This window comes from Numenius arquata, chromosome 1, assembly GCF_964106895.1.
Source record: "Numenius arquata chromosome 1, bNumArq3.hap1.1, whole genome shotgun sequence".
NCBI lineage: Eukaryota > Metazoa > Chordata > Aves > Charadriiformes > Scolopacidae > Numenius > Numenius arquata.
The window spans coordinates 43,868,469-44,012,647 of NC_133576.1; the positions used below are offsets into that span (position 1 = coordinate 43,868,469).

Below are 144,179 nucleotides of genomic sequence, written 5' to 3' on the forward strand. Positions count from 1 at the left end.
AGGAGTCCTTCCTTCCCCTAGCCCTGCACACTGGCCTGGCATGGCATCGTGGTCCTCACCTGCAACAGCTGTCAGCAGTTAGGTGATGAGGGGCCAGTTCAGAGGAGACAGTTTTCTACAGAGGATGCACAGTGTCAATCCTCCCAAAGAGAAGTGCCCCAGAATCCTTGGGGTTACTTGGCAAGCTCACTTCAACTTCAGACAGACGATTTTTGTTCAAACTACTTATTCCCAGTCTGATACTCCATTCTGGTTGGCTAGGGACTCACCCGTGTGCAGGTTGATTGCTTGTCCTGGGCTCCCAGTGTCAGTTTGTCTACATAAAGGAATGAACAGTCAGTAAGTGGGGGTGATGCATCACTGCTCTGCGTAAGCACCGAAAGTTGCCTTCAAAGTGGGACAACAAGCCCTTCTCAGAGAATGCCTCTGGGTCCTCAAGGGATGCTGGCCAGTAGTAGCTAGCCCAAGGTAAGTCAGTCTTCTAGCTAAATCCATACTGCCTTCTCCTGTGTATAAATCTTGCCTATTTTAGTTGAAGGGTTCATTCAGTTCTTGTTTTAAAAAAAATGTTTCAAACGTTATAATTAATCTTTACTGTGATGAAAGATACCTGTCTTTTTGTCTATGCCCTTTATAGAAGAACCAAATAAATACCTTTGCCAAGCATCTTTCCTAACAGGTCAGAATAGCTCTGGCTGTGCGGAATTATTTATGAAAATACAGTTAGGCAAGGTTAGCTATGCTGCCAATATCATTCATTTGCTTTCTTATCATTGTACCTGCAGCACCCAACAAATAACTATAAAATTTCCATTATACCAAATGTTATATAAATCTGAAAGTCAGCCCGATGAACACCTTAAACTGTTTTATTTAAATATAAGGTTCTTTTTTATTTAAATGTATTCATTTAACAATACACTGTAGCTTAGAAGTCCATTATAGTAACAAAGTCTCTCTCTCAAAGTAACTCTTGAAGTCACAAAGTAAAGCTGAAAAGCCTGCAAAAATTTTAAGTTTTTTTTATATACATCTCACAAGCTGTTACCTGATTTCTAATAAATGACAGTGGACTAATAAAAAATGGGATGTTTTACCAACCAGTTGAAACTGTTTGTGTCGTGCACTGGCTCAACACTTTCCCCACGGGCTATATTTCTTTTAATAAATAAATAATTACACATGCACACATATATAAGCTATACGAATACAAGTTTCTTCTCCAAAAGGCTATCAATGAAAGTATTATATGTGTATCTTGCATGTATTCTCTAAGAACATTAGAAAAATTTACCATGAAAGCTGAGAAAATACAGTATTATATACAAGATTTGACAAGGATAAAAGTCAAGACTTTAAAATGCATTTTGTTTAAAAAAATAAACCTCTTCTGAAGAGTATAGCTTTCTAGAAAACCTGTGAAAAGTATCTGAATTCCCCAAGCCCAGTTCCATTTCTAATCGCTTTTCCTTCACATTCATTGGTGCTGCTTCATCAACTTTGGGGGAAGTACAACAGTTTTCAAACGGCTGTACAGCAGTTTGAAGCTCAGAATACACAGGCTCTGGCACGGAAGTCTGTTACTACCGGAATATTTTCTCCAATAGCTTGTGACCATGGCTGAAGCTGTGTGAAAAGTACTTCTGCTGTTGAAGTGCCTCTTTCATAAGAGTTCCCTCCTTCTCTTCCAAAACTATTTTGACGTGGGGAAGACTTATTTGTTACCATCTTGTTATTGTGAGCCTGACCTAAACCCGTGACAGCATTGTATACTGCTAAATTCAAACTCACATGACCCTCATCATCTTCTTTATATCTAAGGGAGTAAAATTGAAAACACTGAAAATATAAGTCACAAATACAGCATTTATAGCAGGAAATAAGAATAACATCTAATTAGATTGCTGAAACTGAGAATGTCAGCAATTAAAAGATACATTAGATTGCTATTTATTAGGTGGCACTCAAAACAAAAGACATTCTATGTGAAGAAATACCTGCAAGAGGGTTCCAATAAGCAGTTTTTATCCAATACACATCACATAACAGAAAATAAGAGATGCCCATTCATATTTATATTTTATTTGCTGAATTTTGTTGTCCCAAAATGCTTGTTTATGCTACAGAAGCTGTTGATATATTTATGTACTCTCTTTGGTGGATACAACTTGCAGGCTCAAAAAATGTCTTTCAACAGTCTAGGTTACAAGAATTTCACATCAGAAAAAGCTATAAAAGCAAAAAGACCCTTGTTTTTCCTTTGGTTTAACCATTTTTGCACTAGGTTTTCCAACACAACAGCGAAACCTAAGTAGTAAATTGTTTCACACTCGTCTGTTTAAAACTGAACCAAACTTAAGATAGCATTTAATTAAATCTCTTAAACAAAATGTTTAGAAAAAAAATACTTTATGATCTGAACAGGAATCAACTGGTAACATACCTGAAATGAGAATGACTCCTGACTTTATGAGCTTTTCAAAGATGTAGGGTCAATGTATAGCTCCAGGAGAAACACTTCTGACAGATGTGGCATTTGTATTTCAGAATGGCGTTCCTCTTGGAAAGAAAGACTGTTAGAGTCATTGGAGGCTTGCGCATATATATGACAAAAAATAATCATTTGTTGAAAAGGGGAAAACCACACTAACTAGCTGAAAACGTTTTTGAAGTTAACTTCCTAAAGTGTTTAAAATTTGTGATTTTCAGAACTTGTCTGATTAAGGAACGCCAGTGAACATGGAAATTCTCTGCATTGGCCATCAGTACTGCAGCATATCTCCAGTAGCAGCATGACACATAACTTCTACTAAAATATATTCATTTTACAACATAGTAGTGATCCTAACTCAGAAAGCTGAAGAAACAGGCAACAAGCGTGCATAAACTAGAGCAGCCAAAACTGTATTTTAATGTGGCCAGAGTGTCTTGGTTAAAAGTGATGTAAACTTTACACACTTTATAATTTCTCTATTTTCAGGTTACAAATTACTTCTGAGGATGGAATACCAACATGAGGAGAAAGGTGACATTGGATTTTAATCCCTGAAATATTTTGCAGTTGAGATTAGGAAGGGCATGTTCTTTTTTTTTTTTTTTTTTTTTTAAAAGGGGGGAGGGGGCCGGCCAGGGTTCAAGACTGTCAGTATGCAACTGCACGCACCTAAGGTAAGCACAAAAAATCTATAGGTAAGGATGAGTCAGGTATTTGCATAATACTTGCAAGAGTCCTAGAAATGTGTACAAATAAACACTTGATTTGATGCAAACATGAAACATTTCATTAATTCATGAGAAACAAAATAGGCATAAATTTGAAACTTTAGTCTCATTTATAGCAATATATTTTATTCTGCTATTTAATATACTCACCACATGTGCTCTCTTGTAATGCTGTCTCAAAGTTCATAAAGTCCGTGAAGTGAAACCACATCCTTCAACATCACAGCTGTAGGCATCTGAATCATTGTGTGTTTCAACTTGTTTATGCAGATCATATGTGTTCTTAAAACTAAAAACAAGGTAAAACAAATAACAGATATAATAGTACAGAGGAGTAGTCTTGTGGTTAATGTTTAGGACTGGGAGGTAGTAATTTTTGGCTCTGAGAATGACAAGTGAAAGCGGAATATGTGTAAATCGCTTCTATACCTCATTTTTTCCACTTCTGAAAAGGGGATAGTACAGACATCTCTTTGATGTGCTCTGGATTTCATTTTCCATTCCCTCTTTCTTCCCACACATCCACACCATGTCCAAATCTAGGTAATTTTTCCACAAGGATGTTGCAAGGCATCACTCCCTCTTTCTCTTCACATAAAGAAAATTCTTGTCCATTATCGATCAGTCATTTCATCCTCTCTGGTCTAGAAATTCAGATTATTTCCTCTGTCCACCTACAGTGTGAACACAAAAGTACTTAAATATTTGTTCACTTTATCCCACTTCCAGCATACAAAGGCTAGACCTCTCATCTTCTCTGGCAAAGCTAAACATAATTTGCCAGTGCTTATATATGCAACTTGGTCTATCACATCACATCACAACGCCACTTTTTTAATTATTATTTCACTGCTGTGTGGCACCATATGGTGAAAGCAGAAAAGAAACCACCCCAGAAAAATGAGAGTGCAAGACAGCAAAAGGTATAGTAAGCCTGTGGCAGAAAAATCACTCAAAGGAGAAGACTGTGACTTTCCCAGCAAACAGCCAGCAAGCATTTAGAATGGCAAAACCCACAGTTTAAGGCAGTTGCTACACATCTCAACTTGTTGTGATGACCATTTTGTAGCACACGCAGTCTTGCCAAGAAAATTCGCCTTTTAATACATCAGTCCTACTTGCACCAGACATTCATGAGCTACAACATCTCAGCAGCTGAAGGCAGATAAACAGCAGACGAATCTATTATATTTCTTCATTAAACAGTTGATTATTTTTGTGGTTGAAAACTTTTATTTCCTTACAAACTCCTATGTAAAACACTAACTTGGTTCTACAGTTCTGCTCACATAGCTATGAGCCTCAAATTTTCTTACCTTCTGTCACAGAGGCGACAATGGAAGGACATTCATGACAGTGTCAGAACCTAATGTGTGCTTTCAGTGAGGAGGCACTTGTGCACGCCATATCACAAAGGGTACATGTAACATGATTATCTAGAAAGGACAGTAGAACGAAAGATACTTTCAGTTCTGTATCACAGCTTCACCAGGACATTGTCTGCTATGACATATGACCAAAAAAATATTAAAATGTCATATTAAAATTAACAGCTTATAACACATTTGGGAATAAAATATACAGAGGAAAAAAGATATAAAAATGAAATGCAGATACAATAAAGAGAGTAGTGAAATAATGGTCAATCTTACAATGTTTCAAGTTACTTTCAAAAAATAGAAAGCAAGGGAAAAAGGTGTAGAGGATCATGTTTCACTCTCTAGGCTCTAGCAAAAAGGATTATTATTGTCTTGCCCTTGGCATTTTGGGAGGATTTCTAAAAGGTGGATGTTGTCTGGAGGCCTTCTGACAGACAAGCACTGGCAAATCTACTTTTAGTGTTTAAGGTATTACCACTCTTAAAAGGGTGGCAGAGAGAATATGTGTCTGTCCTCCGCCTCCCCATTTCACATTCGGATATATTTGCTTAAGGCATAATAATGCTAGGTTCTTGCTAAGATGCCAGACTGTGAACTGCAGTGGCTGAGACACAGGCTTCCTCTGTCAATGCTGGAACCAGGGAGAACCTCTGGCAGATTGGCAGACAGGACCGTACATATTAAGCTGAACAAATGCTTGCTTTGCTGCATATGAATCAGCAACCTGATGAGTACACTAGGAAGATTCTCAATAAAGAAGTTTGGGATTTAGACAGAATCTATTATATTTAGGACCTTGAAACAATGCATTACCTTATAATCATCCCAGTGCTTTACAGGTGGCCAAAGAAAACCACGCACTTGAAGGCCTCATGTTTTCTCAAAAAAGGAAGTAAATATAATGTACTGTAACTATCCTGGAATCACTCCCTGCATAGGCACTTTTCCTCATAGTTTGTCTTAAACCAGGAAAAATGATTTTTTTTTTCTTCATCAAAATAGATAGCTTCATGTGGAAAACTAGTCTGGAAGAATTTAATCTGCAAAACTGCATCAGTGAAGATCAGCAGTCACTTGAAACGAGAAAAATCAAACAGTTTACGTAGTTGTTTAGAATGTAAATATGTCCATGTAGGGAGTGATTTCAGAGTACATACAGCACTTGCATTCACATCACAGCTTATTTCAAAATAATTTCTTATACGTAGTCAAGCTCTTTAAAATAAAATCTCAATATTTATCTATACCAGCAAGCTATTATGAAATATGCTGGGGTAAGAATCTGAAAATGTCATGTCTACACTGGCAGTCTGCACTAACATGCACACATGTATGCTGCCAGAATTTTTAAAGAAAGCTGAATCATGAACCAGGGAAGTAACTGTCTCTGAAGGGACTTAGGTTGTGCCTACACATCTGGACCCATGAATGCTTCCCAGCTCCCTCAACCAAGTTCACATTGCAGCTGGTTCGCCGTGGCTTACTGGGACATCACACAGGGTCACACCATCCGTGTTTGTAGGTCCACCCACCTTGTGATTTTCCCTTGTGATCTGTGCAAGCAGAATGCAGCCTGAATTATCAAGGGACAAGGGCAGCCAGGCACATTGTACAATTCACAAAGATGCAGCCAGAGTGACCAGAAACAAATAGCTTTGTGCTTTATTTAATATATCAAATCCATCTTATTGTATGTTATGCTTTAATTAAAAAAAGAACAAACCAAAAAAGCCCGAACCCAAAACCAACAGCATATTTAAACTGCCTCATTAGCTAATAAAAACAAAACCAAAAAAATCCTAATTTGTATTTATTTCCAATTTCTATCCAAAATCATCTTGAGACAAAGGAATAAAACTAATCTAGTAAACAAAACAAAAATAATTCTCTATTTTCTATTATAAAATATAAAAATTAAGATATTTTAGTCAGATGCATGTCAACTATAAAACCATTTAAATATGAACATGGTCAGTCCAGGTAGCTCACAGTAAGCACCAAATCAAATGCATAGTTGTTGAGCATCAACGTGTTGACTTGCAAACAGTGAAAAATCATGTTTCCTTAAGAATGCAACTAGAAAGTAGAATCTATCCTGTCTGAGCAAGTCTGCACAAAGCTACTTGTATGTTTATACAACCTAAATGACTGGTGCCCAGGTCTGGCTACATGGTTCAAATACTCCTATTCCCAAAGCAGAGACCCACCCGCCTCTCAGCTTCTGCATTTCCTGTATGTCCAACAGCAATATCACATGTTTCCTTGTGCTTAAATGCTGTAGGATTCTTTCCCAGCAAGTCATAGCTGTTGTAGTATAACTTGTGGGAGCAATCTGGGGACCTCAGGGAGATTGTGGTTAGGTCAACGAAGAGCTACACCATTTGAGTGAGGCTGATTATGCGCTGCAAGCTGAGCAGAGTTGCAGCCCAAGCTTTGGCTTTAACCATGCCCCTAGTCAAGAAAGCAAGTAAACAGACAAGCAAGTGAAGAATAAGCATCCGCGCTGGAGCTACAGCAAAACAGAAAAGCCCCTTCAACTTTTTGGTCAGAAGGCATGAAGATGGGAATTGTCACGCTTCAGAGGCCCTGGCAGTGAAATTCCCACTCTCCGGCATTTGTAACACAGTTGCCCTAGTTCTGTATATTAATTTTCTTAGCTGATAGAACGATCATAGAATCATAGAATGGTTTGGGTTGGAAGGGGCCTTAGAGATCATTGAGTTCCAACCCCCCTGCCATGGGCAGGGACACCTCCCACTAAGCCCCAACCAGCCTGGCCCTGAACACCTCCAGGGATGGGACATCCACAGCTTCTCTGGGCAACCTGTTCCAGTGCCTCACCACCCTCACAGGAAATAATTTTGTCCTGATATCTAATCTAAATCTTCCCTCTTTCAGTTATAAGTTTACTTATAACAACTCTGTAGTTTATCAAACCTGTTCTGTACAAGGTAACCTTGAGAAAAGTATGTTTCATTTTCAAAAGCTCTGACTTACCATGTCCCTTTATGTGATCTCGTAGCAGCCTTTCATTGGCAAAATGTTTCTGACAGGTCTGGCAAACAAATATTTGCTCTGAATTTAAATAGAAATTATTTAGTGGCAATACAAATAACTTATGAAAGATTTATTAATTAATAACCTATAGCTGCTAGTTTCATGAATAAACTAATGCAGCATTGAGAGAGTTTCAGTACTGTTTTTCATTACCAATACTCTTCAGAAGAAAATTTAGTTTAGGTTAATGAAAAGGACTATTTATCAGTAACTTAATTTTATCCTAAACAGAATACCAATATGTTCAAAACACTGTTTGATATTAGAGCTCTTCTGTCAATTACCTAGAATGCACCTACTTTCCATCACCAAAACATCCACAATTCCTAAATATATTGCAAGCACTTAAAACCAGGAAAAAACCCCAACCACTTCTCCGTTCCTCTTTAGCATGCAGGAAAGCATGCCAACTAATACACAGTTGGCTGAGGCAGGGAGTGTTCTGGGGAAGAAAATATGTACTGGAAAAGCAAAGCTGAAGAGAAAAAAAAATTGCCTTTTGCCCTGAAAGTAGTTAAATACTTATTGGGATTACTTGCAGAGATTTTGTAATCCAAGGCTGGATTTTGTGGAGGTTCTCTCTTCAATAACCAGAAGTCTTTCCCATTCATGGGCAGTTTCCCATGATCAGTGGAATGGCACGCTGTGCCATGCCACAGCTGCTAGGCGAATAGCTTTTCTGCTGAAACGCAGATCTAAAGGTGTTCTGTTGCTCACTTGCATTACCCTAATTGATCAAACATGCAAAGTCAAGAGAACTTCCATGCTTTATGAAAACAACTGCCTTCCTGGAGTAAATCCTGCTTTCCTGCAAGTGACTTATATGAAAAACAGAAATATTTATGAAATTACACATGCAAGTTATTGTAAAGCACCTTAAATTAAAATCTCTTAGAAATATAAACAGAAATAAGAGCATATCCGCTTACTATCTTCTGAAACTTGTCTCTTGCATGATCAAAAAACTTAGTTATTGGAGAACATTCCTCCACAAGTAGGACACACTACAACTCTTTCGTGTGTGCAGATTCTTAAATGGTCCCATAGCTTATGCTTTCCTTTAAAGATGCCTAAACAATCTAAAACAAACAGAAAAAAAAAGCTGCACGAGTACTGTACTCTTTCTTAAATAGAAACAGAAAAGGCTATTACACGCTTATCTCTTACTGTTATATTTTTAGAAACACACACAAAAAAGCTTCTAGGAAAAAAAAAATAACCAGACTGGCACTATTACAAACATCATGTGACATTTAACCCCACAAATATCCATGCCAAAGCCAGATTATTCATCAGCAATCAGAATTCTTTAAGACATGCTGGTCATGCATTCCTCTTACAAAAATTTTGGTTCTTCATCAGCAGAGAGCGTGCTGCTGTACTTTCCACCCTCGTGTGTCAAAGTTTTTGACGTCACATGTAAGTTCATACAGTAGAATAGAGACAACATTCATTACTATTGCTGTTGCCCGTCGTGTGTCCTCCCCCCCACCAGCCAATCACAGAACTCCAGCAACCTTCATGGTCTTTGGAGAACGAGGAGAACAAGATGGGGTAGTGAATACATGTCAACCATATATTTCCAAGAACTTAGCTTACTGACTTCTTTTTTTCTTTTTGGTCTTTTTTTCAATCTTCACATTTTCTATCTTTACGTACACATTGACATAGTGGTTAAGTGCATGTAATCAGCTATCCATCAAACAATCTTTGCATATAAATAGCTATGTCCTCGGATCTCTTGAGCTCAGGAACAGTCTGGTACTGTGGACACAGAACAAGTTTTAACTGGACAAGTAGAAAGCTCTGGCTATTGACATGTGACAAATAAGGGGAGAATCCCTAGTGGGTTAACGTATTGCTGTAAATGGAGTTAAAGGACTACTTTCAGGAGAAAACTTGAGACAGATGTGAAGGAATAGCCTACCCTCTCACATAAGGAGAAGCAGCCACAAGACTTTCTCATCTACCTAACAAAGATAACAGCTATGCAGAAAGCTACCTTTTTAGAAAGGTGAAATAGCCTGGACCCAATCAGAGACTTTAAAGAATCAAGAGGACTGGATTCAAATTCAAGAGCTAGAGGTAGGGAGAGAGAAAAAATTCTCTTGTGGGTGATGCACAGTAAGAGTAATCAAGTGAATCAAACTCAGTGACAGGTCAGGTACCTTTATGTATTAAATTAATACATAAAATTCATTTAACAAAAAGGATTTTCCTAATTCTTTTAACCAAGTAGGTGCATCATGGGTTCCATTTCTACTATCCATCGGGACACTCTCTCAAGTAGAACAAGAATGTAATAGCCTTGATATAGCAACCCACATCTGCTCCAACGGATAGAATATAGGCAACTTATTGGAAATGAGTTCTGAGCTTCAGATTAACATACTTTGTAATGGGACAGAACTCCAGACTCCTTATTAAAAGACAAAGGAAATCCTAAAGCCTCACCTTACCTACAATGAGGAAACAATATCAGTGTCTCTTTCACCTGTAGTGTGTACAGGATACTTCTGATCAGGAGGGGCCACAGAAAAAGGACAATATCTCCCATGTCTAGATCAGAAGCTGGAGGACTGATTATTCTTCTAGTGCAACGTGAAGATTTCTGTCTCTGTTTAACTCCAGACTGAAGATGTAATATACAGGACATCAGACTTAATCTCCCTCTTACATCCTTCCTTTGTGAACTCTGCCAGGGCCCTGAGTATACCAACAGACTCTGGTTGCCCTGACCAGCCTGTAGCCATATTTCTCTGTAATCCTCTGCTGCAGACAATTCTACCCCACACATATAAGAGATTATTTGCCTGTGTTTGAGGTTTGCTCTAATACGGTGATACCGTTCAAGGTTCCATCACACTTTTGTGAAAACAGCCAAGTTGTGGGAAAAAGTAGTGAGATGCCTCATCTGGGGCACCCATTCACACCCTGTGGGAGCTGCAGTTTCCCACCCTGTGGTTAGGTATGCTGTGCAGTGCCTTCCACCTCACTGGCCCTGCCTCTGACTTGCAATCTGGACTTCATGGTTCGACCTCAGACCTGTCTTGTCACAGTGGACTTGGATAGTTATCATTAGGCTGTGGCTGACCCTGGCTAGCACCACCAGACCTGCTCTGTTGTTCTTGTTCAGGTTCAGTGAGGTCCCTGTCTGCCTGTCACCCTTAACTCCTAGTTTGCCTTCCCTTGCAGAGTGGCCCACTCTTGCTGTACCCTCACAAATTCAAACCGACTCAGACCACCAGCTAGTATACTGAAGGTCCCCGGAAAAGACTGATCACATTGTACCTGTTGTCCCAGTTCCGCAACAACTGCTTCCCACAGAGGTGAGATCTTACTGGCCTGTGCTTGCTTGTTAAATTTGGGGATGCGAATTAAAAGTTGTCTTTCAATGCCTGGACATTATGATTCCGCACATCACTTTCAAGTGCACAGCACCATCCTGAATGCCAAGATTGCAGACTGCAACAGACCCTGTAAAACCCAGGACCTATTCTTTTGTTCCAAGGCAGGATCAATTATACCTTGATCTCAAAAGAGGCCTTCTCAGTTCCCCAGTGATAGACAACCTCCACAATTTCAACAGGCAACTGCTATAGTATTTTAAAATGCCCTATTAAAATGGCTTTCCTAACTTAGAACTTCCACCTCTCTTGTTAAAACTGACACTCATTACTTCTCATCCTTTCTAGCACAGATATGGAGAACAGATGATTTCACTGTTCCTAACAGCAGGGCATTTCTTAAACATATTTGAAGATATACCATATTCCTTTTCTTCCACATCTCCCTTTTCCCCATTCTGTTATTTATGCTATACAGTCAAGAGTCCCTTCACCTGTCCTATTGGGCTATATTTTCTAAAGCTATGAAAACACTGACGTGTGATTTTTGTTCCTCTAACGACTACAGATTCTACACTATTAGGTCACTGGAGTGAGTTGCCAGCCAAAAAATAGCACATCTGTCAGCTAATCTCAAGAGGGAAAGGGAACAAAATGAATTTGCCTTGCATCCACTGATGAGATTTTGTCATCATTGCAGTGAATAGCTAATCCAAAAAGTAACTTTAACCCATCAATTGAAAAAACACATATCTGAGGGGGTTGGGGGGTGTTTGCCAAGAGGATTCCAATCAAACCTGGAATTTGTTGACATATTTTACAAGACATAGCCAAGTTGATTGGTTTAAAGCAAGCACAGAATGATCTGTTCCAGGACCAGAGTCCTGCAAGTTGTCTCATTCTTCAGCAGAAAGTCATGTCTTCTGGAGAGGTTCTGCTCATACACTTTGTAGATCTGAAGCTGAATGGCATGCACATCAAATGGCAGTCCATAGTTTAGCCCTTACTCAAACAACCAAGGCATCTCCTATGAAAGACTCTCAATGGAATGTAACTTCTACAATAGAGCCAAGGGCAGATCATAAGCTTTGAAGCCATGACAATAATTTTAACATAAGAGGTAGCTAGCAATATAGAGAATGCATTAAAAATGCTCTTTCTCACCACAGTGTTGAGAAAAACTAGGGCGGCAATAGGTGTGCTTCACTTGATTTGAAGGAAACAGATGAGGGAAGCAAAGAGTAACTCACCATGCAAGATTATTCTGAGGGAGACAACCCTGATCCTGAGTGAAAAGTCTGTTTGAATGGTATATGTGCTATTAACCACAGGGAGTATTATGAGGAAATCCAACCCTGTTGAGTACTGGCAATTCTCAAGTTAGTTAGACTAATTGAGAGTTGAGGGTGTTCAACCCTGTGGATGATAGGAACTATTATACATAGATCGTGATGCCTAGAAAGTGGAAATGCTTCTGCAACTATTTAAGATAGATGAAAAAATGACTGAAGATCTCTCACAAGTTCCTATGTGAGAATATGTAGCACTGAGTTTTATAAGAAACAGTGCAGTGAAATACTTTTTGAAATAGATTTTTTTTTTAATATTAACTACCTTGCCAGTGACAATAAACAGCTTTCTTCTGAGCTGTAACAGTTTCTTCCTCAGCAGCATAGGCATGAATAACATGTTGATAAAACCACACTGGCTTATTGAAGGTAACCTAAAAACAAAATAGAAGCATGGAGAAGACAAGATAGTTTTGGCAGGAAATCAACTGACAGGAACATAGAATTAAGTGTTTTTAGAAATCAAACAGTCACCAGTAAATATTGCAGTAACATTTAATTAACTCACCCCAACATAGAGACAATTACATCAACTACAAAAATGTAGAACATTCTGCAGTATCCACCACACAAACCAGGTCCTCAATTTTCACCTACCATCTAGTAGTTGAAAAGTCTGTCTAGACTAGTTGAGTGAATGCTACCCATTCTTTTGGGCAGGGAAGTGTTTGCTAATGTATTTCTGTTGATTTATTTCTTTAGTGTATTTTTACTTTCTCCCCTCCCTTCACCTGTTCCTACTCACAAGAAGGCTATGAGGGCAGTGTAGGTAATTCCAACAGAAATGGGAAGGCTGCACAATGATTAAACTGAATTAGGTGTTATGGATACAGCACTCCATGAGTCAGTACCTATGTGACAAGGGGGACTAAACTTTAATTAGCTTGTGCCTCACTCCACAAAAATCCACAACTGCAGAGTGAAAGTAGACTGCACATTGCATTTTCTTCAAGTAACACAGGATGTCATTCACCTGCATACCGTCAACAGTCCCAATTCAAAGCATTCCTCCCAGTTCCCAATAATTTAACACTCTAACCTCTCTGCTGTGTTGGCACAATTTTGTAAGGCTACACATTGAATTGGGACAAGGAATTGATCTGGCTTTCAAGCAAATCAAAGCACTGGGGAAAGGAAACAGGAAACAGGTGAAACTCCTTAGGTTGATATTGCCACTGCCAATAATGTACAGTTGATTCAAATTTAAACAATGTTTGTTGGTCGTTTTTTGCTTTGTTTTGTTGTTGTTGTTTTTTTTTTTAAAGACAAATACATAAATGAAAAAAGTATTTATTTAGTATTATCTGGTTTTAATCATACTAATCTTAGTAGAGTGGATTAAACTAAGCTGCTAGGCATTCTGTGTGCAGAACAGAGCATTCACACGAGGAGTTAATGCAGACAAACTGCTGCATTTTAAATTCATACTCCAATGTATTTCTCAATAGCTCCCTCAGGGAGACAAGCCCTTATTTCCTCTAAAGGGCTTGAAACATGATCTGAGAAATCCAAGGTCTTGTGTATATGAAAACGTATAGGCATATTAAGGTGAAACAACTAAAAGCATTGAGCTAGACAGTGATCAAAACCCTCTTCACTTCTTAATCGAAGTAACCATATGGGGGGTTAAACCCATTTTAATTTGTTGGCACCATCCATTTAAGTGTTTTGCCGGAACTTTCTTGAATATTTCTTTATATATAAATAGAAGAGAAGTTTTTGGGGCTGTTGCCCGAGTCAGAAGCTTTACCTTTGGGGAAACTGAATTTGACACAGTTGGAGGCACCATAAGTGTCAGGGGAAGCTGAATGGGTGATTTTCAAAGAGAATTATATTCATAACTGTGGGAACATATTTGCAGGAGGGTGGGAAAGGTAAGCAGTTTTCCCTGCCGTCAAAGTTCTCCTCTTTCGCAGTGTGCCCTACCCCACCTTCTGGGTCTAGTCTAGCCTGCCTACTAAGTTGGGAAACATTCTTTTAATTAATAAAATTCACAACATAGTTTGAACTTGAAAAAACATGTATAAAAAGATTTAGCAAAATGCTATGGACTAAGGGATTCTATCAGCCAAAACTGCCCACTTACATAAATGAAAAATGGAACATGAAATCAATTAACAGGAAGATATTACTTCTGTTTTTTAAGCATGTTTTTCAGAAGACTGTGCCTTCTAACAGATGCAAGAAAGATCAAATTCTGAGGGCTTTGAAGTGTTTCTGAACCTCTTCATTTTTAAAATGAATAGATTAATCATGGCACTATGTGAGTAAAAACTGATTGGTACGTATAAAAAAGCACTAATAACAGAAAGAGCCGCTGTAAGAAATAGGATTCCTATAAGCTATGAGACATAAAGGCAATAAGATTTGTTTGTAATCAAACTATGCAAAAAATCCAAAAGTTAACATAAATAATGCTCTGTATTATGTTTAGCTTTATAGCTTTAAAAAGAAGAGAATGGAGTACTTCCATGCATAATCCACTAGTAAATAAAAGTCTTTATTTACAGAGACAGAGTTTCTTACAGATTGACTTAACAATAGAATTACCACTCTCTATGAACTTCACTCTCAGATTTTTATGTCATTCCTTATTTCAGGTAAAGAAAAATTAAAGAAAAGAGAGGTATCAAAGCATTATGTGAGTACAGATATTCTAAATTTAGAGCCAAATGGATATTTCTAGACATTATGTCCAGTAATAGCACACAGATGAGGAGGCACTTACCTTTTATATAGGCTATGGCACAAGCAACCTGTAAGCTGAAATGTTAACAGGAAACTGGAAATAACTTTTGACCTAGTAAGGAGAAGGTTAACAAAGCAAAGCACAGACTATAACCCCCATCAGTAGGCAAAATAATTTCACTCCATTACTGCAGTATATTTACTCCAACATCACACTGATTATAATTCAACAATGTGATGCATGTGAGGGATACAATACCTATGTAAAGCACCACCAGTCTGACATTCCCTTGCATGGAAATATTTTTATCCTCATTAGTGTTTGTTTATAACCTAAAAAAACATAGTTTGTGTCATAAATTAATTTTCTCACAACTTTGATATGAAAAAGTTACAAATAATAGAGAAATAGGATTTAAGGATGACAACCCATGAATCATTGTAATGAGAGACATAAAGGGGAAAAGGACCAAAGGCCTTTGAAAAACATTAAAGTTTTTGTTTGTATTTGTAGTTCAACACTACTAAACCTACAACAGATTTGCACATATGAGGTTTGCAAAACTATTTAGTTTTGCATTTTTCTAATTTCCACAGTACAACTCATTTCAGTTGTTACTTTTTCGCAAATATTTTATTTTTCACTTATATCACTTAAATCAAATGAAAAAAAAGCCTCATACAACATGAAAAAAATTAATGTAGACCAGATAGATAGACAGTTTTACTGCGTTACGTCTTCCTCTAAAAACACTCTTGCTCAACAGTCACACAAAAGGAGATGGTAAGTAAATATCATCTGCAAGGCATCACACTTGTGGATGCAAAGGTAATGCTCACTAGCCATAAATAACAGCTGAGATTCTGAGGCCAACAGTGACAGAGAAAGCGCCTCCCTATAATGTCATATCAATATGAAGCCACTTTCCATCAGGAATGAACAAGCCACTTTTGATCAGGGATGAAGCAGAAAAAATGTATATAGGCAGGACTATTTAGGTTAACATTGTCAAAAAAAAGATAGCAACTGCAAATCCCTTTGGTTTACTTGATACAGAAATAACCCAGTCAAAACAGAACGGATAATTACTTTTTTTTTTTTTTTAAATATAGGTTACCAAATAGTGGTCAAGGTACAAACCATTTCTGTTGAAATCAAACCAAACCATTTTGTTGAAAATCTTGGCCACATCTGAACATCACACTTATATGAACAGCCTGTTGAAAACGTCTGATTTCTGTCCCATTAAAACCCAATTATTTCCAAGGAAACATCAGATATTCTGTTGCCTTTATTCAGACAAAAAAATAAATACTCTGGACCTTTCTACAAACTACCAAGTTCATTAAGCTATCATTAAACTGGTATATTGAAGTTTTGCATATATGTTCTTAAAATGCAAGAGAAGTTGCATCTTTGTCAAAAGATCATTTTAGTCACCACAAAGAGAAAGAAAATTTTAATTCAAGGTCACAGATGTTATGCAAATATGTTGATTACATTTTCATGAGTGCTACCATAATAATTATGACATATTACTTACAAAGATAGGGGGAAACATTGTTCAGAGGTAAGATTGCACAAAAATTCCCAATAGCGAGTCAGATCCAAAGAATGCTAAGGTATAGTTAGGAAAGGAAAAAAAAAAAAAAAGCAAGCAATATCACAACATATTTCACTTACATCACAATTCTCCCAATGGCAAACAAACTCCTTCGAAGTCTTCGGTAACTGATGCCAGCTACGGCTGTTCTGCAAACATGCTGGCAAATCATGGTGCAATGCCCTTAGCTGAGAGCCTATAAATTTCAGTTTGGAGTGGTAACTCTGAAAATTGACATGTCTTATCAGCTCTCTGGGATCTTTCGCCCCAGATTCACAACTTCTCCACCAACACCGGTACCGCTCTAAACACAAGAAAGAAGCAACATTTTAAAGAACGCTGCATGAAATCTGCAACTATGTGCCACAACAGTGAGAATGCCAATAGTACTTACATTTGTAATAACTTCACAATCTGTAAGTAACCTTAGCAGAGAGGCTGGCAATTGCTATCTACTGATAATGCACGAGATAAAACCTGCAAATCTCAGTGGGAAAACAGATTTTCCACTGTCTCACAGATACAGCAATACTACAGTACTTTGTAACTTAAAACACAACTTTTGGCAGAAGGGCACTTCCTAGATTCAGTAGGAAAATTTTGTAAAAATAACTATTTTCTTAGGTATATACTATGACACTCTTCAGCTTAGGTCACAGAGACATTCTTAATGTTGGTCCAATTCTACTTTTTTCACCTTTAATTAAAACTCATTCACCTTTAATTAAAATGTCTACACCTGTAATTACACTTGATTATAGTGTTAAGAATAAAGAGCAGGATACACAAGAGCCAAAATAGCTATATTAAAAAGTCTAGTATATTATTGCTATTACATTCACAGAGACTGCCTATAATTTTCTGCAGAATCGGATTTTTTTTGTTTTCCTTTTAAGTACATTTAATACTATTAAAAAGATGTAAAATACAATACCCATCATAAAATAACACCAGTGTGTGTATCCAAATAAGGAAAACACCATACAAACATAAAAGTTTCCATTTTTCTATAAAGATTCATACAAGTGCTACTTGAAACTTAGAATTCTGTTCCCTAGAACACAGGGAACTGTGTTCTAACAGTTCCCTGAAAGGGAAAAGCTCTGCCATTCAAAACCAAGTTGCTAAAATCCGTTTTAGACAATTGCACCTGCTGAGGCCTTAACAGTAGAAAAAAGAAAAATCCTCAGCAGAAGTTCTCATGACATCACCTCTCCAGTCTCTTTCCATATTAGTAATAGCTATTAATACAGGCAAAAATCCGGGTCAATCAGATATGAAGCAAAAAGCAGGTATAAGCCCTTGTCTAAAGGCTTCATGCAGCTGGGCCTTAGAAAACCTAAGGTGCAGGTAAACTGAAGTCAGTATTATTTTCTAGGCTAGAAATAATCTTCCAAACTGCAGTGTAATCCGTGTGACAGATGAGACATAAATGACCTTCTGTTTCCAGGGGGTGCTGTAGGTACTCTTCCAAGTGTTCCGCAATACGATACGAATACAAAATTCCTCTATGCATTTCCCTACAAAGCAGCATTCTTTCCATTCACATGGTAATATCAATTCAGCATTCTTAAATTTGCTTCCAGGGGCCATTGCCTAAAATTTTTAGAAGTACAGAGAAGTTTAGCTATCACATTACATTTCTGTAAATGTTTCTTGTAAAAATAGCAGTTAAGATTACAGGCTCCTAGATGACATGAACATTTTTGGTTGGTTGGTTGTTTTTTTGGTTTGTTTTGTGTTGTTTTGTTTTTCCAATTACTGGACATGTTTTTTTAAGACTCTAAGGCTGTATTTTGCAAAAATCTACACCTTGCCAGAAGCTACAAGTTGTAACATTTTCATTACAACTGTACAGTAGGAGTCCTATGATCACCATCCCAAACATCTGTTGAGGATGCCTTTATTGTAATTCAACTCCATGGCAGTACTGTAAAACCTTTTTCCACATTGAAAACCAAAGTAACCATTAGCAAGAGTGCAATTCCACTTTAGCCTGACATCAGCATGGGCTCCTGCTGAACAAGGCTGCCCCTTCTTGTTCTTTTCAAGATTCAGCTCTGGACTTGGCACAGCCAGCCACTAAACTGGTGAGAAAACTGATCCAACTGCAAGCTAATTCTTGGAGGGAATGATAGAAAGACAGCTAAGTCAGTTTTCTGCTCAACTAGATGCACGTTCATATCAGTATAAAGAAAGCAACAGGAATATTAACCAAGGAGAAAGAGTTCTACTGTTTTTTCATGACTGAAAAAATGTAACAATAGCAAACTTCATTAAAAAATACTTGCCTGTTCTCAGTGGTTTTCCACTCCCCTACTCTTCCCTCTGTTACTAGCTTCAAAGATCTGCCAGCTCAGCTGCTCAGAGGACCGCTCCCTAACTTGCGTTATTCCCAGCAAGCTGGATTCATTTTTAAGAGTTTAAATAGCCTCCAAGCAGATCAGCTGATGGATCTCAGTCAGCAGCAGACTTTGGAAGGAGGATGGTAACAAGCAGCGGGTAGGTTCTTCATTTTCTCATCAACATGCACAGATCTAGAAGGTGAACTCTGTCCAATAGCCTAAAGCACCACTATAGAAGTCTGACTGTGTTTTCCCTGATGCTCTTGCTGATTCTATTGATTAAAAGTCAGGCACTGACATAATAAGGGATTACAAAAAACCAAACAGTGTGCAAGTGGAAAAGCGTGCAGGAATCAGTATGCCAACTCAATGGTGTTAAGTAGACGCTGTCAACATAACTGGCAGTATCTTTGTATTTCCAGCTACTAAAAAGACCGATTAGGAAGCATTCCTCTACCAGGAAGTTAATTACCAGAAAGCTTCTGAGAGAACTGATCATCTTATGTTGCAAGTGGGACTCTTCTTACATTGTAACAGTTTAATATAAACTGCTACAACCAACGCTTTTATTTCACCTATGCCCCGTCTTACTGACCTGAAGCAGGAAATGCCAGCATCCCTAAAGACAGGCTGAAAGGTAAGAAGACTACCATTTATGCTATACATTAAACAACCCATTGTCAAGTACTTTATTAAAGTTATTCCAGACACGGTATTAATACCAGTGGAACAAAATATTTCAAGCCATAATTATTCTAATTGACCAATGACTGGCATCCACAATATCCGAACAAGCAGACAAGACCAGAAGAAAAAAAGGACCAGAGGGAAAACTCTGGGAGCGACCTTGAAGTTCTCCTATCCGTAAGGACACGGACCCTCTGCACCCCCCCGCCATCTCTACACCCCACCTCAGCACCCAACACCCCCGCCCCCATCTTTATGCCCCACCTCAGCCACCTACAAGACCCGCCCCCCCCCCCCCCTTACACCCCACCTCAGCCACCTACAGACCCTCTCCCTCTCCGCCAACCTTAGCTGCCCAGGGCGGTGGGTGGGGCGAGGGAGCCAGTCCCCCCCGGGCAGACGGTTGGCCCCCACACGCCTGACCAACGGCTGTAACCGGCCCCGGGGAGCGAAGGGCGACCAGGTACGGCGCGCACCTGCGCCAGCCGCAGGGGGGTGCGCATGCGCAGACGCCGCGCCCAAGGCGGGGTAGGGGGGGAGCGGGTGCGGCGCTTCCCTCACAGCCGGGAGGGAAGAGGGAGCGCTCGGGTCGGGGGCGTCTTTCTCCTCCTCGAAGCGAAGGCCGAGCCGTTGGCCGAGCCAGGCCTTCGGCGCCTCTCAGCCCGCCTTGACGCCGCGCTCCGCTTCCGCGGGTGGAGCCGTGGGTTGCCCCGCGGGCGGTAAAGCCTGTGGTTTTACCTGAGGTCAGGTTCAGTGCGGGCATGTGTCTCCCCCAGGCTGTTAACGGCCGCGGCGGCCATCTGTCCCCCGCTGTGCCCCAGAAGTTTTATTTCCTCGTTTTCAAGCTCTCCCGCGTTGAGGTGTTCCCCAAAGCTGAGGGGGGCCTGCTGTGGGGCCGGGCAGGGCCGCAGGCCTTGCCCACTGCGGGTGGCTGTGTGTGCAGGTGTGTAGGCATGGGATGGCGGGGATGCTCCTTGGCGGGGACTCGATCCATTTTGCTTCCTTTGAGGAGCAGGCCAACAAGGGCCCACAGCTCACAGAGTCCCCCGGTTTCAGTGGGTGTCGGTGGTGACCCGTGGCACGTCTCGCAGGACCCCTGGGAGAGCTGTCAGGCTGGGGTGCAGGCCCCCATTTCTGGTGCTGGAGGTTGAACTGACAACTCACAAGCAGGGATGGGGGAGCTGCTGGTGGGAGGCAAATGTCCAAAGGAGAAGGGAGTCAGGCTACAGCTGCAAAGGCATTTAGGATGATTAAAACACATCTTCCTATGACTGCTGTTGTAGCTACTGCTGACCAATCCCACTCACCACCACCAGCCCTCTAATTCTTCCATTTATAGTGCTGTTAGTTTAGACTAAACCCCACCATTTTCAATATCCTTCACACCAAACACGGATGTCTTTAAAGGTAAGAGTGCATTAGCTGGCAATGCATGTCTTTGAGAGCTGGAAGTCTTTGTAGCCAAGTGTAGGAGACCACACACATTCATTTACTGCTTCCAGATTCTGATAAGTGTCCTGTGCAACCAGAATTTGTGATTTCTTGCAAGCATTAGTTGAGGACAGCAAGTTCTTGCTCTACTCAAATTACTTCTTAAACCACTCTTCATTTTGATAAAATGCTTACACTTAATTTCTAGACATTTTTTAAAGTAGGTAGACTCAGCAATACTGGCTGTACTGTGAGAAGACAAAGTAAATTGAGAAGGAAATGTGTATGCTGTGTAATTAGAATGACAGCTATCCCTTTAGTAACTAGAAATGCTCTGAGGGGTGACTGGATTGCTTTAAGAGCAGTAAATAGGGCACTCTTTTCCAAGACCTTTCTGCCAGGAAGACTTCATATCTCTATTCAACCCTCTTCTTACTTAAATAACCACACAAGTATATCATGTCTGGAGGAAAACTTAGTGCGTGTTGGGATTTGCATGTATTTCATGGGAAAAAAGGTAGTGGAAAAGGGAGGAGACTGAATGAGAAGTAGGTGCATTTGCCTTCAGGACAAAGTTTCTCATTTTTCTCTTTGATTATGCAATCTAAGCTCTTCCCTTCTGCATCTTTACAGACGGTGCTTTGTCACTGATTCCACTGTCTCTTCAGCAAAAATCTTCTATCTGCGTCAGCACGGACTTCACAGGAGGGCAATAAAGCAACTATTCTTTACTTTTTAAGACACACACAGCCCCCAAAAGAAAACGCTCCTGCCCAAACACCCCCAGCCTACGTACCCGTATTTACTTTGAAAACCACTCCTGAATTCTATACTAGGGCCCTTGGGCACAAGTGCCATCTGTACGTCAGTTAGACAAAGGTATTTTATAGGGTCTTAACACAGGCATGGGTGTGGAGAGAAGGGAAGAGGAGCTTACGCACGCAGCTGATTTATTTTTCACCCTCCTCCCCCCCCAACACAGCCCGTGTAACAGACTGGGAGATGTTCTTTTGTATCTCCCTCTCCTCAGCTCAGCAGGGAACTAGGGTTAGAGCTCCCCTGCCCTCTCCTTTAATGAGCTTATCTGATTTTTTTGTTTTGTTTTTGTTTTTGTTTTTGTTTGTTTTTTCTTTTTTTTCCCACCAACTGTAACTCCTCTTTATTCCAGTGTCATCCCCTCGATGACACTCGTGTCCAAGTTGCCCACAGATACCAACCTACGCACCAGAACAGGTCTGTTCTGTGTATGAGAAAGGGGAGTCACCCTTGAGAAAACGCTGCCCACAACCTGGCTTTCCCTCTTCCCAAAAGTGATGAAACGTGGACCTGCTTCGTTCTCTTATCATTCCGGCATCTTACCCTTTGGTTTCTGCATGTTGCTGCATATAACACACCGAGCGTGTGAATTCAAACCCTCAAATTTAATTTATGGTAAACTGAACACACACACTTGCCCCTATACAAATAACGGAAGGTTATTTGGTTCTGCTTATAAGGTTCTGCTAGAAAAAAAAAGCATCTGGATGCAATAATCACTAATACTTAGTTAACAGCAGTGCAACCACCACAGCTTAGCACGCAGTTCTAAGTATGTGTCTCCCACATCGTTTTTAGCTGAAATAATACGTTATTTCACTGCCTCTCAGATCCCTCTTCCCCACCCCCACCCCCCCCCCGTTTTCAATCTGTTTCTTGATGTTCACCAGATGCCAAAGGCACAAGTCTCAGAGACGTTCACGTTCCTGCGAGCTCTCTGAAAGCGGCCAGCTGTGTCGGAAAGAGAGACACTGAAACAGGCACATGGCTGGAGGGGAAGGGTGGCAGAACTCGGCTGGTATCTCCTCTCGTTAACAGCGCCCAGCCCACCAATCTCTACACGGGTAGTTCTGGCAAACGAGCCAGGGCATGTGCCGTCTCCTTCCTCAAGCTGGCATCACAGCAAGAACCTCAGAGTCACGCGGGTAGGAGAAGGGCAGAAATCTGTATAAAATTAGCATTAGCATCATTAGCTTCTCCTAATTTTAACTCCTCATTCTGCCATTACTATACTTCTTTTTTTTTTTTTTTTTTAGCCTTTTAAATTTTGCTACATTTACGGGACACTTTAAAAACTTTTTAGAATCAGAATCTGTAAGTAAACAGAAAAATACAGGAAAGCACTCAACCGACAGCAAATGACGTTAGAACTTGGAAACTTCGCTTTAGATGAAATAAATCCCCAAGCCCAGTATTTTTCATGGCTTTTGACACCACCTGCTTTACAGCCATTGCACCTAATAACCAGCTTTTCCAAAGTGTTAGCGACTAACCAGGCACTGTAACTGGTCGAACCAGCTCATGGATAGGGCAGGAAGACAACAGCGTTACACGACAAACATTGATGAAATCTTGACTCTAGGGGGGGAGACTCAAGTCTCCTGGACAAGTCTCACTCACTCTGCCCCTTCCAGCCCAGCTGGTGGGAATTTACGTTTAGCACCAGTGAGCTTGGACTCTCTAGAAAAGCAATCCAGCCTGCTGGCCATCATCAGCTGTACTGCAGGGGCTCGGGATGCTGAATCCCAGTCTGAACTGAACTGGCAGCAGCCCACATACAGAGCAGCGCTTCAGCACCCAATCCAGGAGGGAAAATAAATCCAGAACAGCTTTCTCAAAGCATTTTAGGGCAAGAAAGATATTTTCCAACCACGGTTACGCTGTATGGTGAAGTACCTGTGGCTTTTTACAGTGTTCCAACATTTTTAATCAAGAAAATTTAAAGGCTTCTTGCTGTATACAGTGCAAATATCATAGTAGCATCTCAGTACTGAAGAAAATCACTCAAGGATGAGTTGATGACAAGCACAATGGAAACACTTTTTTCTCCTTTCTCCTGTTTCCAATGTGACACCCTGAATGTGCTACTGGGCAAAAAAGCCCTTATGTGAAACCCACCCTCTGGTAACTAATCTCACAGATGCAAGTCACTCCACTGCACAGTCTGTCTCCAAAATGACCAGCAGAGCTTTGCTGGACCTCGTGGTGTGGATCAGCAGCGTCCTCCTCTCATATGTTTCCTTCTCCTTTACACCAGATGAGGCCAACACACAACCTCCATGAAAGGGCGTGCCAAAAATACAAAAGGGTTAAAGATTTTCCAACAGGTACACCTGTATCAATAATAAATGTAAGGCCAAAAGTAATTAGAGGGAGTGACATTATTATTACTTTAAATAGCACCAAGGAAATCTCATTACCGAACAAGAATTCATAAAGCCATACTAACAAAGCTATTTACCCTATCCATTTTCATGTAGTACCTATAGTTTTTATCTGATTGTCACTTGGAGGTATGGTACTTTTTCCATTCCTAGTTTTCAAGATGAGAAATGGAGGCATCTCTATGCATGCAGAACCCCAGTAAATCACTCTGACAAACTGACAGAAAATTCAGTTCTAGAAATAAATTCAGCTGTCACCTGGCTGTCGACTTCAAACAATTTCTCAAACAATGAAAAGGTACAGAAACATAGCCGGTTACATAGGAGACTGACTGGCAAGTTTCTGCAAAAATACTCATTTTTGATATGGACGTATCTCAAAAGAAAAGTTTAATTGTAGAGAGTGTAACAGCACTTGTTACAGTAGGTTTTCCTGAGAGAACTCACCGCAGACCACAGCCAACAAAAATTCAATTTCCTCTGCTTTCTGTTATTACCCAATAACAAGCTCTAGAATAAATATTTTAGAACGCTACCCTGTGTTTCTGTATATTGTGGGATGGACAAAGTTCTATGAGATAATGATTAAGCTTATTGCTTTTGAAGCAGGTGTATGTGATTTGAAGAAAAAAAAAAAGTTTGATACATTAATTAAGGACCAGAAAAGAATAACACTGGTAGAGAAAGGGTTCTGTACCTTGATGCTCCTTTACTTCAGAGCCCATGTGCCACAGACAGCATTCAATTAAATAATAGTCTTAGCAATAAACAATGACAATACACAGAACACTACACAACATCACTCCTTTGGCTCAAAGTAATTCCAGTTTGTTACTGAACAGTTGTTATGCAAAATCTCCAACGCATGGCTGAAAACAACAACCTTCACATCCCATAGCTGAAAAGGCTAGTAACAAATTGGCAAAGGAAATTTCGATTGCACATCCCTTACGTAGTTTTTGTTTCTTGTGCAGTTTGAAACAGCATCGGTATAACTTTGGTATTCATCGGAGAAAGGCTTAGTTGGGAGGGCAGCTGGCAGTCAAGAATTCTCCAAGGTAAGCTCTGTCTGAGAAGGCATCCATTTCCAATTTCTCCAAACAAAGTAATTTGTTTGAAACAAACCTGAACTAACTTTTTTTGAAACATTTCACGCTGCAGCACACCCAAGATACAGTTGTGTTCTCACAGGGATGTTAATTACAGTAGTAATAACAAAATCATGCTAAGAGATGATGAGGTACCATTAGCAATGGTCGCAGGGAAAGTCAAGATCATTTTTAAAAGGAGTGCTCTGGGAAGATTAGCTTTTTAGAGAACTTTCTATTGCCTGGCCTAGTCAAAGCCCTTCTAGTGGTTACATTTTTCCCTCCTGAAGCAGAATATTACTTAAGATAATTTTTACAGTAAGAACAATCATCCGCTGGAACAGGGTAATGGTAGAGTCCTTGTCACGGAAGGTTTTAAAGATGCAACAGGACAGAGTGCTAGATAATCTCGTGTAGGCTCCCTTTCCCAAAAAAGGCTGGACTAGATGATCTTTTTGAGGTCCCTTCCGACCTGGGCTGTTCTATGATTCTATGATATTGGGGATACCGAGAGACTGAAGACAGACATTTATTTTCTATGTGACCACCAACATGCAAGCATTTATCGTGTGACCGTTCCTTTTTAAATCTGCTAGAATCAATCATTGCCTTTACCAATTAGGCACCAAACATGAGGGGAAAAAACCCCCCATCTTTCAAGTACATAGAAGCAACGTATTTCATAAATAAAACCTAGCTTCCTCTTGACCAGTGGGTTTGGTGTGAAGGGGAAGCATTTTTGGACAGGACAGCTGAGGAGAAACTTAACTGGCAGTGGTGAAATAATCCAGGTGATAGAGGGGCACAAAACTGCACTTCTCAGGATACTGGGAAGCTAAGAAAATTATGGGATCTCATGATACTGTGTGAAAAGGATCTGAGGAAGACAGAAAGGGCTAGGGAACGATAAATTCTCTTTCCCACACTGGTAAAAGATATTTTCTCTTTCTGATATGCATCCTTGTCCCATCAAATATAGGTCCCTCCCATGCAGACATTTTATAGGCTTGTTGACATTTGGAGAATAGTACTTCCGCTCCTCTGACACACAAAATCTGTCACCAGAAACCTCTTTCCTACACATATCCTGTTACAACTAAGATTTACACAGAGCCTCGCATAGTGAGCCTCTGGACACTGCTACAGCACCAAAAAAACCATTGGAGGTTAACTTTAATATCCAGACATTTATACTTTGGAAGAATGTGTTGTAGAGATTATAAGGCATCCTTTAGGGGTCAAGTAGTCCTTAATACAGACTTTCAAAGCTGAAGTCATTCCTACTCATATTTTTGCTAATACATAGAACAATTTCATAAATATGATAGGCACAGACAGGATTTTTACAACCATTAATCTATCTTCACTGTCAAACACAGCAGCTGCTTTATTCTCAGCAAAAATCTTTAGCACAGTTCTGTTGCTCAGTCTGCTGCCCCAAAGGACCTTGTTCTTCAGCCACAGCTGGAAGGACAGATTTGCCTTTCAGAATTCCAGGCCGCAACTTTTTTTTTTTGTTTTTTTTTTTTTTTTTGTTTATTCCTTTTTGATATCAGCTGCTTTTTCTCTGTGGGAAAGATACTATCTTCTTGACATGCTAGAGTAAAACCGCACATCAATGTATGGAGAATGGAATGAAAGTGTAGTATCAGCAATGACGTATTTGACCCAACCCACTATTTATATCCCCAAGAGTCATGCAAACCTTGCCCATTATACACTAGGGCACGCTGCCTCCATGTGGCAGAATATGCTTCAGACATTCTTTTTTTTTGCATTTCACACAATCTTGTGTGTGGCTATGCATTTTGGAAACAGAAGGAATAGAACCCGTTAAGTTATTTCTGTGAGAAAGGGCAATATGGGGATGAAAAAAATTAATGAATTATATTGATAACAGTGTTTTTCACACGAATACTCACCAGGAACACACAGTAAAGTACAAAGGCTATATATATATATATGCATATATATATAAAAAGAATGCTTTCTCAAATGTTTATTACACGATGAAAGAAGACTAAATGAAAAAAATTCACATCTTGGACTTGATCAAAGGGGACTGATTGCTCTTCAGACCTGTTAGCTAAAAGCAAGATTGAAAGAGCAGTTTTGAAAAATTACATAAGACTGGATCACATTCTTTTTTTCAGTTCGTAACTGGTTTGGTTCAAACTTGACTAGAGGACCATAAAAGTTGCTTTAGCATTAGACCAGCTATCTGATTCAAGTAGCACTAACACTGTATTATGGGTACAGGGCTTTTCCCATGACTAAAATGGAAATGCTTTGTGAAATTGGTATATTTTCTAACCACACCACACACATCCCCACCCCAAAGCCCCAACCTCCACCTACTTTACCAATGTTGTTAGATACAAGACCTAAAGAAGATAAAAACCAAGACAATTATTGTTTTGCCCATTTGTGTCTTTACGTTTCAGTCTTTACCAGCTGACCACAACTGCATTCCACCTCACTGTGAACAAGGTCTTCATATGTAATTTCCAGACTGGAAAGAAGTGACATGGTATGGCTGAAAGGGTTTTGTAAGTAAATATTATGTAAGCCATAATATTTAGGAGTTCCCTGCTTTGGTTAAGATAAATTATGATGCTCCTGTCAAATCTCAATCTTACTGCACAAAATACACAGTGCAAGGGGGTGCTAAATTTATGGTGAGATTTTTTTCCTTTTTCTTTTTTTTTTTTAAGACAGTGCAAGGTCTAGAGACAGGGTAAGAATCTCAAGATTAGGGTGTTGCAGGGTCCTATGCCAAATTTAGTTTACATTTCATTGTATAAGCATTTTCCTATCTCTGTTTGGTATCCAGCAAACAATCCTATTATAAATTTTCCAAACATCTGTGTGTTTTTGTCTCTAAGTACTGTCCATTTCAAAACTTTTCAAGGTATAAATTAGTAGCTATACATCTGTTGTTGTTGCTCTGTTTGAACCTGTTGCTGTCCTGACTGCTGTTGCGTTGGCTGTGCCTGGGGCTGCAAGACATCAGTCTGAGGCACTGACCTCCACGTCAGAGGATGCTGTTCTGTTATCTGGTTCCCTAGAGGAGCAATGGAGTTCACCAAGGTGGTCAGGTTTATAAAATGGGCCACGGACTGGGGATTGGCTGCCTCTGGCTGTGGCTGGATCTGAATGTCACTTTGGCGGTTGTGCAGCATGGCGGAACCACTGACGGTGTCAAACGTCACCGTGAGAATTGAGTTGTCCAGCTGTAACTGACGTTCAGGTGCAGTCAGATGGCCCACAGCCACTGGCTGGAGGTGTGTGAATTGGGTTCCAGCCGCTGTCGTAATGGGGGTAACAGTGATATTTGTCAGCCCGACAGAACTGGAGGGAGCTGTGACATTTGGGTCACCAAGGGTCACCACCACCTGAGGAAAAACAGAAAGGTAACCTCAGCCTTGTATCTTGAAGCTGACTATGAAACACCAAACATCAAGACATGTCACCTGAGTGCTGATGGGCTTACATGTATTTACTGCCAGCAAGTCATACACACAGAGAAGTCATACACACAGAGGCGAGCACAGAAAGCTTGGAATATAACAACTTCCACATATAGAAATAAGAAGGTAATGGGAGGGAGGCATATGCAAACAAGTAGCCAGATTAACTTTCACACTTTTAGTCACAGCTTCAGCCAGTTAGTAGTATCTGGCAAACAAGGAGATGGTAAGAACAGAGGAAATGAAAAAAAACAATCAATCACCCATGAGAAGCTTACTCGTCCAACCCTTTGTTTTTTTTAAAGTCTCTACTCATCTTTGTGTTACCACAATTTATCAAATTAGCCTTAAATGGTCTGATTGCTCTTTTGTATTTGCTATTAGGAAAAAAAATAATTGTTATCCTTCTAAGCAATGCCTGCTACCCATCACCCTGCTGCTGGAGCTCACCTGCTGGATGCTCTGTACAGCTGAATTAGTCTCATCTCCAACATTCCCTGTGAATTCACCTTCCTTTTCTGTGTATTCACTGAAGGCAGGGTCCTCAGGCACTTGTGCTTCCTCCTCCTCACCTGACTTTTGTTTTCGTTTCTGGCCACGTTTAAGAGCTTTCATATGCTGTTTCCCTTCTGGTAATTCTCCCTGTTCCAAGGCTAATTCCGGCTGGAGCAACACATTTCCAAACAAAACATCAAGTCATTTTGCTTAGTGAAGTTCCAAGTAAAAGCCTGTCACGTGAAGTTGGTTTACTGTCAATTCTCAAGTGAAGAAACAAACTTTATCAAAAACCTGATTTAAGGGAATGAGACGTCACCCTGTATCTACCTCTGTTTTACCAGCACCCACAAAATAATAGAATGGTTTAGGTTGAAAGGCACCTTAAAGATCCATCAAGTTCCAACCCTCCCTGCCATAGCCAGGGACACCTCCCACTTGACCAGGTTGCTCAAAGCCCCATCCAGCCTGGCCCTGAACACCTCCAGGAATGGGGCACCCACAATTTCTCTGGGCAACCTGTTCCAGTGCCTCACCACCCTCACAGGAAATAATTTCTTCCTAATATCTAATCTAAATCTACTCTCTTCCCCCTTGTCCTATCACTCAACTCCCTGATAATGAGTCCCTCCCCATCTCTCCTGTAGTCACCCTTTAGGTATTGGAAGGCCACTGTAAGGTCTCCCCAGAGCCTTCTTTTCTCCAGACTGAACAGCCCCAACTCTCTCAGCCTGTCTTCATAGGGGAGGTGCTCCATCCCTCTGATTATCTTCATGGCCCTCCTCTGGACCCACTCCAACAGGTCCATGTCCTTCTTATGTCGGGGGCTCCAGAGCTGGACACAGTACTCCAGGTGGGGTCTCAGGAGAGTGGAGTAAAGGGATAGAATCATGTCCCGCAATCTGCTGGCCACACTGCTTTTGATGCAGCCCAGGATACAGTTGGTTTTCTGGGCTGCCAGTGCACATTGCCAGATTATGTTGAGCTTCTCATTCACCAACACCCCCAAGTCCTTCTCAGCGCTGCTCTTCAGCCATTCTCTGCCCAGCCTGTATTTCTGCTTGGGATTGCCCTGACCCAGGTGCAGGACCTTACACTTGGCCTTGTTGAACTTCATGATGCTTGCATGGGCCCACCTCTCAAGCTTGTCAAGGTCCCTCCGGATGGCAACCTTTCCCTCCAGTGTCAACCACTGTGTACCACACAGCTTGGTGTCATCAGCAAACTTCCTTAGGGTGCACTCAATCCCACTGTCCATGTCACCAAGAAAGATATTAAAACAGCACCGGTCTCAGTACCGACCCCTGAAGAACTCCACTCGTCACTGGTCACCACTTGGACATTGAGCTGTTGACCACAACTCTTTGAGTGTGACCACCCAGCCAATTCCTTATGCACTGAGTAGTCCATCCGTTAAATCCACATCTCTCCAATTTAGAGACAAAGATGTCGTGCAGGCCAATGTCAAATGCTTTGCACAAGTCCAGGTAGATTATGTCAGTTGCTCTTCCTTTATCCATCAAGGCTGTAATCCTGTCACAGAAGGCCACCAAATTTGTCAGACACAATTTGCCTTTAGGGAAGCCATGATGGCTGTCACTGATCATCTCCTTATTTTCCATGCACCTTAGCACAGTTCCCAGGAGGATTTGCTCCATTATCTTGCTGGGCACAGGGGTGAGACTGACCAGCCTGTATTTCTAGGGGTTAAGTTTCCCCTTTTGCAATCAGCAGGAACTTCACTGGACTGCCACGACTTCTCAAATATGATGTCCAGTGGCTTAGCAACTTCATCCGCCAGGTCCCTCAGGACCTGCAGATGAATCTCATCAGGTCCCGTGGACTTGTGCACCTTCGGGTTCCTCAGATGGTCTCAAACCTGATCTCCTACAGTGGGCGGTTCCTCATTCTCCCAGTTCCTGCCTTTGCTTTCTGTGATGTGGGCAGTTTGGGTAGAGCCCTTGCCAATGACGACGGAGGCAAAAAAGTTGTTGAGCACCTCAGCCTTCTCCATATCCCAGGTGACCAGGTCTTGTGTTTCCTTCTGGAGAGGGCTCACATTTTCCCTAGTCTTCGTTTTATCACCAAGATATCTATAGAAGCTTTTCTTGTTGCCGTTGATGTCCCTGGCTAGATTTAATTCTATCAGCGTTGGAATTCTATCAGGGTTAGCTTTCCTAACCAGATCCCTGGCTGCTTGGACAATTTCTCTGTATTCCTCCCAGGCTACCTGTCCTTGCTTTCACCCTCTACAGGCTTCCTTTTTGTATTTGAGTTTTCAGGAGCTCCTTGTTCATCCATGCAGGCCTCCTGGTATTTTTACACAACTTCCTCTCTGTTGAGATGCACTGCTCCTGAGCTTGGAGGAGGTGATCCTTGAATATTAACCAGCTTTCTTGGGCCCCTCTTCCCTCCAGGAAGTATTATTCCACAGGACTCTGGCCTCTTCAGGGATCTGGTTGGCAAAGTCTGCTCTCCTGAAGTCCAGGATAGGGAGCTTAGTGCACGCCCTCCTCGCTGCCCTAAGGATCTTGAACTTCACCATCTCATGGTCACTGCAGCCATGGCTGCCCTGGAGCTTCACATTCCCCACCAGCCCCTCCTTGTTGGTGAGAACAAGGTCCAGCATGGTACCTCTATCACTTGGAGAAGAAAGCTATCATCGATGTATTCCAGGAGCCTTCTGGATTGCTTCTACCCTGCTGTGTTGGCCCTCCAACAGATATCTGGGTGGTTGAAGTCCCCCATGAAGACCAGGGCTTGTGAATGTGAGGCTGCTCCTGTCTGTCTATAGAGGGCCTCATCCACTTGGTCTTCCTGGTTGGGTGGCCTGTAGCAGACCCCCACTGTAACATCACCTGTCCCTGCCCTCCCTTTAATCCTGACCCATAAGCTCCTGACCCATGTTATAAAACAACACAGATCAACAGCTTCCATCTGCTTATATATGTTAAGCTGGGGCTGACTCTCTAAAAAAGCACATTCCTTGGCCTATGCCCAGCTATCTTATGTACCAAAAAAGTGCTGTCTCCACCTCACCCTCAAGTATGCCTGGAACCTAGTTGCCACCAGAACTCTGCAATGGCCAATTTACCTGAACAATCCCAATTGAGGAGGCATCAATGGTTGTAGTCTCTGGCAGCTGCTCTAAATCATCAATCCTCACCGAAAGAATCTGTGGACGAAGAGGTATCAGCCAGTGAACTGCAGCCGTGCATACCACAGTCAAACAATACAGCATTGACCTAATAAATCCTGTCACAAAGCAAAAATGAGGTAATCTAACGTTTTACATGTATCATTTAATACAAGGGATTTAACCATGGCTTTTCAAAAATAACCTTATGGCATATCATCTTTTCTTTCTTGCTGAAAACCAGCAAAGTTTAAAGCCAACAATAGAAGAGTGTGTTTATTTTCATATTCTAGACAGAACACAGGCCACTGGGAAGTGATGAATTTTATACAAAACAAACAACGTGTTTGAAAAAAATTTATTATTCTAGCATTTCTATTTATAAGCTACTCCATAATTTTCAGATAAATCTATACATCTCAGCTGATCAAAGAACAGAGACAAATTGCCCTCTGGATTGCAGATATGTAGCTGCATCTTTAATCCAAAAATCAATAAACAAAGCTTTTTGTTGACTTCCTTCCCATTCATTATGATAAAAAATAAAGATCAAGGCAAAGCAATACTAATGAAATATTGATAGCAAAAAAAACCCAACCAAGCCTCAAAGGGAATGGACAAGCTTTAGTCAACCTACACAAGAAATGCTGAGGAGAAACACAATAGCTATTCAGAAATTCAGAACACAGAAAAAGCCCCACTGGGGTCAGGCAAAAAAATCTCTCTAATCTAGATACTCTGCAGTCAGCATTCATCTTTAATACTAAGAATAATTTTGTATCATCACAGATGCTGCCATCACCTCTCTATTCACCACTTCTTTCAGACTGCTTCAGAATACAGAGAACACAATGAGGAAAAAGAATCAATTATACTCCCTAATGGATGAAGACAAAACATGAAAAAATATACATTTAACCTGAGGCACAAAAGGGATTTAAAATAATCAGAACAACTTCATTTTTAGGGAGACTGACAACCAGGTATGTTTACTACTGAGACATAACGAAAACACTAATTCAGTTGAGTGCATGCTTAACAGACACTACCTAAAATTGGCCCCAAAAGAACAGAAAAAGAGAAAAAAAAAAGTAATTCCTTCCAAGTCACTGAAAGCTATAAACTTTCTTAAAAAACACCAACAAACAAACCACCCCACAATCTACCAGCCAAGCTAACTCACCTCTGGATGTTTACGTCTCATATGTCGACTCATGGATGCTCTGGTAGAAACCTTTGTCCCACACAGCTGACAGCTCTGGGCTTCTACCTTATCATGAGTGAGCTGGATGTGCTTCTGTAGCATGTAATCAGTGACATATTTCTTATCACAGACTGAGCAAGTCCACTGTTTTCCTACTGGTGGCACATGGAAGGAAAAGCTGTTAGCAAGAGCACCCAAAGAGCAGTGTCATATTGTCAGCACCTTAACAAAAGGAACAATTTTATGGTGGTAACTTGATGTGCAACATTAGTGCCAAGACTGGAAGTCTAAAGCAAGCCCAGGAACAAAATTAAGCTATTGTCTTGGGATACTGTTCTTTAGAGGATTTACCTGTATGAATCAACTTATGAGTCTCCATTGTATTTCTCTCACTAAATGTCTTGCCACAGAGTTCACACATGAAATCTTTGATTCCTGCATGAAAAGCACATTTAGCATCAGAGTGAAAATATTCTAAGGTATCTGGGACAATTCTAAGTTTCATATTACTAAAAAAAAAAAAATAAATCACAGCCAAACAAGTAGAAGAAGCCCAGCTTCACTAGCTATTTTTAGCTAAGCCATGCCACTGTATCTGGCAAAAAACAAATCCAAGAGGAATTGGTTTGGGAGGTAAAATCTTGTTTTGGGAAATGAGAGCCTGAAGACTAACTTAAAACAAACCCAACACTCTAGACCTACCCTAGATCAAACCCATCTCTCTTAAAAAAGCAAAATGTGAAACCAACCAAACTACGTATCTTAACTGTATAACAGGTGGTGTTGGCTGACAAGTGGACAAAACTTCACTTTTCAAAAAGGAGAATATGCATATTTTTTAATTAGTGTTCTTCATACTCTCTGACTGTTCTAGACAAGAGTTCACTCAGGAAGCATTTAACTGATTCAGTGCAACTTTTGTACATCTTTTAGAGACCTCACCCGTGTGTCTTTTGTAATGCTTCAGCATGTTAACTTTCTGTGCAAATTTTCGGTGACACTCCTTGCATTCATATTCTTTAATCCCTTTGTGAAGTTTCATGTGGTGACGAAGTGCATGTTTTGTCTTCATTCCTGTGAGACAAAAAGTACAGCATGACAATTAGTCCATTGCTCCCACCTTCAGAGGAGAACTCAGGAAGATCATGTTGTTAGCCAAGAGCTCTAAGATTACATCTGCTGCATGTCCACGATTGCATATTTTTAATTGTTTAGGTAGCAGTGCACATTATCATTATTATTTTAATTCCAGGCAAAAGCTCTGGAAAACATCTGAGTAACCACCGAGAAGCAGCAAAACAGCAGGGACAAGCACAGACAAAACGTCATTAGAGGTGTCAGACTTCCTGCCTTCCACTAAAATACCAGTTTAGGTTTTTTCAAGTTACAATGCAAACAATTCACAAACTCAAAGCAACTTCGACTCTTTAAGGCTCTTAGAGAGAGAAATTACTCTATTTCTTAAGTCTGAAAACAGCCTAGAATGAAAAAATTAACTTGTGTTCACTTTTGTGCTGCAAATGCATTGTAACTCAGTCAGGCAAGCACTCCTCAATCTGACAAAAGCAAATTTAATTAAAATCAGTTTTGTCTTACAGGCCATGAAACTAGATGGTGTAAAATTAGGAGTAGTTTATGTAACCATAAGGCTCCTGATTATTACAGTTTCTACCTCTCAAAAATGCAGGATTTACAGCACTCCAAGGACCTTTCCAATATTCTAAGAATGGAAGTACTTTTAATTCAGATATTCACCTGCTATTTAGTATCACAATTAATGGAAAACAAGGCATTAGACATACCTTTGCCACATTCTGCACACAAGTATTCTCGGATATTATCATGGACTCGCATATGTTCTTTTAACATGTCTTTTCTAGCAAATGATTTGCCACATTGCTCACAAGCATGACTTTTTACACCTTAAAAATAAATTTAAAAGACAACATAAACAAAAAAAAATGTTAATGAAAAATGTGCATCTCCTAAAAACTGACTAAACTGGTGAATTAGAGGGCAACAGTCCACCTGTGTTGTCATCCACACCTTTCATGCATATTGTAGCCCAAACTAAATTAGAAGACTTTGGACAGACAGAAAAGCTGGCTTTTTGTATGAGAACTGAAAAAAAAGATAAAGCCTGAGGTAGGAAAATACTGAATAGCATGAAATAATAATGAGCTGTTAAAAATGATTTTGCAATAGCAGCTTTCAGCCTGTGTAATGGTGAGAAGGTGGCACGGATAAGAATTTGGGGAAGAACAGAATACAGAATTAGGATTTTTAGCAGGTGAATCCTGCACCATATTAACTAGGAATCTGGATTTTGTGTCTGGACCAAATATCTTCATTAATACTACATGCTTTAGAAAACTCATCTACCCTGAAAGCACTTATCCGATAACACTTATCTTACTGTAACTTAAAGTAAAAACCCCTAAAGTATTTCCTCCTGAAAAAAATAAGGCAGGCACTGGCAACAGAAACTTTTTAATATTGATAATATAGATATAAAGAAACACAACATTTTTACCTGTATGTATAAGCTTATGTCTTTCCAGATTTCCTATACTGTTAAAAATTCTTCCACAGATTTCACATGGATGGATGTATCTGAAACCAAAGAGACCAAAAACTATCATTCTTTTCTTGAGGCAGAGATGGTTTTCAGGCATCTCTGCCAGTAACTATTTCATTTGGTAATACTAATTACTATAAAAAGTTCCTTGAAACATAAATGTATTTTTAAAATGAGCCTCTAAATTCACTGCAACCTTGGAGCCATCTGGCATTGCTGAAATCACAGTTTTTAGAAAATATTTACCAAAATCATAGATTTATACTTTACAAAGACCAAACTGGGAGACTGTTGACTTATCACCTGTGTGAAGTGAATCATTTGTGATATGTATTTCAAGCTTTTAATAAACATATTAGCACTCATTATACAGTTTCAGATATTTTAGTACAGCCCAATTCTCTAAAAGCATCAGGTTGCAGAGGCACTGTAACTTCAAAAAAAAAAAAAAAAAAAGCTCCTCTTATCAGTCCAGCATGTCATCTTACTTCTGTACGTTAGGATCAGGCAGGTTCTCCCGATGAATGACCATGTGCGCATGGTAAGTTGCCTTCAGGGCAAAACGTCGATTACAGATGCTACAGCCATAGCCTTTCTCCTTGTGCACATCCATTATGTGCTTCAGGTACTCCTTCCCTCTGCCGAAAGTCAACTGTGGAATGAACCAATAGTGAATGAAAGGGAAAAAAGGGTTCCCGGGAACAGCAACAATCTAGCAACACATTACCAGGATCTAGAATAAAAGCTAGCAGACATAAATATCCTGCATATCACTAGATGAAACATCTGTGAAAGCTGGATTTAGGCCTGAACCTCTTTGGCCATGACAAGCACATTGCCACAGGACATCAGTTAACTCATTTGGAAAACTAGCTTGAGGTGGTACCTTTGCTTCTTACACTGCCCAACTAGAGGGCCTCCAATTATTTGTGCACTTCTCCCTTGAAGAGAACCACATCTAACCTCCACTAGCTGTCAAAGCAAGAACGCCACAGATGGAAAGTATCTTTTGGGCTCTAGGTGCACTGTAAACTCTAGTCTGCATAGTAAGCTTCAGCACTAGCTCCAGAAGAGTTGGTATTTCTAGACATTGCAGGGCAGTGATTCTAGCTCAGCTCCTGGAAGTGCTACTTCTAACTACAATAGACAGGTGCATCGCTATTTAGCTCTCTGGGGTAAGTAACCCTGCACATGCAGATATGCTCCAACATATGTTGGACTCGGTGATCTAAGAGGTCCTTCCCAACCATGAAGATTCTGTGATTCTGTGATATCAGGGCAAAGTGCCATAATGACATGATGTTTTGCTCCAATTTTTGAACTAGTCAGGGTATTTCTGACAGCACTGCACAGCTTGGTGAAGGTGTACTTTGGGATGAGAAAAAATGTAGAGAGAGATTCTTAAGAGCTCAAAAGAAATATTTTACTAAGATTCATTCGCATGTTGTTCTCCCTTAGGAATGCATGAATAGATATTTTCAGCCAAAAAAAACCTTCCCATCTCATCACAGGTAACACTAATTTTCCACAGCTGTTGCCTTACACAACTGTTTATTTCACAAACAACTGCAAAAGCACTGAAAACAACCAGCTTCCAAAAAGAGCCTTCTAATTCAAAGGGCACAATTGCCCACATTTGGATGCACACAATTTTATATAGTCTATGTACCCATTAAATGTCAGGTGTTAAAATTACCACATTGAAAGCAAGCACGGGATTAACTGTTGCAATACCACATCTTCTTATGCTGACATAAGCTTAAAATCATTTTGCACTCAAAACCAGTTTACAGATAAGAACAGAAAACTGAAGTATTACTATCTCCATGTCTTTAAAATTAAGGTAAGCTAAGCACTTTGACGACATTTAGTGTAGACTGTGAAAAAACCTCTGATTTCCAGAGGCCAAGTCAGTGGCTTAACTACCAAAATTCCCTTGTCCCTATGTCAGTTTGACCAGTTTTGCTGTTCTTACTGATTGCCTTTGCATCCCACCTGCCCCAGCACAGGATCTTGCCAGTAAGGGCACAAAATACAAATCGGGCATAAGGATGCCATTCTTCCCCATTACTTCTTTACAAAATGGCAAAACCCATGCACTAAGAGGTTTAGAAAAAAAAATATCTTCCTTTCTCAGCTGACAACTGAGTAAAGTATGTTCCAGGAGTACTTCTAATGCCACCCTGTTAGTACTAGAGTAGGCCAAGAATAAGCAGTTACACTGAAGATAAGGAGCAGTCGTAATCCTCCACACTGAATATCCACTACAGGACCCTCTATCTCATCAAAATTAATCAATTTGTGGACTGTATAATTCAGAAATGCTATAATGATTTTAATTTGCATGTAATTAAAAGGTAGTGTAAGATTTAAATGTTCCTTTATTGTTTCTTCCTCCAGTTTTGCTTGCTTGCCTCCTTGCACACAGATAATTTTGTATGTATGTGTATTTTAAGTGTTTAGCATTCACGTTACAGAACACCACCTTAAGTCTTATGGAATAGCATCACTTCAAAGATTAGAGGTAACAAGCACTAGCAGAAGACAGCAGACCTGTGAACTGGCCTTCTCTTTGTAAAATCTTAATAGTATTTAAAATTCTGAATGATTTATAGACATCTCCACTCCCTCCCTCCATCCCAAAACAAGTTAATTTGAAAGTATTTAAAGCTACCTGGCACCTTTTGCAGCTATACTTGTGAGGCTCAGAATCTGCACTTTCATCAGAGTTGTCATCGTTTTCCTCTGATGAGATTCCAATTTTACCAATGAACTCTTCTCTTTGGTGATCATCCATTAGCGCTATGTCCTGTGTAGGGTGGGAAAGAATATTCTGTTTTAATAGATTAAACTTCTACTTCAAAGGTAACACCTAGTCAGCGTTTATTGTCATGCAGACTGCCTTGCATTGACAATTGCTGTAGCATTATTTATTTAAAATATCCTCCTGCTTCATTCAATTCAGATAAACAAAGTTCCTCTGTTCATGACAGAACAAAGAACAACTGTTTATCCAAACAAATAATACTCAATTTTTTGTGTAAAAAAGGAACTTTAACATAAAGAGAGACTCAACTGGTCCAGTATTACATCCATAAAAACAGCTTTATGAGCACCACCGAGTGATACAATTCCCTTTTGATTCAATTCCTTACAATTCAGTGTTCACCCAGTTATGTTAAAATAACCTGCGTCTGATTAAACACTATTAATAAGGGGTTTTTTTTGTTATTTGGAACATTCTGATAAAACCAGGTAAGGAACTCAATACACAGGCAATTACGCTGGCATATACACAATCACCAGCATGGAAGAGGCAAAAACAATTAGTACTTATGTTTGGTTTTTTTTTCCCCACAAAGAGAGGGGATGACAGTAACCCCTCAGCCCAACCAAACTACACCTGGAACAATACATCTGTCTGCAGCCTTCCTGTTCAGCCTTCCTGCTGTAAACTGAGCAACCTCTGTGATTCACCCAAGGTCACAGGGGTGGTTTTTCCACAGCGTTCAGAACAGTGTTCTGCAATGGTAGCTGAAATAACTTCAAGTATGACAGTCCCCATGCTCTGTAGCAATCCAGATGTAGAAACAGAGCCATGGATAAATCAGAGCACAACTCACGCTAGGCTGCTATGGAAACATCACTGCACAGGGTACATAATCACTGTTGTGTTCCCAGTATGAACAGGTGGCCGTAACAGTCTCAATATATTTATTGGTATATTGATGTGTCTGCTAAGTAATATGCCTTTTCTAACAAATTATTAACACAATACCTTAAAATGGACATGAATATGATCTCTCAACACATCCACCCTGAAAAATTTACGTCCACAGATTTCACAAGTGTATTTCTTGTCTCCATGTGTTAAAAGGTGTTTGTTCATATTGCTCCTACATGAAAATACCTAAAAGAAAAGAAAGAAGGAAGAGGTTTTGTATCATGTCCAGCAGGGCTACAGCTCTTTGCAAGTTATCCAATGGACAGCACAGAACATATTTACTGTCCTGTTTTATTCATTCTGACAGAAACATATAGGAGCTCCTGTTACCCAGCCAGCAGGCTACCTCAGAAACTGCTGGCACAGCATAATACAGGTGCAGAGTTCCAAGGAACCGACTGAAATTGGCTACTCATCAGAGGCAGACTTTCAAAAACGCTGCAGCAGAATTACACAGGGTAGATTTAGAAATATTTAGACCATGTCTTTTGAATCATGAATGTGATATAAGACGACACATCCACAAAATCTACCTTCATTGATATGTAACATACCCAAAGGATCAAAAACAAAGGACTACACACCAACTTAAGAGTTGAGTACATCTTGCACCATGAATCATTAAACATTTATAAAATCACTAGTTGAACTCACAGACTTTGTACCTGAGATAACAACTTAAGATCATGAGCATTACGCACCCAAATGCAAAAGCATCACAACTACACCATGAATTCACTTTGATTTCTAAAAGAAAATGATTCCCAATGCACACAGTCAACTCCAGCTGTTTACATTCTAGCAGAAAAAATTCACTCTAAATAACGTAAGCCATCAGATTTCACTGACAGACACAGTGGCCATCTTACACTCTACACTGCACTACATGTCCTGAATAAAAGTCTAGTCTAAACTTCAGTTTTGTTCTTTGTCCTAACAGCTCCCACCATCCCTGGCCACAGCGGGCTTGAATGTATAATGGAGCTAAGGCAGTTTAGAGTAATGTCTTGGCTGGGCAACAGGGCTTACTGGTAACTGACCACGTGCCTGTCCAGGTAGCGAGGTAACCTGACTTGGCACATACCTGAGTGCACATCATTTACCTCAACCTTTTGGCAGGCTGCACGCCTATTCAGGTAGGCTGCTACTGTGGTTTAATACACGGGTGGTAACTTGTTATGCCATGGTAACTCCTTTGGAGGTGCTGGGTTGAGGTGCACCGTACCCCTGCAGCATCCTGGGAGCTACAATGCAGAGCTTCACATGGCACACGCTGGCAAGGATGCCTACCTTCCCACACACGGGGCATCCTGAAGGCTCCTTCTTGTAGCGAACCATGTTTTCCGTGCTGTGCTCAAAGTCTTCTCTTTTCACACGCCTCACCCCTTAACAGAACAGTTCCCATCAAAAAAACAAAACAAAAAAATAAACCATGGTTTTCCACTCCAATCTGCATGCCCTTTCAGGTGAATACTGTAAAGAAGAGTGAAACACTGGGAAGAGCCTCAATGAAGAATTTAATTGCTAACAAAAGGATAACTTCTAAATTAAAACGGTGTCTTAAGAATATAAAAGCAGGCTGTCAAAGTGAGGTACTTTGGCTTATCAGTTATTACACAAAATGTAAAGTGTCTGAAAACAGACATTTATTGTCAACGGCAGGAAACAGGCAGATCTAGTAGACCTTGACACTTCGATCCTGGCCCAGAAGTTCCCCCTCACGGTCTCTAAGGAGAGAGGGAACCATCCAGCATCATCTTTTCTGCTCAACGACGATTTCAGATCTCTTTTTCAGCTACTTTCAGGAGGGAAGAGGGCTGCTGCTCTTCTGTGACAGCTAAACATGAGACGCTTTGCCATTGCCATTCACAGCTCCTTGTCCTCTAGCTGTCCTCTGGTTCACAACACAAAAGTCTGAATCACAAGAGCAGCCAGTGACAGTCAGCTATGCCCAAAGTACGAAATTAGATAACCTGCCTGCTTTTTTTAAATCACCTTTTGTCTTACCATCTAGATTGCTAGAGACATTTTAATACATATTTTGGCAATCTACCATCACCCAAGTTTTTCCAAGGTTCTTTGAGTTCCTATAACATCCTTAGATGTTTGAGATTGTGAACAGTAAACTCTTAAAATATCATCTTCATGTATTCTCAAGGTTTCAAAAGATAACATCACAGAGCATTCCACTTATACTGTATTACACAGTAGTCACTTTCAGTCATATGTTGCAAATTAATTCTCTGCCTTCAAATTTTCAAGTTACCACACTTTTTTTTAAAAAAGAAGAAAGAATAGATTTCAAAGAAAGGAAAAAATACAATTAAAATAATCTAGTCTAAACTACTGCATAACAAGCCAAGCAACTTTCACACGACTGTTAGTAGCACTGGATTCAATCACGTAAGGCTGAAAAAAAAAAAAAAAAAAAAAGGTAGGTGCTCTGAGAAAGTTTTTCATAGAATTAGACAACTCCCCTCCAGGATCCGTTACTATTATTTTTAATAAATGTCACATTTTGTTTTAGCCTGCTACTCTATATCAGGTAACTGACTGAAAAATGACAGCTACCATCCAGAAGAATCTAATGCGTAATCATTTCCTTAATCTTTCCACGCCTATTGCTCTTTCAAGAGTAATAATTAGGTTCATCTGCAGTATACTTACCTTCCAAGTGCCGTCTTTGATGGTCTAGCATGACATCCTTCCGGTAGAACATCTTATTGCAGATTTCGCATGCAAACTTCTTATCCCCATGTTTTTTCTTGTGTTTTGAAAGATTACTGTTTGTAGAGAAGAATCTGAAACACATCTCACACTGGAATGTCTTGTCATCTGTAAGCAAGAGAAACCATGCAGCTCTTTACAGACGAAAGCAGGTGTTGCATATTTGTGATAGGTAGTTCTTTTGTTAGACCTGATTTTACCATATAATTCACCATTATATGGATTGAGGAGGGAGATGCAAAAGCATGTATTTTTCTTTTACTTTAAAGTTTGTCTTCCCATTAAAAAGAGAATAAGCATCAAACAACCCACTGAGTTTATTTTTGCTACCTAGGAGTTTAAATATCACTGGAGGACATTTCTTTAAAGGCAATAAATACATATGACACTAACTTGAACAGTGACTCTTGCCTCATAACTTCCTCACATGGGGTATTTCCATTGTGGTCTAGCATACATTCAAATTATGTTTGGAGTGGATTTTGTTACAGTTGATTCAAATTTTTAATGTTGGTATAAGTCACTTCACGTACAGCAACACAACATCACATGAACAACTCTAAGTGCCACGATACTTCTGCCAGTACTGGTTCCTAATACCAGCCAGTACTGAATATTCCAGAAGAAAGTATAAAAACTCCAGACCATTACATGATAATAGGCCAACGGGGAAATTGTTTTGCATTCAACAGTTGAGACTTTTGTTGTAACATGAAAGCATGGTCCTGTAGATAGAATCTCCCAATGCTACAGCAATTACAAAGAAGTAATAGTTTGATGCACTAAAGAGTAGAGCAAAAACTGCTCCTTGTTTTGGTAACAGTCAACTCAGAAAGAAAATGAGCTGCTGTCTTTTAATAAACAGAATACTGAGGTTATTTGGCATTGCTTTCCATTCTTCGTAAAGCTGAGTTTTTATACAAGTTGTACCCTCAGAAAATGACTTTGAATGGTGTTGTAAGGGGCAATTACCCAGGTGATCCTGGACTGACAATTATCATGGGTCCATAAAAGTGATCACTATGTCATTTTCTAAGCATAAGATCACTCAGCATAAGTAATATGAGTAACCCTAAGGGATGGCTATGGGAGAAAAGGACAGGTTCTAGTGATACCAAAAAAAAACCCCAACCACCTAGTGAGACTACTAAAAGTCTAAAGACAGAAAGCATGAGAAAGCAGAAGAAAACTGTAAAGCCAGAAAATTTGCCCCCTTTCCAGTTCCTCTATTTCAGAGAAATGAGGTGAAGCTTAGTTTCAGAAAATAAAGTTAAAAGAGAGATGGCGACAGGCTATCTGTGCATATACAAATGAAATACCAGTGAGGATATTAGACAGGTGAGCAGGAGATATTAAAAAAAGCATTATGTAAGTGGATGTGTGGCTCTGCTGGCTATATTTTTCTTATCACAGCAATGAAGGAAGGAAGGAAGGAAAGAGGCAGGTTGCTTGTTGCGATGATGAAAAAATATTCTAAATGCTTACTCCCCCTTTGTTATTACTATGCTGAGATGGATTTGCGGACATCCCCACAAAACAGAGTAGAGGTGACAGGAAGCAGAAGGTTAGCCATTCTCACCTGTCCTGCAGTTATGGAATTCCAATGCACTCTCTATCCGAAAGGCCTTTTCGCATGTGGTGCACTTGTATCTGTACTCACTGTCAACCTGAGGATTGTAAATGGTAAGTGTTTAAGCAGAGAAAAAACCAAGTCACTTCTGCCAGGGAAATTCTAAATCTCAACTGCTTTTTCTGTTTCTGCCCTTTCCAATTTTTCTTCCTTCAACAGGACATTTAAATACACATTGATGCAAAACTCTGATGCTATATCATCCTGCCATGTTCCTACATCTGAGCTCTATACAAAAAAAGAAAAAAAAAAAAAAGTAGTCATGCACCTGTGTGCATATAACAGTCTTCCTGATAACCCCCAATCCAACCCAGAGACAGAATTTTTGAGAAGCAAGATGTCATCTTACTCATCCTCCAGCTCCAGAACGCATGCCAACAATTTCACAGCTTAGGACCTTGATGCTGACCAGCAATGGAAATATTCACTGACAAGGCCCCACTACAAGCATGTTTAATATTGATATGGCAGCAGCACTGAAAGGCCCTCACCAACAGGCATAGTGCTGCTATGGTAAGCACTGTACATTTACGCATGTGTGCGCAGCACTTAATGACACAGCCTTTTACCCAGAGAGTTCACACATTAAATAACGTGATAGGTGGGGATAAATAAAATAGGACAAGCAAACAAGACTGCAACAATCCTCTTTAGTACCATAAACTGAAGTCAGATGTCACCTCTAGATGACGCGGGTTCAGCTAACTCCAGCTTGTCTTGCTGTAACTGATGCCTGAAAACAACTTCCTATAGGAAATTCAGAAACGAAAAAGGACTTGTATGCTCAAAAGCGTGTCCACACTTCCCAAATTCATCAGCTGTTCTAACAGAAGATGTTATGTCTCCCTATCAGTCTTGTCTCATTCACACGGATATCTGCTTAAATTTAATTGACCCAAGCTCTGCAGGCAGCACCTGGAAGTTCGCTGTACATTTTCACCTAACCTCAGAAAGAGACCGCTAGTCATTTCCACTCACTTCGTTCCTGCTGTGCTTGTATGAAACATGCTGCTTCAAGCTCTCTTTTCGGCTGAACAGCTTTGCGCATTCCTCGCATTTAAATAGTTTGTCACCTGAGGGCATCAATCAAGATAAAATAAAATAAAAAAATTAAGTAGTCAGCGACTGACAATAATCAACTCCAAGTAAGACAGAGGGAACCAAAGCACAAACAACTGCAAACAAACAGGCTGGTGATGAGAAACTACTAATTCAGGAGATCCGAATAGTGGAATTTAACCTTTTACAACAATTTTGACAACAATTTTTTTGGGTTCTCCCACCCTTTTTTAGTGATTATTTTTCTATGGAATCCTTAGAAGTAGGTCACAGATCCCTGGAGCTGCAGACCACAAGCCAAACAGCACTGAGCTGACATTTACACAGCAATGTTACCCATGTGCCTGGGAAGGTGGGGGGGTGACATAAATATACAATATATAAATATGGTATACATTTAAAGGGAAGAACAGTTTTGGAAAAAACACCATATCCCCACTGCTGTTTAAAATATGTACCTAATTTCAAATTTGAAGTACTCCAACTTTCAACTATTATCTTTTCATGATTTGGTCTGCAAAACTAAAAGAGTTGTTTAGAGAGAGTTTAAAAAAATAAAGAAAAACGGGTTCTATTAAAATTATCCCAAAATCTAAGAATAGCCTAGCTCTTCTGTTACTCAAAGCTGGAACCACCAAAATCAATATGCAAGTGAGGCAAAATCAAACCCACCATGAGAACGGATGTGCCTGCTGAGGTTGCTGCTGTTCTGGAAGATCTTACTGCAGATACTGCATTGATAGACTCGCTTGTGCTCCCCAAGTTGTTTTATCAGCTTCCGCCGTATACCATGTCTACTGGAGAGAATTAAACTTCTTTTGAGGGACATGGTGTTTTGGTGATGAGCAAACCTACTGGATTAGAGAAAGAAAGGCAGGGACTGAAAGATATCCCACAGGTTGCAAGAAAGAGTCCCACCAGCTGGCAAAAGCTAGAGGAGTGTTATGCTCAGCTTCTGGCAGAAGAGGGGAGCCTGGAGCTTCCTCATGGCCAACGCGCCCTCCTGGCCACCCCCTGGAAGCAGCAGATGTCAGAGCACGGCTCACTCCAAATTATCTTCACCCAGCACAAAAAGGGAAAAAGCAGCAGCCACCAGCCTCAGAGATTCTCTCTGTAGGCCCCTCAGAGGAACACAAAGGATCTGTTCTGCTTATCCTCCGAAAACATTAGCACCATTTCAGCTTAGAAAGATTGGCAGTTAACATGCAAAAGGCGAATATGATAAGAGGGCAGCAGGGCACCAAGAAGCAGTTCTAACTGTTCTATTTCCCAGCACAACCACCTGCTGAAATGCATTTTTTGATGGCTCTGTGTCTGCTAAGGACTTCATTATATAGCTTTACTGGCTAATTTTGAAAAATCAAGTGCTTTATTATACAAAAATAATTCAAAAAGCCAATTTTAACGAGCCAAAAAGACGTAAAAGAATCTAAATTAATCAAATTATATTTAAGAGTCTCCCCGAGGTTCTGTTAGACTGAAATTTTCCCCTCCCACTGCTCTAAATCTGAAGAATCACAAGCAGAAATCAACATGAAGTCATTCATGCGTTAAGATGACAAGCAAGAGTGAATAATAATGGTTAGAATAATTTTTTTAGCAAAAAACTCTTTGCCTGTTTTATCACCAACATTCAACTGGAGTAATATTTCACCTTGCAGCTGCAGGAAGCTTTTGGAATTACACTGAATACAAGCAGTACCATGATGGAAAATAAAAGTCTCATGGTTTAGGCTCCAAAATTCTACCACCAATATCTCACCATCTGTGCACCATCCTCCAGTGCACAAGCCATCTTTGTGGAACTCAAAGTGTGCTCTTGTAGCAGCAGCATTATCACACAATTTTACGCTAATAAAAAACAGCATCTGTGGGCTCAGAGGCTGAGCAGAGCTGTTACATGCTACATAATCTTAATTAAGTCTAAGAGGAAACTCTGCATCCCAGAGCACTTACTTTGTCACTGAACTGATGCTATTTGTGGTGCCAGGCATCCTTCCTAAAACAAATTCCATAATTCTCTCTTCTGTAGCTGAAGGCAGGGCTACCTCTTCTGGTGGGACCTCAGTTACAACTTCAGCTACATGTTCCTCTGCAAACATGTCATAAAAATACAATGTTAATGTAGATAGCTAAAAATAAAACTTCAAATTCAGGAATTTGCTTTTGTAATGAGATGTGGCACTGAACATATTATTTGTCCGTGACAAATACTGGCTTACTAATGAGTAGGTAGCACTTGTAAGACAGAGAAAGCGGCTACTGAGTGATAAGTACAATGTAGCCAACATCTTCTATGTAGGCATAATTTCTTACCTTTCCAACTTACTACTAAGGGGTCAGTTGATTATGCATCATGACATTTCCCACTACAACTTCCCTTAAAATAAGGTGAGATCCTGAAAAAAACCCCTTTCAAGAATAAATCTTACGGTACAGAGAGGAAAGTATCTCCTCTTCAGAGGGAGGATGTTTTCTCTCCTGTTCCTTCTTGCAGAAAGCTAGGCACGTCTCTCATAACCACTATCCTGTGTTTCTCTGGGCCTCTCTATTACTAAAACTGTAATAGGAGAATGCAGGTAATCTAAGTGTAGGTGCTGCAACATTCAGCGTAGACAAGGACCTCAGAGATAATTAAGAAAGTCTGTAAATCGTCTGCATTAGCGATCTAACTAAGCGATCCGTCTTGTCTCTGTGTTACTTTGTAAGCCTTTCTGAGAGGCATCAATAGACATATGAGAGGATATGTGCTTAGCATTTTCTTAAGTTTTGTTTTACCTGCAGAATCTTTATCTTCAATAACAACTAGAGGTATTTCTGCTTTTGCTGTTTTGGGCTTTCTTCCCCGCCTGGCCTTCCTCCTTGACTCTGTACTGGCACTGGCTGCATCACAAATCACTGGCTGCTCCACGGGGGGAGGCTCTGCTGCTTTCTCTGCAACAGCCTCATCTTGGCTGCTTTGGGGGACACCTTTAGCTTGTTCCAGGTGACTCAGCAAGTGCTCTGGGTGGATAAGAAAGAACAAGAGAGTAAGGAGGAAAGAAACCATCATGAAATACTCAAAGGGATAGATCCAGCTGAAGCCTATCTATCAGGTCAACCCTACTTAGCAGAGACTCACTTCACGTAATTTCAAAAGCAGTCACAACACCTTACTAAATAAAACCATACAGTCTATTAAACATTGAAATGATTACTCATAGGGACTGAATTTTTAAGAGATTTGTTAGATTTCACTGGAAAAAGGTTGTGCTCCCTGATAATGGGTACATTTTGCCAAATGCCCAAGTTATTTAGCAGCCTAAGTCCCCCTTTCAAAAATGATTCATCAAATGGTCAGAGCTCTTAAATATTCTAAGGTCTTTCGAAAAATACATAAAATAGCTGCAAATGAAATGCAGAAAAAAATGTATTTCATTACTTTTACTAAATCTGTGCCATAAATACTAGGACAGACAGTATCACTAAGTAGAAGCTGGCATCACTGACCTTCTACACCGCTCAAGCAGTTCCCCATCCTTGGTATTCCTAACAGTCATACGTCAATCTTCTAGATGCCAGTTTTATTTCTTCTAGATTCAACATCACAGTAGTTTGCCCAGAGGTTGAGCACTGCCATATCCAAAATACCACTGTTTTATCTTCCCTGCTACTCTTTTTCTTAAAGGAACACAAAATTTCAAACCTTTATCTTACTGCACCATGGACAGAGTATGGCTTCACAGTGTCCTGCTCTGGAAAAGCAGAATCCCCCTGATGCTTCTCAGTACTCTCTCATGAATTTCTAGCACTTCTTACCTGTCAGCAGTTGAGGCTCCTGGAAAGCAGAAGAACACACTTTACACGTCCACTGGCTGGGCTCTGCTTCTGCAGCTCCACTGCCCTCTGGAGCATTCACTAGATCACAACAAGAAGGAATGTTGAAAAGCTTTGAAAACAGGAAGGTGGTAAATTCCTGTAGCTTTATTTATCTTGCAATAACTCCCTGAGTATCACAAGTTATGATTTAAGCAGTAAGAGGCCCACAGGGGTAGCTGGGACCACTTCAGGATTTTCCAAACATGAACACTTGAAACATCAGAACAGATAAGAAGTCAGAACAGAAAATAAAGATGCCAGGAAAGAACATCAGTGCTCTTGTAAAGTCTTGAGGGTCCCTTTATAACTTTCTAAAGGACTGTGATTATCAAAGGCACAATATAAAGCAATTTTAGCACCTTTAAAACGTGGTTACCAGACCTCTTCCGGGTCAGCTGAGGACAGAAGCAGGAGAAGCCTCCTTGCCTCTCTGAAGAGCATTGCAGAGTAAGAACATTTGGATTAACAGAAGTAAGGGTAAGGACAATGAAAACCTGATTTTGAGTAGTTTAATTAATTAAATTTTCTATGAAACCACCATACTCGTGGTTTAATTAACATATCAGTTCACGCCAGATAAAGAAAAAAAAGAAGAAATTAGAGGGAAAATGGAACTAGAATGAGGAAAACAGTTACTCTGTCCACAGTCCATTGTCCTTAAGTCCTTGGACGATACGTCTGAATTTGTCAAGAAAATCTGATAAATCTGGACTGGTTCAGAGATTTTTTTGGTAAACTCAAAGCTGAATATTCCACAGTCTACAAGGAGGATGACACTGAAATTAGGTTAAATGAATGGCAGCACAGAAGATTCAAACTGTGCCTTGGTTTCTGCCACAGATTACCTGTATGATCATTAGCAAGTCAGTTCTTTCTGCCTCATCTGTAATGGGGTGATAAACTTACTACCTCCTTTTCACTGTTGGCTCTTAAACCAAAGTAAAAGATTCTCTGAGGTAGAGGTTTTTCCCTCCTACAAATTACATTCAATGTTCTGCACTACAGAGGTGTGATCCCATCCATGCTGCAATAAATACATAAAACATGACTAGACAATTCAACAACAGAATTTCCTTCTTCATGGGCTATGTAACGAACTTCTGAGTAACTTTAAAAAAAAAAAAGTCTGACTCATAAGCAACATGTAAGCTACTGTACTTATTTCATGAAGTTGCAGGCTAGTAAAACTGAAAAAGCACTACCTGCAAAACCGAAGTCTGTCTTGGAAAATTGTCCCTGACTCTGCACTTCCCTTGCTCCTTAGCTGCCTCAAGAAGTAAACCTAGAAACCCTAGTTGTGCCCTGGTTTGCCAGAAAGAGTCAAGTCCTGTTTAGGCTCCCACTTCTTCAGGCTTCCACGACAGCTGCAGGGCAACCCAGTTTACTTGGAAGCACAGATCTGTCAGTTGACTTAAGGCAAACAGTCAAAATCAGAATAGGCATATTTTGTTTTGGAAACATCAAAACACTACATCAGTGGGAACATTTTAGGGTTTCCAAAGTATAATAGGCACCATTTTGTTTCTATTGAAGTTGGACTTCAGTAGGTGAAGGATGTAGGAGGGGCTGTTCAAATTCTTCATAGTTTGCCCACCACCACACACACCCCTCCCCCTGGAAAAATCAATCACTGATGCCAAACTGGAAGACAACTCCCCAGTCAACTTCAGATTTTAGCTGTGACAGTATCCAAGTTAAATGAATGGATCTTCTGATTAATTGCTCTGTACACATTAGCAACAACTCTCCTCCTCTTCTCTTGGCTACTTCTAGTATTAGTAAGCAAAATTTAGCAAAGTAACCCTTTCAAAGAACAGACCCAGAATGGTTTTCTTTTGATCCTGATCTCTATAGTACATACTCTGAGTTTACTTAATACATAGTTTGTGTTAAGTGGGTTCTTAACTTCATTCTTCTGCTTATTGGAGACTGTGCGAGGGGGGGGTCAGCCTTGGGGTACAAGTTCCTGTGACACCACTAGTTGCTTCCTGAGCTGTATGTTCTTTGCCAAGAGTATCTGTATTGCTTATAAGTTTATCTAAATTTGAGTTCCTGTAATCTAGAACAGTCTGAACTCTAACAGGCTTCTGGTATTGTGATTTGGGGGTGGTCAGTGTTCTTATTTCCAAACAGTGCTGTTCTTACATTCCCTCACAGTCTCATGTTTTCTTCTTGATCATCTGAACTATTACACTTTGCATAGAGAGTCTGAAGATTTTCTTTGGAATTGCCACCACCCCAACACTAACCACCTCCAAAGTCAGAAGCTGGTTTAGTTTTCATGAAAATCATCTGCCTACAGGTTTATCGGCGCTTCTGTCACTTTTTAACTTGCATACATATTTTAAGCACCACACCCATGAAAATAAAAAGAAAAATCCAGACTTTCAATTCCTCTCTAAAGTAATATTTGCTGAAAGTTTTAGAACCGTGATATCTGCATAGAAGTGGTACACCTAGCAGCTCTTTAGATCTGTATCTGTCCTCTCTCTCCCTTAAAAATTCCACAGTTTTGCATACCTGCTCGATCAGCTGCTGGTATGCTGGATTTCCTAGTTTTTTTATGGGGGAAGACAGCAGATGAAGGTTTTGAAGAGATTTTATTCCCCTCTTTATCAGAGTCCATCACTACCAAGCACATATCTGTGAAAAGGAAAAACAGGTCCTTTTCTTTACTTTCCAGACCCTTTGATTCCCTTGCTCTGTTCTGAGGGCAGTAACCATAGTCCAAAAGTTTTGCCCTGTAGCAGGCCTGCAAAAAACACTCATGTAAAATCCTAACCAGGACATCCTTATGCCCGAATCTCATACACTGTGATTTCATATTCTGGATTGTATAGTGAAAGTGCTCAACAAAGAAAGTAGGACATACCTGAACAATATTTTTAAATACCCATATGCACACAAAAATACACGAACAGGTTAAAATAAAGAGGAAAAAGATGAAACCTCTCAATTAATACCAACTGGAAACATCTTACAATTCAGAAACCTGTTAACCGCATTGATTCAGCTGTAGCACTTAAGAGTGTGCTTACCATCAAGATCAGCCATAAAGCATGCTGATGGCAATGGACTCTCCCCAAGCCACTTGTCACCCCAAATTATACTCAGCATAGCAGTAATACCATTCAGGGACTACTCCCAACTCAAGAGCAGAAAGAAACTGCCCTTGCAATGCTAAAGGATCATGCCTTTTAGCTATAGAAATACAAAAGTAGAAGAAAACAAAGAGGCAGAAGAACAAGACTTCTGCAGGCGATTTTAATTTAGATTCTAAAAAATCTGCTGCCTTTCTTAGCCAATGCACAAGCAATTGGGGAATGGCAGTTCACTCTTGAGCTTTTCTTATTCTAGTGGGTCCCATGTAAGGCTGTATAAGACAAAAGTAGCTTTTTAGAACTGTATAACAGTTCTGAGTAAAACCAAAACATTTTCACTACAACTGAAAAAGAATGGCTTCTTTGGCAAATCTGCATATACGTTTAGACTTACACTGATACTTAGGTACCTTTGCTCTTCTACCCAGAAATATTTTTGATGCAACCATCAGTTCTTCAGTTAAAAACTATTTATTTATCCAGTTTGTTCACTCTGAAGAGGCTGAGTCATCAACTAGGCCATCCGTTTTCAAAAACTCAGATAAATCACGGTGATGTATCATCCTTTCTTCTTGTAGGGCAACCATGTATGGAGGTTAGCCTGACTCTAAAGGCTAACAAACTCAGGGTCAGAGCCTACTTGATAAACCGCGCTGTCAACTACAACAGCAAGGGACTATCAGTCCCTATCAGGACTGGGCCCTTAGGAAGGAAAAAAGGCCCCCACACATACCATTGGCAACACTAGTGACCTGCTTCAGCACTGGCTTTTCCATTTTTTTGCCGTAAAAAGCTGCATACCACACTCGCAGCTCAGTTCCTGGTGGGATGTCCCGGGAGGTGGTGAAGTAAATATCATTGTCTTGCTGAAAGGCAGTTAAGTTTTGATGCTCATATTTGGTAGCTGGTCGCACCATCATCATCCAGTTGCAATCATCTTCATTTGAGGTATCAAAATATACCAGGGGCCCACCCTTCTGGAACACCTGCCAAGCAAAACATGCATGCAATAAAACCCTATCAAATCATAACACAAAGTTAAGAAGAATTTTTATTTTCTGCTTTTGCAATTGCCTCTATTCAATGTACATCAGAGACAACTTGCATCAGGCATGTTTCATTTATCAGTCACAACTTCACATGATTAAGTCTGAGATAGACAACCAGGGACAGGATGGGAACAAACTGAACTTCTACCCTAAGAATTCTTGCTATGGACACCTGTTTCTCACAAAATTTGAATGACCGAATATAGGAGAATAGAAGGGAATCCAAACAGCAAGCTGTGAAACGCCCATCAGCCCAAGTCACATTTCTAAGCCTTTACTTCTGAGCTAGGTATTACTGAAGAGTAAGACTGAATTCAATTTTTACCGTAGCATTTTTCCTACCAAAACTTGTCAAGAGAAGAACAAAACAAATGCAAGACAAAAAAAAAAAAATATTTATTCTGCATGTTCCATAAACTTAATGCATATGTCACTCATTAAGCAAATAAAATCAAATTGAAGACAGTCATTAAAACAACTGAAATGAACTGCCATAGTCATTGTCCCTCTTGTAACACCACATGCAGAAGGTAAAAGACAAGCAGTTTTGCTGACTGTATCCTAACCCTATCCCCTATAAGGATGTTCACATCAAACATGAAGAACAAGCCTCTAGTTTGGTTCTTCTATATCTTGCCCAGAGAATGCTTGTTTAGGTAGTCTGTTATAGGGCATGCCTAAATGAGGTCCCAATTAACCCCCCTACACATAATTTTTTTTCCCCATAGTGTTAGCATAAATTCATCACGGGTAAAACTGACTCCTTGTTATTGCTTTCCATGTGACATGTCTTACCTTCAGGGGAAAAACTGATTCTTTTTCCAGCTTGGCAACTCTCTTGGATTCAAAAGGGCCAAACTGGGTACGTTTCACTAGCTGAGTCAGAGCAAATACTCCTTCAGTCCCATCTTCCAATTGTCTTATCTCCAAATTAGAAGGCAGAGATGACCTAAAAATTGAAGAGAGGATTGAGAAAAAAACAACCCAAACAGTTACACGTGGGACAACACTGGAGGAATCCATGGAAGAAAGAAGTCAACATCTATTTCTCCAATCTCCAGTGACAGCAAAGTTTTCTGATGAAAATACTCTAACTCCAATGAGGATTTATAAATAAACAGAAGAGAACAACTATCAGCAGTGAAGGAGGGCCAAATCAGAGCCTACTCGAGAGAGCTCGACCCATGTAAATCCAGGGACCTGACAGGCTGTACCTGAGGGTGCTGACAGAGCAGACCAATACCACACTAAGACTACTCTCTATCATCTTGGAAAGATCACGGGCATCAGGGGAGGTCTCTCATGGCTGAAGGCAAATGTTGCACCCATCTTTAAAAAAGGGCAAAAGGACGATATAAGGAACTACAGGGTTGTTTGGCCTCATTTCAGTCCCTGTGATGGAACAAGACTTTTTCGGAGGCATTTATGACGTTTATTTCTCACATGAGAAGGTTACTGTAAACAGTCACCATGGACTGATTAAGGGTAACACATGCCTGACAAACTGCCAGGGTAAAATGACCAGGTTTGTGAATGAGGGAAGAGCAGTGGATGTCATTTCCTTTGATTTTAGAAAGGCTTTCAACACTATCTCTGTATCCAAGTAGGGATGTTATGGCCTGGATGAGTACACAACTACTCAAGTAAATAACTTGTTGGGTGGTCAGGCTTAGACGGTCATGGTTCTTCACCTGGAGGCCACAACAACTGCGGTACCACAGAAGTCTGTGCTGGGACCTATACTGTTTAACATCTTTATCAACAACCTAGAAGGGGCAATGGAGTGCACTTTCATGCAATTTGCAGATCTCATTAACCAAGGGGGACAGTCCATACGTCTGAGGGCAAGACTGCTAACCAGAGGGATATGGAGATACACACTGACAGGAACCACATGAAATTCCAAGGACAAATGAGAAGTCCTGCAGCTGGGAAGGAAGAACCCCAGCCAGTACCACCACCAGGGAGAAAGACCCTGGGGGCTGCGGTGGGCAGCAAGCTGGACAAAAGGCCATAGCAAGTCCCAGCAGCAAAACTGGTCAAACACATCCTGGATGGTATGAACAGAAGCAGCCAACAGTTTGAGGCAAGGGATTGTCCCCCTCTTCTCTGCACTTGCTGAGTCTATTGCCTCCTGGTTTGGGCTCCCGATATGGGAAAGATATTGACAAACTGGAGTGAGCTCAGGGGAGGACCGCCAGGACCGTCAAGGGCTAGAGCAGTCACCCTGTGAGGAGAGGCTGGGGAAGCAGAGCTTAATCAGCCTGGGGAAGAGATGGCTGTGGGGGCCCAAACAGCCACCTGTGCACACCTACAGGGACGTCATTGAGATGTCAGGAGCTTCCCATGACCTCATGGCAAGAGCAGAAGAGACAATATGCATAAAAATGAAAAATGAGCGGTTCAGGCTGAATAGGTTCTGACTGGAATACCCTGAGACCTCTTCCAAAATGAATTATCCTATGACTCTACAGATCTTTGGTTATGATCATGCTTATTTTAAAAAATAAACTACATCCCTCCCCAAATTAACAACTTATATACTTATGCAGATCACAGCCCTTAAGATGAAAGCCCTAAGTTTCCCTTCTGTCTTCTAGCTCCCATATTACAAACATTGATAAATGGATCACAAGTGCTTCTGTGCTCCCAGCCTCTCTCATTTACCAAACAAGCTTCTGAGAACTATATGTAGTAAATATTGTTACTACATATAATAGACAGAGAACATCTTAAAAAAAAGTCATATGGTTGGAATCACCATATTGGTTTTACAGACACTAAATGCAACCCTGTTTTTTCAGGTCTGTGCTAACAGATGAAAAGCTAAAAATAATCAGGCTACTGACTACTCTAGAGAAGCTGACTCTAGCAGATCGACTTTCCTGTCTAGATGAAAAGAAATACAAGATTGCAATAACAGTGATAAGCAAATGAATTGAAAAAATGCTTCCAGTTTTAATAACAAAATACACAATGTTAGAGACAGTGAAGTTCAGGAGATGTTTCTTCAACACTTCCTTTTCAAACCATAAAGCATCCATTTCATCTTTTCAGTAGGACAGAGGAAACAACGACCATGTGGTTAAGCAACTAGGCTGGTTTTTAAGAGATTCATATCCAGTTTGTGGTTAAACTTGCCCTCAACCTCAAAAACTCACTCTCTCAGCTACTGTTCCCTAGATGTAAAATAAAGGCTGCAATTATGTTTCTTCTTTCCCTTTCTTATCTTAGCTGTTTTCAGCCATTAACTCTTCAGGAAAATAAATACACTTTTCTGTAACACGGCCATTTTTAAACTCTCCTTTCAAATCCACTATCCAGCAGCCCACACTTCCCCTAGAGAAAACTTAGCATCGGCATGTCAAAAAAAGGCTGAAAACCAGTGCATGCATCATATTTGCAAATGTTCACAGTTGGAACATCTGGACACTATGGTAATTCTTCACTCTACAAACAAGTAAGAGCATTAAATTGCAGGGTGAAAAAAAGAAAGAAAAAAGATGAGGTAAGAAATAATAATTTAACTCATTATTGAATCTGCTTGGTATGGGCTAGAGACTTAACTGCACCGCCTAGTTTCTGTGTAAAAGAAAAGCATCTCCATCACCAGTTTCTATTATCCCTATGGGCATTTTGAAATTACCCTCAAGAACAAAGCACCTCTAGAACAGGGCTGTTAAGAGAGTAGCCCCCACTAACACTTGCTGCAGGAAATCATTCATGGTAGGCTTCCAGGCACAGGAAGGTGGTGCCTGGCAGGAGCTGCAGGGAGCGTCCTTTTCTAGGAAGGCCCGGAAAAATGACCACGGCTCTTGCATGAGCGCAGCCAGTGTACACTGTGGGACACCAAGAGCATCCTGCCCAGACAAAGAGGGGTCATGGCACCCACGCAGCATACCCAGCACATTCAGTATTTGTTACAAAATGATCCTGGAAATACGTGGTATGGCTTAGATAGCCGGCATGTGTCAGACTTGCTGCCCACATGCCCATGTTTTCTGTTTGTGACTTCCCAAGACAAAATATTCAAGCTCTAAGCACCCTATATAATACATGAAGACATCTGAACTCTCTTCTCTTTTTGGATTTGTACTGCATCTTCACAATAGTTGTTTCTTTTCCTTAGCCTTACATTGTACACCTTAATATGAATTTTGCTGACAATGCCTCACTGCCTTTCTCTGTAAAGATCACTACTCAGTGTTGTTTTCTCCTAACTAGATTTAGTCTATTTGTTTCTTTTGGCAAGCGTGAATGTTTCTGCTGTGCTATCACAGACTTTCTGACAGAAGCATTACCCCGTATCATTCGTAAAGACTCACAATAATGAGAACAACTTGCTTTGCTTCTCAGTGAAGGAACTACAGAGGTTACACCAAGCAGGAGGACACAACCATTCATACGAATGAGGAATCTTCACACACTTCTCTGAAACTAATACAGTACATCTGAGGAGGAGAAAACGTTGCAGGTACTCGACCAAGCCATGATCCCACCTGACACAATCTGACTTTTTGCCAGAAACCTCAGCAAAGAAGCCAAGTCCTGATGAGCAGCAAGTTATTTTTTGGCTTCAATTCAGTAGAGCACTTAGGTGTGTGCATCAATTTTTCTATTTAATCAAGGCCACGTGCATTCCACAGATTGGGACTTTACTTTTCAGCTGCAAGCGTGATACCCATTAAACAGCAAATAAATTTTAAAGAACTAAAACAGGTGTTAGGTTAATCAGAACTAACACAACTGTTCCTTACCTTGCCCTGCTCAATACAAAAGAGTCTTTGACTGTCACCACCGGGCCCAGTTCAGGACACTCTGAATCATGGTACAGCCCACAGTCGTCGCACCCTGCAAGGAAGCAGACGGCACACAGAAAGGTTGATGGAAAATACTTTTGTAAGACAGCTGCCTCCTTTTTTCAAGGGCCAAATACAAAATCTAGCACCAGGCAAAATACATGCATATAGAGGCAGATGTTTATTTATATTGCTTAAAAGAACATGTATAATTGAACATCAAGTTGATACCTGGCACCTGTGTAGACGAGATAACACACACTGTGATAAGTACTACCAGAAAATTGTTTAAATTCTGTCTTAAAGGAAAATAATTGCCTTACATCCACAGAAAATATTCTGCTTAAAGATGGCATTATTCTTCGAAGTAACATCTAGCAGCTAAAGTAAATCATGTTACTACCTTCACCAGAACCCAGGCTTTTCGAATCAGCTCGGGTAGCGTGGTCTTTTTAGTGACAGGAGGCATAAGCCCAGTAGCAGCACTGGCACGGGACCTCAGCAGGGCACAAGCACACCATGGGAACCCAGGTCTGCCCACAGCCACACTTGACCTGCTCATGCTCCTCACTCACTGCACAGGGAGAGATACCTCCAAGATACCTTCTGGTGTCTTTCCAAACAAGTCAGCTGGCTGCGCAATACACTTTGGCGACCTCTTAATTCACTGCCAGCTTACCTAAATCAACTTTTAGTTTAAGTGGCTGTAAATTACCCAGAACTGAATGGTTCCTAAGAAACGATTTTCAGATCAGGATAATTTGAGGTTTTCTAAAATAAGCCGACTTAACAGGATTTCAAATGCATATACATTGCTTCACTGTGAAAAATTGTCGTCAAACTGCCCTGTCTGGTCAGCTGCTGACACAGCTTAAGAAGAGATCATCACACAGGGGCTATATTCCTATAGTGTACTTTCCACCTGAGCTCCACACTCACAAGGGCAAGTCAGGTAACCCCAGTAAGGATGCAAAGTAGAAGCTGGTTACACCTTGTTTAGGAAAAGAACAAGACAAAAGCCATTTCATTCCAGGCTATGCCCCCTCTGGTAAAGCTACTCTGTACTCCTAACTGGAAACCTCTCCCTCCTAGTGTTTGTTCTAGTGAACTAACAAAAGGATTTCTTCTAAGATGTGGAAAAGGGATTCCAAACTACAATGCACAGCTCCACGTTGTTTCTTCTTCTGGCAATTAAAACAGTTCAGCAGTGGAAATCCACATACATTTGACAAACAGCATTATCAGCTCACGCAACCCCCAAGCCTGGTTGCTGCTTCCTGTACAGCTGTTTGTGCTATCCTCTGGTGAACCAAGGAACGAAACAACCAGCTTTTCCCACCAGTTTATTTGTCAGCTGAATGCAGTTCCCAGTCCAGTTTGCTGCATGGCACCAGATAGCTGTATCAGAGGAAAAGATCAGTGGGCAAGTGCTATCCACATAGCACCACCTCCAAAACTAAGCCTACAGCCAAATAGCCTCCCTTGTCCCACGCTGTTTACCTATCCCCCCCCCCGCCCCCCTAAGGCGTGCCTGTAGCTCACACTGAGTTTAATATTACTGAAATAATCTGGGCTAAATACAAATTTCCAAAACCAGAGGGGGTGGAGGAGCCACACGGGAAAATGTAAACCAGACTGCAGAAAAGAATCGGATTATCATCCACAAAGGGCTGTCATAACCAATGGGGAAAGGAAAGAGCAGCCGGAGCAACAGCTTCTTCAACAGGCTTTGCTGCCAAAGGAAACAAGCACTTTGTCATTGCCCTTCTCTTTTGACAGCCATTGCACAGGTTCAACAAGGTGCACTGTCCAAAACTACAAGCAGGGGAGAGTATAATACTAACATTGTGTAGCAAGTCTCTCAAAATCTAAGGGATGCCTTACAGCAGACATTCCCCAAGGCTGTCACACTTACCATATGTGACAGTTTTAAGAGATTACAGCCACAGGAGAATCACAAAACTAAGCTTGAGATAAATGGTAAAATACCCTGGGCGAGTATATTCACAGACTTCTACAAAAAATATTGCAACACTCTTTTATGTCTATGAAATATGTATTCAATGATGTTAACTATGGGAGTGCACGGTATCATTTACAACTGACTTTTTCAGAACATAAGCAGTCACCATATCCCACAGGAAAAACTTAAAGAGAGCACAAGAAGCTCAAGAAATTCAATGACCACAACCTCCACTGGAAGGGTGAGAACTGTGTTGTGTGACACCTTCTATCTGTGCAATTAGGGAATGGTATCACATCCTCATCCTTGTAGCTATCCTCCAGGGTCTTTTTATGAAGAGGAAGATAAGGTAACTTCACTACTGGTATCTGCAACTCAATAAAAATGCCTATTGAGTCAACACTATTTTTGAAGGAACCCTGGTGAATCTGTGGTGGGGGGAAAAGTGGAACTTTCTGATATTATTGCCATAACGTTCATGTGCAGCTGTGGAGCCATCAGGGGTAAAAGACTGTGGATCCATACTCTGCTCTTCCCAGATCAGATTCACAATATGTGGGACCTCTCTGCTCATACAAGGAGGTAAGCAGACTCTACATCTCTTAACTTTTTTCCACTGTAATACCAGATCCTGCATGTCCAGGCTGGTGACAAAGGAGAGGCTGCAGGGCTAGTATGCAACTGGAAAGCAAGCCTACTAGCCAAGATCCATCAAGCATGGGACACTGCCCACCACACTCCCTGGACACACCAGCCTCTCTTCACACACCATGACCATGTATCACAGGTTACAGAGCCCAGTCTGTCACACAGGGTTATGTAAGAAGGCAGACCACAAACTTGCATGAAGCGCAGGCCTAGCCACAGGGGCACAAGAAAATGCAGTGAATGCCATGAGTGAGACTTGTCAGGGCAGTCAGTGCATCTCTAACTGGGCTTGTCCAGAGAGAATAACAAGCCTGCATTCTCCTCCTGTGGAGCTGCAGATCTTCAACTCAGGCTAGAGATCGGAGTTCCCCACAGACACACCTGGTTGCTAAAGCTGGTTGTATAAACAAAGAACTTAGGCTAGTGTTAGGCCTTCAACCTCACTGACTTCAACCATGAAAAAGCTGTTCTGCTAACTCACATTCAGAGGTCTCTTGTGTTTGCCAACAAAACCAGGAGAATGTACATGCTTGAAATGAGCAACCTTCTCTCTACTCCTCCATAAGCTGTTTGAGGTTCCTTTACATAAACACTTTTCTAAAAAAAAAACTTAGTCTGTTTCAGTCTTCAACTTCAAACTTTCTAAGTAGACAAGTCACATCATGAGAGTTAGATCATTTTCCTTTGTAATACTTACAAATAAACATAGTCTCCTCACTGCTATCTTCAGCCATTTTTCAAACCTGTCAAAACACAAAAGATGAAGTTAGTTCTGAATGACTTTTACTTTCTATATTATTGAAACATCCCTTTATGGAGTAATGATGCTGTCTGACCCAGAGCATATCCAAATACATCGCTGCAAGAGTATCAGTGGAAAGTTAAAGAAATTGAAGTTGCTGAAAATCCCTGAGTGACCACTCTTATCATCAAAAAATAGGAATTCATTCACTTCTTCTCATCGGCAGGCAGGTGTTCAGCCATCTCTAGGAAAGCAGGGCTCCATCACACATAATGGTTACTTGGGAAGACAAATGCCATGACTCCAAATGACCTCCCTTCCTTCTTTTTTCCGCAGCTTTTTATATGTTGAGCATGATATCATATGGCATGGAATATCCCTTCAGTCAGTTGGGGTCAGCTGTCCTGACTGTGTCCCCTCCCAACTTCTTATGCACACCCAGCCTACGTGCTGGTGGGTGGTCTGAAAAGCAGAAAAGGCTTTGATGCTGTGCAAGCACTGCTCAGCAGTAACTAAAACATCCCTGTGTTATCCACACTGTTTGCAGCACAAATCACTACCTGCTGAAATCACTACCAAGAAATCTAAATGTTTGTAGGTTCACAGGCATTTCTCTCTGAGGCAATGCTGTCTCGTGTTCCCCATCCCTCCGCTTGCCAACCTCCAGCCATTCCTGTGTGTGCCCTGCTGTAAGCTCCTGTGGAGCCTCAGAAAACAAGCACGGCCAGAGGACTAATCCAGGCCAGCAACAACCACTGCGGTAACGAGGCCAGTGCAACATTTTATTGAACAGCAGCTTAAAAAAATTCTCTCTCGAGGGCAGATTACTTATTTATTCAACACAATAATCTTAAAATCCTAAAAACTGCAGATATAATCACACATTTGTTCCAACAGCAAAAGTATACTGTGGTAACAAGCATCAGAAAACCTGGGAAAGCAAATCCCGTCTCCATCATTGATCTTCCATGAAATGGTAACTCACCAATTTGCTTTTACCCATAAAGTAAGAATAATCTATATTCACTTTGATAAATCAGTTTTGGCAGTATGTATTAAAAACTTGCATAAACACTATTTGTTCCTCCTCCACTAAGTTTAGACAATCTAAATTATGGTTGGCAAGTAGGCTGTGATTATGCATGGCTAAGATTGCAACACAAGGAACATCCAGAAGATAGTTTTCCCTTTTCTAACCATGAAAAGGCTCTCCTCCTTTCAATTTTTCCAATGCCCCAGTGACAGGCAAAGCAACACGAAGATCATGAGCCAAGTCTAAGAGAAAATGAAGCTGCAGAAACAGCAAGCAGACTGGTCCAGAAGAAAATAGGAAGGAGTAGAAAACTGAAGCTATCAGAGGGAGGAGGACAAGAGGAGAGAAAATATGAACAAAGACACACTAAGATCCTGTCCTTTTTGAGCCCTGTTCAAAAATATGAAGCATTTGCTACTACTACAAAAAAAGCCAAGCCAAAGATGTGCACAAGCACAGCCGTTACTCGGGATCAGCACAGGAGCAGGACTCCCTGTTACGAGTTTACTCTTGAATACAGATGCTTCATATGGTCTGCCTGGCTGGGCTGTGGAAATACGCCTCAGGCTGGAGCCTGGAGCAGCAGTTGCTACACAGGTACTGTCTCTACCGTCTTTTCAGCACAAGCAAAGTCCCGGTCCCACACAAGCCCTTTCACTGTTTCAGGAAGGACTGATTGCTGCTAACGCCACGATGACACCTGTGCACACCAGGGAGCAATGCAGCTGCCAGCTGCACCCATGCTCCACTTCACCTCAAGCCTCCACCAGAAGGAGCAAACAGGTCCCTTCACCAATCCATAGGCTACTCCCAATTAGCAAAGGTCAGTCCATCACCACACAGAGATGCGCTGGGTGGAAAGCCAATATGTGAACTGACTGAAATACAAAGGGACACCTGGTTGCTGTGGCTCTTGGTCACGGCAGGAGGGATCCTGCTGCATAGTTATCTGGAAAACAGCATAAGGAGGATTTTGGTGACTGCGTCTGAGCACCCTGGCATTCCCCTACTGCCCTCCCCAACTCCACCTGATGTCAACAGCACGATCCCTCATAACACCTGCTTCCCCAGGAAGGGGCTAGCACTGCTCATCTGTGGCACAAGCTAGACCTTCCTTGGCTATGGCTTTTGGGGACAAAACTCATGTAATAAAACACTTAAACATTCACATGAAAGCCCAGCGCTGAGCATGTGCAGCAACTCAGGGAATTTCCCAAAAGCTCTTTTCCTGGAAGCACTGTGAACAATGCAAGGGGTATTTAGGGAAACCCAGAGTATAACCGTGCAAAACAAGCCACAGAAAGCGCATCATAGGTTGATGTCAAAAATGGTTTGTTTTGCTTTTTAACCAAGATGCTTTGTGGATGCTGTGTGCTACTTCAAGAGGTGTACGTCCAGTCATTTTTAGACAGTTTGTGTCCTAACAAGACTTTAATCTAAAATATGGCTGAATTAACAAATACTCTTCTTGGTCAATGGTTCAGATACGCAGAGGACGCAGTGCGGCAAGACCAGCAATACTGCTGTGTGACCTGCTTGTCAAAGGGATTCGCCCTCTAGGACTTTCCTGTGCCACATTCTTCACAAACAGCAGACTAATGACACGCGGCATTTCAGAAGCAGCAACGTCAGTCTTGTTCTAAGGGCCGTCAGATGAGAATAGCAGCAAAGGGGCGGAGAAATCATAGTGGCATAAACGTCGTTCAAGGTGATGGGGAGAAAGCGTGAAGGTCCCTCAAACACACCTCACGTAGTCGATAAGGACACTGCATCTCAGTTATTATCTCCATTAGTGTGATTTTCATTTTTGCAGCAAGTGCTTTCATTTTCCCACATCGCAAGATTTCTGATTTGTCATCCATCTTTCCTATGCTCAGCACAGTGGCCTGCTATGCTCCGAAATAAACAGGAACAGGTAACATATTGTGTATCAAATAAACTCACACCTCAACACGCAGGTACAAAAAGTACCTTACATTAGCGTCTGCACCTTGTTGCAAGTTTCTGCATCGTCCTTTTTTCCCCGTTCCTACTTTACAGAAAGTGTACGAAAGGAAGAACAACCCCAAAATGGGTTTAACAATTCTGCTTTGCAGACACATACTACTTCTCACCCATAGGCTTCCAAGTTCCTCACAAATCTCAACTGCATTTCCCAAGAGTTTTTTAAATAAATTGACATTATGCCACCCGTTCCAGCTGGTAAACGGAGTCACGAAGTGCCACGCTAGCTCACATGATGACACTGAAGGTAGACTTCAGAGGTTTTTTTACCCTCATCTGCTATTGTTCTGGACAAGTCAGATTTTTATTTTTTTTCTTTTCAAGCATTTGTATCAGAAAAATATTCCATTAAGTCACATTGCACATAATCATGTTCTTGTCTTGCAGAGATAATCACAGCTTTGGGCAATTCCAGGTATTTTTTTATAAAATAGAGAGCAATCAGTGAAAAATCAGGTGAAAAGCTACACAGAAGAAATCAGAGCATGGGTACAAAGCCTGATTCTGACTGCAGAAAAAAGAGCAGAAAACTAGGATTTTCTGCTTGTATAATTAACTGAGCAATTTTGTACCTGGGAGTAGAACATGCAGCTAAGCACACAAACTCCAGCAGCAACACGAACCTCTGAACATACTGAAACTCCAGGGAAGCCAAATGAAGACACTGAGGAGCTGCGAAGTCACACGTATGTGCCCACAGAGCATGGCGTGCAGCGTTAGCGTCAGGGAACCGCTTGAGCCAGAAGCTATCCAAAAATGTAAGACCTGGTGTAAAACCATGCTTTCCCCTAGTAAACTGCTGAAGAAAGAAATCAGGCTCCGGTGGGAAATTGAGTAATTTTGATCTTGCAAATGGATTTAAAAAATAGGTAGGAATTAAAAAAATAAACCAAATCAATCTGTATTTGAATCTGACAACCAACAATGTAAAATTGGAGTTTCCCTTCCTTCTTTCTCCAGTTTTCCATTAAAGTTCTAGAGTGAGCTTCTACTAGTGTAACTTGAAAAACACAAGTGGACGTGTGGTACTGCAAATACATGTGTGCAAGCAGAATGCACTTAAAGATACCCTTTGTTTTCTTCACGATGTAAGTCACATCTGTTCACCGGAAACTACCTGGCAGAATACCTGGTCAACTACAGTGAGGCCTTGTATTTCTAAGTAATTATGACCGTGCTATGAGTTACTGCTGAGAAGGGGGACGATTTCAGTACCAGTTAGGGGGAGCAGAGAGCAAGAGCAAGAGCAAGAGCAAGTGCTGAGTTTACGCCACCTGCCCTTTCCATCACTCCCCACCATCACGTTCACCCTGCCCAGGGTGAAATGAAATATATGCGAAGTTTGTTTAATGAACGCGAGCTGAAAACAGGCGTATTGCAGAAAAACTACATGAAGTCCTGCAGGCTGGGGCTTTCTTCCTCCCATCAACACACCCCACCTCCTTCCAGAAGGCAGGCACCCCGAGAGCCCGGGCAGGGGTCAGGCAAAGCCAGCGGCCCCTCCGCCGGGAAGGGCCGCTTCCCAGACCTGCGTCCTCCTCCTCCTCCCACCCTCTTCCCTTTGGATCCCGCCCTCACACCTGGAAGCAGCCCCCCCTCCCCCCCCCTTTATCTATCCATCCTGGAGGCGAATCCCTGCCCCACCGAGGCGCTCCTCGCTCCCGCGGCCCCAATGGGAGGGGGGAGCCGTTTCCCTCACAGGGCTCCGCACCCCCCCCAGACCAACGGCTTTACCAGCCGCGCCCCAGGCGGTGGGGACGGCCGTTACACGGCCCCAACGGATCGCCACCGAGCCATCGCCGCCGCCCGGGCCCCACTCGGCGCCCGACACACCGCCCCGGCGGGGCCAGATCCCGGCGGCGCCGCGGGGTGCGGCGTGCGAGCGCCTGTGCGGGGCGGGACGAGGCCCGGCCGCGGCCCCTCGACCGGGGAGCCGAGCGGCGGGATCCCGCACCGCGACCGCCAGAAACCCGGGCGGGTGGCGGGGCCGGGCCCGGCCCGGGATCCGGGAGCGGCTCCGCCGGGTTTTGCCTCGGACCCGCCTGGCCCCCCTCCCTACCGCCCTCCCTCCGCGCGCCGCGGCGCGGTCGCTGTAACAAAGAACAGGCGGCATGGAGGAGGAGGCGGCGGCGGAGGCGGACGAGGCGGAGGCGGCTGGGCCGAAGCCGCCGCCGCCCCGGCGAACCCCCACCGCCGCCCCCGCCTCGGCCCTGCGCGTCCCGAGGAGCGGCGGGGCGGCGAGAGAAGGCGCGACAGGCCGGGCCGCGCGAGGGGCGGTAGGGCGGGAGTCCCGCGTGGAGTGCTCCGCGCGTGGGCCGGGAGTGTGGGGGGGTGCGCGGCGGGCGGGAGCGCGGGGAACCGGCGTTACCTGCCTGGGGAATGGCCAGACCCGGATCGGATCCGGACTCCGGGTTCCGATCCGCTCCGGAAACCACGCGCCACCGGAAGCCGGCGCGGCCGGGCGCAAAGCAGGGCGGGAAGTGTAGTCCCAACGGCGGCGAGGCCCGGGCCGCGGCGGCGGAGTTGGGAGGGGGCGGCGGCGCTGTTGCCCCTCGGCCGGCGGTCTCATCGCTCCAGCTCGCCCCTGGCAGGGCAGCGGGTCGCCCCGGCCGGGTACAACACCTGTGTGAGGGGCGGCCGCCCCCGGCGCGGCGCTTCGGCTCTGGGCTGGAGGAGGAGGAGAAGGAGGAGGAGGAAGGAAGGGGCGGCTACCATGGAACTGGGCTGCACAACTCCCTGCTCCTGGGCGGTATAGGTAGGAGTCCCACGGGCGACCTGTCACCTTCAGAAGGTGTTCGGGGACCATAGCAACCCCACATAGGGCTGTGGGCCCTGTGGGGTTTTTTTTTGGCCGCGCAGCCAAGAACACCCCTCCAGAAGCAGAGGCCTGGGCCAAGAATTACCTAGGCTTTTGGTATCCAAGCGAGGTGCCCCAGCTTTCTCCTCTGGTAAGAAGCAACGCCTACCATGGAGGTTTCCCCCCCTAAAAGCCTTCTGCAGAGCTCCCCGCCACTGTGGCGGGACTGGCTGGTCTTCAGAGTAAGAGCACCCCTGAAGACGCCAAGATGATGGGAAGCAGGTGCCGGCTCCGTCCTCTCCAAGGGATGTGATCTTCTCACAGCTACGTCTTCAAGGCCAGGCCCTTTCTTGCTTCTCACCTTAAGCATCCCGTGTCCCCTCCTGCACACGTACCCGGTTTCAAGAGGAAAGTGCAGAGAGTAAAGTAACTCGCTGCTTGTTAAGTGCTTGGGTAAACGGAAACAGTGCAGCGTTTGGATTTTGAAAATGCCGCCTCTTGGCAAAACAGTGTTAATTGAAGGAGGGGGAACTGTTTATTCTTTAAAAATGACTTGCCAGAAGTTTTCAATGAGCACACGAGTAGTATGGGGAATTTTTCAAGGATCTAACTGCACGTTCGGGTCATTTGCTTTTTCAAAGACCGAAGCCGGCTGGCCTTTAGTTTCGTAGAGTCTGCTTTTACATATTTTCCCAGTACGGTGCATTTTCACATTCACAGTGCTGTCTTTGGGCCTCTGCCTAGGTATCTCCAGCATCCAGTGTGCAAGGGGAGGGTTATTCTACTTGCAGTGCATTCACTCTGTCAGAGTAAGTATTAACTAATTCAGAATGGTTACCTCTATGTTTCCTAGCTGAAGCAGTCTGGATTTACAATGCATGGGAGTTTGGATCCTGTACCTCCAAAATGATTTTTTTTTTTTTTTTTGTGGTTGGTATTCCTACATTTCTGCAGAGTTAACATCAGACAGTGAACTTACATCTTACACCAAGCTCGCTGGGGTAGAGAGATGAACAAAAATGACCATCCCTTCCATTTGTTGTTTAAGACTGAACTAGAGGAAAGAGTATGGTGCCAGACTTGGTGCTACATCCATTCCTGCTCCTGCTCTGATAGGTCTTGTCACTTTGCTAGTGTACACTAAAGGCATCGCACAAGTTACAAAAAGCTCACCCAAGATTAGAGCAGAAAGGAAAAGTAAGAAATTTGTTGGGAGACTATTAGGAGGTTTCAGCTAAGCACTTCAAGAGCATGAAATAAACTGGTATAGAAATGCAGGCAGTAACCCCCACTGAGGTAGCATACAATTTCCTTGCAAAAAGAGGTACCGCACTCACTTTGGGAAGGGAAATAAAACCACTATCATGGGTATTTTCATGTGAATGCCTACTTCTGGTGGGTTTTGATTATTTTCTTTTTCCTCAGTCTGGTAGGGCTTTGTGGCAGCATTAATTTAGAACGTAACTTTTTCAGTAAAATGATGGCAACATTCGCAGGCTGTGCTCATTTTAGTTCTGGTGTCTTCTATACAGAATCTAGGCCCTAACACTCCTCCCTCTTTGCCCCCGCTAATTGCTAACGGCTTCAGGGTAATACAACATAACTGAAAGGAAAAACAACAACAACTACAAAAAGGTCCACAATTCCTTTTTCCATTAGATTCCCACCCAGCCCATGTATTCAAGTGATTTCTCAAGGAGCAAGAAGGGGCTACCGGATATGGCCAGGGTTATCAGAAACAACCCGCTGTGTCAGCACAGTGTAGGTGGAGAACTCTGCTCCTGAATAAACAGGTAAATGGACTGTGTTAAGCAACAGGTCAAATTAGTGAAGGAAGGTAGAAAACCATCTGTTACGCTTGGCTGACTAGGTATGTAGGAAAGCACGCTACACAGAGACAATTGGCTTTTATTGTATGTACAGCAGTAGTTATTTCTTTAAAAAAATCCTCAGGTTTTTTAGTGATATAATAAATCTGTACATCATAGACTTCTTAATTGCACCAACTTAATTTTGTGTACGCACAGAAAAAAAAAAAAACAACCCACCACAGAAAAAGTGACTATCACAGTTGAATGCTAGAAAAAAATGTTTTACCCCACGTGGAATATCAGAGCATAATACATTATTGGGAAATACAACAGAGTTAAAATATCGGAAAGACCTCAGACCCATCCTTCCCAGCTATTTTCACACCGTGCCAGCACCTTGCATAGTAACAGTTTGGATATCCTGAGTGAAATTATATTATTCACCCTTAACTTAAAGTAATCACCCTTGTTATACAGTTAATCTTGAGTTGTTTGTCACCAAGGCTGTGGCTTAGCAATGTACAGAAGCATACGCTGACTTTAAACACATGAATAAATCCACTTAGGTCCTGTGGAGGTCAAAGCATGAGGTCAGCTGTTCCCACTCACAATGGGAACGTGTTAGCCTGGAGCTACGGTATACTTAATTCTGTACCGGGATAAACGCTTACTCAAACTTCAGCTCTACAATTCAAAAACTGCAATGAACCAAAATGAAAAAGCCACGTGGCTCCCACATTGTATAGAGCTCTCGCTCCTTATAACACCCAGAGCTACCAGAGTTGAAATAGATGTTTGTTAAAACAAGAGCAAGAGTCTAATTTTGCTTCCCCATACACATTTGGTAGCATTTCATGTAGTCGACTGCGCTTTTTCCTATGATACTTTGCATATCAGGAACACCAAAACTCTACAAGAAATACACAGCAGAAAGCTGTCCCTTGAAAAAGTACCAGGAAATGCTGTAAAATTTCACTGATCCTCAAAACTGGTGTCATCCCAGGCAATAGAGCACTTCGAAAAAAAGCAGCGCTGTAAGACGAGTCCTCTCAAGAGCAAGACAGCGACTACAGGTCTGTATGACCTGCAGCCCCAACCTCTCCCCAAAAGAAAGTGCAGGGGAAAAAGAAAATCTAACAGAAAGCGTAAGAATAAAGCCCAGTATTTATGCCTGCACAGTTTATGACCTGCCCATTAAGCTGATGAAGCTTGCCAAAGGTATTTTCCTTTTAAATGAATATGAACTTTTTTTCCACCACAGCATTCCTTCTCCTTCCTGCCACCTAAGATTCACAAGTTTCATACGTAGTTAGGAGTGAAATGACTGTCCTTTCTTCCTGGGGTGAACCGAATATGAAATATCGGTGACCTAGGGATAAAGGACTGCCTCCCCTTTAGTGACTGATCTTGGTCACTTTAAGAAAGCTACCTAGCTTGTATTCACACTTGAGATATTCGGTACTTTTATTGTTTTAAGCTACGAAGAAAAATGTAATTCTTGTACTACTTACTCGGTCAAAATCCACACTAGAGCCAAGGCAAATCTTGGTTAGGTAAGGATGCGGGTTGTCTCCATCAAGGCAAATGAAAAGCTAAAATGCCATAATGCAAAATAAACCAAGAACACCACAGATTAAGAAGGTTCAATTATGGACAGAAAAATTCTTTAGAAAGGAAAAGCAAGCCTTCATCTTTTAGTTCTCATAAAATAAATACCACGCCTTCTTTGCTGTATAGAACATCCAGAAACACAAAAGTGTAAGAAAAGGGGCAAAAAGGAAAAAATATTTCACAGGTGGTTTCCAAGCTATTATCTAAAGTAATGAAATTGGAAGACAGAAAACAAGAAGTTTTCTGCATAATATCATGCAGAGATTTGTTCTACTCTTCCAATGTGTAGTTATTAAAAACATGAAGATTGCAAAACATGAAAGAGCAAAATGATTCCTTCCGGCATCCTTCACACAACCGCACAGGAAACATGCAGCACCTGACGGGATACACCACAGCGTTAGCTACGCCAGTTGACAAACCCTCCCTACCCAAACCTGTAGCATAGCTCCCGCTGGCTCTCAGGATCCAACTCACACTGACCTAAATACTAGCACACAAAAAACATAGGTACTCAGATCTCCCCATCTTAAATGACGACCTAATCATCTCAGAAGGTGGGAACGGGATTCGGTATTTGAGGGTCATCACGACTGAGCAACTCAATTGTCCCTTTGTGTTTAGTACTTCAGCTTGTTTTTACAGCAGGACATAAATTATTTGTAGAGAAGGAGGAGGAAGTGAGGAGCACACCAGCCAGATATGGAGGTCAGACATCAAATCAAGCGCTGTTTATTTTCCTGAGGAGTGAAGGCAATTACAAAACAAGATTCCCTTTATACCCCCAATGCCTTGCTTTCCTCATCTTAATAATTCATCTTAATAATTCATTCTCTCTCAATATATGTGAGCTCAAACCTTCACACCGTTTGCAGTATAGAATGTTCTTGGTTCCCACCATCAAGACACGCATTTAGGCAATCACCAAGACCTTAAGAAAGAGGAATGAAACCCAGACTTCTTCAGTGTGTACCTGTTCTTTGGGGTAAGCTAGAAGCAGACCCTACTCCTGTATTCTGCAAGTGATTCAGTGTTATTTCCACCCCATTCTACAGTACATGATAAAGTTTCTGTAAATTAAAATCCCAGTTCAGTAATTTAAGTAGACTTCAAGTAGTGTTAGGTGCTCTATTTGCATTCCCAATTCCATGGCTCTTCGCTTTCAGTGTAAGGGGGTGCTACCCATGGAGCTCAGTCTCACTTTGATTTCTTGAACTCGGCGACCAGCTGTGGTTTTCTCTGACAGCAAACAAGACTGAGCATTTAAAACATGACAGTGATTTGACCCCCCCAACCCTGCCCTGTCACAAAGAGCTCCTAGTAAAGTCAAGTGGAAAAGCGTATGTTGAGAGAATCAGGGTTTCTAATGCTCATACCATGAGCAAGTGAAGAAACCTAACTTCTACTTTGTATCAAATTAACAATAAAAAAAAAGTGTTCAAGCACAAGCTGGACAAACCTGTATTACTGAACTGGGACTTCTAAGCATGTTAGAGCCCTAGAATACTCATTTGTAACCAATTTTCAAAGTACAGAATATTAAAATGCCTTCAAGTGTCTTCATAATAAGCAGCATGCTTAACATACAACTAACGTAAACGTACAACTATTTGATAGTCTGGACTGCTGTCCTACCATGGTGATTTTAAGAGGTTACACATAAACAGTATTTTTAAACATTAGGCTCAGTTAAAAGATTTTGACAGTTCATTTCTTCTAATGTTTTCTTGGTAAAAAAGAAACCAAAACCCTTCTACTTTTATATTCTTTGCAAAATTATTTACCAAGGAATCTACGGTCTATCAGAAGTTTTGAAATGTGTTTCTGTTCTTCAGTGACTTTCTATTTTTTGAAAAACAGTTTAAGTTGAAAGCCCAAATATCTGCCAAAGTGCTGGATGTCTTAAGGGGAGGACAGGGGGAAAAATCACTGTTGGTAAAGCAGGCACAAATCTATCATCCATTCATGTCAGTAATTTAGATGGAATGGATGTTTTTCTTGGCTAAAGAGAACAGGCTTGGTCCTTTGTCCTCAGTGGGAATGTAGATGATGGAAAAGTACAGATATGCATGAAAGATGGTACCTGTGAAATACTGACTGACATTTCACTCTTCTTAATAGCCAAAACAAGAACTATGCTTTTACTTTAATCAGTTTTTCCTTTTCATTTAAAGGAGCCAGCTGCAATATTTAATGAGGAAAAAAAGTAAAAAACCTCACCCAACCAACCACTCACCACATGACAACACTGGTAGATCTAGAAACGGAAAGACCACCAAGGGAATTATTATTATTTTTTTAAAAGCTCTCTTCACAACTGTGTTTTCTAAGTTCTCTGTAAGTGTTTGGCAAGTAAAACAAGCTGTCTAGTGCAAAGCATTATGGGGTTAAATATGCTCTATTCATCATTTATTGCTCCTAGCTTTGCATTTGATATGATGGTTAATACACTTGTCTAACAAGTACTGGGGAGAAGGAACTGGAGCCCCTAAAGACAGGTTTTTGCATTAGCAACGCAGCTTCTCACACAGGGAAGAAAAGCTACATATAAGAATTTGTAAATGTTTTGTTTGCAAGTAGACTCAAGTAGACTTTAAAAAAAGTTCTGTTTTTTTAAGCATAACTTCTGCACAGAACATTAAACAATATGCTAGTATAAGTATTTGCATAATTTATTGATTTATGGCTAATATCAAAGGCATCTCTCCAGCTACATGGACTGAGCAGTTATTACAGCAGACTACAGTTACTACAGTAGGCTATCTTAATCATCATTTTAGTTCTGCTTCTGAAAACTTACCCGTTTCCAAATTACAATACAAACTGGATCCGAGTCTCTCTTTTCCCTTTCAGCCTGACTAGAAAAACAAGTTGAGACTTGCGCTGCTACTATTCCAGGCTGCAGTAAGGAAGCACAGTGGTATCTTCTCTCTTTATAGTGGTTCAGTCATGCAGCAGACAGGATGTTTCAGCTCTTAGCTCCCCATTAATGTAAAATAGGTGCTTATACACACAGGTCCTCCCCACCTGCACCTTTCCCCATTCTCCCTCATCTTCTACAATAAACCACATGGTCCTCCAAAAGCTGTCATGATACAATTAGCACTGCTTGTATTTGGAGGAGCAACTTTATAATCAGAGGGAAAAAGCGTTCTGGAAAAATAAATTAAAAAAGACAAGCTTTCTGTTTATTCCTGGACCACTGTATTAGTGAACATCATTTTATGCAAGTCATCAGCTGTATTTGTATTCTCTAGCACTGCTCTGTAAACAAATGGTCAACTGACGTGCAAGTATCCCATCAGAGAGTGTTCAGTCTTATACGTATGGTTCTGCCGAAGCACCATTCAGTTTGTTCTTGCTTTTGTTTTTGGAAAGGAGTTTTCTGTTCAGAATACGTGAAAGCGTGCCTCCCTTCTTGCGTGTTTCCTCTGACAGTGGCTGCTGCAGGTAGACAAGGTCGTTGTGCGACTGGCTCATTCCTGGATCCTTCTGATGATGTCGCCGGCGGAAAAAGAGCTTCGCGCTTTTTTTCAAAATCCCACCTGCAGAAGCAAACAGCAGAGGTGCAGGACACTTTAGACAGATCAGGCTGCTTTCCTCCTGGAGCTCACCTTTACCTGTAGCTGCAGCATGACTGAAAAAAGCCTTGGTCTTAACATTTCCAGTCTAAGCATCACCCTGGTAACTATTCAAACAATGTTAGAAAGCTAAGAGCGTGGTGAATCTAAAGCAAGAATATCGATGGTTTGTAACCTAGAGGCCATAATAGTAGGAGTTCCACCTTGGAACAAGTAATTTCAGATACTGGCAAACGTGAGCAATCATCGTGCTTTCAGCCAGAGACACACATACATACACTACATGCTACGGAATCTTCCTTGCCCCGCTGCTGATCCAGCTCTCTCCCAACTGAACACCACTGAGAAATTCAGACTCCATGGAAGTATGTATTTCTCCGCTCCTCCTCATTCCATGCAAGTGTCATGCAAACTGAATCACGACAGACTGTGGTAGTTCTAGATATATGCATATACACACGCTTGGACAGTTAGCAGAAATGTTCAGGAGAGAAGAGCTCACAAATATTGCTAGAGGAGCACTAAAGAAGACAGGAATTTTCCTTCAGTTCTTTCAGAAATGATGCTGTTGAAAAGGAAGGAAAGCTACTTTGAAGCATGCCTGCGAGCAATCAAATATTAATTCTCTGATTTCAGCTTCTGATGTCAATCCACACATCTAGTGGAAGTCTCCTTCTTTAAGCTTTGTTTCAAATGCTCTTCTGAAAGCCATGTTAGAGGTCAAACATACACATGCACAGCATTTGGTGTGGGTTGTACACTGGGTTCTCACATGTCAAACAGGCATATCCAATCTTTCCAATGTAATAAAAGTACAGAAAAAAAAATGAAATAGAGGAAGTGATGTTACTCTTTGTTGTTTCAGAGATCAAAGGAGCTGAAATGAAAAGATTAGCCCATGATGCACAACATGAAGGTGGCATTTTAATTTGAGGTGAAGGACACTGTTGGTGCCAGAGAACAGTACCTGGCAGTCAACCTGCATGCAGTAGGCCTATAAAAGCCAGGCAGCATGTATGCTATACAAATTCGGCAGCACCACCTACAGTAACAACCACGAAGCATTTGCTATTGTAAAATCCTGTTAGGAATAGCAATTCGCTTCAAGCAGATTAAAAATAGTATTACGTCTGCTTCCAACAGGTTCGGAAATTTGCTCAAATCCCTTCTGTGGTAAATTAAGTTTCTTTATTTTGTTGTATTTCTTCCCTTGATCCCATGTCAAACCTATTACACAGCCAAGGCATTTGCAGCTGTCATCTCACCAGGGACTCGGGACTTGTGTTGCCAACACCAGCCCTCTTCTCTCTTTGCAAACTCAAGTTGTTTTTGCAGCCACCGTTCTGCCAAATTCCACCTTCCCTTTCCATGTGCACACGTGTGCCTGATGTGTAAAGCAGCGTGGTTGCAGCTGGCAGGGACACTCCTCCGAGCTACCAGCATCACTCAGCCTGGTGTCGGTACATCAGCCCAACGTTAAAATAGCAATAGTTTTGTGCAGAATTGGGTAATGCTGCTGTCCAAGTGGCACGAGCCAATTTGAATGAAGGAGGACCCAGGTAGCAAGCCAACACAGGAGCCTTCTGGCAGTCAGACTAGTATGTGGGGACAGTCATCTCCCTGGCAAAGCTTCCACACCTCGTTCCTGCACCACTATCAGGTTTCCCGACTCTTTCTCAGTTCAGCTATTCATTCCTGTCACCCTATGGCCTTCATTCTGCTTTTCCTCCCATTGCAAATGGATACCAAAAAGCAACACACAGACCGATTCTTTCATGCGCTACTGTGCAATAGCTGGAATTACACACTTGTCCCCCAAGGACCTGACACAGGCGGCGTGTCATTTTGCACAGCGACAGCTGCAGAATAGGTATTTCACGGCAGCTCTGCTGCACGCAGCCAGATGCCTCTTTGTTCATGCCAGAGCAGTTACAAACATGTGCTTGGGATTACTACTTTGTATTTTAAGGACTAACCACTCAGCACCTGGGAGGATATTCTAGCACGTTTTGTCTTGCTGCTGCTGAGACTTTTCTCACAGTGCACAATGGGATGGCAGCAAAAGTCAGCTGAAAGCTACTGGAACTCACGGATTTGAATCTTGACTGCTCTCCCATCACCCTCTGATTGATCTTTTTGGCAAGGCAGCACCACTTCAAGCTGCTGTCAACAGCATAAAAGAAACAGTGTTCAACCCCATGATACTGACAGTTGTTAATACACAAAGGCTGGGGGGGATTGATGAGGCCTTGCTGCTGTGTGGCTTTTGTTTTAGCAGTCAGCTGTTCTGCTCAGCGGCCTTGGCAGCTGCAGCTGAAGCTGTGCCAACAGAAGGAGTAGGACAGAAGGGTTTATGCATTAGCAGCTATTTAGTCCTATCCATTCAGATTGATTTCCCATACTAGGAAATAGAACTGAACCAAGAATGCTGAAAAAATTGTGCTGGTGGCCTGGGACAACTTGCTGCAGCTGCAGAACTGCAGGCAGGGCTTCCCTGAGGGCACCACAAGCTCAGCAGAAGAAGCAGCAGCCCCCCTGTCCAGACATGAAAGCTCTCTGTGTTTTCAGAGGTACCGAGGTCATTGCTACCTGGAAGCTTGCCACATCCCCACTGCCACCCATCAGTCTTTAGCCAGTTTGGTACGTGCTGCCTGACAGTGGCTCCGGCTGTTGTGGAGGCATGCACCCCTGCTAAGAAGGCAGGGTAGGGCAACTCACAAGCCTGGCGATGCTCGTGCTATTTGCATGCTTACTTCTCGAGTTCAACAGGATCCATATGCCAACTCTGCCCCTAACACCAGGAGATAAGCAGAGAGCATGTCAAGAGCGCTGTACAGACTGACTAGCTTTCACAGCCTCTGTGCACCAGTCTAGGGTGTTCTGGAAATACTTGTGCGGCTAGGATCACTTCTGAATCTCGTTGTTAATGAAGGAAGATCTCCTTCCACATCTACAGGGATACAGAGATGGCTTTCTCCATTCCTTCCCAACTTCCAAAACAGTTTTTATCCAGGTGGTTTTGTAAATACCTTCTAAGGTCCTCGTAGCTCTATGAGTTAGGCTAGAAAAGAGATCTAGAAAACTGTAAGCAACAGGTTTTGAAATAAGCATTCTGCATATGCATATACAGTTATGGGGGTCACACACGGATTGCATGAGCAGATCTTTGATTGATAACCAGATACTACAGGAATGGGCATGATGGAGAGAGATCAGGAATGTAGAGCACCCCTCCAAGCCTTCCTTGCTGTCCATTCTGCATGACCCACCTGGACAGCATGACCACCAGAAGAATGATCTCTTACAGCAGAACTGTCTGCTAAGACACCTGAGCACAGGAAGGTAATTTTGGAGGGAGGAAAGAAATGGAGGGGGAAAGAAGAAAACGGGAGCCAAACTATGTTTTGCTTCAGTTTTTACAATGACTGTACCATTGTAAAGCTACATTTTCTTAAAAAAAGGTAAGACAGAAATAACTTACTGTGTAGGCAATTAATTCTGGTTGGCATAGTAGTCCTCTTAAGTTTATTAAAGGGAATGGATAAGAAAGTGGAAGTCAGAAAGGTAAAAACCAAAAACATGCAAGAGTAGGAAAAAAAAGAAAGTGCTAACTTTAAGACATTAATACTATATACAAGGCTTTTTCAAGCAGAAGGGGTTTGGTGTTGTTTTGCTTGGGGTTTTTGGAGTTTCTTTGTTGTTATGTTTGGGTTTATGTGCTTTTTTTTTTTTTCTTTTTAAGGAGAAAGTGTTTGACAAAACATAAACCTTGAACTAGTCAAAGTCACCTGAAGGCAGGGGGAAGGAAATGTGGAAATGTTTTCCTATCTCACTCCATAAAATGCTACTCAGCTTTGATGAAGCAGACACAAGACTTCCACAAAGAGATCTGTTTATCAAAAAAGGGATTTGAGAGTGTTTTTTAAAATATTTTTTCAAGATGAGACAACTCTCAAATATAAGAGATAATTTGCACTTTTTAGCAGTTCTATACTACACCATGTGAACAAGATCTTTAGAAGCCTGATCTCTTTGCAACATACTGCACAGGGAAAAACAAAACTAGACAACAGCTCCCATACAAACTTCCACTTGATTGTTATAGCATAACATGTTAAAGAAGAGTCCAGAGGCTTTGCAAAGTCTCATACAGAGTTCTAAACTTTTCCAGGCTCCAAATGAGACATCCCTTCACAATTAACCCTCTACCCCCACCCTAAACACACCCAAAACTTTCCAGTGCCTGACCATGGATGTCAAATTGATTGTTGCTGTACCAACCTGATCTATCAGGTGGAGCAATACAACTGCAAGGCCAGAAAACCTTGATGCTCTAAGGGAGAGCCTTGGCAAAGAGGTCCAGTGTATGCCTTAATGTGGGGGGCTATGCTGAAGTTTTGTAGTAAGCCATTTTACAGTATCTCTGAGTAAGGAAAGAACAAAAAATAATAAAGCAGGGATGGATATGGATGAGAAACACAACAATTTTTGACACTTCAACATGCAGCCCATGAGACGGGTGTGACACCTGTTCAGGACATAGTCCACTGCACTGGCTCTTGTGTCAGACTCCCTAACAGCCCCCGTCTTTACAACTTAGCCACAAACAAGCGGTACAGCCTCAGAGGTTAATGGATTTAAAAAGGAAACACAAACAATCCTAAGAAATTTTCAAACTGCAGCTGCCGCTATCCATATGTGTCACTATATAAGCAAAACAATCTGACCCTTTATTTACTTACCAAATTACCCTTTATTCCATTTTCTTTAGCAAACTATGTATTAATGAAATCAGTGAAAAGGGAGAAACTGTTCCCAAGGCAGTTAAGAGTGAGTGTACTTCTGGTTTAGCTGTGGTGCTTCCTGAACACACGCTTCAATGAGGGCAGGGGAGCCTTGTGCTCAGAAATGTGAAGGAGGAGAAGCAGCGTATCAGAAAGCAACCATGGAACCCTACCATCTTCACGTTAGTAATGGGGCTGCTAAGATAGCACAAGTCCTTCTTTACAAGAACACGTTTTTTATCGAGGAATTGACAACATGGCTAGTTATTTCTCTCCCAGATGACTGAGTTGCGTGTAGCGAGCTGCCCTTCAATTTCTAAGGGTGAGCTCTTCTGTTTCCTGATGGAGGGGAGTGTAAGAGAGCCTGCCATGTCTCGCAGAGCCAGAGCACTGCACTCCTTATGGCTGCTAGTAAGACAGCTTCAACCAAGACCACAATCACAAGGAGTTTAAGGATGAAAATCAGTAAGAAAGGATGAACTACTACAGTGTTGCATGACACTGCCAATTACATCGAGAAAGCAGTCTTTCACTAAAGCGAGGCAAGGATCACATACCTTTAGATTTTTTCATGCTCCCAGTTTCTGAAACACTTAATGAACTCCCAGATATTTCTTCACAGGTCTGGTCTAGGAGCGTGTTGGTGTCCCACTGTTGGCTGCCATTCTCTAAACCCCAGGCCTTATGGGCACTTTGCTGTGGGTCGGTATCAGGTACTATTTCTGAAGTACCTAATGATAGCTTTTCATCAGAGGTGACTTTTGCAACAGCTTCCTCCACAGTGGGTGACTCTACTTTGCAGGAGTTGTCCATGGCTGCAGCATAGTCCATCATCAGTGCAGCTTCACTGTCCTGAGATAAAGAGGTCTGCCCGGTGAAAATAAGAGACAACACTGAAACAAGCTGCTCTGCTGGAAAGAAAACAAGCCTCCCTGCAAAAGTTCTTTCCTCTTTACACTTTTACTTGTATTGCTCAAGGCTATCAGAAAGCCACTGTAAGCCACCTTAGCTCCACTTAGCATATAGCCAAGCTTTAATCATGTCATTAACGCCAAAAGGCTGGAAAAAAAATATTAAAGTATGCTCTTCCCACCTACTTCTGGCCCCACTGCTAATAATGGAACTCTTTCCTACATGTGCTGCTGTAATGAAGTATCAGCATGCATAGACAATAATTTTTTGGTCTTTTAAAACAAATAAACTTCAAAGCGTTTCATCTTGTAGAAGGACTTCTTGGCATCTATATCAGCTAAACACAAATCCACGCAGCCCCGGTGCCCCCATTTCCCAAGCAGATACATTCAGCACTGTGGCAGCTGATCTTCATTCCCTGCCCTCAGCACGGCACAGTGATCACAAGGGGATCCATGCCCACTGACTTGGCTTTTACTCCGAGCTCTTTAGGGCTCCTGTGCGTAATGGGAAGACATAACAGCAAATGTCCATACAGCAGCCTGCAAGGAAAGGACTACAGGCAGGCACCAAGCACCAGATGGGAGACTGAGGCTGTGGATGCAGAAAGTCTGGAGGAATGCTATATACCATGGAAAAAAAAAAAAGTCTTCCATTTGCCCTCCCTCTGTAACACAGCCCAGACGAGCTAGGATGTTTTTCAGAGAGTTTTAACAACTTTGAAAAAAACCAGAAAAGTCTTTCATACTTTTTCTGTGCATCTTCCCATCCTGAGTGAAAAACAGAAAAGGACTAACTGTCCTCTGTTCTCACCTAAATTAGTTTTCCCAAATCCCTCATCATCCCACTCCCATCCAAGGATACCATGCATTTTCAGTAAGGCTGTCAAATCCAACAATCAAAAACGAACACCCTCCCCAACAAACCCACCCTGATTTGGCTTAACCTGAAAGAGTTACTGAAACAAAACTGGTACACAGATCTAGATCCTGCAGAGACTGCAGAATGGGAGACAGAAGAATGCATGTTAAGTTAATGTCACACTCAGTGGACCAAAGAATTTATAGTACTAAGCATTAAATGTAAGTGTTGTTTTCTGCTCTACCTTGGACACCCCTGATATGATAATGGTGCTTTTCTTTCTAGGAGACTTCAGCTTCTGCTTTGCAGATTCACTTAACTGCCGAATGGCTGCTTCTGCAACAGGATCGGTGCCATTCAGTACCAGCAGTTCTGAAAAGAAAGCATTATTTCAGAGGAAAGAAAGAAAAACAGGAAAATACACAGCAAGGAGAGGCACAGTTTGTTTTTGACTTAAAATTCAAAGAAATTAGCAGAAATTATATAAACAGCAAGCATACCAAAGCAATTTCCAATTCATCACCCAGCTATTGGGTCTTGGCTTTCCCTTTTGTTACCCATTCTTTTGAGAAAAGCTACCCAAGTTGCACTTATAAACCCTTGACCTGAGCACACAGGAGTTTTTGGAAGCCTAGACAAAACACCCAATTATTGCAATGCGTTGCTAAACTGCAGTAACTATAATCCAGAAGCAGTGGGTAGAGCATCAGGGATCTCAGTCATGAAGAGCCATAGTTCTAACACGATACAAAGCTGGCACGTGCTACTACTTCTTCCAGTAGGTTTTTTGCTCTTTTTCCAGACATCTTTGCTTGGCATTTCCAGATTTGCTACGGCACTATGATAGGGTGGGGAAGGCAAAGTGGCAGTCACTCTGCCCTTTATCAGCTGCCTCCAAAGCTTGTCAGGTGCATCTCTTTTTCCCCTCCAAACATTGCACGGGACTACAAAACCTGCTTTATAAAATGCTCTTTAGCAACAAACACAAGTTTATTTTTAAGCATGACCATTTCTGGCATCTAGTATGCAAGTACTTTGGGCACAACAAATACACACTAATCAAATTTGTCAAGCTTAGGAACAAACAAGGCTAAGAAAGTTAACAAAACAAAAATCCCTGTATTTAATTGTCTGAAGTGGGCTTTTCTAATAAGAAATTAAACAACAAAAGAATACAGGCAGGAATAGCACCAGTGTTAATTAAACTGAACAGTGTCTTTTGTTACTGTGACATTAATGCAATAAAAGATGAAGCCTGAATAATTACTCTGCACCAAGTAACTCAGAAACTTTTGGAACTCAAGAGTATGTCTGCACAAGGGGTACGCATGCCCACACATGTCTGCACACTCATTATAAACCTTTCCTTTTCACAGAATTACAGAATCTTCTTGGTTGGAAGGGACCTTTGAGATCATCGAGTCTAACCACAAAAAAAAACCAAAACAAAAAAACCACACCAAAACCAAAACAAAAAACAAAAACCACACAAAACAAACACCCACAACCCCACACCACACCCACCCACAAACAGACACAAACCAACAATCTCGGGCAGTGGAGCATGCCCTGAAGTGCCATGTCTACACGCTTCTTAAATACCTCCAGGGATGGCGACTCCACCACCTCCCTGGGCAGGCTGTTCCAGTGCCTGACCACTCTCTCAGTAAAGTAATTCTTCCTAATATCTAATCTAATCCTCCCCTGCCACAACTTTACACCATTTCCTCTGGTCCTGTCATTATTCACTTGGGAGAAGAGCCCAACACCCACCTCTCTACACCCTCCTTTCAGGGAGTTGTAGAGGGCAATGAGGTCCCCCCTCAGCCTCCTCTTCTCCAAACTAAACATGCCCAGTTCCCTCAGCCTCTCCTCATATGACTTGTTCTCTAGACTCCTCACCAGCTTGGTGGCTCTCCTCTGGACACGCTCCAGCAGCTCAATGTCCTTCCTGTAGTGAGGGGCCCAGAACTGAACACAGTACTCGAGGTGAGGCCTCACCAGTGCCGAGTACAGAGGCACCATCACTTCCCTACTCCTGCTGGCCACGCTATTCCTGATACAGGCCAGGATGCCATTGGCCTCCTTGGCCACCTGGGCACACTGCTGGCTCATGTTAAGCCGGCTGTCCACCAACACCCCCAGGTCCTTTTCTGCCGGGCAGCTTTCCATCTCCCTAGCCACTGCAGAGCCCCCAGGAACAGCTGAGAGCATCCAGGACAGCATCAGTGGCACTTGCTAATTCTTATTGTCATCACTTAAAACTATGGCATGGCCACGGCATCTTTTCCATAGTGCTTGTTGCTATTTTGGCACGATGTTTGTAGTAACAACTAAGTTATTGCCATACCAAATGCTCCTTTGTATTTCTTTCATTTGGCTTAAACTTTTGTTCTAATGAGTAATTCTTCCTGCTGTATTGTATAAGCATTTCACAGAAATTCCCCTGGACTCCCATAAGAAGAAAAACACTGTCCATATCAATGTGCTCCAAGTTGTCTTCAGATGAGTTTTCTCGTAAGTGCTTTGTATCTTTAATATAATAAACAGTTATGAGAGTTAACTCAGAAGTCTAACACTATCTTAACATTTCCCAAATTGGCTTAGTAATAACCATCCCACTTCGTCGTATCAGAGTATTTCTTAGTCTAGAGGGAGGGAAAGATTCAGCTGCGGTTACAGCTATTCAGAGTTACTGGTTCACGCTCTTTGCCAGATGTTCTGTCTTTTGGCCAATCCATTTCTCTCTCTCAACAAGCCTTCTGACTCTTCCAGAAGCAGCCTAGATCATCTCCAAATTGTCCCATCTGCACTCAAATCTATACAAAGAAAACTGAACTCCACATCACATGCCATTTGCAGCTAGACTGGGTCACATCTTTCATTACCGTTGCCTACAGAGCTACTGAAAGATTGAAAGGTGACCACACACACGACTGAAAAACATGCTGAAGATTCAGAGTTGCAACTCGAAAAGGTAAAATCCCCCAGAGTCAGAATTAAGTTTAATCACTCAAAGGGAATTTATAATTAAAGTTATCAATGCCACCTAACACTCTGAAGGCACTTCAGCTCTACGCCAGGTAACTTAGAAAGGTGGACAAACAGGCACGGCAGCATTGTGTATTTGCATTAGCACAAAAAAGCCCAGTGGCAGGGTAGGAAGAGAATTCAGTCTTCCTTACATCACTCCAGCTTCGTGCCTTCTGTTCAGGTGGGGCCGGGGGGGGGGCTTCAAAATAGCCTTAGAGATAAGTTTCATGGGTTCTGCATTTTATGCAGTGTCCCCCGTGCCTTTATAAAGGAGGAATCTTTCATTCAAAAGTAACAAAAAACACAGCCTGGCTTTTCTACAGTCACCTCCCCACTCCAAACCACAGCTCATTGTTATTTATTAAAAATTAGCAATTTAAATCACCAATTAAAAACAGACTTCTATTGTAAGACTGCTATATCCCTAACCACAGTACTTGCTAACATAAACATCTCAGTGCCTGTTGAAAGGCAGGTTTGCTGTTATTTTAACAAGATTACATTAATCCCATGTGCAGCAGAGGGAGACGTATTCTCATTAGCAGCTTTGAACATTTCTATTACCTGTGTCTGAAGATGATAAAGTTTTGCTGACTGGAGCACCGTGAGAATGGATACCTTGAATAGAGAAATCCTTTTCAATCACCTTTACTTTAACTGGAGTTTTCACAGGAGAATCTGAGGACCAAGTTTTTTGGTTAATGAAATTATTCAAGACATTTATGAGGAAAATAATAATTTATTATATCAATGTTCAAGCCTGTTCAAATCACAAGTGTTTGAGAAAGTTATTACATATTTTCAACACATACTCTCTATGGTAACCAGACCCCAAAAGACCCGTGAAGTGTAGGAATTTATTGGTTTTGAACATTTTACTGTAATATGCTAGACGATACCCACTTAAGTAAAAGACCTGCTTTAACAACTTAAAAGAATGCAGCTCTTTGTGAGACTTCACAGAAAGACTGTTCAGAGGTTTTACTTTCATATTTATGCCAAGAAGAATCAGAGAAACTACTCCTGAAAGACATGCTGAAAAAACCAAACTTTGTCAACGTTTCATGAAAATTAAAAACCTGATTCTGAAAAATACAAACAATGACACCCCCCAACACATCAGAGAAGTCCGGACAAGAGCACCTTTCCTTACATCCCAGCCCCCCAACTTCTCCTGGTCCCCACAGATAACCCTAAGAGTAAACACAAAGAAGTGGACTTCCTCACCTGTGCTCAGTGGAGATGATCTCCCTTCCAGACGAGGTTTGGTTTTCACAGCAGTTACAGTAGTGACCACAGTCCCACAGGGCATCACAGTGCGATCCTTTTCTATCTTAGTGGCTGGCACTGGAGAAGAGACTTGCCACGTCTTTAATTCATTGGGTTCTATAAAAGAGAACTAGGAAGACAAAAAAACGCCACCTTAGAAGCACAGTCAAGTAAGGAGGACACTATCATTTCTAGCTAGTACTCCTTGAACGTTTTTACTAACGTTCAAGAGCCAAACAGCTAATTCTTTTGATATACACAAATCCCATGTAAAGTGTTACCATGCAAATCTCTACTCTTAACTCAGACACAAATATCACTTGCATTGCAAGCGATAGTCCAAAGCACAAGATGAGCATTTGCAAGTACTTCCCGAAGTAAAAGATCCCCTGTAAAACCATCCAAAGGCAGTCGTACCTCTGCACTAATGGATCCCAGCCCGGGCGCCGGCTCTGAGCTGCTCTCACTGGCCCTGCTGTTCAGTGCAAAGCTTTGCTGGCCAGAAGGTTGTTTCCTGAACAAGTCTAGAGGTACAGTCACCTTTGCAGACAAAGGTCCTAGAAGAAACAAAATCAACAAAATCAGCGCACATCTGAACTGTCAGTATGTTTAAGGGAGAGAAGATGGGAAGGGAGGAGGAAGAAGACAGGCAGCTAATTGCAAGAACTGGTTCTACACCATGGGGCAGAACCATGGCAGTTTTCACAGCTTGCTTTCTATTTTACGACTATTCCTCAGCCCAGCCTAATACTGCGCAACAGGGAAGAACAGAAATATGAAACATTACTGATTTGCCACTACTTCCAGCCATGATTTTTCCCTGTATATGCAGAATATTTAGGGAAAAGAAAACATCTAATGTTTCATTTGAGAGAATACTCTGGGTTCCTGGTAAACTGGTGCATCATTAATAATATATTTTCTTAATTTGATATTTAGTGCAAATTCAGCAGTTCTCTTGTTCCTCCCCTTACTTTAGTAGCTACATTAGACTGGACCAAAGTATCAGTAGAATTACTGCATGATTTTAGGGATTATATCCTGGGTTTCTGCAGAATTCAAAGACGAATAAAGGTCTAAATTATATTTACATTACTCAGCTCTCTCGTTACTAATATGATTCTACTTTGAGTTTTCTACTCAAATTTCTGTGAGAAGAACAGCTAAGATGGTACAGAGGAGAAGAAAGATGATAAGACAGAGCAACCAATTGGGACCCTTTCCTTCAAGAAACCAGGTTGGTAGTTACGCTCTCAGTAGGATGTGAAATGTAACTGGTTGTTTGGAAGACCCAGTGCTAAAAATGCACAGGTATAGGCAAGACTAAACTTTATGCAAGGAACAGTATACATTTTCTGACTGTATACAGATCCCATTTTTTTGTTAAAAATAAAAACCAGCATCCATATCAAATAGGTTTTTTAAAGCATTTGCCTAAATTTGACTTCCCAGTGCCTCAAATAATCGCAGATCACATGCAAGGTATTGCACGACTTTGTATATGTAGATTATTAAAAATTAAAAAAAAATACAGTAACCCAAAACTAAAAATCAAACATAGTCCAGTTGGCTTAATTACTTATTAACTGTGGCTTAGATAAAATACTATTACCTAGTAAATTATTGGCCAAACCTTCATCCACTATCACAGATACCATGAGTAAAAGCATGGTTTTTTTCATCCCTGGGTACGAAAAGCTTTGGCCAATACTTGTAACTTTTTCCTGAACTCAGTTGAGTATTACTGACAGTACTAAAACACAGAGAAATAGCTTGGTGTCAAAAATTAATGCTTCTTTTTTGTTTGTTTTACACCTGAAACCTAACATAAGAATGAAAAAGCAAATGGATCCAAGAGGTGAAATACAGTTACTATTTCTAGCTACAGCAAAACTCTGTATCAGCAAAAGAACATGCAATGTTTAGGAGCAGAATTTATGATGTTGTGTCATCACTTCAATAAAGCCTAAGTAATGAAGTACCTGGAACAAATTTACAAAGCTTATGCAAACACCTCAACATGCTGTCTGGTCTCAGCACCCACCCACCCTTTAGCCCCACTAGGAAGGTAATGCTTCTCCAAATAAACCAAATGCAATAGTTCAGTGGAGGGGTTTTCTTGCCACTGAAGGCTACTTGCAAACTGCAACAATAGAATTAAGTAGTAAAAAAGTTTCAGCCCCAAAGTCTTATATTTAATCCAATATAACCAGAATTGGTGTGTTTTATACCCGATAATTGCTAGGCAGCCTCTGGGGCTTGAAAAGGAAGCATTAGGGATTAAAGCCCATGATTCCCCTTCAGCCACAGAAAGAACTGGAAAGCTTAACTGGAAACCAAAATTGCTCACAGTGGATCTGTTAAAAGTTTAGAAGGCTGAAAAATTAGCCTATCAGCAGATGCAAGCCTCAGGATGTTGACAGTCTAGAAAGAAATGCAAGGCTTCTCTGTAACCTTAACTCTGAGGAGGACAGAGACACGTGAACAGTGTATTCTCTCTTCTGTCCGTGATTACTGATGAAGTAACAGTGTACACAGACAGCACTTAACCCAGGTCAATCAGTGTTACCCAAGAACTCCGTGATTTTCCAGAGATTTCAACTCTAGGACATAAATCTAAGGACAGGCTCATGGCATTTAAACAAACAAACTTAAGTTACAATTTTTCCCCAAGCTCTCTGTTTCATACGGGTCTGGCTGGCTATTTTCAGCCAATGTCCCTTCCACAGCTGTTCTTCCCCCCAGGCTGCCTAGAGCCATGCTTGAGGTATACTCGATTTCAGTACCAGGATAAACCAGCATAAGACATCTACGCTTTAGGGAGCAGGTTCTACGCAGGTTCAGAAATCTGAGTTTCCTATATGGCTATAAAGCTGGGCAGAACTAAGAGAGAGCTTTTGTCAACATTTAGCAATGCTCACAAGCTGATCATGCAAAATCATTCAGTTTTAATACTTACTATCCAACTTTCCATCTTCTACTATTTGCAGTTGCAACGTCTTTGATTTGGCACTTAGTTCACTGTGAAAGAAATGAAACTATGTTAGGTCTTCGCGGGCAAGCAGGTTTTTCTCCTTACTTAGGTTTTCCCCTTTCCCGCTCCGGTTGCCAACACCCCGACTCTTCTTGGCCTGCACGAAGCCCAGCAGTACGACTTGCTAACCCAGGCAAGCAGCACTACACAGCAGCATTGCCGGGCTGCTGGGTACGCTGCGCGTGTAGCATCTTTTTGACCTCAGGTCTAAGACTGACTAAAGGGATCATAGTCAGACAAACTTGGCTTGCTTCTCTCCAGCACTGTTGCCTAAAATTGATCGCCTAAAATTTCAGAGGCTTTTCTTCTCCCCAGCAGTTGACAAACACTGCCCTTCAAACTGATGTTGGTCCCTAATCCAACTGCTACACCACAGCACTAAGCTATTTGCAGGATCAAATTTGTAAGTCAAGATGCTGGAACAGGTCCAATCAACAACCCATTCAAAGCCATAGGGTATTCCTGTCAAAGCAGGAAAGTGTCCTGCAAAAGCAGGATAGATACAAGTAAATAAAAGCAGTTCTGTACGAGAAGAGTCAGTATTACTTTTCCAAAATAAGACCCAAGGACATTGCAAGACAACAAGAACTAGTTTCTGTGTGACAGAACCAATGTGAACTATTAGCAGAATTGCTGGCATATGCAGTACTTCATAAGATGGACTAGACAACAGGTAACAAAACCTTTCTTCTAATTGAGACAGTGAAGCAAACAGGGTACCTGCTGAGGAACCTTCCAGTAAAAGTGTTTTATAACCTTCTCAGGAGCTGTTCTGCCAAAAACCTTAAGGGCACACATATATGTGTTTTATTTTTGTCTATCTCCATTTCAGGATGGTGTGATCTTGGTTGCAGGCATCCCACCTCCATTAGATGCTGTGGGACATCATCTGTGCAGCAGGTTTTAAGCTTTTCACTGCCACTGCCATCCCCTCCTGCACCTCTGAAGCTTGCAAGGAAGCACTTTGATGGTACTACTGCTGCTCTTCCCATGAAGCTAAATCAGAGCCCAAAACGATGTCCAGTACACTGCTCTTCAGACTGGTGGGTATTTTTGTTTTTGAAGAAAGAAAGGGAGGGGGCGCGATATGAACTTGAAAAAAAAGTATGCAGCCAAATCCTGGTTGCTCATCTGTAAAAGTCCCCAAGCTTACCTCATGCACTTCTGAAAAGCAGCCAATGCTGTGGAAAACCCAGCATTATGCTTAGCGTCAAGGTGAAATTCCAGTCTACTTAATCACATCCTGCCTGCCCTCCCTCTGCACTTTCAGTTGGAAAGGGTATTATTCTTACAAACTTCCTGTCCGAAATCGTTGGGAATGTGTTTGCTTTGTGACACCGAGCACGGATGCTGTTCTACCAACAGATGGCTGAAGTGATTCATGGACCCAGTGGCTGAAGCACTTTGAGATACTTCAGAACAGAAAGCTGCCACAGAAGTGCATTTTTTCCCCTTTTACTGTGGAGAAGAAACTGTATCATGTTAATCCTTAAGCCTTGATGGCAATGCAGCACACTGTCACAGAAGAACGTTGTCTGATCTGTGGCTTTCCACAAAAGTTGTTGGTCCTCTGAACTAAAATCAGACTTTATAAGCCACTGGACTCCATTGAGTCTGAAGGGAGAGAGCTTCCTAGCTTCTTTTCTGCTTGACAGCGGGATGAGAACCTGGTGCACACACCTCCATGAGACCACATAAAACGGTGAGGCCTTTCAGTGTTGTTCTACAACATCAATTTTTCTTTGCTGACTATAGTGGCTTCTAATCATCTCCACGCCCTGCACACACGCAGAGGGGTCTGGTGTTCTCCAAGTCCTGTACAACTTGTGATGACCAATCCCAGCGCCTTGCTTCATACCAAGCAGCCCCCGTTGCTTTTCCCCTCAGCTCTCCTGTTTCTGCAGTGCATGGTCCATAAACGTTCACAGGTACAGTCCAGTAGACCATGATGAGGAGGCAGAAAAAGACGTGTGCACTGCACGCTCACTCCCCCTTCAAGTTGAGGAGGAGCACACAGAAGTGCACACCGTCCCTGGAGGAAGAGAGCACTCAGCATGGACAGGCACAGGTCTGAATACACACTCAGTTCCTTGTAAGCTAAACCTCTGTTTTGCAAGAGAGGGAAATAGATAGAGCGGATGTCAGGCTGTGACTAGACAGTGAAGGCCAGGCTGGATGGGGCTTTGAGCAACCTGCTCTAGTGGGAGGTGTCCCTGCCCACAGCAGGGGGGTTGGAACTCGATGATCTTTAAGGTCCCTTCCAACTCTAACCATTCTATGATTCTGTGAAGATAACGTCACACGAAAACAAGCAGCACTACTTTCTGAAACACATTTTTAATATACACAGAGAGAGGGGAATGGAACTGAGATGGGAGATCAAAGCTACAGAAATAACCAGAGACTCCACTGCACATCAAACGCTTCTCACATTAATAATCTGGTAGAAAAAAAAACAAACAGAAAGCATTATCTGCAGCATGTTGCATGGCAGCATCTCTACCCCATTCCCCTGGGAAGCTGCTTCTGCCTCTCTGTGCATGTGTTTAAATCCACTAGAGAAACACTCCTCTGACCAACCCCACCATCAGTGGCTCCCCCTTCCTCATACAATACAGAAGCTACCAGATATTTCTGCTCTGCCACTATAAAGAGAAAATGAAAATAGTTTTAGAACTGCTCACTTTTGACCTTATTTACAGAATAGAAGTTGTGTGAGTCACAGAATACCGGGCAGACTGCCTGAAATTCCCATTTTTGTTCTACAGAAAAAAGCTAGTTTGTTTTACACTCCCTTTTTAATCATAGCCATCACTCATTTAGATGGCCAATTTTTTTGCACATTTACATTTCCCACTCAAGGGAGGGAAAGGAGACACATCAGATTTCCTCAAATGCAGTTTTCAAGGTAAAGTAACTTCAAAACCTTGCTAACAATTTTTTTTTGTCACTGTATGATCACAGGGTGATTTATTATACCTGTTACTGCTGTCATTTACTAGAATCAGATACCTACCAAGGAAGATCGAGAGACCTATTTGATCTCATATGCACGAAGAGGGCAATTAGATATCCTGAAGTCCCTACCAGCTCCAAATTTCTCTGAGGCCATCAGACACGACATCCTTCAAAATGCCATTCTTGCCTTGAAATCTCACATAGTTTAAGCAAAAAAAAGATGCTTTATTAGAAAAGTATTCCTAGGAGATAAGTTACTTACAAGATAAACTCTTCCTTCCAAAAGGGATTTGCAGCATTTTTGGCTACAGAGCTGGAAAACTTCTGCATAGGGTCATTCAACTGAACTATACATGCAAGGTTTGTGCTGCCTGTAGGGAAAGAAAAATCAATATCCAGTTATTAACATTCCACCCCCAGGAGGCACACTTAAAAGAAAGCGAAGAACTCCCTTCCTTACACATGATGCTTTTGAACAGACTATTGGAAACAATTCCTCACCCACCCACAGAATAAATTTCTTCCTTCCCCTCAGTTTGTATACCATCTACATTAATGGCTATAGTCAAGATGGGGTAATCATTGTCCGATGCACTGTCCTACATTAGAACAGAACATTTCAGTTGGAAGGAACCTACAACCATCATGTGGTCCAATTGCCAGACCAATTCAGGTCTGACCAAAAGTTAAAGCACGTTCTTCAAGGCATTCTCCAAATGCCTCTTAAACACTGACAGGCTTGGTGCATCCACCACCTCTCTAGGAAGCCTGTTCCAGTGTCTGAACACCCTCTCAGTAAAGAAATGCTTCCTAATGTCCAGTCTAAACCTCCCCTGACTGATGCAGCTTTGAACCGTTCCCACATGTCCTATCACTGGATACCAAGGAGAAGAGCTCAGCACCTCCCTCTCCACTTCCCCTCCTCAGGAAGCTGTAGAGAGAAATGTAGTCGCCCATCAGCTTCCTTTTCTCCAAACTAGACAAGCCCAAAGTCCTTAGTTGCTACTCAGAGGACATTCCTTCTAGCCCTTTCACCACCTTTGTCGCCCTCCTCTGGACACATTCAAGGACCTTCACATCCTTCTTAAATGGTGGGGCCCAGAACTGCACACAGTACTCCAGGTGAGGCCGCATCAACGCTGAATACAGTGGGATGGTCACCTCTTTTGGCCGGCTGGTGATGCTGGGTTTGATGCACCCCACGATGCAGTTTGCGCACATAGTGTGAAACATGACAACCTGATTTAAATTCTGGCATGAAGCAAAAAAGCGTAGGCAGAAAAAGATCAAAAAGGATGGAGAGACAAAATGAACAGCAAGGAGGTGGGTGCAAGAAGGGGAAGGAGTAAAGTTGCTTTCAGTTGCTTTAAAAATCCCAGGAGTTTTCAAAGTTCCTACTGTGGTTTCTTTGGACATCAAAGCAAGCTTTTTCTGCAAGCAAGTGAACGATGACAGTAGTGTTAATTAACAATGGCTTTGTGGACTGCGGTTTTTTAACATGCTCATGGCATTTTAGAGTACTGGCACAGAATTATCTCTACCTTGATCTTGGAATTTGATAGCACGGCAAATTGGAATATCAGAGTAGTTATACTGCTGCTCCGAGGGGAAATAGTTTGCACAATGTGTTACTCTTAAAAAAATTTCTTCTTTATGGCTTTCACAGCATCAGAAATCATTTCAGTCCCAGCGTTCCAAAATACCAAGGAAAGCGACAAAAAGCTCAGTATTGACTGTATGCAAAGCAAACAAAAGATAACACCACCTCCAGTCCTCCAGAAGAATCTAGGTATATATCTACTATCATCAACTCTCAGTTGTCCTCTGGTGATGCATCAGGGCTGTGGATGGGCCCTATCTCAGGCACAGAAGCAGCTTGGGCCAGGCAAGGTTATTAGAGGAGACAAAGCACTGTGTAAAGGCAGCTTATTTGGGATCCAAGCTAACCCTGGTGTAAAGCAGTTTAGCTGCTTTCACAGCACGCTGAGCCCAAGTTAATGAACCTGGGGTGGTTTTCTGTTAACCAAGCCATATGTCTCTGCAGCCGGCTCTTGCTGCCAGCAGGGCTCAGCAGCCTGGACCAGAAACGCCTGTACAGCTCTGCCTGAAATTACATCGGAGCCACTGAGAGGGTATTTCAACATTTCTGCCCCCCACACCCTAGTGTACACAACTAACAATTTTTTCCTTAAGAGCAGAAATCACTTTTGCCCTAGATGATACACTGCACCATATAGTACTAAATCTAGGATAATCTTTGTTTACATACACAAATTAAGGAGCTAAAAATGGGCACAGCCCATAAGCAGAGGCCAGCTCTGCTACTGGTTACTTACCAGTTGAACTAACATTCCTACAGGAAAGCCACAAGCTCCTATAAATCATGTTAGCATCCATAGAATGACAACGACCAAGACAGACAAACCACTCCTCCCCAATCCTCTATGTATCTACACAGGTTAGCCTGCCATATTGCACACTCTTACTCAGAGTTGCAATAGGATAATTAATTATTGCTGCAAGACAAGACCAGGCAAAGGGAAGGGAACCATAATTAAAAGGCAGCAAGCTATGTCCAGAAGCTAGCATCTTCCCAGCTGTGCAGTATCTCCACTGGATTTCGAAGGTATCAGCTAAACCCCACTATGAAGCTTTATTTCTCATACTCGGTTCCCAAGCTTTTACACTCCCTGAGTTGCTAGGGAAACAGCAAAATTCCCTCCATCTCCTTTTAGAAGAGCAAGCAGTGATTCTGCCTCTCAATATCTGGGTTCCCAAAGTAAAGTACATTAATCATCCACTCTTCCTCTCATTTTCAGGGTGGGGGCAGAGAGGCTTCCCGTAAGATGAATCCTCTGTTGCATAAATGGTATGCACATAAAGCCATCTCATCTCATGAGTTTTAAAGGTGGCCAAAATGATCTGCTCTTATTGAAAAGCTTGGTTTGCACTATAAAACTGCAGAGTAATAACAAATTCTGTATGAAGTTTTCCTGCAATCTACAGTTTCCAGCAGTTTTGTTTATATAGGACATGGCACTGCAAAGAGTTCCAAAACTGCTATAAAAATAATTTGCTTTTTAAAAACAGTCTACAGAAAGTTACAGGAGAATCATTTCCAACCAGGATGAGCAAAGCAGCATTATGTAAGAGTCTGGGGCAGAAACCTATTACGTCTAACTGAAAAAAGGGGTATAGCAAGTAGGATATATTTATCCAAAAATAGTGCCTTGCCCAATTTAGCAGCCACAAGCTTCCACTAAAAAGACTCTTATGGAATTGTTAGTGACTATAAATAACAGAGCCTCAAATTTGTACTTCCGCTGACAAAATCTGAAATATGCTTGCTCATGCCTCAATCAGTGATGCAGGCGTCCTTGGACTTGAAGAAGTCTGAATACTTGCTAAACAGGCTTGGGGCTTCTTTCTCAAACCAACAGTGCAATTTCACTAGGCAGTGACCTTTTCAGCTTCATTCTCCATTTGCAAGAGGTACTCCCTCCCCTACCCAGAGAGCCACTGTATTAGGGGGAAAAATCCCCAACAACAATACACTACCTTTGAGGAGAATTTACATACAGAAGGAAAGTTTTAGATAAATCAGTAAATTGCTCAGAAGTAAAGAAAAGCAGCTGTAAAAATAAGGTAGTACTGAACTAAACCAAGGTGATTGCTAGCAGTTAATGGAGAGTTGGATTTGAGCCCCCCATTTTGTGTAAACCCAAAGGGATAACTTTCAGAAATTAAAACTAAACTCCAGAAAATGATCAATCAACTTTTGTAAAGACGCTCATTTCAATTTGTTTTCAAAAATGATGAATTTGTTTACAAGATCAAGATGCTGAAATACTCAAATAAACCAAACCATACACAGTTTTGTACAAGCATGAACTAAGTCTGTTTCTTGGAGTAATGCCATTTCTTACATCTTGTTTTGAGACAAGGTTGTAACTCAGAACTTCAAAATTATTTCACCCAAAAGGAAAAAAACAACCAACCCTGCTTGAAAACGAGCAGCATTGCATGGGCTATGTTACCTGCAGCACTGTGATCAGTTAGGTTTACTGCGATGTTCTTTACCAGCAGCTTGAGTTCATGAGCCCTTGGAGGTTTAGGCGGACTAGTGCCCTGAGGGAGAAGGCTTGTGTTCTGTACATTCTGTGAAAAGCAAGCAGAACAAGAGGGATGGCACATATGCAAACACAAAACACTTTGAACGTCTGTCACATTGATATAGGGAAGCAGACGATGGGGTGTAACATGCGATGGGGTGTAACATCAACAGATAGCTATACAGGAGTTAATGATCGCAAAGCCTTCACTGCCAAAGGCTATGTTGTTTTAAAGAATGTGTTCCAGTTGCTTCTGACCACTGAATGGTGCTAAACTTATTCATTTGTAAGTCATGAATGCATGATAAAAACACTAAGCAGAGGGAGACTTCTCAAAAGATTTAGGTAGGAATAAGACTTACCTGAACCTCCTTTATATCTGTAGGCCTTGTACTCAACACTACAGATGGAGAAACTGAGCTAAAGAGGTTCTTCAAAACACCTCTGAGGGTTTCAGATATTGCACATGTCCCTGCTGTCTGTCCCTAAGAAGAAACAAACAATCATGCTTCTCGAAACTCAGAAGAATAAAAGTAAAGGCAAAAAGTTATCTAAACCACCAAAGCTACTGAACATTAACTCTGTCAGAGAGACATGGTTTCTGTTGACAACAACAAAATGTAACAAGAGATTATTCAAATAATTACTTAAATTTCTATATTGTACATTAAAGGAGAACTAGAAATATACACTGAAAAAGTCACATGCTGTCCTGAGAGTTAGGAAGGCACAGCTATTAGCCACAAAACCAGAAGTTTCACTAACAGTTTCTCTCTTACGGTGTTTTAAAGTTTTCGTACTGCTTTGCACCCCTCTGAGAGAGCAGATCAGGTCATCAGATAAGCAGATCGGCACTGTTCCACTAATTTAATGGGAGTTATGCCAGCTTGCAACAGCTGAGAAGAAGCTAATCCTGTGCTGCACTGAATAAATTATTATAGCATCTCTCGGAGGCTTTCGACCTGACTGAAAAGTGCGCTGCACGGACAGGTAGTCGTGCTGCTCTGGGGGACTGACTCATACGTTTGTCCATTCAAAAATCTCATGGCAATCTCTGCTTAACACCACTATCTCTGAGGGATCAGAACAGATCACAGATTTTGCTTCACAGGATTAATTGCAGGGTGTGTGAAGAGGGTGAACCACCCCTGCCCTCCCAGTGCTCCCGGAGAAGCCTGCTTCCCACATCACGCTGCTTACAAAGTCCCTTCTGTTCAGTTACCTTCAAGGAGTGGGTTTTAAATTAAGCTATGACAGAAAGAGCAGTTTGATACTCAGCTGCTCTGCAGGAAGCCCATGCGAAATCTCAGTGAGGTTTGTTTTCTGCAGAAAAAAAGTGAAGTAGGAGACAAAGATCTGACCTAAACAACAGAGGACCGATCCATCTTTTCTTATCTGGTACTACTTGAGAGACTTTACTATGACCAAACAAGGCTTTAAAAGAAAGGGAGGTGATTTGCAGATAGAGAATAGCTGGAGAACGCGATAATCACACAAAGTGGGAAAAAGGCACCCTTTCTGCACGCTGCTGTCTGGCGGGAGCACACCTACAACCGGCGTGCGGAGGCCAACAAACCGGGCCCTGCTGCAAAGACAAGGAGCACCTGATGACAAGGTCATCCGATTCCCACCAGCAGAGCGATCAAGTCGGGGACTGAAAGCCTAACCCTGCTGGACTGCCTTGATAACACGGCGGCTGCGCACCACCAGCTTTCAGCCCTACCCAACCCACTCTGGTGCAGCCGGCAGCACAAGCCCAAGCCTCAAGCAGCCGCATCTCCGCCAACGTGGCAGAGGACAGGCTTTGCTCTGCCACCCCGGCCACCCTGCACCGCGCTCCTCCGCCACAGAGATCTCGGCACGAGAGGCAATCTGTCCTTTCGAAAGCCTCAGGTCCTTCTTTAGGTGTGGGAGAATGATCCTGCAATAACTTCTTGCACTCCGAAAGCTCTGCCTGCAGCTCGCACAACAGGTCAAACGGATTTGGAGTAACAGCCCTTTCCCAGTGACCCAAGCGTTACAGAAACACCTAGGGTGTTTCATAAAAATCCCAGGAATGTTGTGCACAGAACTCCTGTCTCGCCGCCTCCTTACCCAACAGCCCTTTGATGACAGGTTGCTACGGTTCAAAACGTACAACAGCAGCATCGACCAGTCCCACAGAAACCCTGCTTTGTTCATTCTGTGCTCCCTCAAACAGCCGCCGAAGGAACAGGCAGCGGCACATTTCTGCAACTTGCAGATAATACTCTTTTACTTTTAAAAATATTAATGAAATAAATTAGGCTGTCTAAAGCTTCAGTTTCAGTATTTTCATTATTTATGTTATTTAAGTAACCAGATAAATCATAGAATCATAGAATGGTTAGAGTTGGAAGGGACCTTAAAGATCATCCAGTTCCAACCCCCCTGCCATGGGCAGGGACACCTCCACTAGAGCAGGTTGCTCAAAGCCCCATCCAGCCTGGCCTTAAACACTTCCAGGGATGGGGCATCCACAACTTCCCTGGGCAACCTGTTCCAGTGCTTCACCACCCTCACAGGAAAGAACTTCCTCCTAATATCTAATCTAAATCTCCCCTCTTCCAATTTAAAACCATTACCCCTTGTCCTGTCACTACATTTCCTGACAAAGAGTTCCTCTCCGGCTCTCCTGTAGGCTCCCTTCAGATATTGGAAGGCTGCTATGAGGTCTCCCCGGAGCCTTCTATTCTCCAGGCTGAACAACCCCAGCTCGCTCAGCCTGTCTTCATAGGGGAGGTGCTCCATCCCTCCGATCATCTTCGTGGCCCTCCGCTGGACCCGTTCCAACAGGTCCATGTCCTTCCTGTGTTGAGGACTCCAAAGCTGGACACAGTATTCCAGGTGGGGTCTCACGAGCACAGAGTAGAGGGGTAGAATCACCTCCCGCGACCTGCTGGCCACACTTCTCTTGATGCAGCCCAGGATGCGGTTGGCTTTCTGGGCTGCCAGTGCACACTGCTGGCTCATGTTGAGCTTCTCATCCACCAACACCCCCAAGTCCTTCTCCTGGGGGCTGCTCTCCAGCCATTCTCCACCAAACCTGTATTTGTGCCTGGGATTGCCACATCCCAGGTGCAGGACCCTGCACTTGGCCTGGTTGAACTTCATGCAATTTTCACGAGCCCACCTCTCAAGCCTGTCCAGGTCCCTCTGGATGGCATCCCTTCCCTCCAGCGTGTCGACCAAGCCACCGAGCTTGGTGTCGTCAGCAAACTTGCTGAGGGTGCACTCTAGCCCACTGTCCATGTCTCCAACAAATATGTTGAACAGCACCGGTCCCAGTACTGACCCCTGAGGAACTCCACTCATTACTGGCCGCCAATTGGACATTGAACTATTGACCACAACCCTTTGAGTGCGGCCATTCAGCCAGTTCCTGATCCACCGAGTGGTCCATCCATCGAAACCATGTCTTTCCAATTTTGAGACCAGGATGTCGTGCGGGACAGTGTCAAACGCTTTGCATAAGTCCAGGTAGATGACGTCTGTTGCTCTGCCCTTGTCCACCAAGCCTGTGGCAGTATTGTAAAAGGCCACCAAATTTGTCAGGCGCGATTTGCCCTTGGTGAAGCCATGCTGGCTGTCTCCAATCACCTCTTTATTTTCCATGTGCCTTAGCAGGCAAATCATAGTTAGTTTTCAGTGTTTTGGAGGTGATTTCCCTCCCCTGCCCTAATCTAAACACTGTTTGATGAAGAACAATGTCAATTTGTAAAATCCCAGCTGCCTCTCCCTTTGCCATCAACCTAATCTGACATTTCTTATTCAACGGTAGCAATAGCTATTGGACTTCTACGCATAGGTATTTTCTGATGTTTCCATAGTTATTTGGAAAGCAGTTTGGTTAAAGAGTCTCCTGTCAGCCCTACCTCATTTTTAGCTGTCTTCATAAATGAAGACGTAATGCCCCATCACAATATCCTCTACAAGGCAAGCCATAATGGCTTAAATGGCAACCAAAAAAGCTTAAGACAACACATTTTACGTTGGGTTTGACGTGGGCTAGGGGTGTATGGTCAGCAACCATGGCTAGCTTGGGGCACATCAGCACATAAAGTCACAGTAGTAGCACAACCACTTGCAAACCCAAGCCCCACCAGTCAGCCAGGTTGCCAACCACAGCTCAGGTTCACCCAGCTATTATCAACAGAAAATAGGTTATTATACCCACCTTGTCTAACTGATGACAAAACCACTGTGTAGATAATCCCGAGCAATTAAAGGTATTTATTTGTACACACAATATTGCTTCCGAAAGAGAAAAGAACAAGACACAAAAGCTGACATTTAAATTTAGGAGCAGAAGCAGTTTCCAAGGTGTAAGTTGCTCACAGGTTTTAGCTCTTTGTTTATTGCCTCCCCTCTTCCCTAAGTGCTAATCGAAACTTCAAAGTGAAAATGAAGCCCTTAACTATTAAGAACTTAACAGGCTCATTTGAAAAATGCAGGCAGAGCGCAACAAGCTGCAACTCCTTTGCAACCCTGGACTCGGGCACCTCTCAAAAAAGCAGCTTGTGAAGTCCAGTGACTGCGCCAGAGTCATCTGCATTTGCCAGTAAGTACTTAGTGACTATTCAATATGTGGATAATCAGCACGCCACCCCAGCACGAGAAGGTGATTTACACTCCTATGTGTGCACAGTAAAATCTACATTAAAAACACATGTCAAAAGACTCGTCTGTCTTCAGTCAGAGGAGCCTCACATCTTTGTGTACAAAAACTGTGGTAATAAATTATTGCAATTCTAGGTCACTCAGTACAGGTCTTCAGAAGCAGCTCTACTATACAATAAACCTATTTTTTAACAAGGCCTTCAGTCAAAAAAACAACTTCATAAAACACAAGCAAGCCTTCACCCACTGTTGTAAGAAAGGCCTAAGTCACCACATTTGTGCCAAAAAAAATACTGTGAAGGGTCAAAGGCAGAAGAGAGTTTCAGTCATGAAGAAACTCTTTCAGGGGATGTCCCAGTAAAAAAAACCCCAACGAATCAGTGTTTATACACTAAGGTAAGGTGCAATTCCAAAAGCATCAAGATATTTTTTAGATCATCCATCATTTCCTTAAATAATTGTATTTATTCAGGGCTGCTTCTGAACTATTGTTGCCAGATTTCAAAACTGATTTAAGTTAAGGAAGGGGCAACTTTTTAATTACTTTGATGGGAATACCATTACAATTGTTTTTTTTTATTATTTTAGAAGTGGTCTGAGAGAAGGTATTTAGGAACAGACATTTTTCATACCTTTGAATTTGGATGAAAAATGCTTGTAAAGTCATTTGTCTGTCAAATACAGACTTGATTTATCTTTAATGCTTCAGTAATCTTGAGAAATGCTCCTAGATTTCAGAGATGTAAGGTTTTGATGGATGAGCTATGGCAGACGTCACTGAAGCAGTTCAAGATGGCACTGCCTACAGGTGACTGCCCCACACCTCTGCCGAAGGCAGCCAGCAGAAAAGAACGGGCATTTTTTCTTCACCTTTTCCAGCCTCACCTGATACCTTGGCTCTAGACACTTCTACTGCTAACCTACAGCATTACACTGGGTTTTGCACCAAAGGGATGGAGCCCCATCTTCTCGACCATTGCAACAAATAAAACTTACTGACTGACCTCCTGCACTGTTGGCTGGATTTCAAAGTTGGTTTCATCAGCATTTATGAGGAGCCACTCAACTTTGACATCTTCTCCTTTGTCTTTCACATAGAGCTGAAGCTGTGGATACAAAAGCAGTTATTAGACAGTGTTCTGGTGTCCTGTAAAGAAACTGTAGGTCGAATGCCATACTAATGCTCACCAAAGGAGGAATGATACCAGTTTCTGAGTGAGTAAATTCAAAATGACAGTCCGAGAAGGCAGAAGTTACTTAAGCCTTGAGAGTGCACACCAGTCAAAAAAGGGTACTGTTGTTCTATACATCTGAGTAGTTTACCCAATGTGTTACTTATCCACAGTATCCTAAAGAGGCGGCTTAATTTATGAATTTGTCACTTGCCCTAGAGGGGAACTGTAATATTATTAAACATTTTACTGGAGTTAACATGAGCTTGTATACATTTTGCAAACAGGAGGTTCAGCAGGAAGGTTCAGAAGGAAGAAGAGAGAGAATAACACTTTACCTGCAAGTGAAGTGGAGACAGTTTCACGCTGTACGACTGACTTTCTGCAGCCGCAGGCGAAGTATGTGAAACAGTGACAACGAATTTGACAGAATCGCCCACAACATTGCAAGAAACCACCTAAAGGAATGAAAGGGGTAGGGGGAGACAAAGAAAGGGAAAAATACTTTAGTCTTCAGAAGAAGATTTGATGAAGGCAAGAAAGAAACTAAGAGAAGGAAAGACTTTAAGCTACCAGAATTATACTAAATTCCATTAGGTGGAAGATTTCTAAGCAATTTCATTAACGTCCCTACCTCCTTCTGTACATTCACTTTTAAAAACCATAGTCCAAGTGTTCGCTTCTGGGCACAGAATTTAATACCTTGCAATTTTGGTATTTTCCAAAATGTCTTTTTTATTGTTATCCAATACAAAAGTAACTCCTCACCTGAAAAAGACTCCTTTGTGTTTCACATAGCTATACATTAAAAGCTCAAAGATCACAATTTCGCATACGGGAGACAAACAAGTTTGTTCTTCTTCCTCTTATGCTCTGAACTAAGCAGCCTACCACAGGACAGCTGGTTTTAACAAACAATATTTGGTTTAGTGGTATTCTACAAATGTGAAACTTTGGCACAATTCTGCTGCTGCAGAAGAGAATTTTGTGTGAGTAACTCCAGTTCCCAGTGGGATGGGAAGGGGCAAGAGCCTTTAAAAGTTTATTCTAGTCTTTGACCAAACCAAGAAAGGCCCTGAAATTTGGTGACTAAACTAAACGTCTGGGAAAAGTTTCTATGCCACTTGACTGCAATAGACTTTGTTGAGTACACTCCCTCAGTTTTATGAGCAGTAATTTAACTTGTTATCATGCTGAGTTTACAAACACTGAATGGTTTTTCCTCTCCTCTGCAAACCGACTGAGGTGCCAGAGCCGCAGCACAAAATTCCCAGAGTGTGCAGAAAGCACCTGGCAGCCCAGGAAAACCCCAGGTACGGAAGTCAGAAATCACTCGTTACGCCAGGAAGAGAAGTTCACTTTTTGCAAACAGCTCTGCTGGTTGAAGACAGCTGCTTGTCACTGTCCCTCTGTGGTTACTGTCCCCACAGCTCTACCGTTTGAAAGGATGGCTGAGCCCTCCTTAGATCGACTCAGGCAAAGCTAACCAGGTTAATGCAATGCGCAGACAAGTAATTCGCTGCAAGATGTTTGATGGAAACTCTGCATGTATGCTATTAAATTATGTTTGCACACTTATTGCTTCATTTATGGGCACTGGAATTGAAGTTGAGGCTTTAAAATGAATCAGGTAGCTTCTGGAAGATCCTTATCAGTCTTGCCTTAAATATATTTCATCTCCCTGGGCTCTATAGCACACATTTTAAGAAGCATCAGAGCATTATCAAGGGCTTTAGAGTACATCCATTAAGGTAGAGACTTAATTACAAAAGAGCAGGAGGAGAGGAGGGGTGGACATGACAAATAAAATCCCAACCACACCCACAAGCAACAAGATTTGCCTTTTCAGGTTTGTCTTCTGCAAATTATAGTTTAGAAGTGGACAAATCAGCTTCACTCACCTCTCCCCTTCCCCAAAGTCTGCATTCCTTCAGAAATTATTTCCGACCCTTAATCTCATATAATCAACACAAACACCCACTATTATGATATAACATAAAGGATTTTTAAGCATTTTTAATAGCTAACAAGACCAAAGAGCCTAACTGCATATTTTACTTGTAGTTGAGTTGAAACACAGAATCACTCCTTTCATTCATGAGGATGGATTGGCATAGTGGCTCTTTAAAGACTTCAAAAATCAATAGGTTCTTCCATCCTTTTGAGGGCAGAGGAGGGAAAAGGAGAGGTCTGATGCAAAAGCTGCTGACACTTGCGTGTCCTAAATGCAGTGGTTTATCGTCCATGCACATTTCATCCACAAATGCATAGGAAGTTCAGTGCATTCAGAACAAGTTGGACTTGCTGCACATGTAATGCGGAGCCATTTGTCCGGAATTTCTGGATGTCTAAGGGCCAAGGGTGCCAGATACACAGTTGATTACTGCTTTAAAAAAAAAGTGTGGCAGGTGAGCTGGTGGATGAGTTCATGTGCCACTTTTTTCTTAATCGTGTTTACTTCTAAGTAAAAGATGGAAACAAACACTGCAGGTGATGGAACTTTCACTCTTCTTCCTACACCTTGTCAAAAGATGCTAAGTCTATTTTTTTTTTTTTTTTAATATTTGTACCTTTAGTTTAGGAAACCAAACCAGTATGGTTTGGGCTTTTAGTCTCCTTGATTAATTTATTTTCTGCCAAAGACATCTACCAAATCCCACTCCCCTTCTCCCCTCACTTTTAATAAAATAACTGTGGTCTTCAGGTAGAGAGGTCTGCTAATTTTTAATCAAATCAGAAAAAGGAGTAATTCCACATTTGTTAATGGAAAATAATATGTCTTTTTATCAGGTGAACCCTTTTGTTCTGGGAGCAGGATGGATAACGGAGTCAGAATACTGAAGGAAGAAAAATTCCAGGCTAGAATTTGAAGGGAAAGCAACTCTGTTTTCATCAAAGATGCTGCCACAAGTGGTGAGAAGTTGATTAAAGAGATTCCAACTGCCACTTCCCTTTTTAAGTGACATTCCTTTAGAAGTGTAGCGGATGATTTTGATAGACCAGAGCAGAAATATGTAGGCCATTTTCCCCAGAGCAGTTGCATGAAGAAAAATACTGAAAAATACTGTGCTACCCTCCTCTTCCTCTATGCTCCCACCCAATCTGCTTCCTCAAATTCATTTTCTCTCCACAGGTGAAGAGCAGGAGAAGGGGGGTCAGGCAAAGCACCACTTTCTAGTAGACAGGGGAGGGAGAGAGGAAGAACAGATGTTCACAAAAAAAAAAGTAGCAGCTGGACCGATGGGAAGGGAGTTGCTCTTCAATCATCTTCTTCATCTCTCTCTCCCCCCCCTCCTTACCAGGGTCATCCCCAGTTATCCACACTGTGTTTTAGAGTCTAGAAAACCTGTCATTTTTATAACAAACTGCTCTTTAAAAATTCAGCCCTTGCACCACCACACAGCAGCTGTGGCCAGCTAATTCTGGACTCCTAGAGAGGTCACACTCCAGCTCTCTTTTGTTATCTTACATCTGGACCAGCAAGATCTCCTAAATTAGCAGGAATAGGGTGAGGTGAAGTAGTAGCACAAAAAAATCAGGACTGTTCTACCAGCAGGACCAAGGTGGTTTCTCCCTCCAGCATTCCCATAGCTCTAGACTCTCCCAGCACAAACACCCCATCACCGGCCAAGGTCTCTCTGTGCACTTTGGGGATCTCCCATAGAAGGGGTTCCCAAACCTTCCTCAGGTGCCTTCACCAGCAAGGCTGTGCGCCGGCTCCTCCTCAGCCCTCTGCCATCCCTCCCCAGACTCAGCCGACTCCTGGCACTTGACCACCCCCATGCCAGGGTTATTCTTGCTATCTGCTCAACACCCTCCAGCCTCCTCCCTCACCTGCCTCCATCCCTGACTGCACTAGCCCACTACGTGGGTGAGCTACCATGGCAAAACTCCTTGACTTAGCTGGGCTCTGTTCCCCATCTGCCCAACACCAGCAGCCAGCTCCAATGAGCTGCAGATGCTGTAACACACCTTGGCTTATATGTATCTAAAATTGTTAGTACAATTTCACTGAATTTCACTGAATTTTTAGAGTTGGAAGGGACCATAAAGATCACCTAGTCCAACTCCCCTGCCGAAGCAGGATTGCCCAGAGCATGTCAGAGCATGTTACTCAGGACTGCATCCAGGCGGGTCTTGAAAATCTCCAGAGACAGGGACTCCACAACCTCCCTGGGCAGCCTCTTCCAGGGCTCTGTCACCCTCACCGTGAAGAAGTTTCTTCTCCTATTTGAGTGGAACCTCCTATGTTCCAGCTTGTGCCCGTTGCCCCTCGTCCTCTCACTGGCAACCACTGAAAAGGGTCTGGCTCCCTCCTCCTTCAACCCACCCTTCAGATACTTATAAGCATTGATAAGGTCTCCCCTCAGCCTTCTCTTCTCCAGACTAAAGAGTCCCAGCTCTCTCAGCCTTTCTTCATAAGGGAGATGCTCCAATCCTTGAATCATCCTCGTTGCCCTTCGCTGGACTCTTTCCAGTAGTTCCCTATCCCTCTTGAATTGGGGAGCCCAGAACTGGATGCAGTATTCCAGTTGTGGCCTCACCAGTGCAGAGTAGAGGGGGAGAATGACTTCCCTCGACCTACTAGCCACACTCTTCCCTATGCAGCCCAGGATTCCATTGGCCTTCCTGGCCACAAGAGCACATTGCTTGCTCATTGTCATTTTTCTGTCTACCAGGACCCTCAGATCTTTCTCTTCAGAACTTGACTCCAGCAGGTCCACACCTAACCTGTATTGGTGCCTGACATTCTTCTTCCCCAGGTGCAGGACCCTACACTTTTCCCTGTTGAACCTCATGAGGTTCTTCCTTGCCCAGCTCTCCAGCCTGTCCAGGTCTCTCTGGATGGCAGCATGGCCCTCCGGGGTGTCAGCCACCCCTCCCAGTTTGGTATCATCAGCAAACTTGCTGAGGATACACTCGGTCCCCTCGTCCAGGTCGCTGATGAATATGTTGAACAGGACTGGACCAAGTATTGACCCCTATTAATTATCCTAAAAAAATTCTTTTTCAGATGAACAGCTGCAGGAACAAAGGAGACCAAAGAAACACTACAGCTGGACTAAGACTGTGCTGGTTTTGGTTGGGGTAGAGTTAATTTTCTTCATAGTAGCTAGTATGTGGCTATGTTTTGGATTTGTGCAGGAAACAGTGTTGATAATACAGGGATGTTTTAGTTATCGCTGAACAGTGCATACAGAGTCAAGACCTTTTCTGCTCCTCACACCACCCCACCAGTGAGTAGGCTGAGGGTGCACAAAAAGTTGGGAGGGGACACAGCCGGGACAGCTGACCCCAACTGACCAAAGGGATATTCCATGCCATATGTCACGCTCAGTATATAAAGCTGGGGGAAGGAGAAAGAAGGGGGGGAAGTTTGGAGTGATGGCGTTTGTCTTACCAAGTAACCATTACATGCGATGGAGCCCTGCTTTCCTGGAGATGGCTGAACACCTGCCTGCCCATGGGAAGCAGGGAATGAATTCCTTGTTTTGCTTTGCTTGCGCATGCAGCTTTTGCTTTACTTATTAAACTGTATTTACCTCAACTCATATGTTTTCTCACTTTTACCTTTCTGATTCTCTCCCACTTTGGGGGGCAGGGGGAAGCCAGTGGCTGTGTGGTGCTCAGTTGCTAGTTGGGGTTAAACTATGACTGTACTTTTCAAAGCACAGCAGCTATATTTTTACAAGAAACTCAAGTGTCCAAACTTGTGTACCCACAGCCCTTCCCCCTGCTTTGCTCTCCCTTTCTGGTCCCTCTGGACAGAATGCAGAATTTCAGCTTCTTTCTTTCCTGAAGTAGCAGCAGAAGCTGCTTCATCTCAAGGAGCACCGGAGTGCCTCCGCTCCTCACACATGGTGTCCTCTCACCTTGAAGTTTCAGTTTTGGCACTGGCATCGCACCGATTCGTGCATTACACGTGGCCTTTTCATTACTCCTCCCTCCCCTCTCCACACGCAGCAGCAGGTTCCCTCCCATGGCCAAGGGAGGGCGAAGGGCCATGACATCAGGGGGAAGTTCTGATAGTCCTGCTGGGGAAGGTCTTCTTCACCTTCCCAGGCCCTAACCACATCACCTGCACATGCGGCATTACAGGCCTTGACTGCTTTTTTTTCTGGAAGGAAACCAGTTTTGCTGCATTTGGTACTTATTTCCAGAAAGAGCACGTTACTCAAGGTTACTCTAGTAATATGTAAGTAATACAAACTTAAACATCTTCTCAAGAAAAGAAGTATACACCATGACACAGCCATGCAGTGAAAAGCTGCCTTGATCTCAACTGCAGGGACCAGCATGCCGTTAGATTTAGGACCCCCACCATTCCCCATGTTTGTTTTGGAGTACTACTCTGAGAAGGTGGCGGCTCTGGTTTTGGCACTGAAACCTTATCTTGTCAATGGCCACACAGGCAGTTTGTGTGCTCAGCTTAAAACCTAACCATAAAAAAATTTCCCACTCAGAAACTTCTGCCTTTTTTACAGTCATAACACTCAGCTGTTCAGAAGAATTACCCCATCTTCCTTGTTTACCAGAGACTATGCATTAACTTCTGGAGGGCATTTCTATAGCTTCTTCAACATCCTCTCTTTACCCAAGCCGTTTACCAAACGACATAGACAAACTGAAGGAGAGAAGACAAATGCAATTCCAGGCACAGCTAGGGGCAGATTTTTAGAAGCTACTATCAAAGCAAGTTTGCCTGCAACTATAATGAGACAATCCCCAACTGGTTTTCAAGAACGATGGTAAACACCAGGATAAAGGCAGGGTGAGTGATGGAATGAGTGCAGGAGAGACAGAAAGTTACCATGTCAGCGACAGAAACAAAGCAGAAACTGATAAAACAAGTGAATTTATCCATTCCTTTGAGACTGACAGACTTAGAAGTTTGAAAAAAAGTAGAAAAAAGGGGAGGGGGAAATAAAACAAACAAGCATGAAGTACAAAGAGACAGGACAGGAAGAATTTTCAATCTGCCTAGCAAGTATAGTGAATACCAAACGGTGTGAGGACAGGAAGCAGGACTTATATTTAAGAAGGGGGAAAATAAATAAATACCAGAAATAGACTTGCTACTTTGGTCTAACACGCAAGTCTTTACAAACAGACTGGGAGACAGCACATCTGGAGACATGAGACAAACGGAAGACAATAAAACGCAGGAGAGGTTTGCCAGTTTCTGCTACAAACAGTAGTTTGGAGAGAGATTCAGTTGCTGAGACACAGAGACATCATGCCATTAGGGCATGATTAGTGGCACAATCATTAGCATTAGTGGCACAAGCCTATAGGAAGCCCACACACATCTGCAGTAGCAGCTAGAAGACAGGCAGCCTACCTAACAGTGCCCAAAACAGTATTATCTCCATTGAAGCAAACAAATCCCCGCCCGGATGTCTTCCTTTGACAAGACACTCAGTTCTTAGGTATGTTAGATACATTATGTTGTCTTGTCTATTTTAGTAGGGCCACCCCACTGATAATTAAGCTTGTACTCCATCATTCGCATATTAAGGTGAACGGGGATGTGTCTGAAAGGGAGAGGACTGTACAGTGAGCAGTGAAGTGAAAGCTGGAAGCAAGTTACAAAGCAGCACGTCAGGCACCAACCCTGTTATATTGTTAATGTCCAAAATCCCTGAGAAGAAATCTGAAAGAAAGCATGATGCTGAGGAAAGCAAGCTGGGAAGCTGCAATATAGAGGAAGATTAGGACATCACACAGAAGAGCTGAAAAACCTTGAAGACTAGAAGAGAAATGCAATTCAAAATACAGAGCATGCGTGTATGAGAATTAACAAATACTACTCCTACAAAGGGCAGCTTATCACTGAGAGAACACCAAAGGAAGAGAGACCTGGATGCATTCAAGTCAGTCACAGTGTGAAGCAGCCACAGGAGAGGCAGACTGGAAGCCTAAAATGCATCAAGAAAGTACTTTCAGAGACAGAAAGAAGCAGTAATGTCCTTGCACGGTGAGACCTCACCTGTACTGCTGTGTGTCATTTCAGCCATCAAGTTCAATAAAATTTGATTTAACTGGAGCTGCTGCAGAGAATGAGTGCACAGGAGCACAGGAGTGACTTACGAGGCAGGACAACATCATGAAAGGAGGTAACATCATAAGACAACTTATTTAGCCAAGGTAAACAAAGGCTTGAAGGAAATATAATTCCTTCACGATGTATTTACTGACAGCAAGCACCATGGAACGAAAGTAAATACATTAAGGATAAAGTATTATATTAGTACAGAAACTATTAAAAAAAAAAAAAAAGATGAAAAGCTGCATGGGCCATGATTCCACTTTGGCTTGTAAAAAAAACCCCAGTCATTAAAGCAGCAAAGCTCTAGGACAGCTTTTCAAGCAAAACAGGGAGTTAAAGGACAATAGGAACTGCACACGATGGCCAGGGCAGTTCACCTCACCACCACCAATAATCAGAAATAAACACACGTACGTAACTAGGAATGAGTCCCAGTTAGTATTGTAGCAGTGATGACAAGAAACCAGTCTTTCCTGGAGCAGAAAGCAGCCTTTGCTGCACAATGTCTCTACCTGCTTCAGAGCAAGTGGAACTGGAAGCCCCAATGCCCCAGCATGGCATGGACACAGGCTGACAGCAAATGAAGTGATTCCAAGATGAAGCTACGGCAGCCACGTGGGTGCCTTTTTGGGCACGCTGCATAGCTCATCAGAAAACAGGACCTCTCACAAGCATGCTAAACAGTCCTCCTTTCTCTTCACGATTTCCCCCAGCAAGATTCATCACACAAAAATTAACATGACACTTTCATATTTGCAGTTGCCTGTTGTGATCAAAGACAGTCATTCCTTGTCTAGCAACTGATTACCACTCATTAAAGGAATGGTGCTCTGAGGGCATTTCCCCCCCTTTCTAGTTAAGCATGAAGCAGGAGAAGAAGGGAGACTTCTGTTGTAGTGTGCTTCATCTAAACCCTCTTGTGCCAAGTCCCCAACAACAGAATCATCATGTTGCCGTTGTTGTGAAGTTCAAAGCCTCTGGAAATAGACTGCAGTAATGGAAAGGTTGGCAGAATTAGCTAAGAATATTTCTAATGCTTACTTTATTAAAACAAAATAACCAACACCACACAATGAAAACAGGCGACTTCATTCTATATATTTAGGCGCTGGCCCAAAATGGGACTGAAGGCGATGTATAAATAGAGGCTTTGTCAAGAAGCAGTGTGGTGTAACCTTCAGGCACAGAGCAGCTCTGTCCCTATCACCACGGATTTGTCCAAGCTCACAGCCAGCAGCTTCCCTAACCGTGTCTGCAGCACTGCACCGTGGAGCATACACCAGTTTCACAACTTTCAGCTTCTTCAAGGCAAGGACAGTATGTATACACCTCAGGACTGCACGTGTCAGTGCGTGTCCTGGTCATAAACAGGACTGTCTGCAGTAATATAATAATTACAGTCTGGCTGGCAACCCCATATTGTTTGGGAGCAAGACTGCGTGCGAGTCCTTCCCAAGCAGGAGGCTCACTCCCAGCATCAGGCAGGCCCATCACCTGGGCATGCTCCAAGGCCCAGCATTCAAGAAGACAGGGGACCACCCACCACAAAAGACATACCACAGGGCTCTATCAGCATTCAGCCGCGTTAAAGCATCACACATCCCATGTTTACTGCTGTTTTGATCTCTCACCCTCAATCCTCCACTTCCTTTTGATGACCACAACCTCTCTGATGCAAGCTCAAATACATAATTGAAATGACATGCAATAAATCAAGCCCTGGCCGCTGAACCAAGGCACCTATATGCTCTTGCCATACAGATCACAAGTAAAGCAGCATGTTGAACTGCTTGCAGGAAAACAGTCTTGTGCCAGCTGATGCCTCAGGCAAGTGTACAGCTCTGCGGGATGCTACAACATTGATAAACATGCAGCATATGGCCACAAACTTCATTCAGAGCCAGTCACACCAGTAGCGAGTTACAAACATGTATCAGAAGTTTGAGTTTGGACAAGCTGCAGAGAGAGATTTCAATTTCATATGCAAAGACTAAGAGTTTGAAGAGCAGGGGCTGGGGGAAGAAAACACCACCATAAAACGCCTTTGGACTCTTGGTATTACCCCAGGAATATTTAAGAGAGACAATTACCATACAGGAGAACTCCTGAGGTGTTTAGAGAAAGGTATGCATTTAAGGAAGGAGGGAAAGTAGCTACCAGAGTGCCGTTCTAAGGTTATTATACAGTAAAATCTAAATAAATACTCAGGTTGTACCTTAACTGAAGGAGTAAGAATGGTTCACAGAAATTTTTCCAGCAGCTGTGCACAAGATTATGGAAATGGGTTTTGGGACAGTTCAGAACAACCCAGTTTACGTAAGCAAACCTGTTTTAATCCAATACATTTTAAAATGTGCTTATATTGGTTTAAGCTGCTGCGAAACCACATTAGATTGCTGGCTGCAGTATACCAGCTCGATTAACGCGCTGAAATGGCTCAACCCAAGGTCAGACAAGGACCAGAGACTGCGCAAGGGAGGGTGCTGAATTGCGAAGCCAGAGGTAGAGGAGAGCAAGAGAACAGCCCTACAGCAGCCAGCAGCTCCCCAGCCCTCACTACCTTCTGCTGCCCAAGCTTAACCGCAGCAGGTTACGGTGCCCACAGGGCACCACGGGTGCGAACTTGCTTCACTGCTCTGGCAGTCAGAATCTAGATTTAAACAACACAGAAGTTAAACTGAGGACTGCAGCAGAGACATTCCCAGTGGTACAATGGGACTTCAGGGAAATCCAAGACTGCAGCGTCGTGCCTTGGTTCTGGCACGCACGCAAAACCAAAAGCGGGTTTTAGCCTCAAGATGCTGCTCTCATCGTGATCCAGCCACAGGCACGGTACTCTGAGCACAGAGCTGGTCCCCATGCACCCCTGCTGAACTTTGACACTGGCCACGGGCTGCCAGCAGACCCCAGCCTCCTGGCCATCTCCCATGCGAACACATTTGCAGCCCTGCCCACCTTCCAGCAACATTTCAGACACTGCACTGCAGGGCACCTGGGTTTTGTGCTGTTAGTCACTAGCTTTTTTTTGGTAGCAGATCTCCCTTGGTTGCTGACTTCACACATTATACTGCACACCACTTTTAGACCTAGATGTCCCCTCCCATTGTGGTGTCTTCCAGTGGCACAGAATAACACTAGTGCCAACTCTACAACCCTATGAACTCCAGTCTCTCTCCCCCCCACTGCTGGGGCAGGGACCACTGGTAGGGGGAAAGAAAAAAAAAAAGGGAAAAAAAAAAAAGAGAGAGAACAAGTGCACAAACACCTTCACATGTTAGCAATTCCCAGCTGCCACCAATCAGGGTGTGCCTGTAAGTTGTGTATCAGGCAGGTAAGTATGCATAGTTTTCAAAGGAATCATAGTAGAGCAGTTTAACATCTAAATCAGACAAGCAAATCAAAATAACAAAGCAAAACCAGAAGAAAAGCATTAGGCTAATTTGATGCAGATGCCTAAAGCTGAGCACCAGTTCAGATGTGACTAGTAGTTACAGTCACCAGGATGAACATGAAGGAGTGACCTTTGCTAATAAGCATACATACATTTTAACTCCGTTCCAAGAGCCACATTCTGCCTTATTTTAATTTCATATGCACTAAGCACAAGGAAACCACTTCCCAGTATGTGGGGTGGGGGTGGGAGAGGAAGAAAGAGACCATGCGGTCCTCAATGAATACAGGATTCAGTAGAGTCAAGGCTTCACTCTCAGCACTTTGCAGCTGTTACAGTGATCCTTACCCGGCTCCGACTTCTGATGCAAACCTGTAATCAGCCGCACAAACAGCAAGAAGCAGACAAAGATGTTTTGCTGTCCCAGAGGAGAAGTGTCCCTTTCCTTCTTCGTGAATTCCCCACCCCATGCTTCAGCAACAGGATGGGGAACCATCCTAACGATGGTGGGGGTGGGGGGAGAGGGCTGCTGTATGAGTTCATTGCAGGTGTACCTATAAACTTGGCATAACCCTGGTTATTGTTCATTCGGTAGAAGCCCTGGAGCACACGCTGCTCATGACTTGCAAAGGAAGTGAATCAATGTGAAGAGTTTGCACAGGTTCATTAGAGAGGCATCCTTTTACCAGCCTCAACAAACTTAGGTCAAGGGAACAGGAGTACTGACAAATAAAACTCCCACTGATGCTAATAAGGAAAGTTAACATTTCCTGCCCAAAATTACACTGAAACAAAAAAAACCTAAAGTTTACCTTCTCTTGAGCCGACTTTACAACACTAACAACCTGTTTAACTGCTAGCTCAAGCGGTTCTGGTGGATCATCTTCCTCAAATGTAAGCAACTGTGAATCCTAAGAAAGAAGAAAAAAAGAAGCATGGTTAGGTGATGAACCCATCACTTGAAAACAAGTGATAAAAACGCAATGCCAGCGAAGTTCCTGGAAGAACCAGAGACAGAATTGCAAATGTATGTCAAAACTTGTATGTATTAATTGCGTGACACCTCACTACACAATACAGGGTAGAGCTTGAATACCTATACTTAGGACATAACTATGAGCCTAATCATAACTCATCCTTCACTGCAGCAGAATACCAAGGTACGCAACACAGAGTGAAGACCATGAGCAGTGGTAGAGTTCAGTGAAACCACTCTACTTGAATAAGGATTAATTGGTACTGTAGTTTTAAAAGGCATTGTCAGTTTGGCCTAATAAAAAAGGGGGAAAAAAAAAGGGTGGGGGGAGGAGAAGGTCATGCAGCTGCACTAGGCTACGCCAAATCTAAGAAAATATAAGTATCATTCTGCAGAGGTGAGGAAAGAAGCCTTCCCCTCCCCAGTCCTTCCTCATGTGTTAAAGGCAGGCAGTGATGACAGCTATTCAGTCTTCACATAGACAGCAAGGAAAAGACAGCATATACCTGTTTTGACAGTGAGGTCATACTTTCAGAGGCATCAGCACTCGCATTCTCCACTCGCTACCCACACTGGGCGGTCAGAGCCTCTTCCCTCGTCACCCGAGGTTGTTTTGCACAAAGGAATTTCATTAGCTGTGCGATGCTGACATTGTTTTGGGAGCCTGACAGCGGGAGCAACGCCACGCTGCAGTGCCAGGCAGTGAACTCATGGGAAGAGACGGCTCCAGCTGCTCGTCCCCCCCTTCAAAGTGCCTTCAGAGTCTGGTCAGGGATGGGAAGCTGCCGCTTGTTTCTAGTTACTTTCAGTTCCCAACACCATTGCCTGAGCCGCCTGGGCTCTCCTCTTCCACAAGCGCAAGGCAAACCTCCTTTTTTTAGCACAACCCATGCTTTTCTCAACGGCACCGTGCAATTTGAAAGGGCAAAGTATTTTCCTTCTGCTGCCCTAGTTTATGGTGATGTCTAGGAAGTGTTAAGCTGCTTTCCTTATCTTTCACACACACACATTACCCAGCTCTTCCTTCTCCCCCAGCCTGCCCCCTGACGTGTAAGAAGAAAGCACGCTGGGAATGGAACCTCCTAGATCTAGGGAGAGGGCTGCGCACAAATTTGGAGACCCAAGTACAGGCTGCTTCCTAGATAGTTTAGCTGCAGCATTTTCCACTGACGCGGCAAGGGTTCAGTCCTCAGGACCAGGGAATTAGGTTGCCACGGCCTCAACTAACCTCCTCGCCTCTTCGAGCCAGGAACGCCGCTACAAACCACCAAGCGGGATGTCACGCTGCGCCCGTTGCAAGAAGGGCAGGATGGGATAGGAAGCGATGGGAAGAGATGCCACATTTTCTGCATTTCTTACCTGACCCAGGTTAAAAGCACACTGACCAAAACCTGAGAAGCCTACCATCCCACGCCTGTCTGGAGTACGCTAGTCCTCAGCGTTACTCTGACATGCAAGTGGGTCTGGTGCGGCCTAAGAAAACATGAAGGAAGCCCAGCTCTGGGAGTTATTTGCCAAAGGACCGGCTGCAGGCCCCGTGCTGGCGCCCAGGCCAGGAAATTTCCATTGTTTCCTCCTCGCCGTGCCTGAACAATGTTATCGGCAGCAGCGCAAGCCCCTGCCAGGGGCTGCAGGGGTCATGGCTTTCCTTCCCTACTCCCACGCGTGCGCCCACTCCGTGCCTTGGGTTAGCTCCTTCCTGCAAGTGCCTGCCAAGCAGCCTCGTGTGTGTGTATATATATATATATATGTACACATATGTATATATATCTATATATTTGTATACAGATATATAGAATCATAGAATAGTTGAGGTTGGAAAGGACCCTAAAGATCACCTAGCTCCAACTCCCCCACCCTGAGCAGGGACACCTCCCACTAGACCAGGTTGCTCAAAGCCCCATCCAGCCTGGCCTTGAACACCTCCAGGGATGGGGCACCCACAGCTTCTCTGGGCAACCCGTTCCAGTGCTTCACCACCCTCAGAGTGAAAAATTTCTTCCTAGTATCTAATCTAAATCTACCCTCTTCCACTATGTATGTATGTACACACACAAACATACGTATACACACGCACACACGTATATATGCACACACATGTACACACACACACACGCACACACGGAGGGGCAGTAACACAGCGGCAGGCGCTGCCAGCAGCACGCTGACGGCACCCCGGTATGTCTCGGGAACGAGTCCCGCTGTCCCTACAGCCGCCCGAGTACACGCTGCCCTCGTCCCCCTCCCGCCCCAGGCTCCATAGTGGGCGCGGAGGAGCCACCGCCGCCGCCGCACGGCGCTCCCCGGCCGGGCCCTTCGGCGGGGCGGCCACGTCTTCCCCCCCCACCTCCCGCCCGCCTCCCCTCACCTGCGTCCCCGGCACTCACCGCCCGCGCCGCCGCCTCGGCGCTGAGCGCCGCCACCCAGGCCCGCCGCCACTGCCGCCGCCAGCTGCCCAGCGACAGCGCCCAGGCCAGCACCGAGCCGCCCTCCTCCAGCAGCTCGTCCCGCCGCGGCGCTGGCGCCGGCGGCAGCGGAGGAGGCGGCGGCCGGCCCCGCCGCAGGGCCAGCAGCGCGTACTGCACCAGGTAGAGGGCGAGAGTGGCCAGCGCCGCCACGAAGAGGGCGACCAGCGCGTACCAGCGCAGCTCGGCCAGCCCGCCCGCCAGCCACGCCATGGCTGACCATAATGGGAGCCGCGCTACCGGCCCCCACCAAGGCGCGCAAGGCGGCAGCGGGGCCGGGCGGCGGCAGCCGGCGCAGGGCCCCAGCCGGGAGAGGCGGCACGGCGTCCGGCCGCCTGCCCGGAGACGCGCCGCCCCGCCCGCCCACGGCGCAGTCACCGCCCGGCCCGCCCCTGCCGGCGGGGCGGTGAGGGGAAGCCCGGCCCCGGCCTCAACTCCAGCTCCGGCCTCTGCCCGGCGCTGCCCTTGGGGCCGGGCCGGGCCGGGCCGCGCATCGCCCGGCGGCAGAGCGGGTGAGGGGGCGCCGGGTGCCCCGGGCGGCGGCAGTAGCGGCGGGAGGGAGGGGGTGGGGGGGTGGCGGGGGCGCAGGCTGCGGCCGGGGAGGTGGGGGGATGTCGTGTAGGGCGTCCGGGGCCGGCACTTCCCGGAGAAAGGCTTTGCCCTATCGGGGGGGTGCTGTGGGCAGAAGGAATGGGGCGAGAAGAGCACTTCCAAGGATGGGCAAAAAGAGGGAGTTTCAGTACAGAGGGGAGGCCCGGGCAAGACACAGGTGTCAAACTAATCGTTTTTGTTGTTTTTCATACAGCAGAAGATGTTCCGCGTTACTGAGCGGTGCCCTTCGCACGCTAAGCGACAACTGGAAATGAAAATTCATGTGAACCAGCCCCTGGTGTCTTTGCACGCAGTAAATTAACGTGTTAATGCCAGCGGGTGGGCAGAGCAGGAGTCGGCTACAAAACAGGCCTGACTTTTTCCCCTCAAAAAAGATCATACAGTCTTTGCGTTCAATAGGCTGAGGCGTATGCATCTAGTTTATGTTGGAATTACGGAGCCCGGTGGATGAAGTTGCCATGTTGCCCCTCAGTTGCCAGTGAGCATTTCATGAAGGCACCCTTCACGTAACAGGGCCACACATGTGGGTCTGTGGCCAGCCGTCCCGCTCACCCCTTCACAGCGCTGCCGGAACAGCTGAGGAGATTACAAGGCATTTCGTTTTTCCCTCTGCTTCCCTTTTCTTCCTGGTGCCTCAGCATCTCCTCTGCTGAGGGTGTCGAACTTGGAGGAAGGAGGAGAAAAAACAATTCTGTGTTTCTTTGTGACCTGTGGCCTGGAGCGTAAATTCAGAATTAAGTACTTTCTGCAAATCATGCTGAATGACTGTTGTTATCTATAGGAAGTTTGAGATAAAGGGGAGGAAATTGTCTTTTGATAGTAAATAAAAGTTTAATGATTATTTATTTCTGTCACATTCATTTTTAGTAAGTTCCTGTTTGGTTTTCAGAGTACTACCTTATCAGCTCATCACTACTTGTGTCCTCATTTTTCTTCTGCTTTTCTTTGCCTGCTCTGTTTCTTTCGTAGTGACTCTTTTTACCCCTGGCAGCTCCCGGACAATGAACCTTGCTTGTATTGTTGGCCCAATCCACGCGCTAAGCCAACCTGCGATTAAGTCATTGAGGTTGGTAGAGAAATGTCACTATAAGTTCTTGCTCCGCTCGGGTTTAGGCTATTGCTGCTGTAGCCTGAAAGGGCAGAAACATCTTTTCCTTGCTGGAAATTGGAATTCCAGACCATCAGAGTACATGCCATTGGAGTACATGCCATGGATCGCTTTTTCTGAAGTTAGGAAGTTGTTTTCCTGCAGTCCTTGGGCGCTTCAGAGATGATCCAGAGTGACTTCGCAATGACATCTGTCAGCTCCCTCAGCGCTTGTGGGTGTATGCCATCAGGGCCCATGGACTTAACGTATGTCCAGTTTGCTTGAGTATTCCCTGACCTGATGATCCTCCTCTACCAAGAGCACATCTTCTTTGCTCCAGACTTTTACCTTGGTCTCTGGGGCCTGAGATTCCCGAAGAGTTGTTACATCAACATTTAATACAGTGTTTTAGAATATGGGGGCTAGGCCTCAGAGAGGAGGAACAAGTTGCTGCCTGAGAAACGATTTGATTTGTGTTGTAAATACACCGTCCACATTTGCACCTATAAGCTGCAAACTTGACATGGCCAGAACATGGGTTTTATCTGCTGTAGTTAGTTTACTGTACGGACATAAGAAGAATGGTCTCCTCAGAGGTCAGATTATTTGCCTGGGACACAGGGAAATCCTGCCCTCCGTTCACTCACCAGGCCGCCTGCCTGCCTGAGTGCAGGCAGGTGATTTAGAGTACACCTACGTGATACCAAAGAGCAAGCTGCCGAGATCTCCAGAGACCCACAACCAGAGCCGTGTTCCTAGTTAGCACAGCTCCGTGCATGGGTTAATTGACCCTGATGAGAGACCAGGTTGATTAGCTGGGCTAATATTAAGATCCAAACCAGTATCTCTGCTGTACCAGCTTGTCTGCAGATAACTCAGGGATTTCTAATACAGCACTGCATTGTGGCAGAGAAACCTGCCCTTAGCTTGTTCCATGTTTCAGTTCCCCACGTATGCCACATAGACAGTTTTCTTTAACTGGCAGGAATGTTGTGAGTCTAATTAGTGAACATGAAATGACAAGAAAGAGTAAAAGATTACACTGAGATATTAAGAATAGTTTTTCTTTACAGGACTTCATTAGCTATCTTGTTACTAGAAATATTTTACATTTTTACTTTTGAAGTACAGCAAAAATATGTGGCAGCTAATACTTAATTATTTTCCTTTTTCACGCACCTGTGAACTTGGAATAGCCCTCTCTGAACATTCAGGATCTTACCCATCAAAGCATAGCTCTGGGGATGCGATTAGTAAAGTAATTAGTTCTTCATAATTCCATGTACTTTGAAGCTGGCAACTGTGATTCTGACTTGCTCTTAGGTTCTGCTATGTGCTGTATTTCTATTAAGCAACTTCTGTATTTCCCAGATCCCAGCTTTTCTTTTAATTAGCAAGTACATATCTCTGTCAGTGATGGTTGCAAAGCAAGTTTAAAAAATGTAAAGTGAGTGAGATTGATATAGTTGATTTTACAAGGGTTCTGGAACAAGAGAGTTATAAACGCATCATTCAATTGTGGTTACCTCGCATGTCCTGTTTGGTCCTTTGAAATATGAATTTTGTTAACTGTTTCACTCCATGTTGGAAAGGCAAGAAGAGAACTGCAGACCTGTAGCTTACTCTGACCTAGTCTATGCTAGAATGTTTTGCTGGTAGAGCTACACCAGCCAGATGAACACCACAGAAATATCTCACCAGTTAACTAGTGCTGCCAGGTTCATCATACATCTCTTCAGAGATGCTCTTTTTCACCTTGCAGACAGAATGTGGGCAGAATTTTAGGACCTTGACTCTTTGTTTGAACTTTCCAGATTTTTTGCAGGTGGGTGAAACAGTGGCTTGGACTTGGCACAGGCAAACGTGTATGCCAGGGTGGCACACAGCAGGGTATGACTACCCTGAGTCCCATGCAAAGGGAGCAGGATGAGATCATAGTTATTTAATCAATTTCATTTTTAAAGCTGTGAGCAGAACAATGACCAAAAAAAAAAAAAAAAAGCACAGTACATTCAATCACTGCAATTAAATGATCACTTATACAATTACAACGCACAGAGATAAAATCAATCCAAACCTTTCCCACTAATTCTCTGTCTCTGAGCTCCAGAGTATTTTTTATACACATGAAAGAAAGAGAAGGTTCGTAAGAGGTCATACATGCAATCTAACATGAAGTCTGAAACAAGTGCTTTGTCAGGACAGTATAATAGTGTAAGAGATGCTTAGTTTGGCAAAACTGCACTTTGGCCAGCAGAGATTTTTCCAGTATCCCGGAACTCTGTGTGATGCCGCCTTGACCTGTGAGGTGGCTATAACCATGTCTTCATTATGAGATTTTGCAAGTGTAACAGTCAGCCTGAGGCGATACCACCACACGCTCTTCGTTGACAGTTCTGCTGGCAGAAGTAGACCTGTTAATCTTCACACCTGCTGAAATGTGACCCCTTGGCATGCTATTTCTCATGGAAGAGAGGACCATTTACCCTTTCACATATAGCATTTCAGCCTCTCTCCCACTCTTTTACCTGCTGTGCCAGAGGCAGGTAACACTGCCTGACTGTGGCAAGTTTGCTCAGGAGTTGTGGGGCAAGGAGAGGCACAATGCTAAAGCCAGAAGATGAGCTCCTCCGTTTGATCCTGCCCTTATGTATACTCTCCAGTCTGTTTTCTGTAGCCCCTTTCTAGGTGAGGTTCAGCACGTGTGACCCATCTTGTCTCGCGTGACTTGACATACCATAAATGTTGTCCCCTGCTTTGTGACAACGGTCTGAGGGAGTGATGGGTGTGCAAAGACCTGGAACAAGGCCCAGGTGGGATGCGCAGAGAAGCCTCATCAGAAGACGGTCAGCAGTCTGGCACCAAGGAGGTGCCACTAAGCAAGCTTACATAACTGGGAGCTAGCATGGGGGCAAGGAGGCTAGCGCTCAGCTGGCTTTTGATCCGGAATAACTCCCCCCAACTTGTGTCTTTCAGAGAACATCTTCTTCTTAACGAAGGAGTCTTGCTCAATATAAAAAAGGCTCTGAGATTATAACATCACTAGACCTTCACTTTGATTAATTGCTTTTATTTTTGGTTCTTTTGCAAAAACAGGAGATACCTGATCTATCCAAACACCAATCTTTATTGAAGAAAAAGTAGTATGTCCACTATGACCTCATAGTAGAAAAGCTTCAATTCATTTAGGTCATTTAGTTCTTCTTTGCCCAAATGCCTACATTTCTTAAGTGCTTAAGAAGGCATACTGCCAAGAGCTGGGTTTTTCATTAGATCAGAAAATTGCTTTTATAGCTTTGTTATTATATATGTTATTAATATACAGGCCTGGTCCTAAAAAAAAATCTTGAAACAACCGTGCCCCTTAAATATAATTGTTGACAAATTGGCTACGTTTCAAAACAAATGGGTCGCAATGTTTTATTTTGACCAATCACAATTTTGAATTATGTATTCAGATATAAAGCAAAATTGCAAAGGCGTGTTTCAGTTCTATTAGAGCAGCCATGGACCCAAGCTGGTACACCTTGGATACTTGTACTTTCTTTTGAAGCCATTCATGCACCAGAAATACAGCCTATCAAGGGAAAAAGAAAACCAATATGAGAAAGCAGATAAATAATGGCATCATGATGGTTTTATTCATTGTAGCACATCAGTATCCCACCCATTAATTTTAGAAGTCTCTTATTATTTTGTTGTGTTATAACTATCTTTCTTTTCTCTGTAGAATCACACTTTTCCCTCTCACCAATATCCAGTAAATAATCTATTCCTAAGTGGTCACGATTTTGCGAAAGGAATAAAGGCTAACAACAGACATTTTATCTGGAATTGCTGATTGTTTCTTTAACTACTTGTGTCTGGCACTGCAATGGAAGAAAGAAAACTATTTTTGAGAGTATGATTTTTTCTATGATGATAACTTTTCAAAAATATATTTACTAGACTTCAGTAAAATACCGTGGTTTTTTAGAAACTAAAATATGACAACCAAGCTTCTTTTATTTTTTTCTTCATTTTCACCTGCTGGAGCCAGTTACATTCTCTCCACCAGAGAGCGCAAGTATCACCATAGGTGATGGTGCTGGGATGGAGAGCTTGCTCTGCTCGTAATCGATATTATGAACTGCCTTCTTCAAGGACGGCACCCTATATATGATGGGTGATTCCAGCTACGTGAATTTTCTTGCCTATGGGTTAATTTAGGCTCAGAGTTAATATTGAGTGTCCAATGGTTAAGGCTTCCCATGTCCAAGTTAGAGCTGAAGAATCTCCTGACGAGGACATACTGGGTGAGATTCCTGCCTCTCCTTCTGAATCTTGGGCTCCAGCCCAGGAGATGCTGACTTCCCAGGGACATGTGCTTCTCCCATGCAGTACAAACACTCATATGCCCCTCAGACACATGCTTGAGGACACTAAGACCAACCGGCTTTGGGAATGTTGGGCATCGGAAAGAAGAAAGGACTTAGCAAGTAGGAAAATAGATCTTCAAGTTTTAGACAGAGAGCAAAAGCATTTCAAGCAATGCTGTAGGAAATCAATATCAAGAGTATGAAATAAAATAAAGGCTTTTGAAAATTCCCAGAACCCACACCTTCCTCTAGAAGAACAGTGAAATGCTCCGATGCAGCTAGAGAACTAAGAAAATCCAAAGGCATGGACTAGTTTTGTGTTGCACGTCATCCCAGAGCACACCCCCATAGGTATTGTGCTAAGGCTAAAACACTTTGAGTCTGGAGCGCCTGGGTACAGGCTCACTCCAATACAGTTATGCAAATCCTGCCAGTAACCTGAAGGAGAATGCAGTGTGTTACGGCACCGACAAAGGGTAGAAAGCTTTTAACTCCTCAGTCAGGGGTTCACATTATGTTCAAGTGTGTTTACTGTATGTTATCATAATAGGTGTTAAGCCACAACTAATGCTCTTGTGTTTTCTTAGCCAACCGTCTGCACTGCAGAAACTATTGGGATAGACTGGCCTCCTCCTTGGCAGTCCCAACAGGGAGCCAAGGACTCAAGAGTCTGGAGATCCACTCTCTCCACTCCTGCCTGGCAGTTAGGCAGAAACCATGCTGCTTAGTGAAGGAAATACCAGAGAAGACAGCTTTTAGACAAAAGTGTATTGTAACATGCCTTTGACCTAACAGGGAATTTTCTCCAAATGCAGCAATTGCCATGTAACTGACCCATATTTAAACACACTCATTTTTATATACATACATATAGAGAGAGGGGTTCACCTTCTGTGTGGTGCTTTCAAGTGAGGCTCTTCAGGTGGGTGTGATGTTGCAGTCTTTTGTTTCTGGCTCCTCCTAGTACCTGTACTCAGTGTTAAAAGGCATGTAATAAATTATAGGATCATCTCCATAAAACTGGGGCTTTATGTGGTTCTTCCTCACCTAAGCCTTGTACAAGTACTTACTAAAAAACTACCCAATTTCAAATCCCATTTTTAGTATCAGTGATTCTTCTCCAGACATATTCAGAGTGAGAGTTTGGTATTTTTACATTTTTTTTTTTTCTCATGCTCTTAAAAAAATGCATTTACATGCATTTACATGCCTCAGTCAAATTTCTCCTGAAACAACTAATCTGAATGCAAGCTAACAAAGCTAAGTTTCCTCCTTGTGGCATTTGGCTGTTCAGCTGATTAATGAGTGGAGAAGAGGCAGCAGCAAATAGCAGCTGCCTTGTTAATCACAGCCCCGGGCTGCCACACAGAGAAGTCTTTACCTTTCCCCCTATGGGTGGGAACAGCCGTTTCTGTTCTGACATTCACTGGACTCCACACAGGGTGCCCCACAGAGCAAGAGATGTGCACGAAGCCAAGGACTAGCCAGCTGAGGAAGGAGTAAGTAGGCTGGTGGTCAACAAAACTGTATTTACTGTTCTGAGTTCATTCTCTGGTTTTAGATCCCCCTTTTTTTAGGACCCACAGGTGCAGGTGGTGAGATGAAGAAACTGCAAATCTATCTCCACAGGTATAGTTGCCACCCCTGGGAAAGCCCTCAGGACACGCAGTTTTCAAAGCCTGTTCTAAGAGGACCCAAACTTCCTCCAATGCAATATTGTAGGGGAAATATTATTAAACGATCTTTCGGGAGTTTTTCTTCCCTTAAACTCTTTCATAGAGTTTATAGCATAGAGGAATGGATGTAGTTTCTTTGCAGCCAAAAAGGGTCAGGAGGTATCAAGCCCCAAGGGGCTCCTAGGTGTTCATTAGGGAAGAAAGAAAAAAGTGGGAACCGAAGAGTTGTATTCATCACAAATGAGACCTTAAAACAGAGGCTAATTTTTTTTTCTTGTTTTTGGCAGGGCTACAGCATGTTCTCTTCTATCTTATGTTCTTCTGCTGTTTTCATACTATTTTCTCTCCTCTCTTCTTCTGGCTTGTTGCCCATTGTTCCTTCAGACACCTGCCTGTGGAGCCTCCAAACCTCAGCATGGTCTCTTCATTCCAGCAGACGCATCCCTGGATGCTAGTAATCCCAGCAGGTTTTACTGCCTCGTTTGTAACATCAGTGGACTTCACTGGAGAGGTGCATGTTGCTGGATGAGAACCTGTCCTCTCAAATATCAGCTTAAGCTAGCGACTACAACCAGGGCTCCATGACATCCTAGGTCCTGGAGTGACAAGACATTAGGAAATTGTTAAGGTTTGTATCAAAACTGCAGAAGAAATTTAAAGCAAATTCTATTAGCAGAAACTGGCTTTGCTTTTGACGCAACTCTTTCAATACATGTAAAATAAAGGGGAAATAATAGGTTTGTATGTTGCTTCACTGCAGCCAACACCTAGAAAATTTCTATTGCCAGAGTATTTCAGGATGGGAAATAGAAATATTATCCATGTAGTTAATAGTTAAAATGATCCTGTTAGTGTTTGTGTGCTAAAGAAAGAGTGATAAATGGAAACATCCTATGAATGGAAAAGTAAGTACAAGTTACTGGGTTTGTTTGCTGAGCAACTGTCTTAGAAGTGGATGGCTGGAATTAGAACAAAAAATAACCATGAAAACGGGCACAACGCTCACGGCATTATCAGTAACTTTTTATCATTTTGGTTTTCTTCTTGACTTTTATGTCGAATATTGGCTGTATGGTCTCTAAAGCAGACATCTTCTGTGAGGCATTTAAGCAAATGTCTCTGAGACAGTGAGAGGAGTGTATGTAGATCTTAACTGGATGCAGAAAGAGCTGGAGGAGTTCCTTATGCTGAAAGGAGAAAGAGGGAGCCAAACCTTTGGTGATTTACGAGTCTGTGAACAAGCCAGAGAGCAGCTCTGTGTCCTCTCTTCGCCTTTTCCACAGCTCACCTAACTTCTGGTGTGTAGGGATACTCCACGGAGGGACAGGCCAGGAGCCCCTCGTCCCTGTTTTCAAAGAGATTTAAGGAGCGTCAAAGGCCCAAATCTTCTTGAGCTTGGAGTTCTCTTTCAACCCTTGCTTCTGACCATTTGGCACACGTGGTACTTCAGCTCTGCCATATGTTTCACCCGACCTATTGCCCCGCTGACTCTGGCAAGACGGTACACATGCACAAGCGCTGGGGTAAAAAGCACAGATAACTGTTCACGCTCTCACTGCAAACGTTATCCTTCCCACTGAGACCATTCTTTGCTACCTACCCACTCACTGATTTTTATGAAACTTGTTGGAGATTAAGTCTTGAGACCTTTTCTCCTCTAGTAAATGTGAGTAAAATTGGTCAATGGGTTCAACCAAACTGCACAAATTAAAAATGGCGAAGGACAGCAAATATGGAGTCCAACAAGTTGAGAAAACCAGCTAAGTGTTCTCAAAAGTAGGTCTCATCTACTCTGAAGAGAGGAGCCTAGTAAATTCCGTTCCCAAAAGATACAGAGATCATTTTCTGCATTGTGGGAATCCAGACACTACATTCCCACACAAGGGTTTTTGAAGAGGGAAACACACGCAGCAAAACTTTTTTTGATGAGAGCACTGCAAAATACCATAAACATTCCTGACTGTTATTTTCAAACATCTGCTCCAATCCAGTTTTAGATGAAAGAGTCACTCAGTTGAAGTAACCCTGCTTCCACAAAGTCCTATTTGAAGCAATGGCTGCATAGGAAGTAGAATTTGGGCTGTGCTCAAGTTTTTAAGAGACTGTCTAGAGCAGTTGGTTTTCTTGTATACTGCAGTGAAAGATTCAGTGGGGCACTTACTGAAACAAACAAAAAGCCATTATTGTGGTAATGTAAAAACTAACATTTACATCCAACAAATAGATCAAAAGGTGCTCTTTTATAATAAAACAAAACTCCCATCCCACAGACACAATGGTATGTACAATAACATCACACTTTGCCAAGAGATTCCAGTATAAGACACAGTAATTCAAAAGAAACAAAGTGTAAGTTTATTGGACGCCGATATTTCTTAGTCAAGATCTAAGTAAAGAAAACACACAGTAGAAAAAGTTGTACAAAGCAGCAATGGATTTACATTACATTAAAGAAAAAGTTACCCTAAGCTATTAAGTCTCAGCCCTAAAAAAAGTAAAAACCCATCCTTAATCAAAATTCAACACTGGTGTATTGAACTGATATACAATGACTATAATGTATACAGGATTATAAAACCAGCTTCTTTTGTCTTACCTCAATAATCCTTTAAAATGACAAGTGATTTTGTGTAATTGGAAAATTCTATAGTAAATATATTGAATAATTCCAGTTTCTAGAAACTGTAGGAAAGTATTTCCCTGTACCCAAGCACTACAAGTGATCCCATTTTCCTGCTTTTTATAAAAGGGACACTGTCAAGAATAAGCCTTAAAATGTGTACCTCCTATGTATCTTGCATGTTACATTGCAAAGAGATACTTTGTTCTTGTTTTATGTACATATTTTAATTAAAAAGATGCTGCTGCAGTAGTGGGAAGCTTGTGTCTTTAAAAGGTAACGTGTATCCCTGTGAAACTGGAAAAGTGGATTGAGTCCTTTATTCTGGAATAGCGAGAGAAAAGCAACGTGAAAAATAAGCTCAGCCCACAGAATTCAGACATGTTTTTCAGACATCCTTGCAACAACCTAGGATGCCCTTAACAGGCATTTTCATGCCCAAGCAGCAAGTGTTATGAGTCAATTCATGTTCTTAAATTCTTTGATTTTATTAATATCAAGTATTCTTAATACAGATAAGTACATTTACTGTATACAACCTTTCTCTTGATAGTGTCCCTTTATGTACAACAGTTATAGTACAGTTTTTCACAAGTCATTTTAAATAAACAAGAATCAATTACATTAAAAAATACTATCAGGCTGTGTTCAACAACAACAAAAAAGATTTTAACACTGATTCATTAACAGCAACATTAGAAAAACCCAAATCCCTAAGCTTCTTTGATTTTTATCTAAATCTTCTGGTAGGAAAATGTAAACAATTTTATTGAACAGTATAGGCACATGCCAGATTACAGGCTTATGCCATATATTTGCACCCTCACTGTTAGTGCCAAGAAGGTAGGCATAGTCTGTCCTTATCCCACATGAGGAACTTCTAGTTTTACCACTGGAAGCTTGGAACAAAAACAGAGTACATGTAGCTTCAGACCAAACCCGCATGCCCTACTTGGGGGAAAACAAACAAACAACATCAGACACAAAAAATCTACTGGATGTCACTAGAAGGCCTGCCTAAATAGGAAATGCAGGAACAAGTCTCTTACAGCTGTGTTTTGGTTCACAGATAAGGCTACATCTCCATTCTGAAATACACAAGACAAACTCTAGTGTCACCCACTGCTTCAGCAGCTAATTTGCACAACTAACTGCCACAGGGTGTTTCATTCACCCTTACCAAAAATAAAAAAAAAATTTTAAAATGGCACAGATAGAAGGAGTTGGTATTATCACTGGTTCACATCCTTTGTTTTTTTGTAAAATGACAGAATTATACCCTAGCTGTATATGCAGGTTTTCTGTAGAGGAAAATTCATTTTAACTTTTAGTTCTAAGACTTAAAAAAAAATAAATCTGGATGTATTTTTCTGCCATTGCTCACTTTCAATGGCTGATCGTGGTCCCAATTTAGCAAAGAACTTAAGCACGTGTTTAAAAAAACCTTAAGACTGATCTCAGTGGAACTTAACCATAGGCTTAGACACTTCGCCAACACAGTGCCTGAAAGGAAAAAAAGTCTCAAAACAAAATACATTTCATGGCTCAACCCTGCTCCTCTTAAATATAATGGAAATTTCCACTGTACTTCCACCAAAGCAGGATAGTTCTCTGAGATTTACCTGTCAGATTATAAAAATAGCAAAAAAAGAAAGAATTAAAGATTCTAATCTATATATTAAAACATCTGCACATTCCTGTCACAAATTTTAAGAAAAAAAGCAAAACACTTTTTATATTTAACAAGACCTTTAACTTTGTGTCACTTTAGTACACAACTACAAAATGAAACAAGATATGATGAAGACAGGTTTTTGTATCAATAAATTTGCCTTTTATTCTGTTTGTGGCCAAACTAGACACTCTTCAAAAGACCTTTATTTATAAACAAGCAACTAACATTTTTTCATAATTTAACTTTTAAAACATATATTAAAGTTATATAAGTGGAAGCATATTTATTCCGTCTCCTCCAAAATAAACACTTCTATCAAGGGCTTAAGATACTGTATAAAAGCTAATAGAAAACCAGAACTGCTATATAAACATCTCATATTTAAACTTCAGAGATCCTGAATTCCTTTACTAAACAACAGGAACTGAATTTAAAAAAACCCACAGAACACGCTCAGAGTTAAAAACAAAACTTTAAAAAAAAAAACAACAAGCAACTAAAGAAATACTTAGAAGGAGGCTATTTAGACCAAAAATATTTTATGGATTTTTTATAATACAAAGTATATTACGAAAAAGGTCAAGGTTTCTTCAAAGATGTTGCACAAGCTTTTTGATTTAAAGTGTGTGGAATTTATCATCGTATCACGTAGCAGAATCCCAGTTGAAAGTTAGATGACTATGACATAGCTGAACTAGTTGCCACCTTCCTTTAGAAAGCACACTGATTTTTAAAAGGCTACATACAAACTTTTCAGACTGTTGTGTAGAGGAATCATTGGTGAAAACTCAGGAATCATTTTAGAAAAACACGTTCGTATTTTCTATGCACTAATTTCTTAAGTACATTTAAAGGATACTTAACGCAGCTTTATGTTTTTCTGATTTTGTTAAACCAGGTTAAATGCAATAATCATTTTATTTTGAAATTGTTTCTGGTAAGAAAGAAATTTAGTCTTATTAGATGCAATAAAAAAGTCAGTAACTAGAAATGTCACTATTAAACAAGTACCTTATTTTAATTGCAATGTCACTGAGTTTGACTCATATTCTAACAAATTAGCATAAGCATATTCAGATACAATTTGCCTGAAAGAGGACAAAAAAGGACAACATGTTACTATTAGAAGTATTAAGTAACGATTTTAGATTTTAATCAAAAATGAAACAGAAGATGCCTGAAATTTTTTTCGAAGCTGAAAAAAAGTTGGGGGTCCATCCTGAGCCAATTCGTTTAAACAAAAAAAATTGTTGAAAAAAAAAATGGTAGCACACTTGAGCTTTCACTGAGAAAAATCTACTCCTGTGCATGCCTCACTAAGGATGCTCATCCTCAGATTCTTAGAAGTTACACTTGTGCTTAATTTTGATAAATCTTAGTGTCAGCTTGCAATTCTTTTTACTTTTGAGTTTGGGATGCTGAAAAAAATTTCATGGTTACATACAACAATTAAAGCCTCGCTCCTGATCCTCCTGAAACTGGCGACCAAATTCCTGCTGCTTTCAGCAAACACACACTGGGCTCTGACTAGGTAGTGTGGAATGCAATCCCCCTCTCCCAGCCCACACTGGGTAAAGTTGGTCAGGATCATAAATACTGTTTGCATCATTTACGTTCACTTTAATCCATCACCACTCCATTAAGTTTAAATTCTAGCAGAAGAATTTTTCACTGTTTACCACCTACTTCTGGGTAAATATTTATTTTACTTATAGAACAATTTTGGACCCTTACCACAGCTTCTGGTAAATATCTATGATACTACTTACACTAAATGCTCCAGTTGTGATTTGATGTAAAATAATGGAACTACACAGAATATCTGCAGCCCATTATTACCACAATTTTCAACAAATTAGAAAATTGCAACACAGTATCACAAATTATAGAAAGCGGCAGAAAGAAATATTCTATGCGTTGTATTCATAAAATGCAGTGATTGTAGTGTGATGTTTTTTCCTCTGCTTTGAGCTGGATATGTATGCTCAATACAAATTTCAAATACATACTTCTTCATTTATACAGGTGTCTATATAAATATTTACATTTTTAGTTTTTGTTAAAACATATCTTTATACTCATGGCCAAGCTTATTACTGTACGTAGGAACACAACTCATCTTCTGTCCCTTAATGAGCTCTCTTTCTTTCATTTAATAGTTATACATTCCTTTGTAGTTAGAATTACAAACAGTTGTACAAATAGTGGAAACAAAATTATGAAAGTTGTCTGACATCCATTCAATCTTAGTTGATATTATAAACAGTACCATTTGCATTACGATGGCTGTTAATACAATGACTTTAGCTACTGAAGTATCTATAGTAAATTAGTCTTTGGGACATTATATAAAGCAAAGTACCCCCTCCCCCAATTTTCCTTAGAAACATAATTAAATGGCTGAAAGCAGGCTTGCTGCTACTTTTTAATATAAAATCTTAGTAATAATATTGCTGACTTTAGATTCTATTTTAATTTGCACAAGTTCCATATAATAACAAAACAATTCTATGTTCCCTTAAAATATCAAACATTCGTATCCAACATCAGGATTACTCAAACTTGAGGTTTATTTGTTATTGCTAAAGGTTTCTAAGACCTAAGTCAATACAGCAAGACACTCCATCCACTTCCTCCCTAACTGCAAGTGTATGGCAACTATCTGTATGGAGCTTTTGTGTTGGTTTCTTTATTAAAAAAGAAAATAAAATAATTAATGAAGTTGGTTACAGTATTTCACTACTATAAACTCACAGTTAGAATCCAAATTGTTGTTGCTCTTTCATTTAATATATAACTTTATATATAATACACACGCACACACCAACATCACAGGATGAAGATCCATGCATATAATCCAGATGTGATCGTATTTCAGTGTTAAATGAAATAAAAATTATTCTGTTACTATTAGATCCCAGACCACAGTATTTTAAATTACTCTGCTTTCTACCTACTAACCAAATTCGTTTACCTTAATCTTCCAATCCAAGCAGCATCACAAATTCCAAATTTTTCATCGTCGTCATTGTTATCTTGATCCTCTTAGATTTCTAGTTTATATGGCATACATCTGAAATCCTGAACACAGCCCCCACTGAACTAGCTTTTTAAGGTATCTGTTAAAGCTAATTGTGTGTCTGTTCATGGCTCCAAAGACTAAAAGCTGTCTTGAAAGTCCTATGACAGAGTTTACACATGTATTGTCTTTTGAACGTGATTGCCGAGAGTGGCGGAGCATGATAGAAGAGCGTATCTGACTCCTGTGGTACAAATAATTTTTCAGTAGTAGTGGAGCTTTCAGACAAGCCTGTTGGACTATCAGGCTCCAAAGGCTGGATTTTGGGGAGGGGTGGGGGTGGAGGTAAGGGTGGTGGTGATGGGGAATTAGCTGGTGGACATATCTCAGGCTCTTTATTTGCAGACTCCTCTGCAGCCTGCGACATATGAGACTGGAAGTGACTCCACAGACGGAAATTGGTTCGGAAGGCCTTGTTACACACATGACAAATAAATGGTTTCACAGAGCACAAGAGCTCTTGGTGACGCTCCAGCTGTTTGCGTACAGTGAAAATCTTCCCACACTTTTCACAGGGCCACAAACCAGCATCTTTGTTGGAGACTACTTCCTTAGGTTCTCTGCTCGTTTCGGTGACCTCATCCTCTACATCATCTGCAGGCTCTTCTTTGATCTGAATTTTAAACTGCTTGGAAACACTTAAGTCTTCAGGCAGGCATGAGGAATCTTCAGAATCAAAATTTATTTGTTCTGACGAATCACTGAATACACCATCTTCCTTTGCAGCAACAAAATTGTTCATTTTATTGGACTCTGACTGAGGAGGCAATCTTGACGAACTAGTTATTTCTCCATTGTGATCCAGGATAGGTAAAGAAAAGTTCTCTGATGGAGCCATTGTGTTTTGATTGTGAACTTCAACTTGATGACGCCAAATACTAAAGGATGATTTAAAGGTACGCATACACTCAAGACAAGTAAGCTTCTTGTATTCACACTTGCTTTCATGCTCATGCTTCAGCTCCGGAGAAGAAAATCTGACGCCACAATAAGGACAGATAGTAGCATTTCTACAGAGTCGCTCATGATTTCCCTGTTCAATAAGTGAAGAGAGCTTGGCATTGCAGAGACGGCACTGATAAACCTCTTTGCTTTCTACTGAACTTTCGATATGAGCATGATCTTTCTGCTTAGGAGCCTTATTTCCTCCAATTGGTTTCTCCCCTGGGTGCATTTTTATGTGCTGTTTAAATTGTGAGAGAAAACGATAAGCTTTCCCACAGTAGGTACAAAGATAGGCTCCTTTGGTTCTTGATCTTAAATTTCTTTTGATGACTTGTTGTGCTTGTGAAGCAGACTGCCCCTGAAAACCTTGCTTGCCACGTCTTAGTTTAACTATTAGAGCTTTTTTAATTTCTCTCTCTCTCACTATATCAATCAGTTTTCTTTGGAATTTTTCATCCAAAACAGCATGTGAACTGGAAGCAGGTGAGGGATTCTTCACGATTCCATGTTGTGTCTGGCAGTGGGTCCACACTTTGAAATTTGTGTGAAATCTCTTGTGGCATATGTCACAAGCATAGGGCTTTTCTGGATTATGATACATGTTAACATGACGATGAAGACCTGCTGTTGACCGGAAAATTTTAAGGCAGTGCTTGCATTTAAATTTTTTATTTGGTCTTGCTTCTTCCATCTCACTGTATTCATCTTTACTGACATCAGAATCAGGAAAATCAGCATCAAGGTGCGTAGGGCTTGAGCCTTCCCCAAAGTTATCTTCTGACCCAGGAGAACCCTGCTCATCCACCTTCTGTTTTTTAAATGGTAGTCTTCTATCATCTTGAAAACTCCTTTTTGCTGGAATTCTGCTTGGTTCCTTATGATCATCCTCAGTTTTAAAAGGAAAGTCTTTATTTGTCGATGCTGAAGCATCACCCACTGTAACTCTTATTATTTCAGCAGGATCTGAAAGCGGACTGCTAGGTTCAGTTTTTATTCGCACCTCTGTGAGAGGGGAAGCAACCTCCCTATCAGTTGACTGAGAGGCACTGAAAGATCTAAGGCGATGCGGGTGTATTACCTGGGGTTTTTCATCTAAGACTAACTTCTCTGATGACTCCTTCAAGGATGACTTTTGAGATACAACATTAAATATCTTCTGGGAATCGTTAGTTCCCGGTGAGGAGGATGATGATACCTGTGAAGGTTTTAGGTCAACAGAAGGTGAGTAAATAGGAACCTGACTGTCCATGGACAGTGACCTTCGAAGGAGACTTTTTACAAGTGGCCCACTTCTGTCAATACTTTGGTTTTCTGCACCAGATCCGCTAGATGGAATTACTAGCCCTAACTTTGAGTAGTACAGCAAATTCCTGTCTTCACCTTGACCATTTCCTTTTCCTGCCTCTCGCAACAAAACCGTAGATTCTGATGCACCACGCAGAGACAAGACTGGTGGACGCAGTCTTTTTAATGACATCTCTGCAGCCTTTCCTCTTAAAAGCTGACCACTGCTTCCTGGTTCATCGCTTGCAATTTCTTTCTCTGCTAACGGCATTTGAGGCAGCACTGTGTTCCTTTTCACTAAACCACCTCTGCTCTGATCCTCCACAGTTCCAGAAGTTTCATGAAGCTTGGTATAGCTCACAGGGCTTTCTTTCAGCCATCTCCTTTCAGTCAGTGATAAGTTGTGAAGGGTTTCAGTTGGTTTTGTTACTTGTGGTCTGCTGCTAGTTTTGACAGCAACAGAGGGTGAAGGTTTAGAAGTATGGCTTAAATCATGTTGTGTTTGACTTATACTTTTCACTTGTGCTTCAATTCTGTTCTGACAGACAATGACACTTCTCTTCTGAGAACTACTTTCATCTTCATCTTGATACAGTATTTTCTTAACAGGGCAAGCTGGAAAAGGAGCTTGAGGACTCTTAGAAACAATGTTTGTGAGAAAGGATATTCCAAGACTGTAGCCCAGTTCTTGCACAGCTGCAAGACTGCCTTTTTCAATGAACAAGGATGAAGAATAAATGTAGTTTAAAACATTATCAAAAGCATCTGGTTCACAAAAGTCGAGTTGAAACACTGACTGAGACTCATTCTCCTTATTTGTGAACAGAGTCTGGAAGTATTCACTGCTGGCAGCCAGAACATTTTTATGAGCTCGAAATTTCTGATCTCCTACTATAAGAACAACATCACACAGCTGTCCTTTCAGACGCTCCTCATTCAGCGCACTTAGAAGTGAAATGGCATGTGCTGGATTTATGTAATGCAAGAGCCCCTCCATGATTCTGATGTTTCTGAAAAAGAACAACAAAAAAAAAGTTGTAGGTTGCCTTATGTGAACGTCTGTTAGAGATAAAGTAAACACACCTAATTCCTCTGTACCTCAATATCTGGCTAAACCACCATCAACAGTGCTGAAGAACACAGCACGTTTGGAGGAAAGGTATGGGAATTAAACTAATGTTATTAGCTCCAACAGATGCACAGGTACAAGAATCATAGAATGGTTGGAGTTGGAAGTGACCTTAAAGATCATCGAGTTCCTACCTCCCTGCCATGGGGCAGGGACACCTCCCACTAGACCAGGTTAGAAGAACCAGCTCACGTGCCCACTTTCAAATACACTGTTAATCGCTGATCTGACACCAAGAATATTACACCTAAATAACCGGGGGAGCTGCGTTCTCTTCCTGCAATACACCTGTCTACATGAAGGAACAGTTCACTTGTTTCACTCTATTATCTTTTCCTCAACTTTATGAAGATCCATCTTGACAACTCCATTGATAAACTCTTGACTCAGATATCTAAGGCTTAGATATGCCAAGTCACCTTTCTGAGGCTAAGCAAACCTGACAGTCTCCTGCTGACTAAACAAATTAACGGGTTTTTGTTGTCATTTTTAATAGGATGATGGAAGGGGCATTAATACTGGGAAGGAGGAAGCAGGATTAATGTTTGTAATCTAGATTTATTCATCATGTTTGCTTATGTTTAATAAGTGTTGTTAATATATACTTCTAGCTATCAAATATGCGTCGCTTATAACTGCACTGCACTAACAGGATCTGCTTTCTTGGAAATGTCACAATTATAATTGAAGTATCTCCACATTGCTTTGTTCTAGCTTAAAAGCAACCAGAGAACTTAACTCCCCATCTTATTTATTCATTAGCATAAGAGCACTTTATGTCCACAACACATATACCTGAGGAACAGCTACCCTCAGGTGCATCCAAGAGTACAATAAGCACAAATTAAACTCCAGCGCAGAAATCCCCATGTTCCGTATGCTTCAAAACAGAGCCCACTCTGTACTACAGGTTGTCTCAACAACTCCAACAGCCTGCCCCTGATTAGATCTTAACAAAAGAAGAGAATCAGGTTTTAAGTCAGTTTAAACAATCAACTTCTGTGGCATGAATTGAAATGTATGTATCTGTGCACACGCACACACACACACAGAGAAATCAGCAATATCCAATTTTTCTTTTTTTTTTTCATGGACACTTTTACAATTCTGTTCAAGTTAACCTGTAAGAATTTTACACTACCTTCCTCTATGGTGGTAGTAAAACAAGTCAATGATGAGTCTGTTAAAAGAAATTATCTTCTTTTTACAGTTGACAAACTATTCTTTAGATATTTACACATGATGTATAAATACTACTACAACAAAAAGGTTTCACTATTCATCAGCTTACAAGAAAAACTGAAAAGTTTATCAAAACAAAAAACAATATTAAGAAGCCGTAACCCCATCATTAATAAATGTGAGTGGTAAGTCTTACAAATAATGCATATAAATAAGTGATCAAAGTCTAAGTTGGCATTATTAAGAAATCACTTAAAGGGTGCCACATATAGTATCTCAGGGCATTGATCATATCATAGGACTGAGCTACCACATCTACACCTGAAATTACCAAATGAGTTAATAGTGTCAGAGCAATAGCAGAAGCAGAATTCTGTTTCCTCCCCTGATCTGTCTCTTTACTGAGTGTTTCAGTGTCTCGCAGTGTCATTTCACAAACACTAATTTATCCTTAATTCACCTCAGATATAATGCATAACCCCCCATTCCCCCATCTAAAAAAAGCAGAGCAGTCAAGCTTCTATGAATTTGAGAAAAACCAATCTGTTTTGTTTTGCTTTCTATGTTTTGCTTAAAAGAACTGTCTGGGGAGTGTGAATTACCCATCTCCTTTGTGGATGCCACTGCGATTTAAAGTGGTGGAGTCTGACTGGCCCTAATCCAGCTCTCATGAGCACCCATTACCACTTCGAGTGTTGCAAGAATGCATCTTTTCCATTAGTTTAATCTGAAAGAAATTGAGTTTGCAAACTCAGGTGATTCACCTGTGATGCAAGCTGCAGCATGGCATATGGAGGTAACAGATCAACAATGTGCTCATGAAGTAAATTTGAATTCAAACAGTATCGTAGAGACCCCCAATAGAAGTTGCTGCAGCAACCACACTTCAAGGACACAGTGGGAAAGGAGTATATTAGTCAAATGCTTTGAAATATTTTCAAATCTTTCATTTTAATCTGCTTTTCCCAGGCCTTGTGTCTCATGTAAGACACAGGCAGAATAAACACCATGTAATCACTATGTGTTCCTTTGTCCATGGTAACACAGTAACGCCACTAGTAGAGACCAGTGTAAAATCTACACGTCTAAAGCAGAATCCAACAGTCACACATCCTTCTTTCCACATTCGCCTTTTTTATTCATAGAACACCTTCAATTTATTACATTAAACAAGACAGAGATAAGCATCCCACTACAATCCTTCCTTTCTTTCTCAGACCAAAGTCTCTTCTGTGCAGTGAAGGAGGCAGAGCTCTTTGCTGCAATGTAACTCTGTCACTTTAACAGTAACCAAGGCTGCAACATACACAAATGGCAAGGGACCAAATTAATCCTGCAAAGGCAGCTTTAATCCTGGTATTTCCTAATTCAAGTACTTGACTTTCAGCTTAATAGCCTTTAAACATAACAGTCAGAAATAAAACAACCTATGATATGTTAAGAAACAGAACAAGAACTGGTTTGCAGAACCATTTTAACACAGTTACACAGATCATCTGAAAGCCTTAAATACTTAAATGTAAAAAAAAAAACCCTAAAGATTACCACAGTAAATGTACAATGTGTTAAAATTTCACTACAAGAACACTTTTCAGTAACAAAGTTGATCCAAGACATTCCTACTCTCTTTTGTTCATCTTATCTGCACATGGCATTTCACTCCTTCAGCTATGCCTGTACAAATATTTGCAGGCCTCCATTACACAACAGATCAGACAATAAACTAAAACCAAGTAATACTTCTTTTCAAATGCTAGTCAATTTTTATATTAAACAACAATCTCAAGAATGAATGCATTGGCATAACTGAAGAGGCAGAAAAGCAGCTATAGGAAGGCAGGAACTCCAACAGTTTGCCATCAAAGCCAATACCCGGCTGACTGCACTCAGCCCCAACACAAAAGGTGTGCCTAGTTACTGTGTAGATAACAGAACTATGGCAGTCTCTTGTACTACTAGATTTGATTCCAGGTGTTTGAGGAATCATACTTCCTCAGCTGAAGATTATTTTGCCATTATCTACCTAAGCTCTTTCCTCCAGATACTCTGCTTCTGTTCTCTCCAACCATTTTTTCCCCGCCGACTTCACTACTGACTGGAAACAAACCTCTTCCAAAGCTGCTCTTCTTTTCTTCCATGATGTTCAGGTGACATCATGGAAACCGTAGGGAACATACCAGAAAATCTCCCATTGTCTGTGTTCAGGTGCCACATGCTATATAGCAGCTGGTGGTCCTCAGGAGGCACAGTGACAGCAAGACCCAGGAAGGGCAAGCACAGCAGAAGGAAGACACCTGCAGCCTTCCTTCAGAAGGCCAGGAAGAGATTTTAGTATTAATCTTCAACAGCACTCTACTGATCTCAGCAAACTAGCTTTCAGAGACTTAAGTACTGTATTCAGTACAAGACCTATTTTTTGAACAAAGATAGAAAAATCCACCTCTACAATTTCAAAATTACGTTCTGCAAAAAAGGAAATTTCTACTCAGGAAGCTCCTCACAAGGAAAGGGTGAAAAAGCTTAATTTTTGGCTCAGCAGTCTATTGATCTTCAACAGCTACCTGCCTTTGAAGTGGAAGCTCCCCTTCCTTTCCTCCGTCCCTTACTCTCGGATCTCCTGCTCCCAGCCCTGTGGTACCCTCCTCTTCCTTTCACCAGCTCTGCTGCTCATTTGACCTCCCAGTAAGTTGATTCAGCTCCCTAAAATGAAGCAGGAAACAAACATAAACAAAAAATCAACCCTGTTTCTTAATATCTATTTGCTATTTCATAGAATCATAGAATGGTTACAGTTGGAAGGGACCTTAAAGATCATCGAGTTCCAACCCCCCTGCCATGGGCAGGGACACCTCCCACTTGACCAGGTTGCTCAAAGCCCCATCCAGCCTGGCCTTGAACACCTCCAGGGATGGGGCATCCACAACTTCTCTGGGCAAACCTATTTTATAGGTTAGCTTAATCAGCTCATTGAGAAGTCAGACAAGCACTAAAGTTGCAGCAAGAGAAGCCATAAAACTACCCATTCGTTGTCAGCAAGTTGTTCAATCAGCTTGGCCTATCTGAAACTTCACTTTCAGAAACAATGAAGTCACTGATGCTGAAACTTTACAAATAGAATCAGGCAGACATTTATGTGAAAAAATTCAGCATAAGAGCTTACACTTGCAAATACACAAGCAACTAAAATAAGATGTTGATGTTGCCTACTGACTTTCATTATGAGGACATAGCTGTCAGCTACAGCTATGTTAATAGCATGTTGGGGGTGGCGGTGGGAAAGACGATGTTCTGAAACACTTAATGAGATGCAATGTTGCAGCAAGGAGGTGCCAAGGCTGTGAGAAACTACAGTTGGAGGCCGAGAATACAAGGAAGGAGGAGGAAACGCACACAGAGATAGGCAACAAGAGAGACAACAGGGGTTTCAACAGGAAAAACATACATAAGAAGTGTGGTGAGGGCAAACCCACTAAAAAAACCAAAGAAACATGGATTATAAAACTCAGCCAAGAAATACAAGTGTCTCCCTGGGGTATTGTTGTGGTCTGGGCAGGTAAATGCAGGCATGTTGCACTCAGTTGTGAGTGCACAATCCTCCTTTGCAGAGAATTTGATGGCTCTGGTAATTCATGTGCTGTTTCAGACACAAAGGGGGAAAAGAGTCCCATTACTCACCAAGAGTCCAGATGCAAAAGAAACCTACACTGCTTAAACTTCTACTCAAGCATCCTATGCTGGATTTAAATGTTTGACAGCAGGTTATCAAATCCCTCTTCTCGCATGTTGCCTTTAAACACAGATACTCTCCACAGATATATAAACACACAAACCCCCTACACACCCCCAAAAGCTATATGTAAAAGCTCCAAACCTGCAGAGCAAGATTGTTTGCACTTCTATAATCTTTTTCTGACTAAATATTTGAGTAATCTCTTACTGTAAGTTCAGGAATTCTGTCTTCCTGGATTTAATGAAATGTGATTTCAACCGCTATTGCTGTTTTCCACAGCAGACAATACTGTGAACTTCCTCCGTAAGGACAATTGTTTTTCACTTCCAATAGGTCAGCAACAAGGAGAGACTCACTGGTACGAAGACAGCCACCAAATTGCATAAATAATATATTTGCTAGTGTATGAAATTGATGTATTAATTTCCAACTATTTATCCTCCACATATACAGAAGTGGAAATGTAAGGAGACGAAAAGAAGAAATTCTATAATATTGTGCAGTCTATTTTTCCCTCCACTAGAGACAAATAATTAGCAGTTATCCTGATACAGACTAGAAATTTTCTTAGAAATTAGAGGCTACTTTTCACATTCAGATCATACCCGTAGCTTTGCCAGCTGACACTCAGAATAGCTCGTCCTAACTTACAGCAAACCACATGTCAGAGTAACACCACAAAGCTCCGCTTGTCCTTCTTATTCCTGTTCACAAACAAGCAGGAGCTAAGGGTGCAATTTTATTTTACTCTCAGTCCAATCTAACCAGGGATTGCTCCTGCAAGGAGCAGTCCATGTCTCCTCCCCCTCCAAGGAAGGCCGAGCTTGCTGTCCGATCAGTAAACTGATCCAGCTGACCATGGGGATTGCACAACTACTGGATATAAGGGAGAGGGCAAGAATGTGTGCTGGCTGTGAGCTTTTCCCATTCTTCTTGAACAAGTTCACGAAGATTAAAACACACCAAACACTGTCTGATGAAATATTTGTCCTAGCCTCAATGCCTCAACTGAAAGGTGTGTAACTCATCACCCAAATTGCTGTAAACTAAATGAAGAAACTAAAAAGTTTTAAAAAATCCTTTCCCAAAGGAGTTCTTCAGTTTTCATTCTCTTGAGTTTTGTAACACAGTTACAGACAGAACGAGAGGGAATGGCTTCAAGCTCCAGCAGGGTAGGTTAGGCTGAACATTAGGAAAGAATTTTTCACAGAGTGGTTGGGCATCGGAATAGGCTGCCCAGGGAGGTGGTTGAGTCACCATCCCTGGATGTGTTTAAGAGACATTCAGATGTGGTGTTGGGGTATATGGTATAGGGGAGAACTTTGTAGAGTAGGGTAGATGGTTGGACTCGATGATCCCAAGGGTCTCTTCCAACCTAGACGATTCTATGATTCTAACATTGCCATTAAACTCTATGATGGGACAAGACCTAAAGGGCTGATGGCAAAATATACATTTTAAGCACCTACTGAAAGCTCATTCCCAGGAATATTTCCTATGATTTTTTGGTAAGAAAAGCATGAAATCAAGAATTTGAAGAAGGGGAGACACACACCAAACATGTACCCTTGTACTCGTTCTACAGGTTGACTTTATTATTTTATTGGTAATGCTGAGATATACTTACCAAACTAACTAATATTCAATCATCTGCTTTCCTGTATGAGCCACTCCTTCTTTGTTTAACTGGCACAATTCACAATAAAATCTTGTCTACGTACTGCTTTTAATTTTGCTGGTACAGTGAAAATGATGAACTCTAACTATGGGCTTATTTCTATTAATATAAAGGTGCTTTTTACAGGCATAGTATATTTTAGATGGGAAGAGAAACCAATTATACCCATATACGGTACTTTTCTACCAACAGAATTGTGTTTACACTAAGGTTTCTACAAGAAAACTAGAGTCGGGGAAACTAAGTCATGCACTTAATATAAAACATCCAGAACTAGAAAAAAAGCTGAACCTAAAAAACTGTGAAGTGAGACACTTATGATTCAGGGAACACAGATATCTTCCACCCACTGAAGGGATCCAAAGGTAACTCCATTCAGCTATCATCTTCATTCAGCCATCATTAATTATGGGCAAGATACTGGGAAGACAATACAGGATAGTGTAAAAGGGGGAAGACCACAGCAATTTTACGTAAGAGATTTACAAGGTCATGAATAGCACGTGGAAGATTTTCAGCTTACTCAAAGTCCATGTGCATTTGGAGGCAAGCAACATCTCACGTACTTTTAAAAAAAAAATATTAAAAGTCCTCTTCCATGAACAAAAACACTATGCATTTTTTCTTCATTCCTCAAAAGTATTTATGAGAAAGGAGCTGGTCTTACTCATACTGAACTTCCAGGGTATTTGGCCATTGACCTCAGTAGCTGAAGGAATGTCCTCAGGGTTATGCCCTGGCACAAAATAAACTAACTTCTCTTGGTTGTGACAGGTGGATTACATTGTGGCAAATGGTTATTAGAAATCACTAATTTCACTGCTTGTCCATCCACGTTTCTTAATTTGCTTTAAAATTATTTCCGTGAGGCATCCTTACTGTACCAAGTACACTATTTTTGAAAAATTCTCCAAAGATACTCACAAATGTATTCAGAACAGAATGCCAAATAGTTCACTCCAAAGTAGCTCTCGTTTTTTTTTTTTTTTGCTCGTGGACATCCACCCCACTGGGACTACTGGTACACTCCTAGTTCCAGTGTATTGTGGTGTCAGTTTTGGTGCTGGCCTATGCATGAATGCTGGAGGGAAATATGTGAGTTGGAGGGATGGGAGGCAAGGGGGTGGCTGGGACACTCCCTGTCCCCCCTGTAAGAGCTGTCCCTAAGATAACAACTTATCAAAGGGATTACTGAGAACAAATTGCAACCTAAAGATTACTCACACTGTTAAGTGCTGATGTAGGATAAACCACAGATAAGGAGTTTAATGCTCTGATACAAAAAAAAAAAAAAAAGGAAAAAATATTTCTTCCTTTACTGAAGAATGAAATATAATTGTATATGAATTACTATGAAAGGCCAAGTTTCATGACATTTTTTGGAAATTATTTGGCCAAAGGATTTTTCATGCCTTTTCATCACAGGTCGTATGGAAAGATTCTGCACAACAAAGGTGTAGTGTTTCACTAAATCTCAGAGGGAAAACCCCCTCAACAACCAGGACTAGGCGATTTTAAAACTTGTTGGTTTTTTATGGCCCATAAGACTGCTGAACCGATGGTGGTAGTGGTGAAGGTGGAATGAGTGTAGGAAGGTAGAACAGTTGCTCAACAATTTCTTTTCTTGTTCGTAAAATATTCCTGAACTATTCTAGAACAACATAATACATAAAGTAGCCAATAAGCAAAGACAACATATGATTTTTTTTAATTTCACTGCTGAATGAAAGACAATAAGAGAATTGCTATCATAAATATTACCACTAAGGAAAAAAAATCGGAAAAAAGATTACAGTACATAGACTAATATTAAATCTACACCATAAATATTCAGGGAAAGCAACTCCCTCTGCACAGAATATCTATTTTAAAGCAGAGCATATTGCAGTTTTTACACTTGCAACAAATAATTTTGCTAGCTCTAAAGATTTTTTTTCCCTTCCAAGGATCTCAGATCATTAAATGTAGCAGAGTTTATTATGAAACAGCTCAGTTGCTCAAAAGTTGAGAATTTCTTTTAATGAGAGCTGGAAATAGCTGCAACCGTAGTGTGTGACTCACAGCAAAGTACCTCCCAGTGCAGTACAAACCATATGGTGGTTACAGCCCAACTTCCTCTCCCCAGCTCCTCCTTCCTCTACCCTTTAAGTCTACACTTGTTTATAGACCATAGTTATCACTATTTTGCAGATAAAACAACTTTCAAAACCTTGATACCTGTAACTGGAAACTACTTGATGTTTTTTTACAGTAACTGCTTCACAGCTACTGAAGTTCAAAAATAAACAACTTCAATACAGTATGAGAGCTCAGGCTTTCTGTGAAGTTGTCCTTTTAAACCCAAAAGTTGGCACGCTTCTAGCTAATTTTAAGGAAAGCAGAGTCAGCCATTACTATGAAGATGCACCAACTATTTAATTCTCTGTGTATCTGTATTGTCTAACATCACACACAAAAAACATGAGTTCACAAACCCCGGTCTCTTAATGATATCAAGCTTCTAGTGATCTGGAGGGTTCTCAGTCTAAGAAGCCTGTTGAATTTGAATCAGCTAACAGTATCACCCTGGCACTTGGAACCTACACGGCAGGAAAAGGAAGCATAAATATTCTCATTTATTATACTTGTGTACCATTAAATGTACAGCACAAAGAGGACTTCAGGAACTTCTTACAAGCTATTGTCTCTTTTTATATTAAATAAGAGTGCTAATAAGTGCTAAAGGATAAGTTACCTTAAGCATTTAAAAAAGCACCCAACTCATTACGACTTTAATCCTGTTTTGGATCACAGGGAGATGTTGAAATTAGTGGAGGAGCAAGAGCACCACTGAGAGCAAGAGATGTGGTCACCTACTGTCAGTTCCAATCCCTAGGGGTGATCTTGGCTCCAGCAGGCTCAGGGGAGCTCACAGCTGGAGAAACTCCTGATAAATCCTGGCCTGGCACAAAATATTGTAGTTGAAAACTCTGGAGATTGTAATCTGTGACAGTTCCCTGCAAGTCCCTACTGACGTTCTTTAAATGCTCATGATCCAGTCAGGTTGGGTGGA

The 144,179-nt window shown here is 42.1% G+C and overlaps 3 protein-coding genes across 6 annotated transcripts; all 3 read right to left on the minus strand.

Annotated features, from left to right (window-relative positions):
* Positions 1-28,108: 28,108 nt before the first annotated feature.
* PRDM15 (PR/SET domain 15) lies at positions 28,109-61,575 on the minus strand. Of its 2 annotated transcripts, none has more exons than XM_074147015.1 (23): positions 61,536-61,575; positions 58,186-58,279; positions 54,224-54,377; positions 53,113-53,365; positions 49,219-49,317; positions 48,199-48,423; positions 47,377-47,512; positions 46,093-46,271; positions 45,340-45,434; positions 44,311-44,398; positions 42,672-42,839; positions 41,295-41,389; positions 40,059-40,190; positions 38,955-39,089; positions 36,769-36,932; positions 36,236-36,315; positions 35,505-35,624; positions 34,645-34,776; positions 34,054-34,137; positions 33,682-33,857; positions 32,457-32,537; positions 29,318-29,530; positions 28,109-28,792 (listed from the first exon to the last, which is right to left on the minus strand). In XM_074147015.1, the coding sequence occupies exons 1-23, from the start codon at positions 61,570-61,572 to the stop codon at positions 28,316-28,318; spliced, it is 3,417 nt and encodes a 1,138-aa protein (XP_074003116.1). In that variant the 5' UTR covers positions 61,573-61,575; the 3' UTR covers positions 28,109-28,315. The 2 variants fall into 2 exon arrangements, with proteins under 2 accessions (XP_074003116.1, XP_074003115.1); XM_074147014.1 differs by having other exon boundaries at positions 46,093-46,274.
* An 11,911-nt stretch (positions 61,576-73,486) lies between these two features.
* Positions 73,487-116,285, minus strand: C2CD2 (C2 calcium dependent domain containing 2). Of its 2 annotated transcripts, none has more exons than XM_074152030.1 (14): positions 115,995-116,285; positions 113,444-113,542; positions 101,529-101,648; positions 101,023-101,124; positions 95,743-95,865; positions 95,306-95,426; positions 91,531-91,639; positions 88,236-88,297; positions 85,694-85,833; positions 85,235-85,406; positions 84,572-84,685; positions 81,219-81,346; positions 79,759-80,068; positions 73,487-74,381 (listed from the first exon to the last, which is right to left on the minus strand). In XM_074152030.1, the coding sequence occupies exons 1-14, from the start codon at positions 116,283-116,285 to the stop codon at positions 74,155-74,157; spliced, it is 2,118 nt and encodes a 705-aa protein (XP_074008131.1). In that variant the 3' UTR covers positions 73,487-74,154. The 2 variants fall into 2 exon arrangements, with proteins under 2 accessions (XP_074008131.1, XP_074008123.1); XM_074152022.1 differs by having other exon boundaries at positions 115,980-116,285.
* Positions 116,286-131,228: 14,943 nt separating this feature from the next.
* Positions 131,229-134,411, minus strand: ZBTB21 (zinc finger and BTB domain containing 21). 2 transcript variants are annotated; one of them, XM_074153539.1, is made up of 2 exons: positions 132,824-134,405; positions 131,229-132,220 (listed from the first exon to the last, which is right to left on the minus strand). In XM_074153539.1, the coding sequence occupies exons 1-2, from the start codon at positions 134,403-134,405 to the stop codon at positions 131,229-131,231; spliced, it is 2,574 nt and encodes an 857-aa protein (XP_074009640.1). The 2 variants fall into 2 exon arrangements, with proteins under 2 accessions (XP_074009640.1, XP_074009631.1); XM_074153530.1 differs by having other exon boundaries at positions 131,229-134,411.
* Positions 134,412-144,179: the final 9,768 nt, after the last annotated feature.

What these genes read in the sequence shown, in the direction of transcription:
- PRDM15 (XM_074147014.1), bottom strand. Translation starts at nt 61,572, where the DNA reads ATGGCTGAAGATAGCAGTGAGGAGACTATGTTTATTT. An exon ending in ATTCCATAACTGCAGGACAG is followed by an intron (nt 42,840 to 44,310) that starts GTGAGAATGGCT and finishes TCTTGCTTACAG; the next exon opens with ATGACAAGACATTCCAGTGT. An exon ending in CCTGATCCTAACGTACAGAA is followed by an intron (nt 36,316 to 36,768) that starts GTAAGATGACAT and finishes CTTTGGTTTCAG; the next exon opens with ATACATCCATCCATGTGAAA.
- C2CD2 (XM_074152022.1), bottom strand. Translation starts at nt 116,285, where the DNA reads ATGGCGTGGCTGGCGGGCGGGCTGGCCGAGCTGCGCTGGTACGCGCTG. An exon ending in AGAAGATGGAAAGTTGGATA is followed by an intron (nt 85,834 to 88,235) that starts GTAAGTATTAAA and finishes TGTTTCTTCTAG; the next exon opens with GACCTTTGTCTGCAAAGGTG. An exon ending in TGGGATCCATTAGTGCAGAG is followed by an intron (nt 85,407 to 85,693) that starts GTACGACTGCCT and finishes TTGTCTTCCTAG; the next exon opens with TTCTCTTTTATAGAACCCAA.
- ZBTB21 (XM_074153530.1), bottom strand. Translation starts at nt 134,405, where the DNA reads ATGGAGGGGCTCTTGCATTACATAAATCCAGCACATGCCATTTCACTT.